The 144,179-nt window shown below is 36.5% G+C and overlaps 6 protein-coding genes across 8 annotated transcripts; all 6 read right to left on the reverse strand.

The window, feature by feature from the left end:
• Window positions 1–7,741: 7,741 nt before the first annotated feature.
• On the reverse strand, window positions 7,742–36,800 carry LOC113080019 (IgGFc-binding protein-like). Its single transcript, XM_026252261.1, is given in 49 exon segments — window positions 7,742–8,010; window positions 8,126–8,228; window positions 8,384–8,543; window positions 10,419–10,664; window positions 10,758–10,912; window positions 11,036–11,220; window positions 11,313–11,429; window positions 15,290–15,340; window positions 15,632–15,731; window positions 16,017–16,179; window positions 16,349–16,594; window positions 16,681–16,835; window positions 16,940–17,124; window positions 17,219–17,332; window positions 17,609–17,656; window positions 17,776–17,823; window positions 18,204–18,339; window positions 18,491–18,687; window positions 18,793–19,348; window positions 19,476–20,080; window positions 20,172–20,736; window positions 20,856–21,439; window positions 21,553–22,132; window positions 22,213–22,359; window positions 22,585–22,838; window positions 22,932–23,085; window positions 23,172–23,264; window positions 23,443–23,721; window positions 25,864–25,985; window positions 26,067–26,111; window positions 26,336–26,383; window positions 26,586–26,721; window positions 26,883–27,079; window positions 27,185–27,740; window positions 27,868–28,472; window positions 28,563–29,127; window positions 29,245–29,828; window positions 29,942–30,521; window positions 30,602–30,748; window positions 30,971–31,224; window positions 31,432–31,768; window positions 32,007–32,285; window positions 32,492–32,613; window positions 32,777–32,812; window positions 33,156–33,557; window positions 33,695–34,090; window positions 35,202–35,267; window positions 35,345–35,734; window positions 36,388–36,800. Coding segments are annotated over 49 exon segments (12,234 nt in total). The 5' UTR covers window positions 36,419–36,800; the 3' UTR covers window positions 7,742–7,900.
• Window positions 36,801–36,980: 180 nt separating this feature from the next.
• Window positions 36,981–40,450, reverse strand: LOC113080020 (uncharacterized; the record flags this gene model as incomplete). The annotated part of the gene is made up of 8 exons (XM_026252262.1): window positions 36,981–37,006; window positions 37,130–37,516; window positions 37,850–37,939; window positions 38,045–38,431; window positions 38,560–38,934; window positions 39,284–39,352; window positions 39,443–39,832; window positions 40,039–40,450. Coding segments are annotated over 8 exons (2,136 nt in total), but the record flags the coding sequence as incomplete, so codon positions are not given.
• A 628-nt stretch (window positions 40,451–41,078) lies between these two features.
• LOC113080021 (uncharacterized) lies at window positions 41,079–50,724 on the reverse strand. Its single transcript, XM_026252263.1, has 11 exons — window positions 50,602–50,724; window positions 47,890–47,980; window positions 46,465–46,842; window positions 46,301–46,372; window positions 43,499–43,906; window positions 42,951–43,337; window positions 42,741–42,839; window positions 42,093–42,473; window positions 41,876–41,932; window positions 41,229–41,606; window positions 41,079–41,155 (listed from the first exon to the last, which is right to left on the reverse strand). Exons 2-11 carry the CDS (start codon window positions 47,936–47,938, stop codon window positions 41,079–41,081), a joined length of 2,286 nt encoding a protein of 761 aa, XP_026108048.1. The 5' UTR covers window positions 47,939–47,980; window positions 50,602–50,724.
• Window positions 50,725–55,682: 4,958 nt separating this feature from the next.
• LOC113080023 (ATP-binding cassette sub-family A member 5-like) lies at window positions 55,683–81,391 on the reverse strand. The gene is made up of 39 exons (XM_026252268.1): window positions 81,248–81,391; window positions 80,478–80,624; window positions 76,974–77,163; window positions 76,127–76,294; window positions 75,868–75,965; window positions 75,178–75,404; window positions 74,958–75,099; window positions 74,178–74,366; window positions 73,700–73,847; window positions 73,092–73,260; window positions 72,732–72,790; window positions 72,350–72,460; window positions 72,044–72,219; window positions 71,503–71,622; window positions 71,276–71,414; window positions 71,103–71,193; window positions 70,836–70,975; window positions 69,990–70,109; window positions 69,627–69,828; window positions 69,298–69,464; window positions 69,079–69,206; window positions 68,733–68,870; window positions 68,538–68,651; window positions 67,802–67,972; window positions 61,165–61,278; window positions 60,778–60,915; window positions 60,607–60,675; window positions 60,432–60,523; window positions 60,000–60,129; window positions 59,794–59,911; window positions 59,619–59,710; window positions 59,362–59,537; window positions 57,341–57,416; window positions 57,160–57,254; window positions 56,938–57,057; window positions 56,688–56,840; window positions 56,443–56,522; window positions 56,310–56,365; window positions 55,683–56,103 (listed from the first exon to the last, which is right to left on the reverse strand). The coding sequence occupies exons 2-39, from the start codon at window positions 80,580–80,582 to the stop codon at window positions 55,963–55,965; spliced, it is 4,962 nt and encodes a 1,653-aa protein (XP_026108053.1). The 5' UTR covers window positions 80,583–80,624; window positions 81,248–81,391; the 3' UTR covers window positions 55,683–55,962.
• Window positions 81,392–82,779: 1,388 nt separating this feature from the next.
• Window positions 82,780–118,718, reverse strand: LOC113080024 (kinesin-like protein KIF19). The gene is made up of 20 exons (XM_026252269.1): window positions 118,313–118,718; window positions 116,827–116,907; window positions 96,268–96,378; window positions 95,989–96,076; window positions 94,855–94,991; window positions 92,037–92,162; window positions 91,428–91,622; window positions 90,568–90,714; window positions 90,355–90,477; window positions 89,992–90,148; window positions 89,130–89,304; window positions 88,748–88,946; window positions 88,183–88,453; window positions 87,790–87,911; window positions 87,404–87,567; window positions 87,040–87,133; window positions 85,878–86,001; window positions 85,381–85,766; window positions 84,105–84,270; window positions 82,780–83,849 (listed from the first exon to the last, which is right to left on the reverse strand). Exons 1-20 carry the CDS (start codon window positions 118,349–118,351, stop codon window positions 83,725–83,727), a joined length of 3,030 nt encoding a protein of 1,009 aa, XP_026108054.1. The 5' UTR covers window positions 118,352–118,718; the 3' UTR covers window positions 82,780–83,724.
• A 5,248-nt stretch (window positions 118,719–123,966) lies between these two features.
• On the reverse strand, window positions 123,967–143,980 carry LOC113080022 (protein tweety homolog 2-like). Of its 3 annotated transcripts, none has more exons than XM_026252265.1 (13): window positions 143,866–143,980; window positions 137,597–137,817; window positions 136,264–136,359; window positions 135,340–135,412; window positions 132,404–132,473; window positions 131,281–131,336; window positions 128,972–129,064; window positions 128,438–128,530; window positions 128,177–128,319; window positions 127,655–127,828; window positions 127,313–127,391; window positions 126,429–126,455; window positions 123,967–125,863 (listed from the first exon to the last, which is right to left on the reverse strand). In XM_026252265.1, exons 2-13 carry the CDS (start codon window positions 137,794–137,796, stop codon window positions 125,681–125,683), a joined length of 1,287 nt encoding a protein of 428 aa, XP_026108050.1. In that variant the 5' UTR covers window positions 137,797–137,817; window positions 143,866–143,980; the 3' UTR covers window positions 123,967–125,680. The 3 variants fall into 3 exon arrangements, with proteins under 3 accessions (XP_026108050.1, XP_026108049.1, XP_026108052.1); XM_026252264.1 differs by having other exon boundaries at window positions 128,972–129,076; XM_026252267.1 differs by lacking the exon at window positions 126,429–126,455 and having other exon boundaries at window positions 128,972–129,076.
• Between the last annotated feature and the right edge of the window lie 199 nt (window positions 143,981–144,179).

Genomic DNA, 144,179 nt, shown 5'->3' on the forward strand with positions numbered 1-144,179 from the left:
CAGAGGAAATTGAAAATGGCTGACATCCTGAGTCTATTTTTTGAGACATTATATACATGTACAGAATTTTGTTTACATACGTGAAACGTAACTCAAGAGGCACTTCATTTACATTTAACAGGTAGCTCTGTCGACCTCAATTCTAAAACCCATATCAGATGTAAATTTTCACCACCTCTGAAGCATGTGCAAGTTTCATATGTTTTATAAGCATGCCCTCAAATAGATTTTATATCTATTATATGAATTTGAAAATAAAAGTCAAATTGAATATTGTATGGTGTGTTTAGGTAATTTTTTAAGATTGACACTTTCATCATTTTCATCGTTTGGTGAACACCTGTAGACCTTTAAGTTGTTTCAGTCACTTTCTGAAAAGGACAAATCAAGACTGTGAGAAGAAAGCAGTGGGTTCAGTCATTATGAAAGAACAACAACCACCACAGATGTCAAGCTCGGTCCCAGAGACCTCTCAAACTAGCGACCTTCCATATGGTCCACAGACAGTTTGTCATAAAGCTCAAAACATTTGATTTTACCTCAGAGTAATCCAGAGCTCATTCCCATTTCCACAACCCCCTCGGAGCAGTTCACAGTCCGAGAGGCATCTGTTGAGTTAGCCCAAAAAACTCTCCCAGCCGTCAACAAAGATGGAGGGTGAGCTTTAGGGCCTATTGCCATGCCAACTGGGGCTTTCCAAGGATAAGCTTAGCATCTGGACCGGTCTGTGATCAGTCATAAGCTTATATTGCTCTGAAGCCAACAACTCCCTCTGTTAAACTAGCTGAAGTCTTGAAGCACAACACCTCATTCACTAAGGAATGGAGTAATTATACTCAGAGCTAAATAAAGTATTATAAGAATGAAGTAATGAATCACGACCAAATTTTTTAATCTATTATATTTGTATTTGATATAAAGCAAATTGGTAACACTTTACAATAAGGTTCATTAGTTAACATTAGTTAACTACTTTAGTTAACATGATGAACAACACTTGACATTCTCAAACAAATCCTATGCAGCGATGCTGACAATTTCCCGATGAAGTGCGTTGATGTGTGCGGTCTCGCTCTCCTCTGGTCAATGTGTGTGCGGACGCGCTTTTCCGAGAGAAATGCTCATACAAGGAGTTCCACCATCGTCTACGTCATTAGAAAAAAAGTCGAAACTTGTACCAACCCAGAAATAAGATTTTCAGAACAGAAATTCTCTGTCATTCGTCCAAATTATTTTTTTTAAACTTTGGCCATGTTTAGCATTAGAATCCATCTCTTTAACACTGTGAACAACTCTGATTACATGAAACACCATTGTAGCCCCCCTTTAATGCACTGTGAATTAACATGAACTAACAGTGAACAACTGTATTTTCATTAACATTAATAAAGATGAATAAATACTGTGACAAATGTATTTTTCATTGTTTATTAATGTTAATTAATACATTAACTAATGGAATCTTATCATAAAGTGCTGCCAGCAAATTAATCGTGAAGGATTCTTTTTGTTAATCGCTGCCTATACGTGAAGTCTCAGGCATGACAATACTATTTTCATAAACCGTTGCCTCTTGACGGAAAGTATAGCATAGTCTGACATATGCCTGCCCACTCTTGCCTTGCATGTCTAGAGCAGGGTATATGTGCAGCCTTAATAGGAGAGTCAAGCTAGTGAGCCGTGTCACATCAGAAAGAGATGGAGTGCAAGAGATGGAGACGCAGGACAGAACTTCACCTAAGTGCTGTAAGCTGGAAAAGAGACAGCTGATGGTGAATGACAACTTTTCTGTCGCACAAAGACAAGTGAACGATGAGCACACTTGCAGCTGAGTGTCCATATCAGGACGTCCAGTTTTGAAAAAAATGAGAGGTCATACATCAAAGCAGACACTGAGGACTGCAAGTTATAGCAGCAGGACTGAGATTGCATGGCATCTGAAAGACCATTTACCTTAAGCAACTAATACTGTTTTACTACTATACTCTGGTATAGTTTATGCATTGCTTATGAACTTACAATAGCCAATATTTTCACTACATTTATTAATCTAGGTTTATGTAAATGTCTACATCCAAAGAGCTTGATTTTGGTCTCATCTGACCAGGATATAAACTCCCAGTAGTTTACAGGCTTGTCTAAAAGTTGTGCAGCAAACTTTAAGCAATGGAATCATGGATGGTGAGCATGCATACAGGCCACGGCGGTTGAGTGCATTTCTTATTGTTTTCTTTGAAACAGTTGTCCCTGCTAATTCTAGGTCTTTCTGAAGCCCTCTACAAGTGGTCCTTGGGTCTTAGATAAGCATTCTGATAATTCTTTTCACTCCTCTTTCAGAAATCTTTCAGAGGAGCACCTGGTCGTGGCCAGTTTATGGAAAAATAATGTTCTTTCCACTTCCAGATTATGGCCCCTACAGTGCTCACTGGAACACTCAGGAAATCCTTCTCTAACCAATGCCGTCAAATACAGTAAATGATTAAGTCATGGTACATAATGCATTCAAATCCCAGCATATACATTGTTTCTCATATGTTAGTTGGTCTATAAAAATTTGTTAAATTACTGTTACCGTTATTTTTAAATCCAGTAAAAACTGAAATTCTAAAAAGAAAAATGTTTTACATAAACTGCACCAGTGCAAAGTGTATTATAACAAACATGAACAAGACCATGGCAGCAAACAAAATTAATTGTATGTACTGTCACTGTACATGATCAGAGAAATCTGGAAACTAGGCCTGCATTAACTTAATCAACTACACTCAGTTTTATTTTGCATCCTCAGAGAAAATAGCACTAATTTTGTGCCTATGAATCACTGCCAAACAAGAGAGAATCAGAGTTAATTCAAAAAGGGTTGTATCTTCACTGGGATGGTTAAATACAGCAGCACAGGCCATTATTTCATGAATCATTAAAGCATCATTAACTTGGATTCCTGTTTACGACACTGTTTCCTAGATAATTCTGCTCTCCGGAGGACGCAGGTACAGGTAATGTCCTATTGGTTTTCCTGATATTAGTTTCTGCTATTTTAATGAGTTCTGCGTTGATATCACTGGCTCATTTCTGAGCCAGTGATATCAATGTATGCCAAAATCATTTAAATCAAACATGTCACAAAGTCAGCATTTCATTATGGAGAAAATACACATAGAAAATCCAGACAGACATATGAATAAATGGCCAGGCCAAAAGTAATCAGCAAATGTCTGTGCGTGTGTGTGAGTGCGTGTGTGTACATCTGTGACACGGTGACTTATACCGCTCGTTCTTCCACGGAACATTTAATTATCATTCATAAATCAGTATCTTTGGAGAGAGATGTATATTGTGAGAGGTTATCATCTGTGATGAGACTTTCACTGCATCTCTGATTCCTGGCTGAAGACGTAGACAACGAAATGAGAAACTGAACTCAAGAGCTAAACTTTTTTTTTTTTTGTCTGTCCATTATCTGTGTTAGCAGCTGAGTAACAACATATATTAAAATTTCCAAAGCTTCAGCGAGTTGCAGACTAACAGGCTTTTGTAGAATCACAGACGCTTGATATTAATCTTTCTCTCCCCCTCTCTTTTTCTCTCTCATGGCTGGGTAATGGCCCTTGTCCTCTGTTTGATTAGTTCATCTCTCTGGCCTTTAAATAATAATTCACCCAGTATAGGTTTTGGCAGGCCCAGTCAAGTCAGATATATGTGTGTGTCTGTGTGTGTGTGTATGTTCATTTGCATTAACAGAATCATTCCCTCGGAAAAAGAAAAGTCTGTCATAATTCACTTACCCAATTTTACTAATCCTGAATGAAAATAAAAAATAGGGAGTGAAAATTTGCTGAGTATGTACTCATCCTCGGGTCTCCCAGTATATAGATGATTTTGTTTCATCATCAAAACAGATTATGAGAAATTTAGCAGTACATAACCATCTGCAGTGAAAGGGTGCCGTCAGAATGAGGGTCCAAACAACTGATTAAAACATCACCAAAATTCACAAGTAATCTATGTGACTCCAGTACATCAACTAGTGTCTTGGGAAGTGAGAGAAAAATAAAATAAAATAAAAACATTTTGTTTGTAACAAACAAATCCATCGTTTAGACATTTTAACCTTAATCCATCACGTCTGGTCAAAATGTGTGTCCATAATCAATAACACTTCCTCCAAGTCCATCGCCTGTTGTCCTTTCACAACAAAATCCACTTACATATTTGTTTAGAACAGTTTTGGGTAGCTTTTGTTTGTAAACATCTGTGCATATTTTGATTTCTTTTCCACTGGAGAAACCAATTTTTTGGATGGATATTTTAACCGGAAGCAAATACACAGTTCTTGACTTAACAAAATGTTATGGATAGGAGTCATGTGGATTGCTTGTGGATACATCAAAATAGGATACATCAAGACAACAGTGGCACATGATGATAAATGATGGCAAAAAATACTTTGTATATCTTGTATCAAGTTACTGTATGAAGCAGAGATTTTAAATATGCACATATTCAACTTGTATGAGATTTGAAAGAGCAAGGGGAACCGTAAACAACAATTTGCATACGTTTCTGTGCCTTTCAAAAAAGCTAACATACAGTATGGCTTAAGAAGAAAATATAGTGGATGAGTCATACGGTATATAGTATTATTTTCAGGTCACCATTCACTTTCATTATATTGAAAAGAGCAGCATGTACATTCTAACATTTACTTTACAGTATATTGGATTTTTTTTTCTTTCTTTCTTTTGGTGAACCATTCCTTTAAAGCACCGACAATGTTAACACATTCATATGAGGATAGGGGACGCATGAATGTAATTACGTGCTATTTGAAAGCCTTGGCGAGCATTTGTGCATCCGTGTGCCAGACATTGTACCATAGAGCAAATGCTGGGCTCGTTGTTGGCATACTTTAAACATGATTCTGTCAAAAGAACAACATGGACTCTCATTTTCCTAATGGAGTATGGTGCACCTAGCATTTTAAAAATACAGAAATCACAATGCATAATGAATGAAAGTGTTTCATCTTTATAGATAGCTAATTAGGACACATTACTCAAAGTAATAGAAGCACAGATGGAAAAATATCTGCTGTTGATGTATCGAAGAGAAGGAGTGGTTTGGTAATAATCCTTGTTAGTATACAACAAACCTTGACACGTCCAGAAGTCTCAAACAAATCATCATGACCCTTTTATATCCCACATACTTGTGTCATTGCAAACAAATGAGCTGCATCACAGGGTGGATCTTTTGAATAACACTGTTCACAAATCAATTTCAATTTCATAACCAGCTTGACAAAGTGATATGCATATTGATCATGTAAGACAAAAATGATTCTTTCAGTGCCAGAGACACAGTTACACATTGCAGCATTAAAATACAAATATCCGCTCTGCAGAGAACTGAGAAAATTATGCTGATACAAATGTAACTCCCTGCCACTGAGTGACTACAGGCTCCACCAACTGTTTGCATGCAGTGCCATCTAATGTCCACTACCCAGAATGCAGATTATACATATATTTTTAGGGACAATATCTATCTATCTATCTATCTATCTATCTAATATCTATCTATCTAATCTATCTCTATCTATCGTTACAAAAACATGTTTTTATAGAAATGAAATCGGAGGAAATAGTACACCTACCTGGAGCACACTCACTTCATCAGGAGCCCAAATATCTGTGGGGCAGGACATGGCTTCAAGTAGCCTAAAGAAACTATCATCTGTGAAAACAAGAGAACTAAGCCTAAAACTGAATATCCATCACTCCATGGAAACAAGCAATGTGCCTCACCTTAGATAATGCAGAGATAATGCCACCAAAGACTCAAAAATTAGAAACGGTCATAAGTTTTAAAAGTTGGCCTTATTTGATAAATTTATTCATAGTCAATTAACTACTTTATGCCAATATTCTGTACGATCTACTTAGGCTTACACATATTTAGGAAAAAAGCAGCTCATATCGATTTTAAATTAAGTTTTTGTAACGATTCTTTGCTCAGAAGTGAAGCACACGAAAATGCAGTGGAAAGATCAAAACAACTAGGACGGTCATTAATTAGAAGTACAAAACGAGTATTTTTAAAGAAGAATGTTGGAGGATTTTGATATAAGGAAAAAATAGGCTGGTTTCCCTTTGCTAAAGTAAGGAAACTGCATCTTTTGATCCTGTAAACAAACGTTGCTTTTCACGTGACTTACCAGCGCATGCGCAACGTTGACGTCATGCTCTCGGAACTGCTTCGGTAGGCTTCGGTAGATTAAGTTGGTTATTAAGTTTTGAATATTGGTTATTTATTTTTCTTACAAAAATGCATGAGTCGCTACAGGAGGCCTTTGTTCAACCCCCGTATCTGTGTGAGAAACTTTTATTTTATTTTATTATTATTATTATTATTATTATTATTATTATTATTTATGGAAGGGCGCTTTTTATTTCATATCTTTTGGACTGAAGCAATGCGACACCCGCTGACAGCAATGTTAGAGCTCGAAAGCTCAAAGACAATTTTTAATATAACCCTGGATTTATCGTAAAGAAGAAAGTCCTAGGGTGCATTGGGAGTGAGTAAAACAAAGCCTAATTTTCATTTTTGGGTGAAACTAACCATTTATAAGCACCTCACGTATAAACAGTTTGCATTTATCCAAAGAACCACAAGGTGGAACACTTTCCTGCTAAAAAAATCAATCTTGCTTTAGGTTACAATATTCGTGCTTATCTGTTTAATAACCCTTTTAATGAGAATAAATAATTTAGTGCCTGATATAGCCTAACTTGAATTAAGAATAAGAGAGAAATAGAGATGAATTAAGAAGAGATATAGCATCCTGATAAATGTGTCAATGAGCAAACAAACCTGAAACTGAAGGAAAGTTGGGAAGAAACAGGACTAACAAGTTTTGTGATGTTCAAGAGGCACGAGGTTGACATTTGATGCCACACATTTCTTTTAACATTTCATATAGCTACCCTTAACAGTTTTCTTCTTCTTCTTTCTTTTATTTCTTATTTTTGGGTGGAATAAACACATAAACAGCTATTTCAAAATCACATTACAAACTGTTTTGTGATATTGATAACTTCTGTATATTACAATTTGGAGAGAGGCAGATTCGCCATGTTTATACAAATGGGTATTTCAGTAGTTTTAGTGTGTGTGTGTGTGTGTGTGTGTGTTTAATGCACTGCTTGGTTTAGATTTGTTTTTTGCTTTGTTTTGTTTTACCAGATCCTCAGGCAAAATGTCTGAATGATAATCTGAAGGTTGCAAGTTCACGTCCACTAAAGAGCAAGTCATGAGCATGATTCATCACCACCACTATGTCTGTCATAAATCATAAATGTAAGTTTTCCTGTAAATCCAGTCAAGCAATAGAATTACTTTGCTTAATTAGGATAAACTGTTGATTAAGTTTGTGTTTTATAAAATTAATTTATAGTGTGTAAGGATTTAGATGCAGAGTAATATATATGTATGTATATATCAATTAACTAAATTATATAAAATATATGTTTTCTTGGCAACTAGCTAAATTGAAATAAGTTACATATTTGGTTTATTTTTAAACTTGACATGAGATGAAGCCTAAACTAACTAATACGTTTAATTACTACTGGCTCATGAATAAAAACACAAAATGTTTTGAACTCACACATACTGTACCAAACACAAAGCAGTTCACTCTGTTTATTTAAACATAAAAATGTGTATATTCCATCTCATAAGAGTACTAGTTACATTTATCAGAATAAACAGTTCAGCAATGTCTGCAAACTGAAATTGTTAACATGAGGTTCAGATTACATACAGTAAAGTGAATATGTCACCAGTGCCGAATTAATCAAACACAGGTTACAGGGAGAGTCCTTAAAATGTTTATTTAATTGGAAAAGTCTAGAAGAACACTTATCATAGAAATGAGTAATATCATCATAGAAGAATACAGACTTGGAGCCCTAGACACCCACACTTGGTTTGAGACCTGCACACCTATCAAGAGGGGATGTAAAATATGATTTGTGATCCATTGCAGACATAAAATATGTCAGATATAAATGAATCACAGACAACACAACTGTTTTGTTATTCAAATTCCATAAATCACCTTTGTTACCATCAGACCACATCAAAGGACCCACAGATAAGGAAGTACTGTCACGGAAGTCCAGAGATCTGACCTCTCTGTGATGGTGTTCAGAGTCACAGCGCTAAAAGTAACGAAAACAGGACATTCAGGTCATATGTCAGTTTATGTCATCAAATAAATGTCACAAACATCATCAGCAGAGGACAGCCACAAGTATTTTTAGGGGTAAGTGTGCTCCTTAAACATTTGATGTTGTGACAGGATTTGCACACTCACCACTGAGCAGTGATTGTCTGTCAGAAGGCAAAGGTGAATTGCGCAGTGCAGGTAAATCTTTGTGGAGTTTGAAACAAAGATAAACATGCTGAAGGAGAAACGGCTGGATGTAGAAACACCATTCTGCAGAAGCTCCACTTTGTCATTTGGACTGGGACACCTGAGAATATTCATAATGATAATCATTTAATAAAAAAATGAATCTGAAAATATACCGTAAAACAATAACAGTGAATCCTGTAAGAGTGATTGCCTCTGTTGTTGTATGCACTGCAGAGTTGTTTAAGTTGAATTAATATATTACAGCTTTATTTAAACATTTTATTTCTTTAAATTAAGGTTGAAAAGTTTTGTTATGGGTTTGGCAGTTTTAATTTTTTATTTCAATGCAGTTTTTTTATAAGAAGAGAAAAGTATGGACAATAAAGAAATCAGTGTTTGTGAAAATTGTCAGTTTCCAGTGTTGTGAAATTTTAAACTGATTAACAAATAGTAATGAAAAAAAAAAACATTAACTTCAAATGTTTTACATTTTTGCTTTAAAGAGAAGTTCTCGTGAAAATTGTAAAAACATTAATTCATGAACACTTTTAAACTTGTTATTCAGTTTTTTTGAATTTCACAACACTGGAAACTGAGAATTTTCACAATTGTATTTACTTTGCACACCAACGCGTGTTATATACACACACAATTAAATAGAATTTTACATTAAATAAAATTTCATTAAGTTTTCAATTAAAGGGTTGGTTCACCCAAAAATTAAAATTATGTCATTAATAACTCGCCCTCGTGTCGTTCCAAACCAGTAAGACCTCCATTTATCTTTGGAACACAGTTTAAGATATTTTAGATTTAGTCCGAGAGCTCTCAGGCCCTCCATTGAAACTGTGTGTATGGTACACTGTCCATGTCCAGAAAGGTAAGAAAACATCAAAGTAGTCCATGTGACATCAGAGGGTCAGTTAGAATTTTTAAAAGCATCGAAAATACATTTTGGTCTAAAAATAGCAAAAACTAAAACTTTGCATTGTCTTCTCTTCCGTGTCTGTTGTGAGAGTTAAAAACAAAGCAGTTTGTCATATCCAGTTCGTGAACTATCATACAAGAACCGTTTCTGTCAGACATGTCCGATTCGAGAACAGAGGACCTGATGATACTGCGCATGTGTGATTCATCGTGAAACAGATCGACACACAGTGCGTCTGAACCAAACTGATTATTTTGGTGATTGATTCTGAACTGATTCTGTGATAGTGTTATGAGCGCGGGTAAACCGAAGGCTTGAATGAAGGGCAATCATCACCAATGATGCCATTACGTTGAGCGCAAAAGAACCGGTGAACCGTTTTCTTCAACCGGTTTATTGAGTCGAACTGTCCGAAAGAACTACTGGTGATCCGAAAACCGATGCAACAGATTCTTGACTCGTGAACGAGTCATTATCTGGCTTGGCTCTGTGTTCATCTTCAGTTCTCTCTTCACAGCAGTTCAGTCAGTGTACTGTTTGAGTCAATGAATTACTCCGGGATATTGGTTTGTTTTAACTCAGAGCGAGTGTCAGCCACATTAAAAAAGTTAACAGCTTAAGTCATTTGTGGATTAATGCGTATTAAAGACGTGAACCATTTAAAACGATTCAGTTTGATTTGGTGAACTGGTTAAAAAAGAATGATTCGAAAAGAAAGAATACATCGAATGATTCGTTCGTGAACCAGATATGACAAACTGCTTTGTTTTGAACTCTCTCACGAAATGTATTTTCGTTGCTTCAAAATATTCTAACTGACCCTTTGATGTCACATGGACCACTTTGATTATGTTTTTCTTACCTTTCTGGACATGGAAAGTTTACCGTACACACATTTTCAATGGAGAGACTGAGAGCTCTCGGACTAAATCTAAACTATCTACTCTGTTCCGAAGATAAATGGAGGTCTTACTGGTTTGGAACAACATGAGGGTGAGTTATTAATTACATAATTTTGGTTTTTGGTTGAACTAACGCTTTAAACTAAATTAACACACAGCTTACATGTTAGTGATGAGGTCCCAGCGGAGAGGGTAATGAGGATCGTTCACAGGTGTAGCCCAACATGTGTCAATCACTGAAGCAAACTGATGGCTGTCAACTCCATCAGCATGAACTTCCACAAAAATCTGTTCTTTCAGCTCTGCGTTCACACTACCAGCGAAGGGGTGAGAGAATTCAGCATCCCGATATGGAATCATCCTGACCCGATATGTACCTTGACCAGCAGGAAGGGTCATGTGCACAGCACTGTTGAAATAACAGACAAATAATCCAGCAATTTCGAGACAATTCAAAGAAATATTTACAATGTATTTGTTATTCACAATAGGTGAGTCCCACCTCTCCAGAGGGTTGATGTTCATGGAGATTGTTTGGGTTTGTAAGTAAACACAGCTAAAAGGAAGCTTGAGAATTATTTCCCTGCTGATGAGGTGTCCAGATGAGTTTGTCTCTCCCACAATAACGTTCTTATAGATGAAATGGGTGCCATTGGCCTGTTGGGACATATTATTTGAATTTTTATATTTTAAGGGACTTTTTAATGTATGATATACAAAAAAGATAAAATAAATTGTAGTTCTTTTTGACCATTCAAGGATGTACATAATGAATCCTACCACAAGATTTGTGCCACAGACGTGTTCATTGTTGTCAAAATAGAACTCCACTCTGCCATTCTGGACTGTTCCTCTGCAGTTGGGGTCATTGAGGTGTAAGATGTCGGAAGGAAAACCAGCCTCAAAAAGCTGACAGCGAGACAGAGACATGGAGCCAGAGCTACTTTCACAGGTTTCAATTAAATCTGAAAGAGAATGCATCCAAGAGAATGTCAAAAACAAAATACTGTATAATCAGTGAAACAACATTGACATGTAGTGTTAGAATGAGTCCAACCAAAGGAGTCATTCAGAGATCTGTGATGGTTTTCCATGCAGGAACAGCCGTAAACACCATGTTTCTCTTCACACCGTTCAATCTCAGTGCAGTTGAGCTCATGACAGGGGTCTCCATCTCAGAAGAGAACAACAACATTGAATAATGACCAAAGTTGGAGCAAACTTCAAGTTTGTTTAGAAGTGTTTGATGCTTTGTCTCCATAATTTAGCCATACTTTTGTGAGAATGTGTCATATAGCCACACAAATGTTCTCCAGCAACTGAAATAGTCCTGCATCTGACAGATGTTTCACAAGCATTTACAGTTTATAGTACCATCACAAGCTAAAATCATGTGAACATAAGACATGAAATACTTTACCAACAGATTCTGTGAGGGGGATTGCCTCCGTTGCTGTTGTGTACACTGATGTCTGGGTAAGGTCTGGGACAAATAATTATACAGTAATGTCAATCGTTTTAAAATTAGTATTATGTTGTTGTTGTTGTTGTAAGCTGCTAGTTGTCACATGGTGTATGTATCAGTAGTGTGGTTGTGTGCACAGATTTGCTACTGTAGTGGTTTTGTAAATTTTTAGACACCTTACTTTTGTTCATGCTCGATGCATTTTTACATACTTACAAAAATTATATGCTTGCCTTTAAAAAGCAGGATCAAATATGCATAAGCTAGAAATGATAACATGCACAAAGTAACAGATGTTACTTTAGTGCCTTAGTTTTATATAAAATTTTATACACTTCAGAATTTACAATATTGGTCAGAACAATGGACTGATATTTACTTTTTATATTTTGGTGTTTCCTGAATTCTTGTGTGTCTAAATAGTTTTACTGTACAAGTCAGCGTTTCTTTGTTAACTAATTGTTACAGTATTTACATTAATTTAAATTAAAGGAATATAACTATTATATAAATAGTTAAAAACTAACATTACCATATATATGTACTTCAACTATGTGTATATATAAACAACTAAAATGTCAGAAAAATTAAAAAAATACATAAAATATCTAAAACTGAAAGTATATAACAATAATAATTTATTATTTATTGAGCAAATCAGCATATCAAAATCATTTCTGCAGGATCATGTGACACTGAAGTCTGAAGCATGAACTGCTGAAAATTTAGCTTTGATCACAGGAATAAATTAATTTTCAAAATATTTCATTATTTCAAAATCTATTTTCAATTAATGAATGAGCAGAAGGCATATTGACGATACAATTTTGATTAAAATTGTTAAGATTACTGAGCATCTTGACTTGCATTTTTGAGTTTTCCGTGGTTAAGAAGAAATACATCCACTTAAACAAATGGACTGTTAATACATAAATACATAATACATAAAGACAGCAAAACTAATCGGAGGTTATGTTGAGCATTTTGTAAAACCAAAACCCTTATAAAGTACCTTGAGCAGCATTTTTTTTTTTTTTTTGGAAATAATATATATTTACTTAAAGGGGAAGAACTGTTATAATTCATGACAAAACAGACCCCAAGTATAACGATTAGCCTACCCGATGTTTGTCCTCCGATTCTATCACCTGTTGAATACAAAAGCATTTTGTCAATTCACTTATTTAATTGTGCAACTAATTCTTGGCCATGGGCTGGCATTTTTTATAGATGCGAAACTTACAATTTTTCAGCAGTAGTGACACACTGAATAAGATTAGAAACCTCATTTTTTCATTGAGGTTGTACGCCAAGATGACGTAAAACTGATCTGGGAAAAAAAAATAAAAATAAATAAAATTATATATATATATATATATATATATATATATATATATATATATATATATATATATATATATATATATATATATTGATTAGTATTGATTAGTATTGATCTGATAGTATTGATAAAAGTAATAGTATCATAGTACCGAGACACTGATTATATTACTTCTGATGAATTTATAAAATATCTACACTGCACTTATAAAATATACCAATATTATAATTATTTTTATAATTTTATTATTCTGCCAAACGTTGTGCTATTTAGAAAATGATTTTTAAACACAGACAAGGGGTAACACTTTATTTTGATGGTCCCTTTTGAACATTCTGTTGATAATAAGTCATGTTGCAGCTACATGTCAACTAACTCTCATTAAAATATTAGTAAATTGTCTGCTTTGTTTTCTGCTAACTGTTTATTGTGCTGGCCAAAATACATTCTACTGACCATTAGTAACTTTGCAAGTACATGTCTACTTAACCCTAACCCTACCATGTCTACTAATACTCTACTAGAACTCTAATGAGAGTTAGTAGATATGTAGGTGCAACATTACTTCTAGTCAACAAGAATGTGTTAAAAGGATCATCAAAATAAAGTGAAACCCAGGATTTTATTCTTCTATTAAAATCGACATCTTCTATGCATCAGTAATGGAATTTGCCGAATAATTCCTCGATATACAAGGATTAAACTAAAGAAGAAGAAAAAAACAATATCAGAAAACCATTGCTGCATAATAATTTATATCAAAAGAGGAGTCAGATGAGATGAACTTTACCTGAGATGAAATGAAGCTGCAGAGTATTTTTGAGTGTTTGTCTCTTCAACAGTTCAAACTAAATACAGTGATGTTGAACTGCAGGTTGTAGATTCTTATAATCTTTAAATGGTAGGCGGAACATGGTTGGACCTAGGAGTTATTCTATTTTTTTTTCTTTTCTAACAATACTTCAAAAAAAAATGTTGTTGTTTTTTTCTTCATATATTATGCATACCATAAATTCTCCCCACCCCACAGCAGATTATGGTATGGTTTGGTATGTGTTTCTTCAGTCGACTAATTAACCTTTCTGAGTTTAGAAAATGGTGACTTTTGACATTTTAAAGTAGGATGACGCATATGTACACTGTGCTTAATGCAAGAGTATGCTTGATCTCTTTGTTTGTGAATTTGATTGTTGTTGTTGTTTCCTCAGACGTGCAGTGCTGGTATAAGACACTTCATTTCACAATCTAGCTGGTGTTTTTCTTTTATGCTAACAACAGGCATGTATTGTTTCTACAGAGGCCTATTTTTCTCAAACAACAAGTGTGTTTGCAGCAGTTATTATTTTTTATGGCACTGCTGCAGTTTAGATTGAAATAGTTTGATTTATTTAGCAAATGTTTTTAAAGGCAAATAAATTAGAAAATCTCATACAATCTAACATGTATCAGGAGCTAACAGTATTCATCAGTAGACAACTCAAACTTTAATATAACTTTAATGTGTAAGCAAGAATAGCAAGAAGGTCCCTTTCAATATTTGTTCTATTTAAATTATTCATGTTAGTATTAACAAATGAGTCTGCTAAATGATTAAATCATTATAATGATTAATTCTAAATTCATCATTTTTATGTTAAGGTTTCTTATGTACAGTGCATTTTTCAGTAAAAATCCAAATATACACAAAACCAGTGAAAACATGTTTGTATCAGTAAAGAATGAAGAGAAACCAGTCATCTGTTAACACAATTATCTGCAAAACAGCATTTGACCCATATAATGTCTGTGTATAGCTGATTTGGCTTGAGATGGTTCATTATAGGATGAAGCCTAAGCCTGACTAAGAACAGAAAATAGCTGAACTAACTACATTGTAACAAACAATAGTAAAAACAAAATCACACACACAGAAATGAAAATATGTACCCAAAACACAGAGATTGTGATTTTTTTTTTATCACGTTATTCAATATGCTTTATCCTAACAAAAGTAATAATAATAGTAACAAGATTGTTTGATTTAGAAAACATTTTCAACATTCACCCAAAGGTCACATTTATAGAAAGCTTGTAACAGTCTGGCATCAGCGTCACATTCATCGGGAAAGAGATAATAAAAATATATTGAAGAACAGATGTGTTAAAACATAAGGTTGATTGTCAGTGGAAATATTCTAGAAGATAATCAGAAGACTCAACAGCGAAATAAGTGATATAGTCAGAGAACCCAACAGAGATGGAGCCCTGGATGCTAGCACTCGTCGTGGCATCGGTGAATCTGTCAACAGAAATCACACAGCAGTCAGTTGATTGCAGCACTTCACGAGTGTATATATATATATATATATATATATATATATATATATATACACATAAAATTGTTTTTTTTTTTTTTTTTTTTTTTACAGCGCGTTATTTTAATCATTCTTATGCATCCACTTTGCTCCAGAACAGAGTATGTGAAGGTTTTAGAGCTACAACACTCTTTTTTTGTGTCATATCGATTGCTGAATTAAAATATTCATAAAGAGTATATCTCTTTTTGTTGTTGTTTTGTTTCATAAGTTACCTTTGTTACTGTCAGACCATATCAATGGACCAATGGATATGGAATTACTGTCATGAAAATCCACAGATCTACCCACTCTATGGTGTTCAGAGTCACAGTGCTGAAAAACAGATGAAAAGACAACCAATTTGTATCATTTTAAGTTATCATCAGTTGGTTAAGCATAAGGAGTTGAGGTTTTTCTAGTCAGCATGACCCCATCTGCTCCTACTTGTGGTTTATAGCAGTTAGAAACAAAATAGCATCTTTCTCCATTGACTGTCACTCAAAAGTATCTTTTACTTAAAGAAAATTGACAACACTTATTAATAATGACAATAATGTCCAAGTCCATAAGAAAAAAAAAATCTAATAGGTTTTATTACTTATTCATTTGTTCACTCACCACTGAGCAGTGATTGTCTGTCAGAAGGCAAAGGTGAATAGCGCAGTGCACGTAAACCTTGGTGGAGTCTGCAGTGAAGATAAACATCTCGAAGGAGAAACGGCTGGATGTAGAAACACCATTTTGCAGCAACTGCACTGTATCATCATTAGGATTGGGACACCTGAGCATTTTGGAAAAGGATAATAAAGATATTATAAAGATATATTTATATTATAAAAAATGGTTGTACAATTAGAGTTTGAAAAGATATGAGGGCAAATAATGAACCAATTTCTTTATTTGGTTTGTGCTAAGTAAAGAGAAACAATCAAACAAAAACATGGACTTGCCTGTCAACTATTAGGTCCCAGCGGAGAGGGTAATGAGGATCGTTCACAGGTGTAGCCCAACATGTGTCGATCACTGAAGCAAACTGACGGCTGTCGACTCCATCAACACGAACTTCCACAAAAATCCGCTTGCTCAGCTCTGCGCTCACACTACCAGCGAAGGGGTTGGAGAATTCAGCATCCTGATATGGAATCATCCTGACCCGATATGTCCCTTGACCAGCAGGAAGGTTCACGTGCAAAGAGCTGATGAAATTTAACATGATATGTATCAACTACAAATATCTATTAATAGTTAATTCCATAAGTTGGCTAAAGTCAGTGTGCCTCACCTCTCCAGAGGGTTGATGTCCATGGAAAGTGTTTGGGTTTGTGAGTAAACACAGCTGAAAGAAAGCTTCAGAATTTTCTTCCTGCTGATGAGTTGCCCAACTAAGTTTGGCTCCCCCACAATAAAGTTCTCATAGATGAAGTGGGTGCCATTGGCCTGTATGGAAATATTTTTTGAATATATTTGTCGATTGAGGGATCTTTTGAAGAAAGCATTTGTAGTTCTTTTGACCATTCAAGGATGTACATAATGAATCCTACCACAAGATTTGTGCCACAGATGTGTTCATTGTTGTCAAAATAGAACTCCACTCTGCCATTCTGGACAGTTCCTCTGCAGCTGGGGTCATTGAGGTGTAAGATGTCGGAAGGAAAACCAGCCTCAAAAAGCTGACAGCGAGACAGAGACATGGAGCCAGAGCTGCTTTCACAGGTTTCAGTGAAATCTGAAAGAGAAACATCCAAGAGAATGTTAAATACACAAAAATACTGTATAATCAGTGAAACAACATTGACATGTAGTTGTAGAATGAGTCAAACCAAAGGAGTCATGCTGAGATCTGTGATGGTTTTCCATGCAGGAACAGCCGTAAACACCGTGTTTCTCTTCACACCGTTCAATCTCAGTGCAGCTGAGCTCTTGACAGGGGTCTCCTTCACAGAAGAGAACAACAACAGAATCAATGACATAAATTGAGGCATTGATAAAACACATATTAATATTATTACATAACATTTTGTGAAGATAATATCATGGCTTCCTTTGAAATAAAACAATCTTTGCGATAACAGATTGAGCAATAGGACTTTTTGTTTTACTGAACTAACTCAAAAACACCATTAATGATATCAGTTCACTTTACATCTTTTCATTCAATGTGTAATTCAAATATGTGTTGTTGTTGTTTTCTAAATTGATTTAAAAAATACTTGAGGGAATAGTTGATCTGGTGGTGGTCATGTAGGTGGTGCTCTCTTCTGTGGAGACAGAGAAACAAATGCAACAGTGAAAAGGGAGACAACAGTTCTAGAGTTCTAAACCAAGTCAGTCACCTCTGAGACAAATCGTAAAATTACAAAAAGTATATAGAAAATACCTGAGGGAAGGGTTGATGAGGTGGTGATAATGTGTGTAGTGCTCTCTTCTGTAAAGAGAAAAATACATTAAATTATTTTTTTACAATATACCAACTATCATCCACCTTTTCAGTAGCCTTGGCTCTGGAAGTAGCTTTTCTAATGATTGCCTCCATAAGGATTTGAAACATCTTGTCAACTGAGACAAATTACAAAAAAACATTACAAAATACCTGAGTGAATAACTGATTTTGTGGTGGTCATGTGTGAAGTGTTGTCTTCTAAGAAGGCTAAAATTAAATAGCTCGTTCTATCAACTTGTTCAGTGGTCTTGGTTCTGTTAGGGCTTTACCTATTCATTTTCCCCACAGGAACTCAACAATATTTTCTTGGTGGGTAAACACAAACATTTAGGTGATGCAAAGAGATATCAAAAAGGTTTACTGACCATAACAGCCACGAAGTCCATTTCTGACCGTACACTCCATTGTTGATGGGCATGATGAATAAGAGCAGCGCAAATCATTTGGCGCAAAACATTCACAGAGTTGGGAACATTCTTCATCTCGGAATTGTTCACCAACCTAAGAAATTATACCACAAAACAATCAACTTTAAACTTCCAAAACAGTGTATATATAAGTTGTTTTAGAATTGATATTCTACATACAAGGCTCTGATATCTTATAGAAGAAATTGAATAAAGATTTGTCAAAAGAGAGCTTCAGTCTTTACATTAAAGTAGAATCCGTGATGCGAGCAGCCACATTGCTCCACTGATACACAGAGTCCTCCACTCCTCACCAACCCATCATCACAGAAGCATCCCTCTGAGAATGTGTGTTCACAACTAGCATCAATGTTGCTGGAGCAAGTATGACCACAGTCTGTGCCACACAACTCATAGTGGCTGTTCTCTGGGCAGGTTATGACTGGAAATGTAAGAATACAGCATGTATTTATGTCAAGCATCTCTTAAAAAAGGTTTCCAAGTTAATTACACATTAACAGAAATAACAAAAAATGATCTCGCTTACCACATGATGCGATTTCTCTCCAGGGATATATAACGACATTGTTAGATTGACAGGCAATTGCATAGGTTTGGATTGAGCGACACAGGACATCATTACGGTTTCCAGAAAGACACACATCGAACACACAGTCTTCAAAGTAGGCTTGGGGATCTACAGAAACATGGCAGAAACTAAAGGGGCCTTGACTGGACCTGATGATGTCACACACAGAACGGGCAGTTGTCTGATCCTGGCACAAAGGACAATTGTTTCCACACCCATCATTGCATGGCAGCTCGTCCTCGACCTTCCAACTTGCTCCAAACTGGTCTGCTGAGCGCACCAGAGCACCTGAAGGAGTCATGAAGTCATCATTACTCTGGCCGTTGAAGTTGCCACAGATGCCACACGTAACCCCACTGTAGTTCGCTGGTATGATGATGTTCAATGTCCATGAACCACCATAACTCACGCTCAAACCAAAGTTAGTTGATACAAATATGTACTGTGCACTGGAGTACACAGACACCCGTCCAGAGTCAAGCAGGATTGGGAGGTTTCTGGTCTCTCCATCAACCTGATTTGAGAGTGTAAGTGTTCAAAGAATGCATTTTCTGTATATCATGGCCTCCTAACTACAAGAGTACATCATTTATCATTATATTATCTATGAAGTCAAATTACAGTGTGTGATGTGTGGTTACCTCAACAGTAGAATGACCATTCATGTCTTGTGACATGTGCACAAGATGCCCAGAGACATTGACAAAAACTTCTACAGTAATTGCTACTGAGAGTCCATGCCATGCCTCATTCCTTGCATCCACTTGGAAGTGCGGAAGGCCATTAGTGTCATTACATACTGTGGCTAGCACATAGCGGCATGTGCCCTGGAAGTCAAAGTAGGTGCCATCAAAAGACATGTAGTGGGGGTCTCCTGAAGCAGAGCAACGAGCATGCGGCTGAGGATGGCAGCCGTACTCGCCATCCAACACATGGCAGACCTCCCCCTCACTGCAAGAAGATTGTGTGCAATGAACATTTCCAGTGATTCCATCACAAACACACAAGTACTGGCACTCTTCACCATGCCAGAACGTCTCTCCAGCCTGCCGATAACGCCCAGAGTGGAGGCAACCACAACCCACGGGAGGCACACAACGATCTCCATTCAACACATTACCATCATTACACTGGCATCCCTCCTGGCACTGCAATGTGCACTGAAATGGGAAGGAGAGGCTGGGACAGGAAGCAGGACAGGATGTGCCACATACTTCATAATGAGTATCAGCTGGACAGCTTGGATCTGGAATTACAAAAGTGTAATGACAAAAGGAGAACATTTAAGCCTAATGAAATCGAATTTTAGGTCAGCAGGTATAAAACTAGATGCTTACCACAGTGGGTGGCACTCCTCCACTCTTCGACTGCAATGCCATTCTGTTGGCAAAGTAGCATGTAACCTCGCAGGGCCTCACATAGAGCCTCTCTGGCACCTTGTGTCTGCTCCAGCAGCTGAACACAGTCTGCAATGCGTTGCTGAGGATCTATTGCTCTGCTGCACTCAGCAAATGGTCCATCATACTTAGTCATGATACTACAATGTTCAATGAACTGACTGCTGTTCTGATAATGTCCTGGTTCCCAGCTGTCATTTGGGTCTTCGCAGTGGGCTGATAGGGAACCATCACGCCAGCTGTCCGCAAACAGCTGAGTGTCATTTAACAGGACTGCATCTGGAGTGTAAAACTCATCTGCAATGTCTCCATTAAAGTTCCCACACAGACCTCCAAGTGTGCCACTATATGTGCTTGGTGCCGTAATTCGGACAATGTGTGGCCAGTCGGCTCTGACAGTCACCCCAAAGTTTGTTTCCAAGACAAAACCCCTCACACTGCTGTGATAAATGTGGATTCGACCAGAGCCGACACTGACAGGCAGACCAACCATCTGTCCATCCACCTGAAGAGAGTGATAAACAGTGTCAGAAGACTTTTCCATCTAGCATATGAATTAGAAAAATAAATGTAATTATGCTCTTGAACGGAGTAAAAGCTTAGTGATTTAATATTTTGTCTAACCTTTACATTGCTGCCCTCTCCCAATTTGATGGAGACCTGAATTCCTTCTGCCTCAAATTTCAGGAACCTGGAAAAGTCTTGAAGGCCTCTGGGTACTTTCTCCACCGTCAACGCAAAGTGTGGTTGCAGGGACGGTCCCATAACCCTAGCAAGGGTCAGTCCGCAAGCTCCCTGATATCTGAAACTTAGTCCATCGAAGGTGTGATATGACCCGAGGTCTTCAACTGAGCAGGTAGCATAGCCGGTGGGTCTGCAGCCTCTCACACCATCATGGACTCTACACACCTCTGCTGGACCACACTGGTGCTGATGGCAGGTCATCGACATGCTGCTGCACACACACTGTCTCCCACAGTCACCATCCAACACCACTGACTGTCCTTCTGTGTAATAGAAACCCTCAAAACTGCAGCCACAGTTTGCTTCAGGCACACACGCTCCAGCACTCAGGATGTACCCAGGATCACAGATACAGCTTTCCTGACTGGGCAAGGGACAATTCATTGGGGCAGATGGATAACTGCAAGTTGCAGGACAGCCTGTTCCTTGAGGCTCAAAATGACTGTGTTCAGGGCATTGAATTTCTGAAAATAGAGGAAGAAAGTAAAGAATGTGCATAAATTATTGTCATTATTGTCAGTTTGGACTGAGATCTAATTTGCAATATTGAAATCATTCATTACAAAACAATGCCTACCACAGAAGCCCTGCTGTCTCCATTGACCAAGTTGTACACCCTGCTGTTGGCACTGAGTAGCGTACACATTGAGAGCCTGGCACAGAATGGGCTGGTACCCTCCTCCCAAGCAAAGGTCATACACACAGTTCTCTTTGTAGGTCTGTGGCGCATGCACAGAGTGGCAATTGGCAAAAGGGCCAAAAACATCTTCCAGGATTCCACAGTGGTTGCTGTCACTGTATAAAGCCATTTCATCTGAGGTACAAACAGCACAAGCAAGACCTGTGCACCTGACATTATGACACTCAGGATCTGTGTCACTGTCTACTTTCCAACTATTAGCAAAGTCCACATCTGAGCTCAAGACTTCACCACTGGGTGAACGTAAATCATCTTCAGGATGCAGGTTAAAGTTTCCACACAGACCACATGTGGAATTAAAATAATCATGTGGTACAGAGATGCTAACGTAGCTGTATGCATCATATGTAACAAGTAGACCAAAGTCTGTGCTGATGGCCACGGAAAAACCTGACTGATAAACCTGGATGGAGCCATTGTGAAGGGTGAATGGTGTTGCTGCAAAGCTTCCATTAACCTGTACAATGTTGGAAAAAGAGGAAATTAGGAAAATGAACAGCATTCAAGAGAGAATTAGAGAAGTATAGTCACACTGACCCTTGCTTCATAATTGTGATCCTTGACCAGTTCAATTACTTCATCGTAGACAAACACCCTGACCATTCGTGTCCATGACACATGCGTGCTGCCCCGATGCTCATTTTTGCCCTCAATGCGATAGTATGGCAAACTGTTGCCACAAGACTGAAATAAAACTTCAAGGATTACCAGTTGATTCAGACAAAATAACAATAATAATGATGATAATAATAATAATAATAACAATAATAATAATAATTATTATTATTATTATTATTGTTGTTGTTGTTGTTGTTGTTATTATTATTATTATTATTATTATTATTATTATTATTATTATTATTATTATTATTATTATTATTATTATTATTATTATAGAGAAAGGCTAACCTCAGATAGAACATAAGTGCAGGTCCCTTGAAAGTGAAAAACCTGATAGTCAAAAGTGTAGTAGTGAGGATCACCAGAGATGGTACAGGTTTGCCGAGGAATGGTCTGGCAAGAGTATTGGAAGGCTGCTGGACGACAGGCTTGGGAGTAACTGCAGGGCTCATTGGTACACTGGAGGCCGCTTCTGGTGCAGGTGCATCTCTGCTGGCAGTTTGCATCGCTCCAGAAAGAGTCTCCGAGCTGCACTGGAACACCTACAAAGCAGCAATTGCACATGGCTTTCAACTTGAAGTTACTGAATGTTTAGGGAATAAAAAGTATAGACCAGGAGAACAGAAAAATGTTACCATTAAACTGACAACCCCGTGATCCATGATCTGTCCTAAGAGCCCATCTGCCTGGAACATTGACATTGCTGCTGTATGTCAAGTTTGTGATGTAATCCGAGAATGATCCAGGAATTGAGAAATGGTATCTGGAGTTGATGGTGTCATAACCAGCCTGTGATAAATTATGATAAAAAAAATCAAAATATTATTTAAATAGTCTTCTAAATCCCGAAATATTATTTGCCACGTTGTGCACACCTGTACATAACGTTTTGGAGCAATTGTTCCATAATTCATCAAAATAAATGTGTAATGGCCATCGGAAATCAAAACCACTTGGAAAGATGTTTCCTGAAAAAGACCATAACAAAAGTGCTTGTCAGTACAAGTTTTCAAGATGACACAAATCACAATAATCATAATGTACAGTATATCAACTCTTCTTTACGTAGTTCATACATTTTGTTTCCTCAAATTAGTTTTTGATCAAGGACAGGGATATTGCACAAAATCAAGTTAGGATTCTTACTGTTCCTGAATATGGATAATATGCAACTCTGTCCCATGTTGCTACAAAGACCCAAGTTGCAGAAAAGCTCAGGTCAGGGAAGTATTGGTTAATGTCTTGTGTGGCATCTGTAAGGACGCTGCCAGACGTGTACTGACGATATGAAATAACACCATTGCCCCGGTTATCAATATCTGTCCAGAATGGAGCGATGAGGTCAATTCCACCATAACCTGGGAACTGATATGGAGTGTAGCTGGAAAATGATCCATCAAAAGTCAAGTGTCCATTGTTGTTGACCTAAAATAGATAAAGATGTTTTATCAAATACATTTTATTTTAAAATATGCAAGATTCAGTCATGTGGGAACAGGACCATCATTTATTATCAAATCGGCTAAAAGACTATTAATGAAACCATAACATTCTCATTCAATAAACATGTGCATGCCCAATTTGGTGCATGAAACCTTTTGTGTCACGAACATATCATAATTCACTTACCCTGTGTTCCATTCAGAAAAGATCATTCCTACGCCCTAATCCCTTCAAATGGTTTACTCTCTGAAGTGAGAGTTTAGGACATACGTTTGAGTCCTTCTGAATGGAATGAAGGGTGTGATGCCATACAACGTCCCTGTGCAAAGGATCATGGGGGCCCAAAGTGCCCATCAGTTGTACCCTTTGAAATCCTTAATTCAGAAGGGACCTTTGTAGTAGCCAGTTTTGAGCACTTTGGTTTGGAATAACCCTTTAATGCAATGCCAATTTTTTGTACCAACATTTATTCTAAATGTAATAAAAAAAATATAGGAACAACTGAAAGCACACAATATGCATAAATCACACTCTGTCTGGTCTATATATTGGCTATATATTATATTAAATATTATATATAATTGCATTATATATTGTTTACTATATAATGTTTATTTCATCTTAAAATTGTTTCATCCATGACGAAAGGCTCTAAGGAAAGCATGTGTGGAAAGCCCTTAAATGGAGATGGGCTGGGCGTGTTTTATGCAGATGACCAACCTCATGCATGCAGCCCCTTATTTTGAATACTCCAAATTCACTAACATTAGGATGAGGTTAAGAACAAAGCACATGCTGTGAATTAGGCGGAAAGTTTTCATTAGAAGTTGAATTTGTACGAATATGTTACGCAATTATTAGTGAATGAGACCCATTGAGTTTTATATATTTTTTTAAATTTTTTATGTAAAAAACAAAATAAAACTATGTTAACGTTATACTAACTTTCATTATTGAACGTTAACAAACATATAATGTTTAACTTATTACTTAATATATATTCACATATCTAATGTTTATTAATGAACTTATTAAACGTTACCAAATGATTAATAGATCTTATTCTATTTAATGTAAATCAAAATGCAATTTCGCAAAATTTTTGCATTACCCAATCTAAAGTGGAAACTATTTATTAATTGTAAATTATAATAAACCTTTACTAATCAATAGTAGTCAATGTCAACGAGTCAATGTTTCGCTCATTATCTCAAACTGCTTTGTTTTGAACCCTCTAACAACAGACACGGAAGAGAAGACCATGCTGAATGAAGTCGTAGTTTTTGCTATTTTTGGACCAAATGTATTTTTGATGCTTCAAAAAATTCTAACTGACCCTCTGATGTCACATGGACTACTTTGATGAAGTTTTTATTACCTGTCTGGGCATGGACAGTAGACCGTAGACACAGTTTCAATGGAGGGACTGAGAGCTCTCGGACTAAATCTAAAATATCTTATATAATATCTTAATAACTGTGTTCCGAAGATAAACAGAGGTCTCACTGGTTTGGAACGACATGAGGGTGAGTTATTAATTACATAATTTTTGTTAATTGGGTGAACTTACCCTTTAATTTATAATTTATCTAAACAATACAACATATTCCGATTGAATCGTGTTCCCTTATAGTAACCAAGTTCACCCCGAATCACTTACCCAACCTTAAACCTACCCATACACCAAGCCTGAGCCTAACCCTACTCGTATCACACCTCAATAACAGCAAACGTGTTGTGCATTGATAAAAAGCTTTTTGTAACATCTGTTAAAATCATTTGAAGATTTTCAAGATGTGCTTGATCATATGAAATAGAAGTTTAAAGACATTTGTAGCCTTTTTAATGTACATAAAATGTAAATTATTAGGTAATGATTCATAAGTTTACTTGCAAATATTCACAAGCACATTTTTGTGAATATATATTAACTAATGATCCATTAAGCATTAAATAATGTTTGTTAGCGATTTATTAAGTTAAGTCATTAATAAGTTATTGTAAAGATAAGTTATTATAAAGTGTCACCAAAATGTTTTTTTTTTTTTTTGAGAATTCAAAACACAGCATAATTAATAAATACAAATAATAGTTATTTTCCATTCATCTCATTCACTGACTTACATATATTTGACTATATGTTTGTCCAAAAAATATGAATTGTTGCAGAAGGTAGATCACAGATGAACTTCCATCATCAGAATGATAATTCTCTATGTCTCCAGCTCCAAATGGATAAAACACCGCTGTGGGAAATCATGTATTTACATGTAATGTTTATTGTTGTTATTCATTCATTTATTTTTCAAAATTGTTTAAAAAAATACCTGGGGGGATTGGTCTGTTGGTGGTCATGTTAACGGTACTCTGCTCTACAAGAGTGAAAAAAAATACATACAGATTAAAAAGAGTTCTTCAAAATAAATAAATACAAATCTGAACCAAGCTAACCACCTTTGAGCCAATATTACAGATAAGAAAACTACATATCAATTAAATCACAGTGAAAAAAATGAATACAAATAAAAAACAATTTATTATTATTATTATTTTTTACTGATATCTCACAAAATCTGTTCACAATATTTTTAAATACCTGAGGAACGGCTTAATATGGTGGTGGTCATGTATGTGGTACTCTCTTCTGTAAAGACAAAATGACATGAAAATATTTTACATGGTACATTCCAGATGTACATTTGATATGGTACATTCCAGATCTGATAGACACTACACAGTTGCAGAAAGATAATGCATAATACTATATATGTGTGTGTGTGTGTGTGTGTGTGTGTGTGTGTGTGTGTGTATAGTTAACATAAAAAACATTATATGCATATACTGACCGTAGCAGTCACGGCGTCCATTTCTGACCATACACAACATAGTAGGTTGGCAGTAGGAAGCAGAGCAGCGCAGATCATTTGGAGCAAAACACTCACAGTGTTGGGAACATTCTAGATTCCAGAATTGCTCACCAACCTAAGAAATCATGCCGAAAGAAAAGAACTTTATATTTCCAGAATCGAGGACAATACTATGCGTGAGTTGCTTTAGAAGTGAAATACTAAATACAAGGCTCTGTTTTTCAATATCTTGTGAAATCTAATAAAGCTTCATCAAAAGAGAGTTTCAATTCTTACATTAAAGTAAAATCCATCATACAAGCAGCCACATTGCTCCACTGATACACAGAGTCCTCCACTCCTCACCAACCCATCATCACAGAAGCATCCCTCTGAGCATGTGTGTTCACAACTAGCATCAATGTTGCTGGAGCAAGTATGACCACAGTCTGTGCCACACAACTCATAGTGGCTGTTCTCTGGGCAGGTTATGACTGGAAATGTAAGAATACAGCATGTATTTATGTCAAGCATCTCTTAAAAAAGGTTTCCAAGTTAATTACACATTAACAGAAATAACAAAAAATGATCTCGCTTACCACATGATGCGATTTCTCTCCAGGGATATATAACGACATTGTTAGATTGACAGGCAATTGCATAGGTTTGGATTGAGCGACACAGGACATCATTACGGTTTCCAGAAAGACACACATCGAACACACAGTCTTCAAAGTAGGCTTGGGGATCTACAGAAACATGGCAGAAACTAAAGGGGCCTTGACTGGACCTGATGATGTCACACACAGAACGGGCAGTTGTCTGATCCTGGCACAAAGGACAATTGTTTCCACACCCATCATTGCATGGCAGCTCGTCCTCGACCTTCCAACTTGCTCCAAACTGGTCTGCTGAGCGCACCAGAGCACCTGAAGGAGTCATGAAGTCATCATTACTCTGGCCGTTGAAGTTGCCACAGATGCCACACGTAACCCCACTGTAGTTCGCTGGTATGATGATGTTCAATGTCCATGAACCACCATAACTCACGCTCAAACCAAAGTTAGTTGATACAAATATGTACTGTGCACTGGAGTACACAGACACCCGTCCAGAGTCAAGCAGGATTGGGAGGTTTCTGGTCTCTCCATCAACCTGATTTGAGAGTGTAAGTGTTCAAAGAATGCATTTTCTGTATATCATGGCCTCATAACTACAAGAGTACATCATCAATCATTATATTATCTATGAAGTCAAATTAGACTGTGTGATGTGTGGTTACCTCAACAGTAGAATGACCATTCATGTCTTGTGACATGTGCACAAGATGCCCAGAGACATTGACAAAAACTTCTACAGTAATTGCTACTGAGAGTCCATGCCATGCCTCATTCCTTGCATCCACCTGGAAGTGCGGAAGGCCAGTAGTGTCATTACATACTGTGGCTAGCACATAGCGGCATGTGCCCTGGAAGTCAAAGTAGGTGCCATCAAAAGACATGTAGTGGGGGTCTCCTGAAGCAGAGCAACGAGCATGCGGCTGAGGATGGCAGCCGTACTCGCCATCCAACACATGGCAGACCTCCCCCTCACTGCAAGAAGATTGTGTGCAATGAACATTTCCAGTGATTCCATCACAAACACACAAGTACTGGCACTCTTCACCATGCCAGAACGTCTCTCCAGCCTGCCGATAACGCCCAGAGTGGAGGCAACCACAACCCACGGGAGGCACACAACGATCTCCATTCAACACATTACCATCATTACACTGGCATCCCTCCTGGCACTGCAATGTGCACTGAAATGGGAAGGAGAGGCTGGGACAGGAAGCAGGACAGGATGTGCCACATACTTCATAATGAGTATCAGCTGGACAGCTTGGATCTGGAATAACAAAAGAGCATTGACAAAAGGAAAACTTTTAGCTTAATGAAATCGAATTTTAGGTCAGCAGGTATAAAACTAGATGCTTACCACAGTGGGTGGCACTCCTCCACTCTTCGACTGCAATGCCATTCTGTTGGCAAAGTAGCATGTAACCTCGCAGGGCCTCACATAGAGCCTCTCTGGCACCTTGTGTCTGCTCCAGCAGCTGAACACAATCTGCAATGCGTTGCTGAGGATCTATTGCTCTGCTGCACTCAGCAAATGGTCCATCATACTTAGTCATGATACTACAATGTTCAATGAACTGACTGCTGTTCTGATAATGTCCTGGTTCCCAGCTGTCATTTGGGTCTTCACAGTGGGCTGATAGGGAACCATCACGCCAGCTGTCCGCAAACAGCTGAGTGTCATTTAACAGGACTGCATCTGGAGTGTAAAACTCATCGGCAATGTCTCCATTGAAGTTCCCACACAGACCTCCAAGTGTACCACTATATGTGCTTGGTGCCGTAATTCGGACAATGTGTGGCCAGTCGGCTCTGACAGTCACCCCAAAGTTTGTTTCCAAGACAAAACCCCTCACACTGCTGTGATAAATGTGGATTCGACCAGAGCCGACACTGACAGGCAGACCAACCATCTGTCCATCCACCTGAAGAGAGTGATAAACAGTGTTAGAAGACTTTTCCATCTAGCATATGAATTACAAAAGTAATTCAATAATGCTCCTGTATTAAATACAAATTAGTGATTTAATATTTTGTCTAACCTTTACATTGCTGCCCTCTCCCATTTCGATGGAGACCTGAATTCCTTCCGCCTCAAACTTCAGGAACCTGGAAAAGTCTTGAAGGCCTCTGGGTACTTTCTCCACCGTCAATGCAAAGTGTGGTTGCAGGGACGGTCCCATAACCCTAGCAAGGGTCAGTCCACAAGCTCCCTGATATCTGAAACTTAGTCCATCGAAGGTGTGATATGACCCGAGGTCTTCAACTGAGCAGGTAGCATAGCCGGTGGGTCTGCAGCCTCTCACACCATCATGGACTCTACACACCTCTGCTGGACCACACTGGTGCTGATGGCAGGTCATCGACATGCTGCTGCACACACACTGTCTCCCACAGTCACCATCCAACACCACTGACTGTCCTTCTGTGTAATAGAAACCCTCAAAACTGCAGCCACAGTTTGCTTCAGGCACACACGCTCCAGCACTCAGGATGTACCCAGGATCACAGATACAGCTTTCCTGACTGGGCAAGGGACAATTCATTGGGGCAGATGGATAACTGCAAGTCGCAGGACAGCCTGTTCCTTGAGGCTCAAAATGACTGTGTTCAGGGCATTGAATTTCTGAAAATAGAGGAAGAAAGTAAAGAATGTGCATAAATTATTCTCATTATTGTCAGTTTGGACTGAGATCTAATTTGCTATATTGAAATCATTCATTACAATACAATGCCTACCACAGAAGCCCCGCTGTCTCCATTGACCAAGTTGTACACCCTGCTGTTGGCACTGAGTAGCGTACACATTGAGAGCCTGGCACAGAATGGGCTGGTACCCTCCTCCCAAGCAAAGGTCATACACACAGTTCTCTTTGTAGGTCTGTGGCGCATGCACAGAGTGGCAATTGGCAAAAGGGCCAGAAACATCTTCCAGGATTCCACAGTGGTTGCTGTCACTGTATAAAGCCATTTCATCTGAGGTACAAACAGCACAAGCAAGACCTGTGCACCTGACATTATGACACTCAGGATCTGTGTCACTGTCTACTTTCCAACTATTGGCAAAGTCCACATCTGAGCTCAAGACTTCACCACTGGGTGAACGGAAATCATCTTCAGGATGCAAATTAAAGTTTCCACACAGTCCGCAGGTGAAAGTAAAATAGTCATAAGGTACAGAGATGCTAACGTAGCTGTATGCATTATATGTAACAAGTAGACCAAAGTCTGTGCTGATGGCCACGGAAAAACCTGACTGATAAACCTGGATGGAGCCATTGTGAAGGGTGAATGGTGTTGCTGTAAAGCTTCCATTAACCTGGACAATTTCGGAAAAAGAGGAAATTAGGAAAATGAACAGCATTCAAGAGAGAATTAGAGAAGTATAGTCACACTGACCCTTGCTTCATAATAGTGATCCTTGACCAGTTCAATTACTTCATCGTAGACAAACACCCTGACCATTCGTGTCCATGACACATGCGTGCTGCCCCGATGCTCATTTTTGCCCTCAATGCGATAGTATGGCAAACTGTTGCCACAAGACTGAAATAAAACTTCAAGGATTACCAGTTGATTCAGACAAAATAACAATAATAATGATGATAATAATAATAATAATAATAACAATAATAATAATAATAATTATTATTATTATTATTATTATTGTTGTTGTTGTTGTTGTTGTTATTATTATTATTATTATTATTATTATTATTATTATTATTATTATTATTATTATTATTATTATTATAGAGAAAGGCTAACCTCAGATAGAACATAAGTGCAGGTCCCTTGAAAGTGAAAAACCTGATAGTCAAAAGTGTAGTAGTGAGGATCACCAGAGATGGTACAGGTTTGCCGAGGAATGGTCTGGCAAGAGTATTGGAAGGCTGCTGGACGACAGGCTTGGGAGTAACTGCAGGGCTCATTGGTACACTGGAGGCCGCTTCTGGTGCAGGTGCATCTCTGCTGGCAGTTTGCATCGCTCCAGAAAGAGTCTCCGAGCTGCACTGGAACACCTACAAAGCAGCAATTGCACATGGCTTAGAGCTCAAGATTGTTGTATGTTAGGAGATAAAACACCTAAAACTATTTTTAACAAGGTTTTTTTTTGTTGTTGTTGTTTTTGTTTTTTGTAAGAGTTTACCAATAATTTAAAGTGAAATGAAAAGTGGTTATCGACAGTCACTGCAAAGACCAAATCATTTAATTTGTTTAAACCTTACCATTAAACTGACAACCTCGTGACCCTTGGTCTGTTCTGAAGACCCATCTGCCTGGCACATTGACATTGCTGCTGTATGTCAAGTTTGTGATGTTATGCTGTAGTGATTCAGTAATTGAAAAGTGGTATGCAGAGCTGATGGTGTCATAACCAGCCTACAATAAGTGAACAAAAGTAAATGTTTTCATTTCTATTTCAGTTAGTAAATTGGAATAGTTTCAACTAGTCATGTAGGTGCACACCTGTACATATCTATGAGTTGGAGCGATTGTTCCATAATTAAACAAAACAAAAGAGAAATGGCCATCTGAAATCAAAACCACCTGGAAAGATGTTTCCTGAAAAAAGAAACATTTAAAAATCATGTACTTGCCAACAATTTGCTGAAAATCACAAAAACTGTAAACATACAGTGTGGATCATCTAAATCTATATGATGGGTTACATTAATTTAGAATATATATATATATATATATATATATATATATATATATATATATATATATATATATATATATATATATATATATATATATATATATATATATATGTACATAATCAGACTGGATTTCTTACGGTTCCTGAATATGAATAATATGCAACTCTGTCCCATGTTGCTACAAAGACCCAAGTAGCAGAAAAGCTCAGGTCAGGGAAGTATTGGTTAATGTCTTGTGTGGCATCTGTAAGGACACTGCCAGACGTGTACTGACGATATGAAATAACACCATTGCCCCGGTTATCAACATCTGTCCAGAATGGAGCGATGAGGTCTATATCACTATAACCTGGGAACTGGTATGGATAGTAGCTGTACCATGACCAATCAAATGTCAAGTATCCATTGTTGTTGACCTGGAAAAAAAGGTACAAATTTGCCTAATATTTTAAACTGTCCTGAAATTTTCCAAGTAAAGTTTCATAAAAGTAAGAAATAGACTAAATGTGAGCATTAAAGTTTGCCATGATAATGAAACAGCAAAACTATTTCAATAATATAAAAGGTACAGTATTACAGAATTCCCTTCTGATGTGATGTAAACTGTAGCAGATTCACTTACATATAGTTGGTTGTATATCTGTCCAAAAAATTTAAACGGTTGCAAAAGGTAGATCACTGGTGAACTCCCATCATCAGAACGATCATTCTCTGTGTCTCCAGCTCCAAATTGATAAAATGGTCCTGCAACATATCAGACATGTTATGTATTGAATGTTAGACTGTTTTAGGATTATAAATCTAACATAACACACAAATCAAATCAGATTTAATGTACAGTGTAGTATACCAATTATCTTTTAATATGTGATGTTACATTTGTTGTGCATTAATTGTGTTAAAATACCTGAGATATTTGAGCTTGTGTTTGCGATGATAATTTCTGTAAAAAATAAAAAATAAATAAATGCAAATTGTAATATGTTTATTGGACCAAAGACAACCATTTTACACAATTACTGAGGATGTGTTCTACTATTAACTTCTACTACTTCTTCTGCTCCTGCTACAACTACTATTAAAAGATTTGCATGTTCTGAAGTACATAACATCATAATAGGTTTCTGATAATGTGGCTAACCACTGACATTTTAGCACAGGAATAGCCAATAACTCTCATTACCCTCCAAAGAAAAAATAATTGATAGTGAATTATTAATTTACATTATATTTTATTACAAAAGGTACATTTCAAAAGAAACAATATGACTACAGTAATGATCTACCTGCACAATAAGCTGAGCAGAATGTTGGCCTGACAAATTCATACACATAATAGTCTCCTGGACAAGCTTTGACTTGTATTGGATGAGATTTGTAACCACAGCAGTCATTCCATGTTGAACCACACACTTGCCGTGTGACCACTCCATCTTCCAGCTGTGGGTGAGGGCCGTTGAGCCACAGTGGGGAAGGAGTGCCACACATGCCATAACCAACACATGAATCTGGCATCTGGACACTCTGACCATTGTAGAAGAGCCTGTACCAGCCGTTCCAGTTGAAATTATAATCACATATTTGATAGTAATAATATTTATCATATTGTGGGCTGATGGTGGCTCTCCGGGGATCGTCTAGACTGTTATAGTTGAAGCAAGGGTCAGCACTCGGGGTGGTGAAAGTAACTGTTTAAGGAACAGTAAAGAAATCAAACACAAATCATTTTCATTGTAAATACATTATTCTTTGTATGCAGTCTTTAAATCAAAGCTCAAAATGTTATTAATAATAAGCATGTAACGATTTAGGAGAATTACTGTACCTGCACAATATACAGGGGCTGGGATCAATACCTTTGGCCTTTTAATTTTGTAGACATAATAATTTCCAGGACAGGCTTTGACTTGGATTGAGTCAGATCTGTAGTAACTGCACTGGTCGTAATAAGAACCGTAGACTTCCCGAGTAACAACTCCATCTTCTGGCTGAGGATGAGGGCCATCAAGCCACAGAGAACTAAAACCTCCACATGATATATAACTGAAACACCACTCAGGCATCTGAGCACTCAATCCATTAATAAAGAGTCGATACCAGCCATGCCATTCAACACGCGTGTCATCATGTCCATATTGATACCAGAAATTGAGTGTGCTTCTCCATGAGTTGTCAAGAATGTTGTAGTCATTGCATGGGTCAAAATCTGTGTTAATAGCAGCTGATGAGACAGATATTGAAAAATAAATGAATTATTAAGGCAATGTTCATGCCAACAAATGACTAATGCACAATTACAATTTTATTAACTACTATTAACTAACAAGAAACTCTGATTAACGAATCAGTAATTAATAGCAATCAGTTGAAAGAGGTAGTTCCCTATTAGCTGATTGGTAGATACTATTTTTGTATATATCCCTCATATAGTGACTAGTGTTTAATGACTGGCGGGTTTCCATGACTTTCAATTTAGAATGAATGGTAACACTTTATGTCGGTAGTCCACTTTAGACATTCTACTAACAGTAAGTAACTTTGCAACTACATGTCAGCTAGCAGTTAGTAGAGTATTAGTAGACTGTCTGCTTAATATCTTCTTACACTTTCTTTGCCAACTTATTCAACTAATCCTAAAACTACCCTTACAGTCTACTCTGAGAGTTAGTAGACATGTATTTGCTAATAATGAGATTTAGATTTACTTTATTATACAGTACGTGTACTTACATGCACGTATAATGTACTAAACAGTGTATTTATCTAGGAAAGTTCTGATATTAAAAGGTAACCACATGGGGTAGGGCTAGGTTTAGGGGGAGGTTCAGGGTTAGTAGTTATTACATAGTTATTGTAATTACTATAATAAGTACATAGCATGTAGATGAGGAACAGGACAGTAAAATAAAGTGATACCGATTTAGTTGATATGTAGTTGACATTTAGTTACAAATTTATTTATAGTTAGTAGAATGTCTAAAGTGGACTATCAAAAAAAAGTGTAACCGAATTAATTATACATTTTGCATCATTCATTTATTATGAAGCTGTATATAGTAGTTCTACTAGAACATACAGTATGAAAATAGTGCTATTACTCACTTATTTATTAATCAGAGTTTCTTGTTAGTTGATAGTAGTTACTCAAGAGTTAGTAGTGCATTAGACATTTGTTCTAATAATATATGTAACAAATCCTATAATGAATCATTTAAATATTTTACACCTTTACAGCATAAAAAAAATAAAAAAATAAAAAAAAAAAAAATAATGTGTATTATCCTAATGGAACTCGGGCTAAGACAAAATATTATTCTTATTAAAAAACCTACTCATGCTGGACCCAATAAATGTAGCTGGGCTTGTAGAGGAAAAGGTTGTTGATATAGTGCTGGTGTCTGAAAGAGGGAATTATAATATATTGATAAAATAATATAAACGTTTTGAATAAAAAAGTCATAAAGAATAATATTACCTGTGCAGTATCCTGAACACCAAAATGAATGTGGCTTGACAAGTTCATAAACATAGTAATCGCCTGGGCAGGCTTTGACTCGGATGGGTGTTGATTTGAAATCACAGCAGCCATATTGGCTGCCTCCACACACCTCTATGGTCACCACTCCATCTTCTATCTGAGGATGAGGACCATTGAGCCACAGACCGCTATATGTGTTACAGCTGCCATCAGAAACACAGCTGTCTTGCATTCGGATGTTCGTTCCATTGTAAAAAAGTCGATACCAGCCGTTCCAGGAGAAGTTTTCATCACAAATTACAAATCCAGTTTCATTTGAAGCTCTCCAGGGACGATCCAGAGTTTCATAGTTATAACAAGGATCATTATTGATGTTGTTGAAAGTAACTGATATGGAGAGAGAGAGAAAAAAACATTGTTAAGTGAAATGACTCTGTATTTATTTGGATTTCTTATTTAGTTAAGTTTAATTAGGGTGTTTTTTTCTAGATTTTCTTTTCGTGTTAGTTAGATTAGTGGGTTCCTTCTTCTTTAGGTTGGGGAGGTTGGTTTTGTTTATTTCTTTTTTTTTTTTGGCACCACTCTAGTTCCTTTTTCCCTAATTCAAATTGTAAGTTTTTCTTTATTAGTTTTTCTTTATTTTTCCATGTGCACAGTAAATTGCCCACACACGCTGCTTTGTGGCTCTGGTTTCGGGCTAATAAACAAATTAATGCTATTCTAAAGGTTTCCTTGGTTCATTCTGCTTATCCTTTTGCGCTGTTCCCTAGATCCTTTTAAGGGTCGTAACAATGCTGTTTTACAGGGTCATTTATAAAACATAGTGCATAATCATGACATCTCATGGCTATGTGTATGTGTGTGTCTAGTCTAGCTGGTTTAAAGCATCCATGTTCCACATAAAAGCTGAACATTGTTACTACCTGTACATATTATACAAATGTATTGGAATATCAAAGTAGAGCTGTAACAAAATGTAATTATTTCATGTAGGGGATTAATAAAGTCATCCATAAAGAACACACAAGTTAAAACTGCACCTGCACAGTATGTAGGAGAAGGGATTGACATGTCAGGTTTGACGAGTTTATAGACGTAGTAATCTCCTGGACAGGCTTTGACTTGAATGGAGGTGGATTTATAACTGCCACACTGGTGGTTGTTCCACCGCCACCACCACCCCGCCCAAGTTGATGACCCCAAGACTTCACGGGTCACCACCCCATCCTCAGGTTTTGGATGAGTGCCATTGAGATAAAGTCCAACTTGACCACCACATCCTGTGAAACTCACGCACCACTCAGACAGCAGAGCACTTTCTCCATTCAAATACAGCCGATACCAACCACTCCATTCAACAAATCTGTCATCATTGTAATAATATTGATAGTTATTGTGCAAGTCTCTCCATACGTCAACAAGAACACTGTAACCAGAGCATGGTTCAGAGCTGGGAGTTTGGGCTTTTATGAGAAATGGGTAAAGAGAGAGAAAAAAAAAAAGTTACAGCAAAGGGAGAAATGTATTTATTTTTCATAATAAAGATTCCACACTGTTCCAATATGGTCATTAAATTTGGGGATGGTGGTATGTACATTTTTCATTATTGTATTTTCCCTAGACACAAATAGATTCAAACCACTATTGCTTCATAAATATCTGCTTATACATTCAAAAATAGATCAATACAAGACATAGCAAATTACATTCTGCAATGGTCTGTGGCATGGTTAATTATAATAAAAAAAAAAAAAAAAATGAACATACAATTTAAGAGCTTACCTGCACAGTAGGTCCCAAAGCAGAAATTTGGTTGAACAAACTCATAGACATAGTAATTTCCTGGGCAGGCTTTGACATTAATGGGATTGGATTGGAAATAGCAGCAGTCATTGCCCCAGTGACCACAGATATTTCGGGTGACCACTCCATCCTCGACTTGTGGATGTTGACCATTTAGCCATAGTGGGGCGTGAGTGCCACAGCTAAACTTATCAACACATGTTTCTGGCATCTGACCGCTCTGGCCGCCAATGAAGAGACGATACCACCCAACCCAGGTGACACCAGCATCACAAAATATGTAGGAAGAATAATGATTGCTAGTGGATCGCCAAGAATCATCGAGCACAGTGTAGTTATAGCAGGGGTCAAAAGATATTGCTTCTTCTGTGGAAACATTAGCAATATAAATGTATCATTAGTTAAACAAACCAAGTAACAACATTTACTTTACCTACATTTACCTAACATTTACCTACAAATCTAGGTTAATTAAAACATTTTGTCTTCTTAACTTGAACATTTTCTTGTTGAGCTACCTGTTACAGATTGAATTTATACATACTGTCGCCAAAATAATAGTAAATTAGAGCATTTTCCTTTAAATTACTTGAGCTTAGTTTACACAGAGATCTAATTTTATTACCCAAGAGCATTCATTTGGACTACATATTAATTCAATATAAAATAGCAAAAATAAATGTCATTAAAAAAAATTACCTGGGGTTGTAACAGACAAAGTACTGGATTCTGTGGGTGGAATTGTCACCGTTGTTTCAGATTTTGTTGTAGATGCAAGCTTGGTTACATCTGCAATGTAAACAATAATAATTTTAATTAAATGTCAATAATTTTATAACCTAAAATATGAATGATCAAAGCATGTAAAAAAAAAAAAAAAAAAAAAAAAACTACCTGCACAGTAAGATGCACAAAATGTTGGCCCGACAAACTCATACACATAATAGTTTCCTGGACAAGCTTTGACTTGTATTGGATGAGATTTGTAACCACAGCCATCATTCCAAGTGGAACCACACACTTGCCGTATGACCACTCCATCTTCCAGCTGTGGGTGAGGGCCGTTGAGCCACAGAGGGTAAGGAGTGCCACACATGCCATAACCAACACTTGACTCTGACATCTGGACACTCTGACCATTGTAGAAGAGCCTGTACCAGCCGTTCCAGTTGACATTATAATCACACATGTAATTGTTGTAATAATTGTCAGTGGCTCTCCAAGGATCATCCAGACTGGTGTAGTCATAGCAGGGATCAGTATTTGGAGTGTTAAATAAAACTATAGTGAAAATATAAAGAGTAAATGCATTTAAGATGTTTAAATCCATTTCAAATCAACATCAGTTGAAAAAAAAACAGTGTAGTTTTTAATGAAAGGTGACAATGCAATTAATAGTATGACTGTACCTGCACAATATACAGGCACTGGGATAGATGGTTTTGGCCTTAAAAGTCTGTAGACATAATAATTTTCAGGACAAGCTTTGACTTGGATTGGGTCAGATCTGTAGTAACTGCACTGGTCATTAACAGAGCCATATATTTCACGAGTAACAACTCCATCTTCTGGCTGAGGATGAGGACCACCAAGCCACAGAGAACTAAAACCTCCACATGACATTTGACTGAAACACCACTCAGGCATCTGTGCACTCGAACCATTAATGAAGAGTCGATACCAGCCATGCCATTCAACACGCGTGTCATCATGTCCAGACATATACCAAAGTGTGCTTCTCCAGTAATTGTCAAGAATGTTGTAGTTATAACATGGGTCATAATCTATATTGATTTCAGAGAGAGACACAGAGAGAGAAAACATACATAATAAAATCTCAACAAAATTAGGAAAGAGCAAGCGGTTTCATTGTTCTATTTATTAGTCAAACACCCCTACTTTTAAGTGGGCAGATTTTGGCCTATACACAAAAATAACGAAATAAAAAAAAAAAAAAAAAAAAAACATAATCTAGAAAACGATACTAATCCACTCCAAAATGTTCAACTATCCCCTGAAAATGTCATTTATCCCACATACAGTATCACTTTGAAGAACATGCTTTTCATGACTTCTTGTAAACTAGTCTCATTGTACTAATGACAATGTTGAGTTTTAACTATATAAACGTACTCAAAGTCATGCTGAATCCAGGACTGGTAGCTGGACTTGCAGTGGAAACCAGAGATATTGTGTTGACATCTAAAAAGAGGAAATTAAACATATTACTGAAATCATTTGTAAAAAAAAAAGTGTTAAAATAAGATATTAAATAATATGAAAACATATTACCTGTACAATACCCTGAACACCCATATGCTAGTTGATTCACAAGTTCATAAACATAGTAGTCGCCTGGGCAAGCTTTAACTCTGATGGGTGTTTTCATCAAATTATAGCTGGAATGCCATGTTCTTGTACAGACCTCCATGATCACCACTCCATCCTCTACCTGAGGATGAGGACCAGTGAGCGAAAGACTGTAATCGGTGTTACAGCTGCCTGCATTAACACAACTCTCTGGCATTCGGATGTTCGCCCCATTGTACAAAAGTCTGTACCAGCCGTTCCAGGAGAACGATTCATCACAAATGTAAAATCCAATTTCATTTGTAGCTCTCCAGGGACGATCCAGAGATTCATAGTTGTAACAAGGATCATTACTGATGCTGTTGAATGCAACTGATATGGAGAAAAAGGCTGTTTGTGAAATCACTGATTGAATGTAAAAAGTGTCAGCTTATTAAAATAAGACTTCGGGTCTCATTGCTGTGTCTCTTAGAATATACAGAATTCATGAAATGGAAATTAAAAAGTTGACACATACCAAAATATACACACAGAGAATAATCATGAACAGTAATCTATAGAAAGCAGTATACAAGTACCTGCACAGTATGTTGGCCTAGGGATTGACACATCAGGTTTGTCAAGTTTATAGACATAATAATCTCCTGGACAGGCTTTGACTTGAATGGGGGTAGATCTAAAATAACCACATTGGTTGGAGCTCCACAACAAGCTTGAAGATCCCAAGACTTCACGGGTAACCACCCCATCCTCAAGTTGTGGATGAGAGCCATTGAGATAAAGTCCGACTTCACCACCGCATCGTGCGAGTGTCACACACCACTCAGACAGCTGAGCACTTTCTCCATTCAAATACAGCCGATACCAACCACTCCATTCAACAGCAGTGTCATCGTGGTCATATGACTGGCTGTTCTGACGCAGGTCTCTCCAATCGTCATTGAGAATATTATAATCAGAGCATGGGTCAGAGCTGGGAGTTGTGACTTTTGAGAGACAAAATATGAAATAATGAAGGGATGGGTTTTGGCTATATTCATGTATGTATGTTTGTGTGTGTGTTTGTGTGCATTATATATATATATATATATATATATATATATATATATATATATATATATATATATATATATATATATATATATATGTGTGTGTGTGTGTGTGTGTGTGTGTGTGTGTGTGTGTAAAGACCTCTAACACTGGCTTGCTCTATTCTTTTTTATTCTATCTGTTTTTTTTATTATTATATTATTTAAAAGCCCATGCTACGTGTACTGTGTTACCCTGACTGAGACTTGTTATAGCACTTATATTTCATTGCTCTTTTTGTTGTTTTTGATTACTTCCACTGTCCTCATTTATAAGTCGCTTTGGATAAAAGTGTCTGCTTAATGAATAAATGTAAATGTAAATATTTACATATATATATATCTGTGTGTGTGCGTGTGTGTGTGTGTAGAAATATGGCATTATGAGTTATAAATTAAATAATATATTTTCTGTAACAGCAGCAAATCTTTTTGAAAGTAAAACATCGTTAACATATATAAGGTTATTTTTTTGCTAATTGTTTAGCTCTTTAATTATCCTTTGCTATTGTTAGTTCAACAACATTATGTCAGAGGACAGAGAACATTAAATTACCAGTCGGGGTGGTGTGTGGCGTGACATCTATAGAAGTGATATTCGTCAGTTCTGTAAAGTTTTGGATGAATATTAGTTAAATACAAAAACACACTTATACAAGTTTGAATGTAAATATATTTACCTGCGCAGTATGCCACATAGCAGAACACTGGGTTTATGAACTCATACACATAATAATTGCCTGGGCATGCTTTCACTTTCATAGGATTAAACTCATAATTGCAGCAGTCATTGTTCCAGTGGCCACAGACATGACGGGTGACCACACCGTCCTCGACTCGTGGATGTTGACCATTTAGCCACAGTGGGGCAATAGTGCCACAGCTAAACTGATTAACACATGTTTCTGGCATCCGAGCATCCTGGCCTGCAATGAAGAGACGATACCATCCATCCCAATTAACACTAGCATCACAATTGTATGAATAGTGACTGTCTGTTGCTCTCCAAGGATCATCCAGGGCTCTGTAGTTGTAGCAGGGGTCAGTGCGGAAAGCCTCTGTAACAAATAACAACAAACACACAAGATGTTTAAGTGTAAAGATAAGTTTGTAAAACTACAATAAATTTCAGTACAGTGCATGTTAATTCAGTAAAATGAAATATGCAGGCATAAATATTGTGTAGCTCAACATGAAATTTAGCAAAGAAACTAATACTGCATTTGCAAATTTGTCTTAGCACAAATGGTGTGTTGACACACTGTACTAAATGTAATTTCCTGTCAAAACGTCAACAGACAGTAGAGGGAATAGCATACTACATTACCAGCCAAAGTTGTCTCTGGAGTGAAAGTAGGAATGCTGATGCTATTGTTCCTAACATCTTTAAAAAAATAAAATAAAGTTACTGTTAATTCATAAACAGCCAAAACAATATATTAGTTACATAGTAAAAAAAAGCAACATGTATTTACTTCAACAGTATGCAAAAAAGCAAACTTATAAATGTAATGCATAACATGGGTGAATGCAGATATGCTTACCTGCACAGTAGGTCCCATAACAGAAATTTGGTCTAACAAACTCATAGACGTAGTAATTGCCTGGGCAGGCTTTCACTCTAATGGGATTTGACTGGAAACCACAGCAGTTATTCCACCAGTGACCGCAGACATCTCGGGTCACCACTCCATCCTCGATTCGTGGGTGTGGACCGTTTAGCCAAAGTGGGGCGTGAGTGCCACAGCTTAGCCGATCAACACATGTGTCTGGCATCTGAACGCTCTGGCCATAAATGAAGAGACGATACCAGCCCACCCAGCTGACATAAGCGTCACACATTAAATTGAAGGTATATCGATTGTCTGTGGCTCTCCATGGCTCATCCAGCGCAGTGTAGCTATTGCAGGGGTCAAAGTGGAGGGCTGTGAAAAAAAAAATATTTGAAAATAAGTATTAATATTCATAGAAAAAAAGAAAAAGAAATACTCTTGTGGTGTAAAATCACCCTAGAAATTGAGGTTATTATTATTATTTTTTCTAGACTCCCCTACAAGTTCTGAAGTCTGTGATTATTCATGGCAAATTGTAAAGCTGCTATTTATTGAGAAGGAGGAAAAAAAAAGCAGCCAATGAGCTTTCCTGAAAATAAAACCTAATCACACAACATTCTTTAGTTATGAGTTCAATACCTGTGTCTGTGACAGACGGAGTAATGGATTCTGGGAGTATAACTGCAACTGTTGTTGTAGGTGGTGTTGTAGATGTTGAGCTGCTGAGGCTTGAGACATCTGGTACCGGGAACATTTTTTTGTTTTACATCAAAGTCCATCATTTTCAGTCATAACTAAGGAGAATAAAAACTCCAGACCAAAGCATGTACATGATGAAAATGTGTTTACCTGCACAGTAAGATGAACACAATTGTGGCCTGACAAACTCATACACGTAATAGTCTCCAGGACAAGCTTTGACTCGTATTGGATGCGATTTGTAATCACAGCAGTCATTCAATGTGGAAATGCACACTTGTCGAGTAATAACTCCATCTTCCAGCTGTGGGTGAGGGCCATCAAGCCAAAGTGGTTTGTCTGTGCCACACATGCCAGAACCAACACATGAATCTGGCATCTGGACACTCTGACCATTGTAGAAGAGCCTGTACCAGCCGTTCCAGTTGACATTATAATCACATATATTAGTGATATAATTATAGTCAGTGGCTCGCCAAGGCTCGTCGACACTGTTGTAGTCGTAGCAGGGATCAGTATTTGGAGTGTTGAATGGAACTGCAGTCAAAATATAAAGAGTGTGTTATAGGTATTGTGGACGAAGCATGCTCAAGACTACATGATTTATACCATTTACAGTATCAATAATAGTTCTGTAAATATATATATACATATGAAAGGTGACTATGATTTTGTAAATGATGAAGGAGAATAGCTACCTGCACAATATACAGGCAATGGGATCGATGGCTTTGGACTTTTAAGTTTGTAGACATAATAATTTCCTTGACAGGCTTTGACTTGGATTGGGTCAGATCTGTAGTAACTGCACTGGTCATTAACAGAGCTGTAGACTTCACGAGTAACAACGCCATCTTCTGGCTGAGGATGAGGGTCACCAAGCCACAGAGAACTAAAACCTCCACATGACATATGACTGAAACACCACTCAGGCATCTGTGCACTCGAACCATTAATGAAGAGTCGATACCAGCCATGCCATTCAACACGCGTGTCATCATGTCCAGACATATATCCAGATTGATACCAGTAATTGAGTGTGCTTCTCCAGTAATCATCAAGAATGTTGTAGTTGAAGCATGGGTCATAATCTATGTCGATGGCAGCTGATGAGATCAAAGGAAAGAAGTTATATGTCTTTTCAAATCCTGACATTTTGGGCTCACTCAAGGTTCTTTTGAACAGGGTGGAATTTTTCTTTTTTTGCCTAAATATCTTCTTCTTTTTTTTTTTTTTAAAGTACTGCCCTTCTACAGAAGATAGATAGGCTACATGTTTCCAAGAAGACAAAATAAGTTAAATATATCTTATTATGATCTTCAAATTCAGAAACTTTTAATGCATGGGTTTCCTTCTGGAGCATCAGTGAATGTCTGAACCTTCTGCAATAGCTGCATATGACTCCCTTGGTTGTCCTCGGTATGAAAACGTGGATCTTAAAATCATATTTATTGTTGGAATGGGTTGAAATACACAAATGCTGGAAACCTAAAGAATATGTGGGACCTGAATGATTTGTCTGCAGAGCAGCGGACAGTTTAAATGTTCAGGACAAGCAAGGAATAAGTGAACAACTATAAATAATAATAATAATAATAATAATAATAAAAACCCTGTGGATTATTCAGGTAACAACACAGTATTAAAAATCAAGGGGCTGTAAACTTTTGAACGGGGTCATTTGTATAAATGCAGCTAATATTTTCTCTTGTGCACTAAAATATTTAATGTGAAATCTCTTATTCTGATCAGTACTAAATGAACAATTACCTGCATTTTGATTGATCCCGCCTATTTTGGTAAAATAACATTTTGCAGGTTCTGAAAGGGGGACGTAAACTTTTGACCTCAATTGTATGTATGAACATTTGACAAACTCGTTTGGTATAGTCTCTTGACTCTAAAAAGGCTAGTTCACCCCAGGCTCTATTATTATAATGATTTCTGTATTAGAGACTATACTACACTTTTATAAAATTACATATTTTATGTAAATATGAACCAGGGCCGGCCCGCAGCATAGGCGATATGCAAATGCTAAGGGCGCCACTCATCCATAGGGGCGCCAGAATGAGTGAACGAGTGAATTTTTTATTTTTATTTATTTTTTACATATTTATTTATTTGTATTTTTTATAATAGGCTACTATTTAAAAACCATTAATTCGAAATACTCCGGCTCTTCAATCTTCCCCCGCCCATCGAGTGCTTGAAGTGCGTCAGAAACAGAGCGCGCGCACGATCAGTTGTTGGTAATTTGCATAGACAGTATTTGTTGTGTAGCGTGCCCGACGCCGCATCCAATGTCGACAGCACTGCTTTACACAGCTCGTAGAAATGGGCCTGGCAGCTCGCGCCAGTTCTAGACACGGTGAAAGTTTCCTGATTGTGACGGAAGGCCGAATTTACATGACACATTATAAATGAGCATAGTCTGCGATAGATACAGTGCCAAAAAGAAGAGAAGAGGATAAAGACAGAGGTAAAGAGATGTAGTGAAAGAACAATTTATTGCATAGGAGTAAGATACTATAATTTCATGGCAGTTATTTTTACCTTAAACTTAATGTTAGCAGTTGTTCTGAGTTCTGAGTCCCCAGACTGTGATTTTGTACAATCATGTCAGTTTTAAACTTTTAAGACGCATTTTTTATTATCACTTTTTTATTAATGTTTTACTCTACAGTTGTGCAGTTTTGGGGGGATACATTACAGACCAAAAGTTTGGAAACATTACTATTTTTAATGTTTTTGAAAGAAGTTTCTTCTGCTCATCAAGCCTAAAAATACAGAAAAATGTAATATTGTGATATATTATTACAATTTAAAATAATTTGTTTTCAGTTTATTATACTTTAAATTATCATTTATTTCTGTGATGCAAAGCTGAATTTTCAGCATCATTACTCCATTCTTCAGTGTCACATGTGACATCCAGTCTATCACATGATCCTTTAGAAATCATTCTAATATGATGATTTATTATGAGTGTTGGAAACAGTTCTGCTGTAATGTGTGTGTGTATGTGTGTATGTGTGTGTATATATATATATATATATATATATATATATATATATATATATACATATATATATTTATGCTAAATCATGAACACAATGACAGGGTGAAATGGGCTGTGATGCACGGGCCGGCCCTGATATGAACTAAAATACAGCTGTAAACATAACTGCCACACACATTTCAAATGGATTTTGATTGGCTTCCAAAGTTGGTTTGGTTTTAACCTGTTAGAAGTCTGAACCATTTTATCTTAGATCAGAAAAATTTCTAAATCTGTAGAACATTAACATATTTTGAGATACACCTCACCTGTTTTTGTCCATAAAATGTAAAAGGTACAAAAATGAATTGGTGTTCCACAGATTAAAGAATGAAATGTGTGAGAGTAAATTATTGACAGTTAAAAGAAAAAAAAAAAGAAAGAAAAAAAGAGTTTCAAATTTCAATGTCTGCTATTAATTATTCATATAGCAACCTACACATGGAAAGGCTGGATCCACTAATCGTAGATGGACTTGAAGTGGAAGTTGTCAGGGATATTGTGCTGATATCTAAAAAAAAAAAAAAAAAAAAATCATTTTAATTAAATTTGCAAACTCATTTTTATTAAAGAAAAAAAAATGAAAAGCTAGAAAACCAGTACCTGTGCAGTATCCTGAACACTCATACTGTTGATTGACAAGTTCATAGACATAGTAATCGCCCGGGCAAGCTTTGACTCTGATGGGTGTTGATTCGAAAGAGCAGCAGTCATATAATGTGCTTGCACAGACCTCCATGATCACCTCTCCATCCTCTATCTGAGGGTGAGAACCATTGAGCCACAGACTGTAATCTGTGTTACAGCTGCCTGCGTTCACACAGTGCTCTGGCATCCGGATATCCATTCCATTGTAGAAAAGTCTGTACCAGCCGTTCCAGGAGAAATATTCATCACAAACGTAAAGTCCAGTTTCCTCTGTGGCTCTCCAGGGACGATCCAGAGATTCATAGTTGTAACAAGGATCATTGCCAAATGCAACTGTCATGAGGAAAAAGGTTGTTAGTGAAAGAACAATGTGTGAGAGCAGTGTTCATTCTATACTGAGTTAGCTTCATTTGTTTTGAGTGTTCCTCTAATACAGTGCATTACTATAGTTCAAAAGTATGTCAAGTGGGTTTTTAAGAAATTTATACTTTTAATCAGCAATGATGCATTCAATTAAAAAAGACATTCATAATGATACAAACAATAAATGATGCTATTGTTGCAATATATTGTGCATGTGTATTTTTGATCAAATAAATGCAGCAAGAGACTTCTTTCAAAAACATTAAAAAATCTTTTGAATGGTCGTGTACATATATAATTTCATACATGTCATACAAAAGGTTTACTTTCCACACACACACACACACAAGCACACACTCTCGCAACTCACACACTGCACATAGAACATCTAAAGAATATCCATTGCTCAAGCAGTTTCAATTTAATAATTCAATAAAATATTTTGTGTTCAGACTACATGAATAATAAGCTTCAGTTTTGCACAATGAACAGAATAAAATGAGTTATGACCAAATGTTCAACAATTTTATTACTAATTCAGTAAATGTGGAGTAAAACCACTGATGAAAAAAAATAAATAAATAATATTGACAAACGAATTGAAATTAAGTCTTGTTATAATAATAAAATAATATGATCTGAGCAGGTTAAAGCATTCTTGCAAGAAGCGAATGACTCTACATGATGAGTGACAGCTTAACCTTTTCTAAATGAAGAAGATATTCTGGGAACTAATGATCTTTTATCATTTCTTTGAGATGTGCATTACATTAGTTTTACATTCCACATTTAATAGGCGCTTTTATAATACAGTATATCCTAAGTTTGACAGACAATTTTTATTAATTTTTATTATTATTAATATATATAAATTATTTAATTTATTAATTAAGTAAATTATGGCAAAATGTTTGGAACACATTTTACATTATTATTAAAAGTGAGAAATTGAAAGGAGAAATTGTCAAGAATCATTATAAAGCACAATGAAGGACCCTATTTGAATGAAACTATTACCGTTAATCAACAGGAGTTGTGACGCACACAGTGAGATTAGAAACCTCATTGTGGCAGACTGCTTCTGGGGATGCCAAAGTGTCAAAGTGATCTGTAAAGAAAAATGTGCATATGTTAATAAACATGCACAGATTTATGTATTTAATTATGTAAATAACTATATAACACACAGCGGGTAAAATAAGTATTGAACACGTCACCATTTTTCTCAGTAAATATAAGGTGCTGATTTTCACCAGATGTCGGTAACAACCCAAATAATCAATACAAACACAGAAAACTAAACAAATAAGTTCAGAAATTAAGTTGGTGTTGGAATGACACAGGGACACCAGAAGTATTGAAGTATTGCTAGCTTTAAGAAACCACCTGTATGGAGAAACTAGTGGCATTCATTGCTCAGGTGTGATTTTTGGCTCCTTCTTCCACGTGAATGGTCTTTAAATCATGAAGGTTCTGCGGGCCTCTTCTATGAACTCTGATGTGTAGTTCTTTCCATAGATCTTCTATTGGATTCAAGTTTCATTCTCTGAAACAAATTGAGGCTTCCTTGGCTGTGTTTGTGATTATTGTCCTGCTGAAATGTCCACTCTTATTTCATCTTCATCCTGGTTGGTCTTGGGACTAACCCAGCTAATGTTAATTTCCACTGACAGGGGGCAGCATTGCTTTCTGGGTCAATATCACCAGAGTGCCTTTCAACCCTCACATTACTACAAAAAAAAAATGTGTAATTTTAATTTCCCATTCGCTTTATGTCATGTCATAAATATTAGACACTTGAGTGAGTACTATAGAAACATGGATAATTAGGAGCCATTATTCGAAGCATAATGCATAAGATGTCCACCCTGTCATGGGCATTGGCCTATATATTACTGTTAAATACATTTTCACTTCAAAATTAAGATCCAAATTATTTTTTTCCTAAAGGTATGTTGTGCCTTTTACTAAACAGGGTTATTTGTTTTCTTTCAAATTATAAATACATAAAATATTTTATGTAAACCACGTGTTTTTAAATAAACTCAATTTGCACACGTATGTATTATTTATTTTTTTCTTATTTGGATAAAACTGATATTTAAATACATTTTGTGTGATCCCTCTTATTTTGGTAAAATAAGATAATTTTTTTAATGCATTTGTTGGTATGTTATTGTCCCCACACCTAGCTATTGAACACACTTGATTATATGGATATGATAATATGGATATGATAATTTTAAATATGCACATGACGGGATGAACACATTGCAGAACAGACAAAGTATGACAATGAAACATTTATTTAACTTCAATTTTTTATATATATAATAATAATAAATAATATAATTATATCCTCAATCACATAATGTGTATGCAATAAGCAAACTCACATGAAGAAAATGTGTCATCTGAAAAGTCACCAACTTAACTATTGAAATTCCCGCCACTGAAGACACACAAAAAATCTGCTGTCCTTATGTTACTCACGAGACAAACTCTTCATTTTTCTTAAATAAAAATATTTTTTTTTTTATAACCAAATAATTAATACACTCAAATAGATTCATCTTTTATTTAACCAAATATTAATAGGATATATTTTTATTTTATTTTATGATTTGAAAATATTATATGCATCCTCTTACACACACACACACACAGAATAATCAATAAAAAATATATCTAAATAAATGCTTAATATAACACACCTAATATAAGCCTAATATAACACACCCTTACAGTCATTTTTTTTGTTAAGTTATCATCGGAAATGAGTTATTTATGTACAGGACACCAAAAGGCACCCTGATATTGACCCTTCTTGACTGATAGATTTCAGCTGGTGTCTTGTCATTCAAAGCCTCTTTGCACCTCCCTTTCTTCACATCCTATACTATTTCCCCTGTGTCATTTCATTTTATTACACATAACTTAATTTCAGAACTTATTTATTTAATTTTTTCTTTGCAAGTATGGATTACTTGGGTTGTTACCGACCTCTGGTGAAAATTTCACGTCAACAGCAACTTTAGAAATATATTTACCGAGAAAAATGGTGACACTGTTCATTACTTATTTTACCCGCTGTTCAAGCAAACAAACAACACATGCACACTCAATAGTATTTGCAGACTCGAGATACATAGAATGTGTAAATATCTTTGCATTTTAGGACAAAATATCAAGTGGCGTTTTTAGGAGAATTTGAAATATGAAGTAATACATATTCGAAATGAGGACAAGTCAAATTTGTGAAACGTACACATTTTGGATATTTTTTTACTTTTTTTGTGGTGACTTGATTGCAACTGACTTGGTTCATCCAAAAAGTCACCATGACCAATTAGTTAAACACAATTGATAAAGTAACTCTCTCATAAATGCATTGTATTTCCATTAAGCTACCTCGATTACAATTGCCAATAGTTGCTTTGCCTTCTTATATTTGCACTCCAAAGTGGTGAGAAGCAACATGGATTTGTTAAGGTTATTTAGTAAAATATTTAAGACGTTAATTTGCAGTGAAGGAGTTGCTTGCATCTTAAAAATCGCAACTAGTATTCCACAACTCTTGAGATTACCTCCAGAGCAAATTATTAAAATGTAGACAAAATAAGGTAAAATAATAAATAAATAAATAAAAATCACAAAGCTAATATGCATGAAAAAAGCATTTGATTTGAAGTATAGAGTCAGATGGCAAGAATGCAAAAGTAATTTCACCTGAGATGAAATGCTGCTGCAGAGCAAATCATGGGTGATTCTCTCCCCAACAGTTCAATCAGAACACAGTGTTGCTGAACAGAACATCTCAGTCTTATATATAATTGATAAATGTGGGCGGACCATGACTGGAACAAATGTGCTTTCTCGAACTCAGTCTTAAACCAGTTCGTCTATTCGTTCAATGCATGGCATGTTATGGGTCATAGACCTGCCATTTAATTCTTTCACTTCCTTGTATGCTTATATAGCTTTGCCTTAGACACGTGTCCCAAATACCATACAATATTACAGTATATACACTATGTACTCAACCATCTTGTTTATGACTCTTATAAAGTTATTTTATCATGCATTTTAATTATTATTTTGGTTCATTAAGTGCATGATCTGGGTATTTAAAGTGTACCTTTTCTTTTTGGTGATAGACACACACACACACACACACACACACACACATATATATATATATACATATATATGTATACAACACACAACCTAAAGATCTGTGGATACAGGTCGATCTCTTATTACAAACTAACTCCTGGTCAAAAATGCTGCAAAGCAACTTTCAGCATAATGACAGTTACTTGGCAGTCATAAATGATTGTGACTGGCTGATCAAGATTCTTTTATTCATATTTTAAAACCAGATAAAGAAAAAAACAAGACAGACACCCACCCACACACAAAGAGAGAAGAAAAAAAATATCTGGTTTAGTCCCGAATGAACTTTCTCTTTCAATATAGCATTATTGTATTTGGTGTAGGAGGATATCATAGCTATAATGTCTGATTGTTTAAAAAAAAAAAAAAAAAAAAAAAAAAAAAAATATATATATATATATATATATATATATATATATATATATATATATATATATATATATATATATATATATATATATATAAATTGTGACTGGTGGCTGCCAAGCTCCAAAATAATAAAAGAAATAAAGAACATAGAGGAAAATTAATCATTGTAGTTATTCCGATATATGTGGTTTGGAAATGCTAAAATTTAAAAACAGATTATTATGCACTCATATATAACATACTGTTCAATCAAGTTACATGGATTTATTTATTTATTTTTTAGTAAGAAAGCAATTCAAATTAATTATGGAACAACATAATGTGTGTTAATAAAAAAAAAAAAAAAAAAAAAAAAAAAAAAATTTTTAAGGGTGAAACACAAACTTCCACAAAATCCACTTATTCAACTATTTTCCCTCTAGGTTGGAGAATACTGCATTCTGATACATAGGGAATAATTTTGAACCTGAGATGTGGCTTGACCAGCAGGACGGTTCATGTGCACAATGCTGCTGAAATACTGAGCAACCAGTGGAATGCAACACGTTTGTCAATTAAACCGTTTTTATTTATTTATTCTTTACCAACATTTTAACATTAGAGGTCTATTGTGGCAACTAAATTTGGGGCATTTTATGTTTTGGTTTAAGGGTATGGACTATAAAAAAAAAAAAAAAAGTTTTGCAAAGCAGGAAAATATGTTTTTAATATTTAGGTCATTTTAAGTTTTGTTTTTGGTTTTGTGTAAATGAAAGGGCAATTGAGAGCAGCGAGCAAGCAACAAAAGCAAGAATGATCAACATCCAACAAAACCAGCCACTATGCAGAATGCAAGCTTAACTGTTGGTTGCATTTTGGATGCAGTACATTGCAAGTGAATGGCAGGTTTTCAAACTTCAAACCAAACAAATCACAACAAAAGGACCTGTTTCACAGGACTCGTCAATCAGTGCAGTGAACCGAGAGCTACAGTATCAGCACGTACAGAATGAATACCACATGACTTCCAGTACGTGATGAAATCTGAGATTTTTTTTTTTTTGCCATTCCAGATTGTTGTGGTGCAAGTGTGAGGTGTAAAACAGGTCATCAGGAAACTCCAGCATCACCTGTCCGACCGACAGTGACACAGCAAGATGCTTTCACAGGTTTCGGGAAATCTGAGCATGAAAAAGGATCACAGCGAGAAATCAAAAGGAAGGAAATCAAAGGAGAGCAAAGCAAAAAATTGTAGTGCTGAAAAAGTGGCATCTTTCTTCCCACAACATTTATCTTTGGAGTAGTTCAGATTTTTCCCGTTATAGAAATCGGTAACACTTCAAAAGTTTACTAACTCTGATAAACCTGATCTAACAATGAACGATACATCTACAGCATTATTACACATTAATTTCAACAAGTACATTTTAAAAGCAAGCTGTATCTGTTAACATTCATGTAAACAAAGAATAAGCGTCTAAAAATAAATAAATAAATGCTGTAGAAAATACACCAATTTTCAAAAGTTTGAGGTCAGTAAGATTTTTATTTTTAAAAATGACACTCAAGAATGCATTATATATAACTAGAGTGACAGTAAAGACACACATAAATAGCAATTAACAAACAGCACAGATTTCCATTTCAAATATTGCTAAATTAGCATATTACAGTGATTTCTGAAAGATCAATGTGACACTGAAGACTGGAGTAAATTCAACTTTTGCATCACATTAATAAAATTACATTTGAAAAAGTATTAAGATAGAAAATGGTTATTTAATTAAATGTTGAAAAAATATCAAATAAATTTAGCTTTGGTCGAGACAAGTTTTGAGGCAAGAATAATCTTATTGCCTTATCTCAAAAGTATTATCAATTAATTAAACCGGATGACTGAAAACATAACTCCTTACTAGGTGTTTTTTTTTTTTTTTTTTTTCTGTAGTGCATTAGTGAAGCTATGGCATGCTTGAAGTCATTCACCTCTAATGCTACCCTTAAGCAGGTTCTTCACTTTCTAACTTTGGAAATGGGTCATATTAGAATTTTTAGGAGGTGTACATTTTGCTTAAATTTAAGTCTATTGTTACAGAACACAAATGACTCGACTCACTGCTGCTATACAAATAACTCTATACAGGTATTAAATTACAGCTATATAATATTCTGTGCTGAAAAGTGGGTTTTACGCCACTTTAAAGACTAAACTCTGTTCTAGGAACAGCTAATCTCAAAAACAAATTCAGTTTATATTTCATAAAAATCAGAAAAAAACCAATGCAACTCATCTTAGTTTGAAGTATACATCAAATGTGTAACTTATTCACACCCTCAGTGCAAAGATTAACAACATCCAGAATACAATTTATTTTCAAACTGAATTTTTCAATACAAAAGGCTCCTGCCTTTTGTATGCAAAAATTCAGTTTGAAAATAAATTGTATTCTGGAAAAGTGAGTGCAAAGTGATTATATATTTATATATTATATATTTATGGCTATATTGTACTGCAAGACACATCGGTGTTCACAAGAAAGACAACATCAATATTGCAGCTCGCAATGACACAGTCTATAATGCAATAAATACACACATACACAAGTATTCATATAATGCACTTTGGAGGAAATGAATCTCTTGGTTAAATAGATGTTAGATAGTGTTAAATATAATCAGCCCATTCCAACCCAGTTCAACAAAGACTAAACTGGTCAGTGTTAAACGTTACAGATAATGTTCAAAATATACATGCAAAAGTTACAGTTAAATATCACACAAAATGCACTGTGTCTGCTCTGCATAATTACTTTTATCACATACATAATAATCAAATACATAATAGTCTTTTAATTACTCCATTATGAGGACAGCTTTTTATTTAAAATTTTGCATCACTTCAGATGCCTTAGGTTGAATTGTGTGCCTCTAAAAACAGACAAAACAAGACAAATAGAGTTTGATTAGCTGTAAATCAAACTTTGTTGGGAAGATGAAGCCACACAAATAAATAAATAAATAAAAATAAATAAATTGAATTAATAATAATGCTTAATAAATCAGAAAGTCAGCAGAAAGATACACCAAAGTGAAAATGCATGTTTGTAGAGTTCTGAAATAAAAAACTGGACATCTTCAGTACTTCAGGTAACATGAAGAGAGATAAGAAGGGCAGCTCTCTACTGATAATGAAGAATAACTTGGTAATACATTATAATAAGGTTTAATTAGTTAACATTAATTAATGTATGTTTTGTCATGAAACAAATTAATCCAAAATGCTTTTAAAAACAACAATTGAAAAATATTAAGAAGAATAAACATGGGGATTAATAAAGTGGAATTCATAAAACTGGGTTTAATATAATGCAGTAAAATGGTATTTAATTGTTATTAGCCATTATATTTACTTATATATATATATATATATTTTTTTTTTTTTATTAATGGGTAATACTTTAAAATAAGATATTGGACATATATATATACTGTGCAATTAGATTTCCCAGGTGCAGCTGAGACAGAAGAGGCTTCATGCACCGGAAGGGCCACTCAGCCCTAAAAAGGGTTACAAGAAACAAGAGTTGCCCTATACATGCTGTTAAATCTCAGTGTTAATGCTGCTTGAATGTTTGCACACAGCAGTAAAGAGATTTTCCTGTCTGCAAACTAACCTTACAACAGTGTACATGGATAATAACGTAATACAGCCATACACACAGAGACGCAAGTTTATATCCCATGCTACAGACACCTAAAAGCACTGGTGTCAATGTGAGGGAGACTTTGGTACCATTTCTATAATGTGGAACCCACTGCATGCTATTCAATTCCCAGTGACTGACTCAATGTATATGGAAACAATGGACTGGTATGTTTGATATACATCAGGTGAACGGAAGATTTAAGAATTCACAGAGTGATAATTAAAAAAAGTAAATCTCTTCATATAAATAAAAGAAGTGCAAAGTAAAGAAGTGGCAAGTCTAGCTCGGCGTTTACAGCTGACACTAAAGTCATGCGTCTGTTCCCATCTGAGCAAGTGCCAGTACCAGAGCTTAAGCGTCTTTCCCATCATCTTTTTTTTTGTTTTTGGGGACATCCCATAGGCGTAATGTTTTTTTATACTGTACAAACTGTATATTCTATGGCCTTACACCAACCCTACACCTAACCCTAACCCTCACAGGAAACTTTGAGCATTTTTACTTTCTCAAAAAAAAAAAAAAAAACTCATTCTGTATGATTTATAAGCATTTTGAAAAATGGGGACATGGGTTATGTCCTCATAAGTCACCCTCTGCTTGCAATACCTGTGTCATACCCATGTCATTATACAGAGTTGTGTCCTGATATGTCACAAAAACAAGAGCACACACACACGCACACACACACACACGTCTTGTATGCGTGCTAGTGGCTGCTGGAGTCTCCACAGTCTATTGTCCTGTGAGTCCCATCAGTTTAAGGCTCTTTAAGGCAAATGATGGCACATGCAGAGCGATAGAGAAAGACACAGAGGATAAAGAAGGCACAACGCTTCAGGGAAGGTTTAACAGGATTGGCTCATAGCTGGTGTACTATGCTGTCTGTGTGATTGAGGGATACAGGCCTGTCCTGTCTCAGTCTCTGCCATTGAAAAGTTGTGCTAAGCGATCCGACCTCCTCTTCTGCATTCTCTTGCTCTTTAGCGAACTCCATGAAAACCTGCAGAACAGGTATACGCTTTTAATTTAATTTGCCATGACAGATAAGTGCCACAAAAATCCTTATTAACATCAGTTTCATTGCTTTGTTTTCTAATGTGAAACACGATTCATTTTAATTGAGACTAAAAGCCACAGAAGTTATTAACTTATTTATAATATCATACTTTCATTATAATATTACAATTAATATCATATTTAACATACTTGTTCAAGCGTTGACTGGGAGAAATTGTACTCTTCAAAGTTAAAGTTCTGTTTAGCTGTGAAGAAATTACGAGAATGGTCAAAAAAATTTATCCTTCACAAAAACTGTAGTTGTTGCGTGTCCATTTCTTACCACTTTCTAATTGGGCAAAGGACTTGGCTAGCGACTTCACATCTTCCATTGGAATTTTGTACTCCATCAGAGTGGCAAAACTGCAAAGATCCAAGACACACACATACATGTACATTTCTAACTCCCAGGGGTTTTACATTTTACTTTTATGCCAGACACTTGCAGTTTAGTGCTTCAAATCATGATTTAATCTGACATCTTTTATTCTACCATTTAATTTCTAAACCAATACAGACACTTATTACCTGTCCTGACGAGCAGCGTGGGGAAATATCTTCAGTATCTCTTCGTGCAACAGCGCTACCTCCTGGAGACCTGAGAGCTCCTCCCTGAGATTAATCTCGAGGCTGTAGCCTCTCCCAAACTTCCCCTTCAGGTGCTGAATAGAGCCAATACACCTGCAGGAGGCAACACTTGCTTGCTCAGAAACTCTCTTCATGTTCATGTTAATCCATGCCATTTTTAACTGAGGTTTTTATCCGTCTCAAGCCTCACCTCAGCTGACCAGAAACCATGATGGCCACACGGTCACACACAGCCTCGGCCTCCTCCATGTAGTGGGTGGTAAATATGGCTCCTCGCTGTTTGTTCTTAAAGGCAGCTCGGATCGCCCTCCTATTGGAGTGAACAACAGAAATGTTCACTTTTGCACCCGTTTTATACAGTATGTACACGGTTCAGTTATATCTCATGTAACATCAGTGTAGTTAATTTTACCACATGCGTTGTTTCGATGTGGGATCCATTCCTGTAGATGGTTCGTCCAACAGAACTATCTGAGGATTTCCCAGCATGCTTAGTGCAAAGCAGAGCTAGTATGAAAAAGATTTTTAAAAATAAGCCTAAAATATAAAAGGCTGGTTTTTCATGATATTGCATTCGATTTATTTTAACTTGCCTTCCTCTTCAGCCCAGCAGACAAGTTTTTAGCCTGTTTGTAAAGATGATCCTTCAGCTCTAGAGCATCGACAACACTGTGAAGACACAATACTTAAGCCATGAACTGTGATGGTCACACTGTATAATGTGGTAGATAAAGAGTCACATTGAAAACATTTAATAAAATAATAAATAATAATAATAAAGAAGCTGTGGTGTTTTTTGTCCTCAAACAAATGGAGCCTTGGTGAAAGAGAACAAAAAAAAAATCTTACTGACCCCAAACCTTTGAATAGTATTTTAAATTTACAAGTTTTATATATATATATATATATATATATATATATATATATATATATATACAGGGAGTGCAGAATTATTAGGCAAGTTGTATTTTTGAGGAATGATTTTATTATTGAACAACAACCATGTTCTCAATGATTTCCAAAAACTCATTAATATCAAAGCTGAATATTTTTGGAAGTAGTTTTTAGTTTGTTTTTAGTTGTAGCTATTTTAGGAGGATATCTGTGTGTGCAGGTGACTATTACTGTGCATAATTATTAGGCAACTTAACAAAAAACAAATATATACCCATTTCAATTATTTATTTTCAGCAGTGAAACCAATATAACATCTCAACATACACAAATATACATTTCTGACATTCAAAAACAAAACAAAAACAAATCAGTGACCAATATAGCCACCTTTCTTTGCAAGGACACTCGAAAGCCTGCCATCCATGGATTCTGTCAGTGTTTTGATCTGTTCACCATCAACATTGCGTGCAGCAGCAACCACAGCCTCCCATACACTGTTCAGAGAGGTGTACTGTTTTCCCCCTCCTTGTAAATCTCACATTTCATGATGGACCACAGGTTCTCTATGGGGTTCAGATCAGGTGAACAAGGAGGCCAAGTCATTAGTTTTTCTTCTTTTAGACCCTTTCTTGCCAGCCACGCTATGGAGTACTTGGACGCGTGTGATGGAGCATTGTCCTGCATGAAAATCATGTTTTTCTTGAAGGATGCAGACTTCTTCCTGTACCACTGCTTGAAGAAGGTGTCTTCCAGAAACTGGCAGTAGGACTGGGAGTTGAGCTTCACTCCATCCTCAACCCGAAAAGGCCCCACAAGCTCATCTTTGATGATAGCAGCCCAAACCAGTACTCCACCTCCACCTTGCTGGCGTCTGAGTCGGACTGGAGCTCTCTGCCCTTTACCGATCCAGCCACGGGCCCATCAAGACTCACTCTCATTTCATCAGTCCATAAAACCTTAGAAAAATCAGTCTTGAGATATTTCTTTGCCCAGTCTTGACGTTTCAGCATGTGTGTCTTGTTCAGTGGTGGTCGTTTTTCAGCCTTTCTTACCTTGGCCATGTCTCTGAGTATTGCACACCTTGTGCTTTTGGGCACTCCAGTGATGTTGCAGCTCTGAAATATGGCAAAACTGGTGGCAAGTGGCATCTTGGCAGCTGTACGCTTGACTTTTCTCAGTTCACGGGCAGTTATTTTGCGCCTTGGTTTTTCCACACGCTTCTTGCGACCCTGTTGGCTATTTTGAATGAAACGCTTGATTGTTCGATGATCACGCTTCAGAGCTTGGCAAATTTAAGAGTGCTGCATCCCTCTGCAAGATATCTCACTATTTTTTACTTTTCGGAGCCTGTCAAGTCCTTCTTTTGACCCATTTTGCCAAAGGAAAGGAAGTTGCCTAATAATTATGCACACCTGATATAGGGTGTTGATGTCATTAAACCACACCCCTTCTCATTACTGAGATGCACATCACCTAATATGCTTAATTGGTACTAGGCTTTCGAGCCTTACAGCTTGGAGTAAGACAACATGCATAAAGAGGATGATGTGGTCAAAATACTCATTTGCCTAATAATTCTGCACACAGTGTATATATATATATATATATATATATATATATATATATATATATATATATATATATATATATATATATAGATATAGATATAGATATATATTTATAGATATATATATTTATAGATATAGATATATGGTACCGCTTAATGATATTTGACATATCATGCTGCTGTATCCCCTTTATAGCAGCGTAGAACTCCAGGTGCTCCTGTAGAGTGATTCTCGGCCACAGAGGGTTCACCTGAGGACAGTACCCCACATGTTCCAAGGGGTTTCCCACTGGTTGGAAGTCTGTTCCATAATCTCCCATTAGAATCTAAAAATAAATATCAAACTTTAGTCATAACACACTGAAGACATCTCATATGATCAAAAGAACTCATAAGAGAACACAAACCTGTCCAGCAGTGGGTTCAGTGACTCCAGACAGCATGTGCATGATAGTGCTCTTTCCCGCTCCATTTGGTCCCAGCAGACCCAAAACCTCACCTGAGAACAGGCCATTGTTCATGAACGGCTTGCTCTCTTTAAAATCATTATTTACAGTGCATCAAATCAGAGGCAGACTCTACCTTTGCGAACACAAAATGAGACGTTCTTAGTGGCCACTTTCCTTCTTTTGCTGAGCGAAAATCTCTCCCTCTTGCATTTGTACTGTTTGCTGAGGTTACTCACCACTACCAACGGTTTCTGTAAAAGTTAGATTTTTCCATTTTTAATGAGTTATCGGACAATAGCGATTTGAGTCTCTTAAGACTACAGAGAAGTGGAGCTCTACCTCCTCACAGCTCTGACAAGTCAACGCCTCCTTCACTCGAGCTTTCTCCACCTGAACATCCTCATCCTCATCCTCACTCACGTTCTCCTCTGGGTTTCGCTGAGGTTTACTCTTCGCTTGGGAGGAAATCCTGGAGAACAAAGAGAATATACTTGCTTATTTACTGATAAAAAAAAAAAAAACATATACATATACACATATATATTGTAATATAGTATATAGTAATTCTGAAACAAATTTGAATTATTATTTTATATTCTTCATTGTATAAATATGTCAATAATAAATATTCTGCATAAAATATAATAAATAAACAAATTTGACTGTTGTACCCAATTCACTTCCATTCTTTATCCAAGTTGTGTCATTTTATTCCTGATCAGAGGCTTTATGCACAAATTGAGTTGGGTATTTAGTTTTAGGAAGACAGACCTGCATAGCTGATCATTATTCATAGTTTTCCCTCCATATCTGATCTCAAGCCATCTAAGTGTGAAGAGCAGCAGAATACACTGGATATATGGCTATGGACGACACAACAAAGATTCAGTGTAAAAGACATTATAACACACTTTGAGATGATAAAATTATATTTAAAGTAACTTACAGACAAAACAGAGATGAAGAGATTCTTCCACAGGAAATCATCATCATAAGGAGACTGAAGGAAGGTGGCCTACAATAAAAAGACTTGTATTAGGTTAAGAAAAAATTTTTTTTTTGATATTTAATTTATAACCTCAGACATCGAATATGAGTCCTGTAAGTAAAGTTTTACCATGGTAATGCAGTTAAGGCAGCCCATGAGAGGGTAGAGTGGACTGAAGAAGCACAGTGCACTGTGTAGGAGACGAGCCACAACATATTTCTTATTCACAAGAGCTATCTGGATTACGGTCGCAGAAACCACACACAACTACGGAAGAAAAGAAAAAATTACATTTCAATAATTTTAAATATAAAATAATTCACAACGTAAAATATTATTTTATTATAGACCCTTTCATGATTTTTTCCCCCTTTTTTATTTTTTAGTTAATTTCCATTACCTTTCTGGTTGAAAATTATATTTCAAGGTTTTTCCACAGGAACAGATTTATTGTTATTATTACGATTATTAATAAGGTTTTAATTAGATTATTAGGAAGGTTTCCTGAAGACTCACTATCATGGAGACCCCTGAGAAGTCGTCCCTATTGCTCTGGAACTTGACGAACATGAAGGATATACAGTATGTGAAGAGAACCATGGCTGGAGCGAAGCCAATCAGACACAGAGCCTAAAATTGAAGTAAAGATAATGGCTGAGTTGTGATATAGGCTAGTGACAATGCCCCTAAATTTTTGAGATACCCCTACCGGAGGCAGAACTAAACCCAACAATGTTTTTCCTCATCTCTAAGGTCTCCCATATATGAAATGGATTCTTGGCTAAAAATATTTTAATGCTAAGATTGTTAAATTAACAGATATTGTTATACACCCCAAAACCAATAAAGGACTAAAATAGATGTGAATATCTTGATGTATGGAATAAATAGAGACATGTAAACACATACATATAATAAGCGGACATGCACAAATTTAGTATCTATGCAGAATGTTTTCATTTACTTTGTGCTTGCTTTGCCTGGGATTATCATAGAAACACATATGATGGCTTGTTGGAAAGGTGGGGTTGTGCTGAATTAATACCAAATATGTAAATATAGCATGACAAATAGGAGCGTTCTGCCACTCAATGTATGAGGTGTCCATAAATGAATGAAAATGGAGCACTGACATAATTTAGTCCAAAGCCCATTCATTATCAGTGGTGAGAAGAATGTTGAGAAATTCACATATAAGATCCATCTAATAATGAAATATTTCAAATGGCACCTTGTACTATATGGAAACAAAGATTGAAATCGAAAGATAACACCTTACCATAGCAGAAACCAGAGACCAGGAGTCAGGATTGCAGTTTGAACTTAATGATAACTTCACTATAACTTAACTTCACACAATACAAATTAAATTACTGTCTTAAATAAAACAAATGGCAAACAAATGGTTGTGCTGAATTCAACAATACCAAATATGTAAAAATAGCATGACAAATAGGAGTGTTCTGTCACTCAATGTATGAGGTGTCCAAAATGAAAGAACACTGGACAAACTAGTCTCAAGTCCAAATCACATTATCAGAAGTGAGAAGAATCTTCACAAATTCATTGTTACTGCAAAGTAACTTACATTAGGTAAGTGCTGATCTATATTTATGATACATTTAATAATGATACATTTCATAAGGCACAGTATACTATACAATTCAAATGAAACACAGATCCAATTGAACCAGGTTAACATTGGAATGGAACACCTTTATTAAAATATCGGCGCTGTCGGGCGGAAACCTTGCATGTCCAAATTATGTCAATTTCATATTTTTTCACAAATTGATGCAAATTGGTCAGTCCCCACGTGGTTCTGTTATTTTTACAAATTATTATTACAAATCTCTTAACTCCATTAGACACTTCAACTGTCTGAGAATCCTCGTAACTCCACCTCTTCTTCACTCTGCGACAGGAGCTACCGCGGCATTTTGTGTCCTCAAGATTTAAAGTCGCAACGATTGAGAAATCCTTGAGCATGTTGAGCAACACGTAAAGCAAGCCTTAACTCAGATTTTATCTGTGTTAAACTATGATATCAGTTATTGATGTATTTTAAATGTCTACTTATTACTAGGCTTATTATACGTGTGCATTGAAGTTTTAAAATGTATCTAATTTCTAATTCTACTTGTATTGAATTAAATGTTTTGGATACCAGCATTAAATTATAGTTTCTATTATTATTTTACTGACTCGAAGTTGGCACTGTGCATGTAAAATACCCCGAGTAGGCTAACAGATGTGTTTAGGAAGATGTATGTAACCACAGTTGGTTAACTATTGAAGTCTTTTCTCTTGTCAAAAGGCTCAACGCAACTGCCGACTTTGTTTGCGGCAGATTAATTTCCACCTTAATTTTTTTATTTTTCCTATTGGATGTTTGTGGTGGAACGTGACGTAAGCATTTACCAGCTCACCATGCCCTTGGTACCGACTACCACACCCTTGGCAGTATAAAACCATCTTGTTCTGTCAAAATCACTGTAGTGAAAACGATCAGGATAGAGTATTTTAGCATCTATTTAGCATAGCATTTATATAGTTATTTAGATTATTTTGCGTAGCCTATGTTGTTAATTAGCATAGTTTTAGTGTAACCTTAGTATTTTTAGAAGCATAGTTAGTTAGTAGAATAGTATTGCATCAGTTAGGATAGCTTCAAGTTAGCAGAGATTTATTTACAGTGGTCAGGATGGTACGTGCTGGTTACTGGTTGCAACAGCACGGACTGTATAGTTTTCCAGCAGACTTGAAAATTAGGCGCCAGTGGTTACATGCACTTGGCCTGAAAGACTGCAAGTTCTCGTCTAGAGCTGCAGTGTGCCAACTGCATTTTACGCAGGATTGCTTCTCCAACACAATGGAGGTGGAAATGGGCTTCTCCACACAGCTCACGCTGAAAAGTGACGCAGTGCCTTACTCAGAGGCTGGCCCCATTCTCTCTTGCACGGCTGCTTCGCTAGCATCGCAGTTTGACCGCAGTTTGAGCCAGCGGCTTGAATTGATATGGCTCAGGCCCTGTGTCCACAGACGATGTCCCTCAACATCCTCCACTTCAGTTGAAGGTGGGGGAGAAAAGTCCTCTACTTCAAATGAATGCTCTGTTGCAAAGCTACTTGCGTCACTACAGTCACTCTCCATTTTACAGACTCTGACAGCAGCTGTCAATTAATCCATCACACCCCACCCGCTCAGCCCCGTCCTAGGTTCGTCCCATCTATCTACACTGTGATCTGCCCACTTTTCAGCATTTTTTACATATTGCCAGTGGGTGGAGTCAGGCTCTGACCAGGGGTTAAGTTACCCTTTAAAGCCTTATCTCTTGTCAATAGGATCGATGCGACCGCAGATTTTGATGAACACTGCTGGCAGCAGCGACGTCTGTTTCCTTATCATTCTTATCAATGAGTGCATAACCTCGTATCTCCCCGCTCCCAAGTCACAAATCTTGTATCTCCGATTAAACATGATTTTGGGGAAATGTTGTGTTAATGTTGGTATACAATAGTACATGAGAGCAATATAAGGTATAATACTAACTTTTACGATACAATGTTTAATACAGAAGATAATGGAAACTGTGAAGCAGAGGCAGAATCCCTTTGATCTTGATATCAAGTTGCAAATGGTCAGGTTGCATCTGAGAAAGTTGCAAAAGAGCTCTCAAGTTTCCTCCAAGATGGTGCGAAGCAGAATGCCATCTTTATGGAACAACATCTGGCAAAATAAAAAAAGAACAAAAAGAGCTTCTGGGAGCCAGATAAAAGAAACCAGTGTGCAACCTTCAAGGACATGAAAGAATCAAGTTGGAGTCAGCATATATGGAAAGGTCCACATGGACTCAGACGTGCTCTTTAGAAGATTACTGGCTGTCTCCAAACAAAGAGAGGTGTCCATGGAGACTGTGATATCTCACAAACTTGCAGCTGTCCCACCCTCTTTGTTTTTTGATGATGGAAGCATGAAGAAGACAACAAAACTGACCTGACCAAGAAACTCGAGGCTGTTGTTGAAGAGACACAGCAGCTGCCAAATGTTAAAGAACCATCAGCATATATCATTGATGGCATGGATCTTCTTCAAAGTCTCAATGATTCAGCCTTTCAAACGTTCAATGACCTGGGTGAGTGTGTCTGGAAAAAGATTGCAACTTTAATGGGAAAGGAAGGTAACAGCTGTGTCATTATAGTGTTTGAAAGATATGACCACCAACACTCAATCAAAGGTCTTGAAAGACAAAGAAGAGGCACCAAGATGGGCATCCTTGCACCAACCTGGATGAGCTGAGGTACACACTAGCATCTACCACAGATTTGTCAGCAGCAAATCTACCCCCAACAGTAGATGGCTTCCAGCAACATGTGCTGAGAGCCATGTAGCAAACAGCAGTGTGGCGTCACAGCCGCCTGGCCAAACCTCTTCCCTGGAACCCAGTTGGTAGAGGATGGAGGCTCAGAGAAGATGGGTGTATTAAATCTGTGATGTTCCAGAAGGCACCAGTACCTAAAGGAGTTAGAGACCTCAGCCATCTCTACTGTAAATACGGAAACTGCACCGATGCCACCAAATGCCAGTGTTTTTCAGTGGGCTTGACCTGCACAGAGTTTTGCTCTTGCCCTTTCCCAGACTGTCCAAATGTGACCCACTTTGTCAATGATATCAATGTGGATAAGTGACAGTGGTGTGTTGCAGTTGTAACATCATGGGGGGTTGACCCCAGAATGGTTCAAGAGGGTCTGGCTGCAGACTTGCACTCTCAGACTTGCACTTCCACTAGTGACATCACTTGCAGTCTTTATTTTTAATTTTTTTATTACTTTTTGTTTTATAAGATTTTGTAACATTTGATAACAGTAGCCAGGTGGTGAAGACAATAAAAAAAGAAACTAAATTACAATAACACTTGCAATCGCTACTTGCGCTCTCCGCTACCTGTGACACTTGCAATCAACACAAATTGTGCGTGTTGCCAATGGAGACAAGACGCTGTGGTGGTGATTAAACGATTAAAACTAATTTAGTACTGTAACGTACAGGGTCCTGCAAGAAAAAGACAAGACCGGCAAATCCTTGGCCAGAACACCAGAATATGAACGTTTGTGCAAAGTCTTTCGTTAAGCGTTTTCCTCCTGTAGAAAAAAACAAAATCTTAATATGGCATATATTAATTTTAATATTTGCAATATCCTAACAAGAAAAGTATGCTAATTGTTGTTTAATTTTTTTGCCATTTGCTTGAGCAGCTTATTAACCTAGAAGTCAAATGCATGAATATGTTGTACATATTTATTGAGTTTAAACTATGGCTATGATTATGAAAGATTTTTACTTGTTCTGTGATAAGAGTCTCAATGCTGAAAATGATCACTGACACCACTGACAGAAAGAGTCGACTCTCGTGCCTTTTGCAATCCCACGGGTCATAATGAACTCTGTTTTTCTGTTTCCATAAAAGTGTATATATTATGTTGCCTAGTTTATCTAAAAGGTGCTCTTTTTCTTGTTTTAAACCTAGCCAAAAAGCCATGTGTTGCGTGTGAAACGCAATAGGCTTTAATTAGTATACATGTATTGTGAAATTACTGCATTTCCGTGTCAATCCATGTTTATTTTTACCGCGAACAATGCACTGTCACTTTAATTCAGCGCATGGAGCACAGCAAAAATAGACTCGGTACGTAAACGATCGCTGCACTGCTGCAGTCGCACTGCTCCTGGAACGCACTGACGGACCGCAACTGCGTGCAGTTTGAACGCTGGAATCCGTTAACATGGGTGCGTAAAAAAATACGCAACGCATACACACTGCAGACGGAGTATGTGTGAAACAGGTGTGAGAGTGCAAGTACAAGCCTGCAGCCAGACCCTTCTCGAATGGTTACCAAAAGCAGTTCATGTTCCAAATGGTTGCTGCTAGATTATAAACTAAACAGCCTGAGAAGACAGGGCTCATTTCCCCAAAGAGTATTTTGTTTGTTTAGTTAGATTGCCATTTGTTTTATTTAAGACCGTAATTTAATTTGTATTGTGTGAAGTTAAGTTATAGTGAAGTTATCATTAAGTTCAAACTGCAATCCTGACTCCTGGTCTCTGGTTTCTGCTATGGTAAGGTGTTATCTTTCGATTTCAATCTTTGTTTCCATATAGTACAAGGTGCCATTTAAAATATTTCATTATTAGATGGATCTTATATGTGAATTTCTCAACATTCTTCTCACCACTGATAATGAATGGGCTTTGGACTAAATTATGTCAGTGTTCCATTTTCATTCATTTATGGACACCTCATACATTGAGTGACAGAACGCTCCTATTTGTCATGCTATATTTACATATTTGGTATTAATTCAGCACAACCCCACCTTTCCAACAAGCCATCATATGTGTTTCTATGATAATCCCAGGCAAAGCAAGCACAAAGTAAATGAAAACATTCTGCATAGATACAAAATTTGTGCATGTCCGCTTATTATATGTATGTGTTTACATGTCTCTATTTATTCCATACATCAAGATATTCACATCCAGTCTTTTCTAGCAGTTGAATAAACTTCCTGACTACAAACATGTCGAGTTTCAAAGCTCTCAGAGCTTGTGTGATTGATCTGCATTAGTTTATGTGTCCTAACTCCTATACGGACAGGCTATATTTTAGTCCTTTATTGGTTTTGGGGTGTATAACAATATCTGTTAATTTAACAATCTTAGCAGTAAAATATTTTTAGCCAAGAATCCATTTCATATATGGGAGACCTTAGAGATGAGGAAAAACATTGTTGGGTTTAGTTCTACCTCCGGTAGGGGTATCTCAAAAACTAAAGCACTTTTTGACCATTTGTCACTAGCCTAATATGCCATGGGCGGCGAACATCTGCCCTGAAGAGCCGCAGCCCTGCAGAGTTTTGCTTCAACCCTAAATCAAACACACCTGGATAAGCTAATCAAGGCCTGAAGGGTTTCTAGGAAGCTACAGAGAGGTGAGTTTTTATTAGGTTTGGAGGACTCTGCAGGACTGTGGCTCTCCAGGACCCGAGTTAGCCACCCCGTCATATGCTAATGCTAACATCTGCGCTGCTCTTTATGCTTAAATAACTTCTATTTTCATAAAGTCTAGTGGAAGCTGGGTGAAGCGTTTTCTTACCACAGACAAGGTATTATATAAGGTTAGCAGGTTTGTAGAATGGAAGGCAAACAGGGTGCTGGTCATACAGATTAAGATAAGATAATAGAAAGGGACATCAATAGATGCCTGACCGCACCAGTACGCTGAAGGAACAAGACCAGAGATCCTCAGGATCGAGTGACACTTCAACTGATAAAAAACAAAACAAAACAAAAAACAGTGAAGATAGAGAGGTTGCATTCAATGTAAAAACAATCTTAAAGCAATACTGACATATTGTTGTAGAGACATTCTGATATAATCAATTTAAGGCGACCCCGTTTAGATGTTTTAATGTATTCGAAAAGTGTCTATCAAGTCTACATTTATTTGATAGAAAATAAAGTAGCGTGAAATATTATTACAAAATAACTGCATTTAAAAATATATATATTTAAATAGAAAACCATATATTCCTGCGATGCAATGCTGAACTTTCAGCATCATTTCCAGTCTTCAGTTTCACATAAACCTTCAGAAATCATTCTAATATGAGGATTTGCGGATCAGAAAAGTTCAAAAGAACTGCATTTATTAAAAAATAAAAATAATTGCAATGTAAAACACATTTGTAAGTTTTGATCAATTTAATGCATACTTGCCTAATAAAATAATGAAGTTAAAATAAGTAAAAAAAAAATAATAATAATTATAATAATGATAAATGTTTTTAATTTAAACTATCATTATATGAAGTAACAATCCACATATATACCTCTTTGTCTCTTGTGTGGTCCATTGCAAAATAGGCTGGCATCCCAGCGGCCAGAATCCCAAGAATCACAGTCTCAATGTAAACCAGTGCATAGGACACCTTACCTGGGATTTGCTAAAAATGCAGACAGAATATAGCTGTAGACGCCCACAAGAAACAACAATAGCAGTGTTTTAATCAATGCACCACACTTACATAGTAGAAGGGTTTAGTCCATGTTTTAATGTGTCCAGTGCCATTAGAGCCTCTCAGGAGGGCGTTACTGAGCACATTGACAGCCATAGGCAAAGAGTGCATAGTGGTAATGTTAAATGCTAAAATGTAGGTAAAATTCTGGTATTGAGGAACAAGAAGAAAGGACAGAATGGGTTAAATAAATATATTTAAGAACAGCCAGTATTTTAATACATTTTCAACGTAGAAACAATCATTTCAGAGCAATCCACTGTTGAGAAATTAATTCCTAGAATTCAAACTATGGAGTGTAAAAGCGTAGAGAGGTTAACCACTTGGTATGAAAACATGCAATTCTCCTTCTCACCTCACTGGATCCTGTCACGTTGATGGCGGCGCTGACAGGAGCAGCAGATATGTAGTCCAGTTCTTTCATCATTTCCACTTTAATATCCTGAGACTCCAGATCGTGGATGAACCCTGACAGGTCAGAGTCTACCACAGAATACAGATGCCAATTAACCAAACTGGCTAATGTGAATTGCCAACAATTGTCAGTATAATACACACAAGTACTGTCACAGACCGGTGGAGTTTTGCACAAGCAGGCTGGTGGTGTATTTGCCAAGGGTCTCGTTGCGGTGCAGCAGGTATATAGGTGAAAACAGTCTTTTATCAGAAAGACTAGAAAAGTTTCTCCAGGTCAAGGATGCCATAACCATTGCACATAAGAACGCTAGGAATAGTGACAAACTGGGTAAAAGAAAGGAGACAAAAGTATGACTTACAGCTTTGTATAACACATTAATCATATGGATAATTCAAATGATTATATGGATCATGCATCTATCACCTCAATGGGTTTTTTAATGAAAGGCAAACATGATCAAGTAGTACTTGCTAGCATGTGCTCACTTGTTTATGATAGATTTTCTCTCTCTCTGCAGGTTGAGCATGTGCAGCCAGGCCATGGCTCTAAACTGCTGCCTCCAAAGGGCTCGACCAGTTACTGCATCCTGTCTGCTGTCTGAAAACATCAGCAGCTGCTGCTCTGTGTCATCCATAGAGGACGCGTCTCCCTCGTCTTCCACCTTTTCTTGGTTAAACACACTGTAATCTATGAATAAAAGAACCCACACAAACAGAGAAGGCATTATACCTCTTGACAGCTTCACTATGTTGGTTCATTGTAATACTGATTAGTTTCATGTAGTTCATGTCAAGTGTTTCATCTGAACAGAGATGTTTTGAAACGGTTTAGATCGGTGGTTATCTTACCAGACTGATCCACTTCTGCCTCTGCCTCCAAGCGCAAGAAGACATCCTCTAATGTTGTCTCGGAGACACCGTAGTTGATGATTCCCAGGTCAGGTCGACAGTCCAGCTCCGTGAACAGCCCTGGAGTGCAACATGAGTGAGAGGCGAGAAGAGTTTAGTAACCATAGAAATTGTTCATATTTTAGGATGGCAAGAAACAAGAAAACCAACCACACACACCAAAAGCACTTCTATGCACTTCTCAACATTTACTAACCCTCATGTCAATAAAAACCTATATGCAAGTCAAACATGATATGAAAGTGAATAAATTGAACTGTAAGCATGAAGTAACCAGTATCATAGGCTTCATATAAAAAGGCTACTGACAATAAATCTACATACCGTATTTTCCGGACTATAAGTCCCACTTTTTTTCATAGTTTGGGTGGTCCTGCGACTTATAGTCAGGAGCGACTAATTTGTCAAAATTAATTTGACAGAAACCAAGAGAAAATATCACCATATACAGCCGCCAGAGGGCGCTCTATGCTTCTCAGTGTAGTCTACCACTGAGCAGCATAGAGCGCCCTCTTGCGGCTGTATACGGTAATGTTTTCTCTTGGTTCTAAATAAATGCGACTTTTAGTCCAGTGCGACTTATATACGTTTTTTATCCTAATCATGACGTATTTTTTTAGACTGATGCGACTTATACTCAGGTGCGACTTATAGTCCGAAAAATACGGTAAATAAAAATACAACACCACAATCCTGGGGAAAGCATGAAGCAATCTGTTGCTCCTCGGGGCATATGGCAGTGAGGCACATAGCAGATGGTGACATGAGGGCAAACAGAAGCGAGACCTGGGAACGTGTCCATGCTCTCGGAAGACAATGTGAATGTAAGCTCAGCCTCTTGCTGCCTTGACAGCTGAGCCTTGGGAACATGCTGCTTAACCAGTGATGTGATGTTCTCCACTTCACAGCCTTCAGTTACAGACATTCTAGAAGAGGTTTAGAATGACGGTGTTAATGTAGCAGCAGCAATGGGTGACAGGAAGACAAAAAAATACATACATACAAATAAAATGTCATAAATATTTAATTTTTGCCACTTATTTTAAGACTTACCTAAGTTGGTAGCCAACCCCACACTTGGTCTTCAGGTACAAAGAGGAACCAACACATTTGAGCTGTCCTTGAGAGATGACAGCTTTACGATCTGTGTGACAGAAAATGCACAGGTGTGTGAGACTGAGGCATAAATGACTAAATGGAAGGAAAGTGAAATATGATCCAAGCACCTGCAAGTTTATCTGCCTCGTCCATATAATGAGTGCTGAATACAGTAACTCTGCCTGCTCTACGGCTCTTCAGTAAGGCCCAGACCTGCTGTCGAGACACTGGGTCCATACCAGCCGTAGGCTCATCCAGAAGAAGGATCTGATTCATAAGCAAAAGGACATCGAGGGAAGGGGATAGATAAGCAAACGGATCAAGAAGTCAAAGGTATAAGCCATCAGACATTTACCTTTGGGTCTCCGAGAATCGCTATGCCCACAGAGAGCTTCCTTTTCTGGCCTCCACTCAGGTTTTTCGCCCGGGCGTCCATAATCTTTTCTAAATCCAGATCCTTTAGAACTTTTCTCACCTTAAAATGAGAGATATTTTAGAATAGAAAAAAAAAAAAAGCATGAAGTAGCTGGATGTTTATATATATATTTGTAAATATTATTATTTTATATATATATATATATATATATATATATATATGTGTGTGTGTGTGTGTGTGTGTGTGTGTGTTTGTGTGTGTGTGTGTGTGTGTGTGTGATTGGTAGTGTATCTATGGATAAAAGTAAAAATAATTTTAGAGCCAAGACCACTTAAGTGTGAGGTCACTGTTGCATTGTATAATTAATATAATTAAACGCAGTGTGGAGCTGATGTCATATCAGCTTTTTTAATGCATTGTATAGGATATATTTTTTTTATTTTTCATTTTTAATTTCCCATACGATGAGTCAAAATGCGGTCAGAAGATGTGGTCTCTAGGTTCACTGGGAAGTTCCTACCTCACCATCAACATCAGACGGCAGGATCCCTTTAATGGCAGCAAAGATTCTCAGGTGTTCCTCTACAGTGAGCAAATCAAAGATGATGTTCAACTGGGGGCATATACCAACCAGCTGTTTCATCTCAGCCCTCACTGCTATCTCTGCCACAGGAGAGCCATAGATGGTTGCCGTGCCTATGCGTAAAACACAGAATAATAGAATCGTGAGTATAGCTACAGTACAGCTTCAGTTTTGGCAAAGGTTAGAGATCCAGAATGAGTTAAATGTGTTCACAATATTTTTCTTATGCATCACACGTCTGACCTTCTGTAGGGGGGCAGATGCCACACAGGATGTTCATGAGGGTGGATTTTCCTGCTCCACTGTGACCCAGCAGGGCAGTGATCTGACCCTCATAGATGTCCAAAGTCAAACCTATAGATCACAAATGTACAGAAGACATAACATTCACATACACGTAAAAGCCAGAAGTCTGGTCATACAATTCATTTTTAAGGCCAAGATCATGTGCACTATGAGACTGTTTAGTACTATGGAGGTAAAAAGTGTTGTGCTGACTTTAAGCATTTTAGTTACAGTATACAAAAAGTTATGTAGTCCTCAAATCAATAAATGCTGAGCAAGAGGATGCATACACAATTTGTGTATCCCGAACAAGCAAATCTCACAATTTGGGAAGTCTCACCTCTCAAAGCCTCCACTTTGGTGTCTTTCGCTCTGTATATTTTACGAATATTGCAGATCCTAACAAGAGTAAAAAAAAATAAACACAGAAATGGTTAATAAATGGGTTGCTCTGGCTGGAAGCCAGCTCTCTTCAAGCCCAAATCTATCCAGGTTTTGAAGGATTTAAACATACATCTGGTCTAAAAACATTGCTTCCTTTCCAAACTGCTCTATAAAAATAACTTTACTGGTCTGAATATGGAGATACCGAAAAATAAAATAAAATAAAGATAATAAAGGAAGGAAGGAAGGAAGGGAGGAAGACAGACCAGACAGACAAATTGTGGACCACTGTTCGCTTTGTGTTTCAAGACTGCACCTGATAACCTCTTTCCCTCTAAACTCAGGAGAAACCACCTCCACCGATTCATCATTCACTGGGGGTCTGTTGACCTCGCCCTCATACACAGAGCTCAGCTCCACATAACGCTTTGACCAATAGGATGGCTGTAGGAAGTACAGCACTGAGCGCCTTGTGCCAAACTCGCCTGAAGGAAGAAATGGACATTTATGTGAGAAGGTCACAAATACCTCCATCCCAGTTAAATAATAACTAAATAATAACTATTTGTAATAACTAATAAGTAATAACTATTTGTGTGTGTATTATTTAGAGCAGGCACATAATGATTTTTATGGCATATTTAAATGCTTTTAAACCTTTGAAGTCTTAAGCTAAAAAAGTGTGCTGGTGCAATCTTCCCCTTAAGAAAAGGAACATTTTGTGGTCTACTTAAAAAATAAATTAAGAAAAAGTATATCTCAAGCATCAAAATCATTTCTCAAGTCAGATTAAATGGACAGTAAACAAACACAGTCTTGTTTCCAGGCTGATCAAATTAATTTGCATTGGTATAAATCTGTATATGAAATGAATATAAACATAGTTCTGTGGCTCTAAACTGGTTATGCAAAATGCTTTGTCACCTGGTAGCACTTGGTCCAGGTAAATGGCTAAAAGCAGATAGAGAATGCAGTCCAACAACAGCATGACCATAGGAACATAGAGGGCGTGAGGACCATTCCCCAGAGCGGAAAACACTGCGCCGTCCCTCTGAGTTTCCAGAAACACCACCTACACAACAAACAGTGCCAGTGCCATTGTGGACTTCTTTATTGTTAACCATAACTAACTACATTATGACCCCAAACTTTTGGATGGTAATGCATCCTCGCTAAATAAAAAAAAAGTATTACCTTAAAAAAAAAAAAAAAAAAGAACACCCCAACAGAAGTATACATAAGCACTACTCTGTGTAAAAAAGTTATAGGCTAAAGTACTACTGATTTGTTATTCAAATCATCACTATTCTCATATGCATTTCTTGGCTAACGGTCCCACAGCCAAAGTGACTGTCATTGAACCATGGACACCATGGAGTGCGTTTGTGGAGAAGGGTGTTACCTGGGTGATGCCGATAGAGAAGGCGCTGGGAGACAGAAGGCAGAGGAGCCACACGGCTGACTGGGGGAAATCTCTCATCAGAACAGTGGAAAGAGGTAGACACGCTAGCACCACAGTCAGTATAGAGCCCACTGTACTTGCAAACTTGGGCTTCTTAAACAAAGGGGTCAACATGAAGGAGAAGCAAATCTGTGGGATTTTTGAAGAAAGGTTTGAGTTCAGCAAACTTAAATATAACACACTGTTCAGTTCATCATCTCATGTTAAAAAACAACAGACCCTTACATTTTTTAGTCTTAATGGCACATTTGACACCACTTTTCACAATACAATAAATTCCCAATGTATAAAACCAAAACCTGTCGAGTATTTTGTACACTTTGTATATCCTGTTCCATTTAGAAATGTCACATTATGGAAATAACTCGCAAATGTGGTTTCATTTCTTGAAGAAAATACACTTTAATGCTGACAAAACTTTATGGCTCATGCTTTCTTGAAGAAATTCTGTCAGATATTTTACCAGTACTGTCATACCCCACTGAGCCAAAAGAAAACCAATGCAGCAGAAAGCAATTTAGCCTCGGAAAACGAAAATGAAAACTAATAACACATTCAGTATGATCCCAGATTAGCCTGTCACTCATATGACTGCTCTCAGTGTAGCCAGAAATCAAGACCTGAGGCCAAATGAGTGAAGGCCATTTAAATAGCTTTGCGCACTCTAAAGCTTTGAGTCGCTATTGTTCAGGATGTGATTGGAGGTTTGCTAGGACTTACAGAAGATATTCCATAGAGGAAAATGAGGAGGAAGATGACAAAGAAGTTGCTGTTGGAGAACAGGGGTGTACAGGTTGCTATTACAGCCATGAGAATAGACATGGTCGTCACTAATGCAGCATAGAGGAGGCCCCATGAAAGCCTAAAGAAATCGGAAGAAAAGTTTACAGCCATTTTAAATTGGCTATGAATTATAATGTCCTGCAGTGGATACACTTACCAAAAGGCAGAGTCATACAATCCCATCATGCCCATTGTGTCTTTCAGCCGCTGCTCTTTTTCAGCCACCACATTGACAATGAGGAAATCGACAAAGGGTGTAAACACCAGCACTAGGTATATGGAGATCAGGGCATAATGCGACTTCTGGACCTCCACTGTACCCGGATGTCCCATCATCACTGCACGCACTTTTAGTTCGTTCCACACGGGACGTTTGGTCTTCATCTGAAAAAGAATGAAAGCGTAATATGGGAGCATCATACGACTCAGCATTAAAGAATCCTAAAAAAAAACCTTAATAATGGTTTCCACAAAAATGTATAAAGAACCCTGAAAAAAAAAAAAAAAAAACCTTAATAATTCTTTCCACAAAAATTTATAAAGTATCCTGAAAAAAAAAAAAAAACCTTAATAATGGTTTCCACAAAAATACTTAGCATCACAACTGTTTTCAACATTGATAATTTTTGGAACACAATAATAAAAAATCATTCTTCAGCAGAAAATTAGCATATCAGAATGATTTCTAAAGGGATCATGTGAAGACTAGTTATGGCGTCTTTTAAAAAAGGTTTAGCTTTTAACATTTAATATATGTTCATCCCAGGCTTCCGCAGGCAGATGCACTCCATTTTAATAGCTACAATGATTCAACACCAATAAATTAATCATCCATGCCGTTTCAAACCTGTATGATGGCAGCATCAATGAGAGACTGCAGCCGTATGAATCCAGAATACCAGTATCTGGTGGCATGGTAGTTGACATAGTCTATGTAACAGCGTGCTGTGAATAAAAAAATAAATAAAAAAAACACCCGTCATACCAGCTCCTTAAATTACAGATCAAATGGTTACAAAGTGAATGTCATTTGCATTAAAAGGAGGTCGTCAATTAATCAAAGAAGAAGCTAAATCATTAAGACTTCAGCACTGAGTGATTCTCACTTATGGATTCGCTGAAGTCACTAGGCAGAGGGAGTTGGTAAATCGGGAATCGCAGAAGGTACTCCATCGAATCCAAGAAGACCACTCCTACAAAGCCATCTGGATCAGCGAGACTGGCATTCTCCAATTGTTCCTCAGTGGAGAACATCTCTAATCGCTCATTCATGACTGAGGATTCAACACCCACAAACAAATAAAAAGAAACACGCGCGCACACACACACACACACACACACACACACAGGAAGTACTCTTTAAAAACCATCAGAGTCAATGCTACCAAACCATTAATTAGCAAAGCATTCAGTAACAAAAGAATACACCATGCAAAACCGTTTTTTCGGACTATAAGTCGCACCTGAGTATAAGTCGCATCAGTCCAAAAATACGTCTTGACGAGGAAAAAAACATATATAAATAAATATATAAAACTATAAGTCGCATTTATTTAGAACCAAGAGAAAACATTACCGTCTAGAGCCGCAAGAGGGCGCTCTATGTCTTCAGTGTAGACTACAGGAGCACTGAGCAGCATGGCACTCTCGTGGCTGGAGACGGTAATGTTTTCTATTGGTCCATTTCTATTGGTTCATGTCAAATTAATTTTGAAAAAATTAGTCACACCTAACTATAAGTCACAGGACCAGCCAAACTATGAAAAGAAGTGTGACTTATAGTCCGGAAAACACGGTAGCTGTTTGCTTTAAATTAGAAACTTGAATTATGCAAAAAACTTTACAGATCAGTGTAATGTTCTAGTGTTATTGTCAAAATAAAAAGTAAAATTTGTACAAATGTAAACTTTTAAAAAATAAATTCAAAGAAATACAACAATAAATATGACGTACGCAGTTCCCGTGCCACCTCTTCCATGATGTGATTGGTTACATTGTTGATGGGGGTGTAGCCGAGACCTTTGATTGACAGGTTCTGTTCATTCTCCAGCTCTTCGCTGCTGATACTGCAGTATGAAACGTGAGGATTGAGGGTGCCAATGAGGATGAGGAAGCCCAGGAGCAGCAATGGCAAGATCAACTCCTGCAAAGAAAGAAGAGCAACAATTACATTTGACAAAGAAATGTTGTGTAAAATATACTGTCCTAAAAAAAAAAAACAATAATAATCTTCCAAAATTTCAATAATATAAAAATAATTACAAAATACTGTAAATATATATTTTGTATCTGGAGTAATAGAGGTTAAATATATAAAAAAAAAAAAAAAAAAAAAATTATATATATATGTATTTGATACGTAAGTGCATAAAAAATACATTAAAAAATACATGACAACATGAACAGAATAAATCTCTTTCTGATTTAAAGCAGAGAATAAACATCCTGCTGGGCACTAAAACAGAGTGGATTGACATAAATATTAAGAAACAACAGTGCTGCATGATACATTTTATTTTATTTGTGATTATGATTTCTGCTTCTCTCTATTAAGCATAACTGCCTCTGATGTCTGGCAGTCTAGATCTGCGAGCAAACCACACAAGTTGCCATTCTTTTGATTTGTGCTTATGTGCAATAATTCTGATAAAATCTAAAAAAATAAAAAACGCCATTTTTTCAAGCAATTTGTTCTTAACATTTTCAAGAAAATAAGACTTCATATCTTCATTTCACATCTCAAATAAATTCATCTCGATTTAAGGATGTTTAGATATTTTCGTATTGGAAAACAAGGAAGATGCCTGCAAAATTTACTGCCATGACTTCATACATTTAAGACTTTCTGCTATGATTTAAGACCTTTATTGGTGGAAATACAAATTGAAACTTTTTAGGACACACAAAAACTCTGGGTTGAATTGGACTTTTCAAGTCTTTTCTGGTGAAGACTGTACAAACTTCAGAGGTATGGAGGGATTATTTGGTCAGATTATAAACTAAAAGTCTAAAACTAAAAGTCTTAAACCAAAACTAAAAATCTAAATTTGAAACTTAAAGTCCAAGTCGAAACTTAATTTGGCATTTAGGATTGGGCATTTGGTATTTAGGATAGGGTATTTTGTATTTAGGATTGGGCATTTTCTATTTAGGGTTGGGCATTTGGTCATTTAGCCATTTAGGATTTAGGATTGGGCATTTGGGGATTTAGGATTGGGAATTTGGTATTTAGGATTGGGCATTTAATCATTTAGCCATTAGGGATTGAGGATTGGGGATTTGCGGATTTAGGATTGGGCATTTAAAGATTGAGGATTGGGCATTTGAGGATTGAGGAGTGTATGCAAATTAGGAGGCGTGGCCCAAATACTGGAGGCTGGGTTTGAAATGGCTGGTGCGCAGAGGCACCTTATGGACAGCAGAGGGAGCTCCCAGTGCTAAGGAGCACACTGCAATGAAAGTAATGTAATTGTAATGTAATTCTGTTTCTGTAATGAAACAGAGTGAGTGAGCGGCTTGAGTGAGGACTGTGTGATAATTTCAACTTAATGACAGCCTTGTAACATTTGTGGCCTCAAACACAAAGTCACCAGTGAAAGGAGTGCTATCGGTCTGATGACGAGAAAGCAGCAGACAGTGCAGCAGGCAAGATGCTAACATTAGCTACTAGTTATATAAGCTGATATTGTTAACATGCTTTAGTAGGGTATTATTATATTGGGACATGCTGTTTTGTTTTTTAAACTGTGGTTAACCCCTCTGACATTAGTAGATACACTCCTTTCACATTGCCACTAGATGGTCTTGTTTCCGTTTTTTTTTTTTTTTTTTTTTTTTATGCTAGAGGTCAGGGGAGAATAGACCGACTGATTCAAGCTGATAGAAGAGCAACTTTGACTGAAATAACCACTCGTTACAACCGAGGTATGCAGCAAAGCATTTGTGAAACCACAACACACCCATTTTCACCTGACCTCTAGCATCAACAAGGCTTTTTCGCCCACAGGACTGCCGCATACTGGATGTTGTTCCCTTTTCACACCATTCTTTGTAAACCCTAGAAATGGTTGTGCGTGAAAATCCCAGTAACTGAGCAGATTGTGAAATACTCATACCGGCCCGTCTGGCACCAACAACCATGCCACGCTCAAAACTGCTTAAATCACCTTTCTTTCCCATTCTGACATTCAGTTTGGAGTTCAGGAGGTTGTCTTGACCAGGACCACACCCCTAAATGCATTGAATCAAATGCCATGTGATTGGTTGATTAGATAATTGCATTAATGAGAAATTGAACAGGTGTTCCTAATAATCCTTTAGGTGAGTGTATATATACATACACACGACATATGACATCAAAGAGAGTAGACGCTCCTTATGCTTTTGAATCGCTCTTGCAGTACTTTGATGTCATAAACCGATCAGTCGTGCAGTGTGCAGCACTGTTTCAAGTCGAACAAGCCTAATTTCTTTTCTCTCACAATCTTTATAAAATATATATAGGCTATATGTATATATATATTGCTATATGTATAGCAAAAAAAAAATCAGAAACAAGACCATCTAGTGGCAATGTGAAAGGAGTGTATCTACTAATGTCAGAGGGGTTAACTGCAGTTTAAAAAACAAAACAGCATGTCCCAATATAATAATACCCTACTAAAGCATGTTAGCAATATCAGCTTATATAACTAGTAGCTAATGTTAGCATCTTGCCTGCTGCACTGTCTGCTGCTTTCTCGTCATGAGATCGATAGTACTCCTTTCACTGGTGACTTTGTGTTTGAGGCCACAAATGTTACAAAGCTGTCATTAAGTTGAAATTATCACACAGTCCTCACTCAAGCCGCTCACTCACTCTGTTTCATTACAGAAACAGAATTACATTACAATTACATTACTTTCATTACAGTGTGCTCCTCAGCACTGGGAGCTCCCTCTGCTGTCCATAAGGTGCCTCTGCGCACCAGCCATTTCAAACCCAGCCTCCAGTATTTGGGCCACGCCTCCTAATTTGCATACACTCCTCAATCCTGAAATGCCCAATCCTAAATCCACAAATACCCAATCCTAAATGGCTAAATGATTAAATGCCCAATCCTAAATACCAAATTCCCAATCCTAAATCCCCAAATGGCTAAATGAGCAAATGCCCAACCTTAAATAGAAAATGCCCAATCCTAAATAGAAAATGCCCAATCCTGAATACAAAATACCCTATCCTAAATACCAAATGCCCAATCCTAAATACCAAATTAATTTTCGACTTGGACTTTAAGTTTCAAATTTAGATTTTTAGTTTAAGACTTTTAGTTTTAAACTTTTAGTTTATAATCTGACCAAATAATCCCTCCATACAGAGGGAGCTCAATACCATGGCAAGAGACATGGTAAAGCTTTAATAGTGCAACAGATTTGGAGCGGAGAAGCAAGCATATGATGTCAGATGAAAGGCACCTGGAGACTCTGTTGTTTGGTCCTCCATTTGATCAGCAGGTTTTTGTAGAGCAGGCTCCTCGTTTGATGCCAGACTCCAGCATATCTTCTGGTTTTAGGCTGCATTCTTCCAGCACGCTTCAGCTGACAGGCACATGCATCAGAGAGCTGCAAAAGCAAAGTTTGGCCTTTTTTTTTTTTTTTTTTTTTTTTGCATTTGTCATGCCAACAGTATGTTTCGTCACAAATCATAGTTCATATTATTCTGCAAAGCTAAGATAAGATAAGATGATAAGATGTGACTGATTAATAAATACATAAATTAAATAAAAACAATTGCGAATTTATATCTCAATCTTTTTCCTCACAACTTAGTTTACATCTAGCATTTTTTTTTCTGAGTCTAAATTTAACAGTTCAACCCCCACAAACAAAACAACTTATGCTATTTCATATGCAGATATTAAACTTTTTATCATTCACAACTAAACCTCGTCCTCAAAGTTTCCCATGCCAATTGTAAACACTTGCATGATGTTTTATGCAGAATGTTATTGCGCGTTCAGAAGGTCGCGTGCATCCGACATATTGCGCATGCAGATCAATAACGGCAGGGCTGGGCTTTCGCCTCCTCTTTTTTCTTTAAAATGGAGTACAAATAGTAGAACAAACCGAGAAAACTACCGATGTAATAATACGTTTTGTTCGCTGCTCTCGGTGTGTAAACATTGACAGTTAACGCTAAGTGGCTAACAGTTTTACGTCAAGCTTAAACAAGAAAGTGCACTTACGTATCAAATACATTAAGACATGTCTTTCCTTTCCTCCAAATTCGCTTTATTCTTTCCAAATAAAAATACTTTGGGAAATAGATAAACAGGGATGAGATCCAGGGCGGTGTTGTCAACACTAATCGCGCCTCTGCCATCAGCAGACCGACCAGTCATTCAACCAATCAACGCAGCGCTGCAAGTTACGAGAGTCGTGATTCGTCGGTGTATTCACACCAATCACGAGCCCTCAGAACTTGTAGGACTTCCCTAAATGGTTGTGTGGTTTGTATTCGACCCCACCTGCCTACTGTAGGTTCCTAAAAAGCAGTGTTGCCAACTTAGCGACTAGCGACAAATCTAGCGACTTTTTTTTGACAGACCTTATTTAGTCTCTGAGACTCTCCGACACTGCCGCACGAGCTCTCTCTCTCTCTCTCTCTCTCTCAATTCAATTTCAATTTCAATTTAGGTGAGCTTTATTGGCATGACAAAAACTGTACATTTGTATTGCCAAAGCAGTGGCAGCTGGGCTGCTTACAAATAGTGCACATATGTATTTACAGAAAGAAAAAGAATAATAGTAATAATAAAATATATAAAAAGTATTAACCATGTAGTGCAAAGTGAATTAGTGTATGTGAATGTATAAGTTAGAAATAAAATAAAATCTCTCTCTCTCTCTCTATCTCTCTCCCTCTCCCTCTCCCAGCGTGCACACACGCCTCTCTCTCTGTGCATCTGTTATGTTCGGCGAGCAGAGAGGAGCAGCACTTTCAGTTAAAAAAATATATTCTGTTGCTTCTAACTCTATTTTACATACAAGTATAGCCGAAATCACAGTACAATCATTATCTTAATCTTATGTGTATGTGATTTCATTAGACATTGTCATAAATAGGATTTGAGAGCTGGTTATGTAATCTGGACCGCGTTTCATTCATTATAATATTAATTCCGTTGTCGGACAACAGAAACATTAAAATATAATAATTAAAAACTTGTATTGAAAATTTTACCTGCCTTAAAATGCATTACATGAGCACAGAAAGGGCAAGTTAATATGACGCACTTACGTCATGAATATGCTAATTAGCGTGTGACGTCATCTAGCGACATTTAGCGACTTTTCAGTCAGGGTTTAGCTACTTTCCATTGAAAGAAGTTGGCAACACTGCTAAAAAGGAAACAGTTCTAAACAATGACTGATTAAATAATTCATCATATAGAAAACGTGTGAAGGTTAGTTTGCCTCGCATGTGAGCTGGGTGCATTTGAAGGCCTCAAGGCCAAACCGACTGAGCTTATGAACAAAGAATACAAAGATAGAAAAACTACAGAAGGGAGATGTGTGTAAAACTTATTAAAATCCTATGATGTGTAATCCTCTGCAACACTGGTCACCTGGAAAGTGGTAGATAAGTGAAGTCTGCAGGCATATCGGCTTTGTTGTCTTCTTGAAATAAATGAAAATTTTGACTTCTAGAACTCAGCATTATTTTGCAAGACAGAGAAGACTTTTTGTCCACAACATGATGTCCTTAGAACTGACCTCGACAAAACTGTATATATGTATGAAAGTGATATGTACAGTGCATACACTACTGCAATAACTTTGTCAATCAAATTTATTTGGTTACAAAAAAGGTATAAAATTAAGAGTAGAAAAAAAAAGCATATGCATGTATAATTCTGAAAAACAAAACAAAAATAGTCTTTTCAAAGAAAAGGCAGACTTTTTTTTCATTTTTTGATCAAAAACATTCCACTACAGTTTGCCATCTTGTCTGGTACTAAGAACTAACACAAACCCAAAAGGATTTTGGGGAAAACAGCTATGCTGAGACCTGCGTGACAGTGAGGCAAATTTACTTTGATTATTAGCAGTAAACACAAAATGCCGGACATATGAATCATTAGCAATGTGACAGTACATTCATTTGTGCAAGACCTGAGGGAGCAATACTTTCACAGCCAGAGAAGCTGCAAAATATATATATGGCTCCCTGGGGAATGAGAGGGGTATATTTGATTCCTCAGTCGCATAAACAAACATCACCGTTTCAGTTCTGCTGATTTAAATATGTTTTTGGGAATTGCTTAATGTGTTTCAGTTGTCACTTTAAGGCCTGATATACATATTCAATCGGAAGGCATCTGGGGCAGATTTCATCCCCTGTCCCATTGGCTCGGCTTGTGTTTGCATGTCTTTGTATGAAGTTTCTACACAATTCAAGGCCATTGAATTCATGACAATCCATTATTGCCACCAAAAATAAATGAAGACATTGTAACGTAGCTAAACAGGGGCACACTGTCTTTCTTTGTAGCCCATTTTTCATGTGATCTGATAGATTTCAGTAATGTTTTATCAACCACTGTACAGCTCTTTCATCTGGATATAAGAAGAAACCTTCCACTTGGTTTCTACATGTGTTACTGGTTCCATAGTGCTGATGATGGGGTTGAAAGGAGACAGTCTATGTTCAGACCAGGCTTCAGTGTTTGCGGGTGCGCTGACCCCCTGCTCCGGTGGTTGTGACGTACAGGAGAGGCTGAAGTTGCCTGGTTTGGGGGCCACGCTTGATGAGGTGAGTCGAGGAAGGGACATCTGCTGTTGATCCTGTGGAGAATTAATAAAGGTCAACAGGAAATCAAAACTGACTCTAGAACTTTCTTAATTGTTGTTCTTAGTGTAACTGAACACAATACATCTGTGCATAAAAAAATAAAAAAATAAAATACTGGAATTCACTGAACACAAATTCGATGGAACTAATTACAAGTTTATCTTGCAATAAATTTATGCATTAATTAATACATCATGAATGAGTAAATTAATAAATCATTAAAAAATAATAATAATTTAATATCATACCTGTTTGGGGAATATTGTGAGAGGGTCGAACTTTTGTAAGCTGAGGCTGGGCTCTGTGTTGGGGTCTCAGAACGGGGGCCGGGGGATGACCGTTAATGTGCAGGTGGGGATCAGAAGTGCTGTCCAGGGGACGAAATCGCTGGCTTGTGTTCTTAGCCTGAGACAACTATGGGGTGGAGAAAATATTGAGTTTGAAAAAAAAAAAAATAACATTATATATATATATATATATATATATATATATATATATATATATATATATATATAAAAATTTAGTTTTAAAGTCTACTTTTGTAGCATTAGAAGTTTTCGCATTATAATACCAGTAGTAGTATTCTTTTATTTCCAAACAATTAGAAGCCTATTATTTAAACTGTAAAATGTTTATACTACCATTCATAATTTTAGGGTCAGCAAGGGATTGTGATTTTTTTGGGAAATTAATACTTTCATTTAGTATTTAGGCCTTCAATTTATCAAAAGTGCTAGTAAAGGCATAATGTAAGGCATTCAATATTACAAACAATTTCTATTTTTAAAATGCTGTTCTTTTAAACGTTCTATTAATCAAGGAATTAAAACATCTTTAAAAAAAATAATAATAACAAGCAGCTAATTGTTTTCAAACACTGATAATAATAAGATTTTATACCCCCCCCCCCCAACATTTTAGAGTAGTACCGTATTTTTCGGACTATAAGTCGCACCCGAGTATAAGTCGCATCAGTCCCAAAATACGTCATGACGAGGAAAAAAACACATATAAGTCGCACCGGACTATAAGTCACATTTAATTAGACCCAAGAACCAAGAGAAAACATTACCGTCTACAGCCGCGAGAGAGCGCTCTATGCTGCTCAGTATAGACTACAGGAGCAATAAGCAGCATAAGAGCGCTCCCTCTCGTGGCTGTAGACGGTAATGTTTTATCTTGGTTCATTTCTCTCGGTTCATGTCAAATTAATTTTGATAAATAAGTCGCATCTGACTATAAGTCTCAGGACCAGCCAAACTATGAAAAAAAGTGTGACTTATAGTCCAGAAAATACGGTAAAATGATTTCTGAAGGATCATGTGACACTTGAAGGCAAGAGTAACGACTGCTGAAAATTCTGCCTTGCCTCTTAAATTAACACAATATGCTTAATTGTCATAAAAATGTATTGTCATAAAAATACATTAAATTTTAATAACGCAAGATACAACTTCTTCTTTTGGGGTGAATTATGACCTGAACAAGTTTTCGCGAGATTCATCCATTCATCTAAAAACTCACTGCTTGTCCTGTGACTTCAAAGGATCGAGATCTCCTCTTGCGCCTGCGACCCTCAAAGTCCTGCTCTCGTGCAGCGGGGTTCTTCACAGCCTGGCGGTTCCGCGGCCGTGTCCATGTGCCGCCAGGTGCGGGGCCGTCTCCCGTGCTGCTGGACAGGTTGTCATCGGAGGTGGCGTGGCATAGCTCTGGGCTGAGCTGTCTTCCACGCCGCAGCACCAGGCCTTTAGGGGGCACCTCAGTCAGAGACAGGTTACTCTTGTGCTTCTTGGGATCTAGGGGGGAAGGTGGTGGAGGCAATCGCAGGGCATCTATTTCTAGAACCTTAGAACGGCGTCGAGCAGCCTTGACTGCAATGTTTTGCACACCTCTTAGAATCTGCTGTCTCTCTGGAGGGAAAACAGTTCAGGGAAGAAGCCATGTAAGATTTGCCTCAACTGACCATTCAGAATCAAGAGATCCAAGGATCCACAAAGATGAAAGAGCAGAGGGACTCGAACCTTTAGGAGTCAGAGGGGCATCAGTGCCGTTTTCACTGCTCTCAGGTGAGGAGTCCAGATGGCTGCTCATACTGTGACTGAGATGGCTACATCTCAGAGCATCATCCAGGACAGATGGCAACAGCTGCAGAGATACAGTCAGCATAGTGTCAGACGCATTCATTTATTCAGTACACTCAGTTAAAAAACAGAGAAACCAATTCAAATGTAGAATAAACACAATATTCATTCTTTCTGTTAATATTTTTTCAGATTTTACCATTTTCATATATACTCCTGTTCAAAGCGGTCAAGATGTCAAAGACATCTCACCAAAGTTGCATTTGTCTGACCAAAAATACATTAAAAACTAATATTGTGAATATTTTTTACAATTGTTAAAAAATGTCTTCTATTTAAACACATTTTAAAATGAGTTTATTCCTGTGGGGCAAAGCTGAATTTTCAGCATCGTTACTCCAGTCTTCAGTCATCCTTCAGAAATCTTTCTAATATGCTGATTTGAAGCCCAATAAGCATTTTGTGTTATTATATATTTAAATAAGCAAGTGTTGAAAACAGTTCTGTTTAATATATTTGTGGAAACTAGACACTTTATATATATATTAGTTTTAAAGAACAGTTTATATATATATCTTTCTGTTATATTATAAATATTGTTACTGTCAGTTTTGCTAAATAAAAGTACAAAAACAAATTATTTGTGACCCTGGACCACAAACCCAGTCATAAGTAGCATGACTGTGTTTGTAGCAATACATAATTGTTTTTTTTTTTTTTTTTTTATCCCACTACTTTATTTTATTTTATTTTATTGCAAAAATCGTTAGGATATTAAATAATTATTATGTTCCATGAAGATACTCTGTAAATGTCCTACCATAAATATATCAAAACTTCATTTTTGATCAGTAATATGCATTGCTAAGAACTTTATTTGGACAGCTCTAAAGATGAGTTTCTCAATATTTAGATTTTTTTGCACCCTCAGATTTCAGATTTTCAAATAGTTGTATCTCAGCCAAATATTGTCCTATCTTAGCAAGCTTATTTATTCAGCTTTCAGATGATGTATAAATCTCAATTTCTCAAAAAAATGTGCCCTTATGTGGTCGAGGGTCACATTACAGTAAGCTGCAAATGTAGACTCCCAGAAGCTCACCTCTCTGTTGCCCTGGCCATTGATGTGAATGGGTGGTGGGGTCATCACTACAGAGTTCTTCATCTGTTTGTGACTACTCTTAAACACTCGGTCTCTGTATGGGCAGGAGAACATTTTTAACTTAGAAGTAAAAGCATGTGAACAAACTCAGACTCTTTTAACACAATATGAAGGAAGTAGTTATATTGCAGTTCTTTTTATGTCCACAGTACAAGCAGAATATTCCTTGCTATTTTGTTTTTTTTTTCACATTCACAAAATTCAAAATATTTTTGGCCATTAAAGCTTTCCATACAAGGAAATATTTTTAGTTTAGGGAAATGCCAAAAAGGTATCACATGAATTTGCTTTGAGCTCTTCTTACCCATCAGGCTCTGGGAGAATCGGAGGCAGCGTGTGTCTCCTCAGTTTTGTCCGCCCTTCTCTGTTGTCTGAACCCAGGGTGCGAACACTTTCTTGGTCTGAATCCATCTCCTGCAAGGGGTCACGACCTCTACTGGGGAGGGTGATCTTGGGTAGGGAACCCTCCTACAGAGATATGTGTTAACATGTTCATGATCACTCTACTTTTATCATGTCGTTCTCTTGAAAAACTCGTTTTACTGTTTTAATGTTCCATGTGAAGGAAAAGCTATTCAGGATTTTGGAAAATTGTGCACTGATGTTTTGTGCAAAATATGAGCAATAATGTGTATTCACAAAGAGTAAATTTTGATTTGATGTTGACCTGAAAATCCCTGCTTGACATACCCTAAGAGTACGGATGGTGAACTTGTCCAGGGCCACGACTCTGTCCAAGTTCTTCTCATCCATTTGCTTCATGTACATCTCATAGAGCTCTTGAAGATGAGGAGGAACCAGGAGACTGTGATCTGCAGAAACAACTTCTTATTACATTTATTTTCCCACAAGAACATGTATGTATTTATGTGTGTGTGTGTGTGTGTGTGTGTATGTACATATATATATATATATATATATATATATACACACACACACACACACACACACACATATATTTTAGCTAGAACTATACTGAACCCTCATATTGCATCACTCTGGAAAACGTGACTGCCACAGTTTGGCCTGATTCATCTGTGGCTGAGATTTCGGTGCCATTTCTTATCCCTGCGAATGACTCACCATCAATAAACTGCCGCTGCTGCTGGATGATCTCATGGCAGAGGTGTCTGTGCTGTTCGAAACGCTGCACTACCACGTTTTTCTGTCGGATCACGTTGTCCTTGAGCAGCGCGCTGGATTGCATTTCTGCGTTCTCGATCTCCAGCTCGTGAACCTTGCAGAGGAGGCAAAGCACTTCCCTCTGCTCCTCTGAGCTCACACGGCAGGGGAGAAGCTCTTCGAGATGCCGTGCTTTCTCTCTGAGCTCTGCCAGGCGCTGCTCCAATCCGGCCTAAAGAGAACTGCTGTGATGAGTGACTTTATTAACATAGCAAACCATGCACAGATTCTCTTTGCTTATAAGGAGTCTCAGTCTAAAAACAGAAAGCAAATGTATAAAGGTAGTATGCATTGCCTTTGCAGAGTGTTCCAAATGAATAACAAGTTATTATAAAAAGTTCACTGAAATGAACCGGTTAAACCAACTGATTCACTAAAAGGAATCAGACATATATGTTAAACTCAGTGCAGTACTGCGAGTTTTTGAGGTGTTGTCCCTCCCTCTAGTGGCTAATAACAACATTACCTTTTGTTTCTGTATTTTCTTCTGGTCAGCCATGAGCGTGACCAGGTTCTCTCTGGCGATGGCCACTTCTTGTGTCTCTGTGCTGTCAGGTAAAGATTCTGGTGAGTCCGAGTCTTTTTCACTTTCATCCTTATTAAAACTCTCCTTTCTCCTCTCGCCCTGCCACTTCTTTCTTCTCCTGAAGCGTTCTTGCTCCCAGCTAGATGAATAAAAATTAAATATTTCACAAAAGAAGTGTATTCAATCTGAAATGATAAAACAACCGTGTTCAAGACTGTGGATGATGGTCTACTGGCTAAAGTGTCCAAATAGCTTCAGGACAACGTGTGTATGTAGCTATAATCTTTTTTTGTTGTTGTTTATGTGCAGAATGAAGACTCACTCAGTGATTGTCAGCAGGTGTTTGGATGTGTCAATCTGGATTTCCATGTTGCTGTTGTCCAGCTCCATAAGACGCCTCCTGATGTCCATCTGCTGTCTAAATGCATCGATCAGCTGCTCCCGCAGTTGGTCCATCTCAGCCCGGCTCTGCTGAGAGGAGTGAGCCTGCACCTCCGCTACAGGCAAACACACAAAAGATATGTTATTACACACTTCTGAGTGAGAATAGAACAGATTAGAAATAGAACTGAAAACAGATTTTTAGAGATGTTAAATCTAATGGCAAAATATAGTCAAAATAATATATTTTAAATATATAGTAAACATTTGTAATATAATAGAACAAAATCAATTACATTTATATTCTAATCAAACAGAAAAGAACCAGAAAGACTAGAATAAAACAGAATAGAACTGAATCATTTAGAAAATAATAATAGATACAATAGACCAGAATTATCTTGTTAACATTATCTTATAAAAAGAAAATAACACAATAGAGTAGAATCAATGAAAAAAAAATAAGAAAATAAAAAATAAGTATTGGAATAAAAAAAGACAGAATAATCAACAAGATTTAAAGAAAACAGAATGATTTAGAAAATAATATTATATAACAGATAACAATCTAATCAAGGAAACATTATCTATTCAAATTAAATAGAGTACAGTAGAGTAGAATAGAATTCAAATTAAAATCGAGATGATATCAATGGTACATACATACCACATAATAAAAGAATCAAACCGAACATTAAACATCATATTAGAATAGAACAGAACGGAATAAAACAGAATAGAACAAAGAATAGAATAGAATAGAATAGAATATCTCCCTTCACTTCTTACAGACAGGATGTTACCTTGAACATGGCGGATGTCTGTTCTGTCCGGGTTGAGCGTTCTGCTGGCCTGGTCTGCTATCTTTTTCTTCAGCCGCTGAATCTCGCTGCGCAGGTCAGAGATGATGCTGGTGTACTGGGCGATGTGATAGGACACATTCAACAGATTTCTCTTTACCTGCATAGGAAGAGTGATAGGATCGCAAACAGTAAAAAAAATCTCTTCGCCAAACAGTTATATTGAGATACGGCATTACAAAGTGTGTAACAAAAATAATCCAATAATCTTACTGACAAAGACATGAAAAACTTTCTGACCCAAACTTTTGAAAGATAATAATGGGTGACTAGGTTGTGCATTGTTTTATCGTGTATTAAACTAACCCGTGTGCGGATGCTTTTGGCACGGTCGGCATAAGTCAAGGTGTTCCGTGAATCCTCGAAGGCCAGAGATGCAGGGCTTATATGGGCAATCATCACCGTCCGACTGTTTCCTCCAAGAGAATCCTGCAGTCATGAGTTAACCCAGTAAGACAACCAAAATCAAGAAAAATATCCCATATGCCTCTTTGTTCATGAAGATTCACTCCGCTGTACCTTGAGCAATCGCGTGAGCTTGCTGTCTCTGTAGTTGACATATTTGTTACCATTCTTTTCGCTCAAAGCATTGATGCAGTTCCCCAGCGCAAGCAAAGAGCGGTTGATATGAGCGCCCTCTTTTAACCTTTGACCCCTGTTTTGTGTCTGAAAGCAGAAACAGTATTTATCGCACCAAGTTTTTAAACTGTCAGTCTACATGCAGGTTAGAAGTCTGCTAGAGCTTCCAGCAGGGGGCGCTCTTGTATATGACATTTTCTGAATAAATGCTGGACAGGCTCGTCTTCCTCATCAATGGAGAACAAACAAGCACTCATGTTTCTGTGCAACAAAACCCCATAACCAGAAACAACGTGATCTGCATGTGTGCCTGTCACATGCATGTTTAATCCTACAGGGTGCCTGAGTGGTTAACATTTTTAACTGTTTCAATGGCATATACATTGCAGGCTCTCTAAATGTGTTCTCTCATATCTTCCCATCTCATGAAGTAAGTGGAAATTTCACTTTAATATTAAACATGATTCACTTATCTTTCATCAAAATCCCCTGATTGGACCTGTGGAGGTGTTGCATCATAACGGATGACGCAATCAACAAATATGTTCATTTACATGGCTTCATTTCCCTCCAACTTTATCACTTATAGTTAAATCACTCTTGGAATTGTTCCCTCGTCCCTGGCTGATATATGATTCTGAATATATCTGAGGCCAGCTGTGCCAGCTTTATTGTAAAAAGAAAGATTGATGGCCTTGTATTAATGATTACCATCTTTATAGGCATATGTTTGAGCTTACCCACTGTGCCTTTATGTTAAACTAAAAGATGGATGGACTTTTATATTTCACACATCATACCTGTGAAGCCCGTTCAGACCCTGCCAGATCGATCATGAAGAGACGTGCGAATCGCACTTCCTGCAGGATGTCTCGACATCGGCTCTGTTGCCGTACGGCCACCTGCAGCACAGCGTGAGAGCGAGAAGACGTCTGATTGGCTGCTGTCGGCTCTTGAGTTCTCTGCTTGTTTCCTTTCATTAACAACTCCATGATCTGTGAGAGAGAGCGAAAACAGAGGAAAAACTCAACATCCAGCTCCACAGTACCACTCATTAATCAGAGGTTATATATCTATATTTTTTATTATCAATGTTGAACAAATGTGCTGCTTAATATTTCTATGGAAACTGATACATAAAAAAAACATTTATTTTTTAAATAGAAATATTATGTGACATAAAAAATTGCCTTACTGTCACTTTTTGATCAATTAAGTGCATCCTTGTTGAATAAGGGTTTCACTATGAAATACTTATTTAAATATACACCCCTATTGTTTTTATTAAGTATCATAGAATGCACATGAACAATGACTGCTGTAACAGTATTTATTTACTTTAATAACTCTCTCTCTCTCACACACATTATTTTAAGTAACATGGTGCTTGAATGATGTGTCTAACTGACCTCTCGTGCATTAATGGTGGAGACTTCTGTGATTCCTGCGACCTGTATTTCTCCCTTTGAGTCCTCTCTCAGGTCCAGAAACCCAGATGATGGATTCAGCAGGTCTCTTATCATCTCATTATAGATCTGAAACACAAGAATTAAGATGCTCAGATTTCAAGATTGCAAGATTTACATTCATGCATCTGACAGACAGACGCTTTTATCTGAGGTGACCTGCAGTGCAGAAATATCAGAACGTGCAATCTGTGACCTTTCCATTACTAGCAACATGCTCTACCAGCTGAGCACATGGACAATGCTGTAATTTGTGAAATATGAAAGGAACTACTGACGACAGACCACTGAATTATTGAACATTTAGTGCACACTGCAGCTGTGACGCATTAAGTATTCACCTCATAAAACTTTTCACATTTTCAAGCCCAAAAAATACTGTTTGCAATAATTCTGAATTAATTAGATATAGTAAATCAACACCTGTTTCAACCAGTCAAAATCCAGAATATATGGTACAAACTGTCATATACAGGTGCTGGTCATATAATTAGAATATCATCAAAAAGTTGATTTATTTCACTAATTCCATTCAAAAAGTGAAACTTGTATATTATATTCTGGATTGCTGCTGAGTGGTCCAATGTTCTCTGAGGAAAGTAAACTTTGCATTATGACAGCACCTATACAGTATTTTCAGGATGCTAGTGAAGAGATGAATGTCGCATTGAATATTTTAGGGTATTTCAATAAGCTTCATTCAACCCGGTTTAGAACAAGGCCACATCCTGAGCACCAACTGTGGTCACCGCAAAACTCTCAATTTAAGTCGTCCCAAACGTAATATTTCATCACTGTCAGTGAGGTCACTGTGATCTGCCGTGGGCATGTGATAATTTTAGGGTGACGCTGACAGTATGAAAAGAATCCATTGACAGAGAAAGAGTAGAAGACCCGTTAAAGATATAGATGTAAGGAAAGAGAAAATAGAAACAGGATAAACCGGGAGGTCTGAACCTAAACCACAGAAGCTCAGAATAAAAACGCTTTCCCTCCAGGGAAGCGTTCCCTTGAGCATTTGGACAGCCCAATGTAAACAGGAGTTTTAATGTGAAGGTGTAAGAAAAGCAGAGGACAGGAGAGCATTGTGCTCTTCACTGAGGTCGCTCTTTCCGTGTGTGGACGGAGTGGATTACTCATAGGTCTGCAGATCCCAAACACCCCTTTAACCTAAAGAAGTCACACAAATCTGTGTGTTTATGTGTGTACATCAAGATGCTAAAGCATACAAAGTGTGTGTGTTAGTGAGTGCACACAGGCAAAAAAAAAAAAAAAAAAAAAAAAACTCGCAAAAAATTATATTTCTGATAAGAATATAATAATACTAATAAAAAAGTATTTAGAATTATTAACAATTATTAACATATTCTTATATAATTAAAATGTATGGTTCAATTACATACTGGGTTATAGGACACTGTAAGGTACTGCAGCACTTTCACCATTTTAAAGGAGAAATAACACGTTGTCAAACATCAGTCACTATAGAAATACTGCTGAACAGACTTTGACTGACAAAATGGGCAATGCAACATGTCGAGAAAAGAACACGAGACAGAAAGAGAAAAAAGACCCAGAGAACTGAAGTGGTGCTGCTGTCAGCTCACACATGTGATCTCAAATGCACACGCATCAGCCGTCAAAAACAGGACAGAGCTATTGAGTTTGAAGGCTAAACTGGAGCTCTGGAGACAGATTTACCCATAGACTTACCGTATTTTACAGACTATAAGTCACACTTTTTTTCATAGTTTGGCTGGTCCTGCGACTTATAGTCAGGTGCGACTTATTTATCAAAATTAATTTGACATTACCCAAGAGAAATGAACTAAGAGAGTGAACCAAGAGAAAACATTACCATCTCCAGCCTCTCGCGGCTGTAGACAGTAATGTTTTCTCTTGGTTCTTGGGTCTAAATAAATGAGACTTATAGTCCAGTGCGACTTATGTGTTTTTTTCCTCATCATGACGTATTTTTGGACTGATGCGACTTATAGTCCGAAAAATACGGTACACTGAAGGAGGTACCCAAGCCATATTTAGAGATCAGAATGTCATATAGACTTTAGAGTAAACTTATTTAAATTCAAATAATAAATTAAATTAAATTATTTAATTATATTATTATTATTATTATTATTATTATTATTATTATTATTATTATTATATTAATACAATGCTTTTTTGGCTATTGGTAAAAATATAACCCAGCAACTTAAGACTTCTTTTGTTGTCCAGGGTCACATATAATATAATGGGTAATATTAGGCCTTTTTTGCAGACATTTTTCTTTTAAGATGCAAGGCTGTGTTACTTGGCCAGTTACATGTTTCTTGGTCTGTTTCTAGGCTAACACGGTAGGGGATTGTTTTGAGTAAACTTTGTTCCATCACAACTCAAGAGGGGAAACAAGCTTTCTAGTATCAATACAACATCACCGTAATCAAAGATGCTGAGATAGTCACTAAGCCGACAAGATTACCCCTCCCTCAGGCAAACAGAGCTGATAAACAGACGTGCTATTGGCCGCTTGGCACGGGCCTGATGATTATCTTCTCACATAACACTTAAGCTGTTACCCTTTTTTATTGTTAAAAACTAAATGAGGGCAACTGACTCTACTATGTGTATTTATTTAGCATGGTAATAGGGTGACAATATTCTATATCAGTTCTCAATAAGGATACAATATGTAATGGAAAAAAAAAACAACAACAAATGGCTGCTAAAATCCAATTTAGAAACCAAATGAAGCTCTCACCTCCAAGTAGGACATTGAGACACTGTACTGCATGTCATCACTGGTTTCTTCGATGGCTTTGAATAGGTCATTTAACGTGCGAACGTAGATACCAGGTTCTCTGTCTGTTCCCAGCATAGTGTAAGTCTTCCCACAACCTGCAGACACACACATCTGCTTATTAGAATAGGCACATCAATGCCTCTTTTCTTAAATGTGAAATGATTGTAGATAATCAACATATGTTCATCAGCATGGCATAAACAGAAGGCACAGGTGTGAGGTGAGTCATAGTGAGTGTGTGATACATAATGTTTACGGGTGGCTTTTATCCCTGTCAGGCTGAGCACAGATCTAAGCTTTATATAGCCTCGGCCACAGACAGGAACAGTCAGTAAGAGTCACTCTGTGGACAGATCAGAGCACGAGAGCACACGGGAGCCACACAGACATCTGCTTTCCAGGAATGACCTTTTAATCAATTCAAAGCAGCATAAAAGCAGGTCTTTAAGTAAGGTATTTTTTTGATGTGTTCTTGACAGCTGGAATTAGTCAGCTAGGTTAATATATTAAATATGTAACTTATATTTTGAGCATTGTGAGCATTATGTATTTATTCATTTATTTTTTATGCATATACTGTATGGTTGTATTTTTTTGTGAAATCAGTACATGTGACATTGCTTACTGAACCTCTTCTGTAAACACGAAGAAAGAGATCAGATCCATCCAGCCATCCATCGGTATATTGTACTATGTATCTTTTACTCTATCTATCTATCTAGTAAACATCCCTTAACATATTTTTGTTGAGTACACAAATATGTTTGAACCAATTAATGGAAAATAATCTAACCAATTTATAAGCTTGAAGACATTTTCGTCATTTAAGTTGAAATCAAAAGCACTATTAAAATACTATAATAAAATGATCAAGATACAACACAATTGCTAAATAATAAATAATAAAATAATAATAATAATAAATCACAAATCTTTTTGTATCACAAATCTTAATTTTTAGCATTTCAACAAGTTTTATTGCTTTAGAGAAATTACAAGTAAAAAAAAAAAAATATATATATATATATATATATATATATAGAAATATTGATATATTGCCCAGCCCTTGGTATGAATGATGTGTGTACTGACCTGTGGGTCCATAGGCAAAAACAGTGGCATTGTACCCAGATATGAGACCTTCAATCAAGCCTTTAGTGGTGGATCTGTACACCTCGTCCTAAAGGAAAGCACACACAAACACATTTAATTGCAGCCTTTTGTGTATACCTTCATCTTTCATTCAACCACACAGTAAACTTATGTGCACATAAATGAACAAAAATAAATGCATAAATGTGATCTCTTTGAAAAGCATGTTAACTTTTGTATAACTTTGGCTTCACAGGCACAAACACAGAATGGGCTTGCCTGCGTGGCGGAGTAATCGAAGGCCACATCAAACATATACGTCTTCTCTCTGGATCGATGAGCTCGAAGAATATCATCTGGATCCTCCATGGGGTCCATCAGCACCACCATCTGAAAAAGAGGGAAAGAAAAACATGAATCGGAGTACACCTTGTTACATCTAATTATAGTTTTGATATGCACTGCATTCATTCTCAGAGTGTATATAAAAACCTTTCTAATATTGTATTCACAACCTATCCTGATAACACTCTTTACTGGTAATCACAGCTAGCTATCAGCTAACAGGAACTACAAAGGCCATTTATTTCGGTTACGGTGACACAGAGTGTGATAACAGCACCTCTAAATAGAAATATCATTATGGATCCACATGAAAGATGTGGCTAGTGTGGTTTAAAAGCAAAAGGTGAGTGCGTCATGATGGAAGACATCACGCCTAATTAGTTTCTATTTTTACATCTACATTTTGAAAAACGTTCCTAATGGAAGTCATTTTAGAAGCTCATAAGAGACTCTGACGGCTCCAAATTTGCCCACGATGTTGAATCTGGTTGTTTCAAGAGCACCACTCGTTCTGAAGGGCCTCAGGATTCAGAGCCAATGTTCGAGTTAGTCAGGGCTCAAATCGTTTGATGACCCATTCAAACCCAAAACCCCGGCTTTCTCTTTGAAGCCACTCAATTGATATGCAGCAGAGGAGATCTGACTTTTAAAAGAGGCCAATTATAACGCCACACAATACAAACATATAGACGTTCTTTGCAAACAGAGGAAGAGAAAAGAATGGGTGAGGAAAAGAATGATAGAAAGGTGGAGACCAGGTGAAAAAGGACAAAGGACATGCAAAAGAATGGACAAAATGTTAATGCACTGTTTTACATTGATATATTATGTTATGCTTATTGCAAATACAAACACAGGGAGATAGAGAGAGTCGGTAAACCCTTTTTGAATGAAATTAATACTTTTATTCAACAAGGATGGATTCAATTGATTGAAAATGATGGTAAATACATTTATAAAGTTATAAAAGTTATAAATTCTCTTCTTTTGCTCTTTTTCAATTTATCAAGAGGACGTGAAATAAATGCATCATGGATTTATCAAGCACTCTTATTAAGAGTAATGGCTGCTGAAAAGACAGCTTTACTTTGACAGGAATAAATTACATTTAAAAACAAATTTAAAAATACCAAGACGACTTTTAAGTTGTGATTCTATTTTACAATAATCCTTTTTGAAAGCATGGAAATGTATGGTATAGTAGCTGACACTTGATTAGTTTAGTCACTCACTTAGGGAAGCATGAGTCAGATCTGTCTCATGCACATGTGTGGTTGTTTGTGAGGGGTTTGTTTACGGTAAGTGCAGTTTTCGTGCTCTAAGCCATATGGTGCATGAGTTTATGTTATCTCACCATTCACACAGTGACAGCTGTAGAGTGGCAGTTTGGCCTGTTCTTAAGACACCAGTGCCAGGATAGTTTACGTGGCATGAGAGAATGATGCACTGTAATCAGCACTGGATCACTGATCAGTTTCCACTCACCTGAAATGGTCCCTGCTCTTGATAAAGACCAATACTGTACACCTACTGTATGTTCTCATGTAATGTTCACTGTTGGACAGAAGATCCAATAGAGCGGAAACATGAATGGTCTGACCATGACTGTGCTGCCACCTTTAATAAATGTATATTAACTTATTCTGCTAGTAGATCAACTATTTTTAAACTTTTTTTTTATTCGTTAAAAACTTTAACTAGAAATAATCACAAATTTATAACTAGAAATAATCACAAATTTAATTGATATATATATAGTCTTAAACTAACATATTGTAATGTTTTGAAAAAAGAAAATAAAAGATATATTTTTTACATATAAAGTTATACAAATTAATAAAATTAAAAAGCCATACAGTTAATTTATAAAAAGTTTTATATTTTAGATTTTGAGCCTTTATATGCTTTGTTGTCCAATTTTATGTCTAAAACATCTAAAACTTAATTTATAACTTAGCTACATCTCCTAAATAATTAAAAAGCAACCTCTGGGCAACACAATTTGGAAGATTTCACCTTAAATCGTGTTCTTAACACAGCAATGCTGGCAAGTGTTGGCAATAACACAAGCCTGTCTGCGACCAATGAGAATCACTGGTCAACCATCTGAAACCAGCTGTTTCTGAGGTCTCCCCTCTCAGGTGAAAGCAAAAGAGGCCCTATTAAAGGGTTGCAGGTTATTCGGGAAAGCCATCTTTGGTTTCCAACTGCATAAAGGACGGAGGGCATTCACCTGGCCAGACGCTAACTGCTCCACTAGTCCACTGACTTATTCATATGTTCATAAAGGTGACATGAGAACTCACAGAGCCTTTAGGCATCATTACACTACACAATACTTTATGAAATGGCAATCAAATGATACCCCAATTTGTGGCCAATGTAATGCTAACACACACGCTATCTGCAACATATGAGTCAGTGCACAAAAACAAAATGAGCCAAGCATGAATAAAGGGTGCTAAAATTAAAAGTGGAGCGTCGTCTTGAAATATTAAATGGCATCAAAGATCAGCCAGGGTCTGTGCAACAGCCTGCTAATGCACCGCCATGAAATCAATTAGCAATATGGTGTTATTTAAATAAGAACACAAAGAATGGCACAGTCGTTGGGTGCGACAGTCCAAGTCATCCAGGCGGATGGAGTTACCAATTAACCGCGGGGTGAAGATTAGCAGCAAAGGGAGGTGAATATTGGGATCTATCCAGCATATAAAACACAGCAGTGGTCCTGATGTATCAGAAAGGACGTGGAGTGATTGTGTCAGCTCTTGCAGGAAGGACTCGCTGAACTATTGTGATGCTGAGATCAGATTCAGTCAGATTTACCTCACGACACTAGAAGAGGTTTATGTGTGAGGCTTATATCAACAAAAAAAAAAAGGCTTCCTATTCATAAGCGTTTGACAAAAAAAACTTCATTATAATTTAATTTGAACTTTTTAAAGGTAATAAAAATAGACCAAATAAAGAAAAAAAAAATAGGGAAACAGGGAAAAACTAAATGGAAAAAATTATCAAATTAAATATTCAGGAAGGACAGAAATTAAAATAAATAAAAACAAAAAAATAATACAGAAATCAATACAAATAAATGCAGAACAGTGTTTTGGTGCACATCTGAACGTCTGAACACATGCACAACCACACAGCTCGAAATGTATCGAAAAACCCTAGAGAGAAAAGGGTGAGCCTCTTAATGAACAACACTTTATTCTATCCAACAGGTAAACACAGGAAGAGAGAGAAACACAAGACCAAGAAAATGAAAGAGAAAGATGAGCTACTGAGCGGTTACATGAAGCCAGTGATGAGGAAACAAATGCTATCCTGGGAAATAAACCCATAGCGGCAAACCACTGAAGTCAGCCCGACTCGAGCAGCTCAAGGGATATGAAACTGTCAGCCTGGCACTTCTGAAACATGCACACCAGAAATTAAAACATTATTTATATGATGTGGAAGTGACTGTGAAAGTAGACCTGCATAAAATCAATTTAATTGCATTAATTATATTACATTTATTTGGGACCTAGGATTTTTTTTCTTAATTCTTTTCTTTTTATAATTATTATCTTTTTAATCTAGACATCTTGACCTATTGAACTGTTTGAATATACTGTATATAACACTCTAGAAAATGTAGATTATTTTAAGTAAATTATTATAATGTATTTATACATATTAAATAAAAAAATTAAATATTAAAATGTATTGATATTTAAATTAAAAACAAAACTAAGAACAACTAATCTTCTGATTACTTTTTTAGTAAATATGTTTAAAAATGCTTAAAGTAAATGTTATATTGTTAAAATAATTAATTAAAAAACAATTAAAAATAAATATTAAAATAATAATTACAATAAAAAAAAAAAAATACTTAGCTGTCATGCTGACTGCATACTGCAAGTGAATATTTTGAATAGCTTGTGGGCCACTATGGGCAAAGTGCAGACAAAAATTGGTGAAAAATGACCTTGAGTCACATATGGCAAGTGAGTTTGGCTTTAAGGTGCTGAAGATCAGTGGACAGATGTTTGTCTTTATGTGTTTCTCCATCATGTGCAGGTCACTGTTTGCTCATGTACCCATAGAGATGCATGAGTGTGCATGCTGATGATAAAGCATGCATGAATGCAGGTGTGTTTAGGCTGACATCTATGTGTGCATCTCTACTATGTCCCCTCTCTTTATCGTGTGACATGCTAGTTGACATGGCTACAGAGAAGCGGGTGTGGACCGACTCAGACACCTGTTGCTATTAGCCTGATGGAGAATGGTGATGAGAGGGGGCAGCTGTAGCTGTAGAGGGGCCTCACTGGGGGAAGACACACACACACACACACACACACACAGGAAGGGTTGTAACTCCCTGTAACACAGTCACACACACATTGCAAGTAATATATCATTGACAGATGGCCATTCTGCTCCAACAGTAAGGGTTAGAGAAAAACAGAACATTAATCATAGCAAGAAGAGCAGAAAGGAGGGAAGAGAAGAGCAAAAGAGATGCATTAATCATTACTAAACACAAAGATGCTCAAGGTGCATCTTCTGTCTTGTCCTATTCGATCTCTATTAAAACCTTGAGATGAATAGATCACAAAAAAATGTGAAATTACCTTTATTTTGTCACTGACTTGTTGCAAACCTGTATACTATTATTTATTGCTTAATCAGAAAAACAAAATATTTTTTATAATTATACAAGTTAAAAACCATTGTACTGCTTGATATTTTTGTGGAAAATTTGATGCATGATTTTTTTTAAATAGAATGATTTGATGATTAGAAAGAACAGGATATATTTGAATTAGACATGTTTCACAACATTATACATATATTTTGCTGTCACTTTTGATTAATGTAATGCATTCTTGTGCAATAAAAGTTTTTATTTCTTTTAGGAAAAAAAATTAATAAATCTTACGGACCACAAACATTTGAATGGTAGTGTAAATTACATCTGTTCCTTAAGCTATCATAAGACTTCAGAAGACTCTTGAATACAGCACACAAGTTGGACAACTACAGTACTAATAAAGATGACACCGACCTGGCAATATTTAATAATTCTCTGTTTGTGTGTTTGAAGAAAAAAAAAAAACCTTACCTACCACAATTAACACACAAAAAAAAACATGTCAAATGCCCTCCACACATGTAATAACCCTTAATGAGTTTGGTCACAGCAGCTGCAGGTGTGATGCCACATTAAATTAGGCAGATCAGTTTCACACTTCAACATGACACATCACTGTTCTCATTAAGTCAAAGGTGGAGGGAACTCTACTTTCTGGAGATGTGAGAAACTACACCACAAGACAAATTAACAATTTATTTATTTAGTTTTTTTTTTTTTTTGTATAAAATGCTAGCAGTGTAATGAATCAAGATATGGTTGACCTTTCCTGAAAAACGTGATCCTTTTGGTTGTCCCTCAGAAGCAGAATCAATTGTTATCTCTTTAACCTTCATCAAGAAACTGTGTAACAAGGAAGGCTTCCATGACACCTGTCTGAACATGAGGTTTCTGCTCCACACTGTGCTCTGGAGATAGGACAAGCGATTCACAGAGCCGTCCACTCTGCATACGTGACGTCTGCAGGCCTGACGTACAAGGCGGAGACAAACAATAGGTCCAAACACAAACCGTGCAGCCCTAAGTCTTGAAAAGGCTGTGACCTTCGAGTGGCCCTTTCAAAGCCAAGAGCTGTGCTTTGAGAAGGTGAAAGCTATCTGATGGGCCAGCCACCCCCTTCATTCCACTCTTTCATTTCATCATCCCTTCTTTCCTTCTCCGACACGGTACCCCAACAATGGTGTCTCTTCTTACAAGGGCCTTGAGTGCCTCCTCTGTTCTAGTGCTGCCAACCTGATACAAGCTACTTGGCGATGATTGTTCCTTTACTTTTTTTACATCAACCGTCTGTAGGTCACTCTGTGCTAGGCTAAGCTAGACGGCTGTAAAAATACTTTGCTTCCATGCAACAAAGTATAAAAAAAAAAATAAAAAAAAACAATAGGTCAAATAAGCTACTTTTGTGTGAGTGTTCAAATACTTCTTTTTCAAAAAAAAAAAAATAATAATGATAAAGAAAAGAAAAGAAACCAGTAGTGATTAATATCTGGATATTGCACTGGAACTGAAAGGAACTTTTGGATTCAACAGTTAAATAATGTTAAATAAGTTAAATAAAAATGGTAGAACACTGGAAAGAAAGCTGGACCGCTCAAGTGTTATACTGGCACCATTTTTTATTGTTAAATTGTACTTGGTTTAACAACACTTGTTTATTGGATAAACAATAAAAATTCATAGTCATTTCCAACTTACATGAACATAAGTGGCAGAAAACAACATACAGCTTTTGTTCTTAATTATTATAATTACAGGGGTAAAATATAAATTAATAATGACTTTTGTATGGTTTCTTGCATAATACCATGTTATGACTTCAAATATAAATTTACCATAGTGCATCATTTGTAAACTAATACATTTTGATGTTAGCATCACATAATCAGCTCCGTAAGTATTGCTTTTCTGATGTAGTAAGCTTGCTCGATAGCTCACCCGGTACAACAATGCACTTAAATTGTACTTTCACAAATCACATAAACCACATGCTACTATAAAATACAGTAACTCAAATACTTGAGAAACAAGATATAATGGCCAGGTTGCTTCACAAAAAATTTTTATCTCATGCTTGCTTCTGATAAATCTATCATTTGTCAAACGCGACGGAGCATTTACCTTTCAGTGCCACTTAACAGACATTTCATTTCTAATACCAACACAAAAATAACTTCTGTTGTGGACAAATCTGAACACACTTTTATTGCCACTCATTGGACAATGCACTTTTAAAGAGTAATGGAAAATGCAAGAAGCTATGTGCAACATACACATTTTTCAGAAAGCATGAGTTGGTATTAATACTACATACCTAGATTTAATCTTGCATACCTAAAATATGTACTTCAAAATAAGATTCAGTATATAAAATTACAATGATATTTTGATTGTGTCTTAAGCTCGCCAATAGACAATAGCTGTGGCTGTTCCAGTAAAACACAAGCCAATTGTGTAATATTGGACTATTTGTCAAAATGCAAAGGAACTGAAATGGAGTCTGGGTTTTATGTTAGTCTTGGCTTTGGGCGTGTGGCTGAATTAACATTGTCCTTGGCCTAAGTACTGTTTCCTGGCAACTTGGTCAAAACACTATAAAGATGGAGTCCATAACACTCTTCTAATCTCAGTACCATTGGCATTGACTCAAAAATCAAGATCATGCAATGGAGAAGTTCTTGCTCTACTTGTGTGTCAACATTTAAGTTACACACCAATGCATCAGGTCAAGGCGGAAAAAACATCACCGAATAAACAGGCCCTGACATGCCTGGGAATGAGCAGGGGAGTCACCGATACAATTAAAGCAGAGATTAAACTGGAGGTAAAAACTTCATAAAATTAATGGCCTCTGACAAACAATAAATCCTTTTTGGAACCAGAGGAAAAACAGCCCAATATATTTAGAGTCTCAAGCTGATCTCCATTCTCATTGATGGGCTTTAAAGTTAATACAATAATAAAAGGTTCAACACAACCGGACACACAAGTACAAAATGGCGTCCAGTACCACTGCATCTTATTTTCCTGAGATTACCTTGGCATTTATACAGCTTCACAGCTGGGATGATCGGCATCCACCCAGTGCACAATGAGGTCAAAGGCCACTTTCAGGTCAAGACATGGAGGTCAGCATTGCACAACAAAGTAGGACATGACCGATGGCTGAGACCACATCACAGAGATTTGCACCCTGAGGTCTAGACAGTTTAAGTGTATTGTCAACAAACTTTTGTACAGAGTGCAGTAAAAGAGAAAAACAACAGCGAGCGCAGGCTGTACTAACACCAAAGGGACAACATTTCCACATAACACTGTACAACTGGCAGTTAAGGAATTCAAGCTTTTGAGTCAGTCATCCATTGGATAAAACTACAAAATAAAATAAAAAAATAAGTACTACAACACCACACTAATTACTAAGAAACTTGTAAATACGATGCAGAAAGGCATACGAGTGAGCACTAGATTCCCAGTGAAAGCAAGAACTGGTAAAGGAAAAATAAATAAGTGTTTGCAGCAATATAAAGAATATTTTCATAAACTGGAGGTTAAAACATCATCAATTGAGCAAATCGCATTGTTTGAGTGTGCATAGTTATTTTATACTTCTTTATTTGAGATAAATTCAATTTCAAAATATATTAAGCAGTGTTATCATTATCAAAAATAATTACCACCAAATAATCCATTGGCAATCCATTAGCAAGCGGAAAACTACTTGCAGATTATATTTCACAAAGAAAAGAAACGCACTCCATAGTTGTTTGAACTCAAAACAAAAAGAAACCTTCAGTGGGGCTTCATGCTGAGCTGAAAGGGTCCAGCTGCGGTTTCTCTGGACTCCGATCATGTATAATCTGGAAGGTGATGAGTTATTGTACTTGGCTGACCAGGTACAAAATGGCTCCATCACCAGTGTTTTGTCCTGTCTGCTTGGGTCAGTATGACCTTACATGACTGTTCTTGTGAGAAAATTATCCAGAATAATACGAAAATTTACATGACGCTGACAGCAACTCTTCTAACAGCAATGTCTCACTGCTGAGTATTACTGTATCTTTCACATACAAAAGGACACCAAAGTATAACCTCCTCCTCAAACCCGTTTATCCGACCTTGACTATCACTCACATGCACCGAGGCCAACCTAGCATTCATCAGCAGGAGAAACAACATGTTTCTTCCCTATGGGACGCAAATGATGAGGAAAAAACAAGCAATCTGCCTCACGCTCATTATGGTTAACAAGTGCAAAAGCGCAAGACAAACATGAGCCTCATTATGAATGAGTATGCAGGACAGCAGTAAGGTGCAGTGGGACTGAGTCCAGTGCAAAATTATACCAAATAACAGCCCATAATAAGCAACAGAGAGCATCAAAACACCGTCTATCACAGTATACGAATCAAATGCGATACTTTGCGATGTACAGTCCGCTTAAGACTAACTAACTGATACACATGGGTCACTGATTAAAAACGGTTGATAATAAAGTTGTGTTAGACTCATTGGGGAAGCCATGTTAATGTGGTGCCACTGTCTTGGGCCTGAGATTTTAGGATCTCTAGTGTATTACAAGACCAACAACTCATTTTCCCTCGCTAATTTTCTTATTATTTGATTTCCTTTTTGTTTTGATTGTCATTCTTCTAACAAAACTAACTGCATGTATCTGGTCGGCTCACAGTCTCTATGTCTGGTATTGGCCTTGCAGGGAATGAGAGCTCAGGTAGGGTTGAAGTTGAAGCTTTGCCAGACCACAGCTTGTGTAACAGGTATTGAGTGCCACAAGGGATAAGACAGATCCAGCTACATTTCACTGGCTGCCCTAAAGCAGGAGAACTGGACACAGGCCAGCGGAATAGAACATTTATGATGAGAACAGGATGCACAAAACACATTTTTGTCATTCACTGATGAAACACATAATACCTTCCAATTCTTTTTCTATCTTGAAAGGTTATAGTAAGAGTTTGTAAGTGAAATTTGAATTAGAAAAACAGAAAGTGGGATTTTACTGAACTGCAATTCAACAGTTCTTACAATACCAAAATGTATGTATTATATAATTAACTGAAAATTAAATAATCAGTTCAGTCTTTTAAGCCTACAAAACTTCAAACTCCAATTTAAAAAAAAAAAAGGATTTATCAAGGCAATAGTCTACATCTCAGATCTAAGATCACAGTTCTAAGTCTACCAAATTTCAAAATAAACTCTGTAATCTAATTTAATAGGCACCCTTAAATCAGTTCTGTATGGTACACGATTGTGTTGTAATGTAAACTTTTATTTGCCAGTTAATCTGTCTGATTGGTGTTCAATGTATTTTAGCCTAAAGCCTCATGTTAAACACCATCTCCATACATCAGTATGAATCAGTGAGCTCTATATTAATGCTCAGGCATAGAGGTAATCAAGACTGCAGTCAGAAGGTTTCACATGATGCTAGAGAACCCTTCAGCACAATGCAATCCTCTTCAAGCAAAAGACTTATCAACAGAGCCCACCTCACCCGATTAAGAGGCGAGGAAAGGTAAAAGAGAGAGGAAGAGCAGACGGTGAGTTCAGAATAGGATGGGTCTGGATACAACAGTAAAGAAGCATTTGCTAAACCACTTAAAGAAAGCCCACATGTCGCCAGGAAGAGCTTTTTTAAGGTCAGACAGTCTATTAGTGAGGCTTTACACATCCATTTAACTTCTCAGCTCGCATTGTAAACACTGGTATCACCGTAAACAACTAAACATATTTTTTTAACACACATCAGTTTCAACACTAATAGGCCAACAACTTGGCTAATTTGGATCATGGTTTTTACAGTTCACCTGAAAGCAAGATATAAGAGTTTCTTAAAACACTATAAAAATTCTACCAAATTTGATTCCACCAATTTATTATTATTATTTTTTTTTTTTACAGATTTTAAACCTTTAAATTATTCTTTTTATGACCCGACCACATTAATTAAAAAACTGGGGTTTCTACACTGTTAGCAATTGATGTAATTTTTACAATAAATTTTACAACAACGCACTGTATTCATGTTTTTGTTGTAAATCCAAATGCATGATGGGAAATTAACGGACAGTCCTGTAAAATTATTGTAACTACACTGTAGAAGCATTTTTTTACAGCAACCGCATAGCATTGTGGGATCGCTGCTGTTTGAATTTTGAAATTACGCGGCCAACGGACGGTACCAGAAGTATTTTAACATTTTTTTGGAAGAAAGAACATGTCTCAGGTATGTAACATAAAATTTGTTTTATAAGTCTTTATATATTAATACTGGTGATCTGAGTGAGTGCTGATTGTTTCATTTGGTATAATTCAGTGGAATAGGGTGAAGTTAGTTAAAATCGCGTCTTCATACTCTATCCAGATTTACATCGCAAGAACTTTACCCAGAAACTATGGACTTTGAGCTGGAACTCGGTGTGCTTCCACCGCAGCTTCCATGATCTAAATAAAGTTATGGGTAAAAAAAAATGCCCCTCAGAAAGTCCCTGCTCGCGAGGTACTTGTTCAAAGGTAACGTTACTGAACTTTCGGGAGTGGCAATGCAGCATTGTAATTTCAACCGCCGTTTCTTTTGATAATTTTTGAAATATTACTGTCATCGTGTCATGAAAGGTATAGTGTTTTAACTATTTCAGGCGAGAATGTAGTTGTTTAAAACTCAAATATGCGGTTTATTTATAAAGACTGCGTCTATTAAAAAATGTGTTTCGCTGATGTCGGAGACGGTCAACTCCACGCGATCAGCGGGAGCTCAGTGATCATTAATCCGTCGGGAGCACTCTCAACTCGGCTAGACCTTCTGACATTTGCCGCTGGCTGTGATGTCTCTTTAGTGGTAAAGCATAAAATATAATTCGTTTTGGGTGAACCGAACAGGTAATCTTTGGTCTTTATTCAGTTAATCTTTTAATATGTTAAAATGAAAAAAAGGAAACAATAGGGTACTGTTTGGTATAATATTTTGTTTTATATTATGAAGGCCTAACGTTACACATTTCCTTGAACTTCATTTCTGCGGCTATTAATATGTTTAACAAATTAAAATGAGAACGAAAGGAGGCAGTGGTGTTTGATATCATATTTCGTCTTATTGAAATGAGGTGGGGTCGGTGGAAACGCGGCATAACCGTACCACGGTCATGAACGGTCAAGGCAGAAGGAAAAGACTGCGCGGGAACAGATGTAGACACTCCGCAGAATCAGCTGCACACTTGCTGCTAGATGGAACATACGTTTGCTTGCTTTAAGCCCTGTTAATAATTGTCATATGGTTATATGTCAAAGAAGAAAGGAAAGGCTGTAATTCAACATAATCCTATTGCATCCTTAAAATGCCTAGTCTAAATTAGGAAAAACCATACCATAACTTTGTCTCCCACCTGATAAAATTGGTACTTTTGCCAATTCTGCCAATACTGCCACTCATGCGTGTGTAGTGAAGGGTTCTAGTGCTCTTTTAGTTATCATATTGTGTATGCATTTCAGGAGAGGCACTAAGTGCAGACAAATGGATGATGTCTTTGGAAGGGACAACTGTGATGGGGCCCCACAACAACCTTCTGAATGGAGTGCAGCGACCTTCGCTGTCTACGTGTCTAACTAACAGTATCCTAAAGAGGCCTCAAGCACTAAAGGTATGTTAAAACTGTTTGCACACTTATAAAGAAAATAGACTCTATGATATACTCTATGCATTGATGTCAAAAGACAGGTTTCCATCCAATTCCTTTGCACCTTTTAAGCGCATTCGTAGAAATTTGGCAAAGAAACCCTATAACTGGAGAGCATTTCCATCAGCTCTTTTATGTAAATTGGAAATGGACAGGAGAGTAGTCATGAAACGATGTGGGATCAAAACTTAAGGGGCAATTTAAAACAGCCGATAGAGTTGCAACAAATGTGCATTTATGTTGCATTTATTAGCAAGTCAATCCACATAAAAAGTTTTATTCACATTAGAATATTTTCTGTGAATTTGAACCATTTCCATTCAGGATTTTTTTGTTTGTTTTCAAAATGTTAAAATGTGCATTACAAAGCTGGATGGAGACAAAGCTAATGCTATTAAGTGTCTAATATAGAGTTGGTATTGCCCTGCAAGACATTTATGTAAACACAGAGAAGTCTGACAGACAGCAGTTTAACATTACAATTTTCATTAAGTAAATTTTGGGGGTTCAAGTCATTAGATGTGATTTTACTTTTTCCTTTCTCTTTGGAGTGTTACAAGCTCTTGGTGAATGAAGAAGATCTGTACAGGGTGGCCATATGCACCGTTCATACGGGACACGTCCCCGTCAGGATTTTAATATTGCCTAAAACATCCAGGTCGATCGAGAGCTAAAGAGAGCAGAACAGACAGCTCTTTATGCTTTTGAAATTGCTCTCATATGTTTGTTCGTTCGTTTGAATTGAAGCGTCACTCTTAAACACTGTTTCTTTAAAAAGGGAAACTACTTTGTTTGGCCTTCCAAAAGAGAATACGACTAGAAATCATGTTTATATCACATTTATAATGGGTTTTGACATTATAATGAAATAAACATTATATTTAAATGTTTGTCTCGTTGCTTCGGCCGGACAGGGCACAGTATGTTAAGAGGCATAACATTTCAGTCACATTATAGATAGATTGGATAGCTGGTCAATCAGAGCACACTTCGCTTTTCAGAACGATGAGCTTTGTAAAAATCAACACGTTTCAGAAGGCGAGGAGAGGAGTACCTGTAGAGGAGAAACAATAATGTGTTTTTTTAACCTTAAACCGCTTAAACATTTCATTACAGCAAATACACAAAATAATGTTCTTTTTAGCAACGTCATATGACCCATTTTGTAGACACTTTTGTCCAAAGCGACATTCAATTTACAGTGCATACAGTGACATTATATATTTAAGAAAAACAATGTAAAAGCCAATGTAATTCTAAATGTTATGTTGTTAAATGTGTTGATGTTAAATAAATACATCAACGTCATTTTTTTACTACAATGAAAGTTTACTTATGTTTTTTTTTTTACACAGTATTTATCATTACCTGATATGAAAACTTGTTTTCACTCTCTTTTTTTCAGAGCTTTTTGTGGAATCGATTCCAAGATGTCAGCAAAGCAGTGAAGAGACGGGGGATCAACGCACCTGTCTGCACCTTATTAAGAAGACTCCTAGGCTTTGAGTTGATGGGCTAGTATTGATGCCCACCCACACCCCACAGCTTCCCCAGTTCAAGACTGGTTGGGACCTTTTGTTATTTATTACCATGTTCCCCCTGATGATAGACTGTCTGGACGTCTGGAAGTGAGCTAGATTCTTCAGTGAAATTGTAATTTTATTTGTATGAAAAAAAAAGATAAAATAAGTTTGTAATATGTGATGTTGCATTGTGTGTTAATAAAAAAAAATAATAAAAAGTTGCCATTGTTTTGGTTTTAATTTTGGAAGATGGAAAATTGCAGTATTTTATTATTTTGAATTACAATATTGTAATTGTCTCCTGTAAAATTACAGGAAATTCCTGGCAACTGAGTTGCAGTAAATATACAGGAAATTAAAATAAATTACAGCATTTTACTGTAATAATGCTACTTTAATCACAGTAGCACTGCTGTAAAAATACAGGACTCTATTGTATTAAAAAAACAATATATTACCTGTATATTACTTGCTGTAAATTCACGGCAATTAGTTGCCAGGAATTTCCTGTAAAATTACAATAAATTTTTAACAGTGTAGCTTTAATTGAATGTTTATTAGCGATGAGGCCATACTGTATGCTACTCTTACAAGTTGATAACATGTATAGCTATTTTCCATTACAAATCACAATACTGACGACTCAACTTGAACTCACAACATTTTAATCCAATCAAATATTTGCTAGAATGAGGACGTCCCTCCCCTTAATGCCACCCTCCTCTGAGTAGCATTAGCAATTAGCAAATCTAGATTATGCTGCAAGAAACTGTTTGTCAAAAGATTTCATCAATTAGTTTGGTCTGAAAAGCAATTTCATGGAAAATTAACTTGTCTATTTGACTTATAAAACATTTTAAATCAACGTGTCATTCTTATTGTTTAAATGAAGAAAAAAGACTCTGTAATGTATAAAGATAATAATAAAAACCTCTAAAGTCTTAATAAAAACCTGCGAGTGAAAACTACTATATGGGCCGTAATGGCCCCCTGTATGTGGCCAATGGCACTGTATTCCAGTGATGGACATTTACAGAGCAGGCCAGGGTGCGTACACCATAAAACACAAATGCAGAGAGTCAACCTGCAAAAGAGCCGAGTCTAAGTGCTGGCATTTTCCCCAGCAGCGCTGCATCTAAATCTTATCTGCTGAAGGCTGGTTTTGTTAGGGGAACTATTTCTTGGCCCAACTCTGAGCCTAATCAAACAGAATGCCTGTAAAAGGCACCAAACACTACTTTTCCCTAAACCCTCACGGGCCCTAAACTTATTATCCTCGCCCCAAAATAAGCCTCGAATACAACAGCCGGGCCATCAAGTGAAAGAAAAAGGACCCAGGGAGCGGCGAGAGCTTTGAAAGCCCATAATCATAATTATACCGAAGATGAATATCTTTGATCCGTGCGGAGCCATGGGGTGGCAAGAGGGCGCCATGCGGGAGGCTCGTTCTGCTAATTTGCTCTCTCAGTTATTGGACTCGAGGTGAGAGCAATTTCAATGTCCTCAGAGAGACACAAGGAGCAGAAAGATGGCAGAAACTGAATACAGAAGGCCAAAGCGGTGGCTTTGTGGTGCACAATGGAGGGAATTTGCCACGTTATCAGGTACGACCCGAGCTCGGCTTTGTTTACCCGCCAAGGTCTTTAAAGGGAAACTATGAGGTATTCTTCCTTACACATCTTGCCTTTCTTTGCAGTAGGAGCAGTGTCCAAACCACCTGTGCTAACCTAAAAGAGATGCATCATGGGTAAACACTGTACCATGAATAAAAACATTTTAAGAGAAAGGATAATTGCATGAACTTTTTAAAATAATAACCCAAAGTGAATTTTGATTAATGTAACTAGATTTTTTGTAAGCATGCATCCATAAGCGGACCTTGCATCCTTTGAGTTCATCAGCACTTATGTTGTTTCATAAAGGGGGCAAGAATAGAAAAAACCAAACAATGGCCCTGACCTTGTTCTCATGGCAACAGTGCACAACCCACTGTTTATGGGCGAGAGGGGGAAAAAAGACACGCTAGTGAGCAGACACATCAAATAATAAATAATAATATGTTTTATTTTTATAGCGCCTTTCAGGAACCCAAGGACGCTTTACAAAATAATAAAATACACCAGACAGTCAAGAGCCCAAGGATGTTTCACAAAATAATACAAACAGTTGGCCCAAAAAAAAGACATCTCATCCACATACAAATCTCTTTCACTGCTAATACATATTTAAGAGCATACGGCATGTGTATTTATGGCCACAGTGATGATCTGCTGAACTGAGGCGCTCCACAGTAAACAGCGGCAAACAATGGCATTTATTGTTTAAATGCTGCAATACAATGAACAAAATTTGAAATCTGAGACTTTGTTTCATATTAAAAGTACCAAAGCACAATGCTTATTGCGATTATTTAGTTGCAGTAACTGAAAACAGGCTAGAATAACCAATTCTTGGGATTTAAGAATTGATATTGTTCCGTAAAAATGAGAATCGATTAAAATCGAGATTTTCTTCCAGTCCTAATATATATATATATATATATATATATATATATATATATATATATATATATATATTGTATATGCATTTGTAAATATTACATTATAAATGCCGTTACAGTTTTGATTAAATTATTGTACCCTGAGGAATAAAAGTAATAATCTCTTTAACAATCTTACCAAGTAAATTATTACAAAAACAGATGTGATTAAATCACAGATGAACTGAACAGTCTGAACTAATGCATGCATGTTTTAAACTATTACTAATACTACTATTACTATCACTATTTTCACTACTATTATTAGTGTGCTGTTAGCATACAGTAGTTTACGTTAATCTAATTATGCCAAGTTTTCAATCGTCTAATAATGGTGGCAGAAAGAGTATATATGGATTAAATGTTTATGTCAATTAAATTCAGATGGATTTAAACAATTAATTTGCAATGAATCCATTATAAAACGTCAAGAGGAAGTAACTACACTTTTACATTAAAACTGCTATTCCATCCAAAAAAATACAGCTCATGTGAGGGGATTTAATCATAGGTGACAGTCCACTTTAACCACACAAAAACAGAACTGTCTTAACAATAACAAGCAGTAGAAAGAAAAAAAAAAAAGAAGAAGCTTTAATCGCTTATGCTCTATAATGAGCTTATGCGATTATTAGGGCGTTATGGCTCTTGTCACGGGCCGTCGTGAATGTTTATCTGTATTCTGAGGTTTAGTGGAGGGATGCTTTGATTAACATTAACATTCATCCACCTTTTAATAAAAGCATTGCCTGTGAGAAACACTAATGAAGAGAAGTTGCTGAAGTCTGGTGTTGTGCCAATGTGCCGAGTTGCCTCATTGATATGTATCATCAATGTGTAATGACACACAGGTAAGGAGAGGTGACAGCACTGTTCAGCCTCCTCAGCATGTGCTTATGCATGTATGAGAGAACCAATCGCTTTGCAGTGTATGTCTGGTAGCACACGTGCGTCATCACGAGCACCTTACCTTAAGGAGAACCGTGAGGTCAGGTAGTGTTTGTCATGGTAAATTAATTAAAGCACACACTAGTCATTTTATCAGCTGAGGTTTTTTTTTTTTTTTCTTCTTCTTCTTCTCTTTTTTTTTTGGTCTTGTGTCAATGTTCTTTTTCGTTTTTAGCAAATATATTTAGCCAATATAATGTTTTAGTCATGATGTATAATGGTTAAAGGGATAATGGCCCAAAAATAAAAATTCTGTCATTAATTACTCTCATGTCATTCCAAACCTCTAAGATCTTTCATCTTTGGAACACAAATTAAGATATTTTTGATAAAAAAAAAATAAATAAAGAAAAACTTAATTCAATAATTTGTTTCCTCCACGTCACCCTAGTTTTGAAAACAACATATCAGTGTGGTTGGACTTACAAGAATTTAAAGGAGTTTTTGTATTTGTTTTATTGTTGTAGAAAATATAGAGACATTTTGGATACAGAGTGTTTTTTTTTTGTTTGTTTGTTTTTTTTACTATTTTTCAGCCTTGTCTCACTTTAAAAAATGTCAGTGTCTTCTTGTCTTTGTATTGAAAAAGGTCAGAATATGTTTCTCAGTTTATGTTAACAAAATGAACACTACCACATACTAATGTAGCGAGGTTAATCAATACCAACTTGTCCATGGTGTCATAAATCATATTTACCATACGCTTTGCACAAGAAATTCAGGTGACATTTGAGCAAGTTCTTGTGTTTGATTAACCAAAGAAGCCAAAGCACATGTAATAGCTATTATAGAATTTAAAAGGAAATGATGAACCCATCAGATTTAGCTTTGAAGGACAAGCTGGCATTGGTGCTGCCCCAACCCTGGCATGATCCTACATCCGTCAGGTGGTTGGAAGTACAGAAGAGCAGGTGGCTGCTGTCTAAGCCACCCAAAGCCCATGTTGGTGAGCTCATCCTCTTAAGGTTTACTCCTCCATGAGTGTCTGCCATCAGGGGAAAAAAACACAGCAGACACCACTAATAAAAAAATAAGTCTTAGTCTACTCGTAGATGGCGCTGCCATATGGCGTGTTGATAAGACACAAACAGATAAGAGAGGCGCTTAGTTTGGTTTGTCAGCAAATCTAGATAATTACTTTCTAGCTTAGACCAGCATGAACTGGTCTTGTTGTTCACCAGCAAACATGCGTGCTTGTTTTAGAGCCTGTGTTTATATCTTTTTCTATATGTACAAAACCTAATTATATGTTGGTACTGGCAGTGTTGTTCTCTTTCTCTATTACTGGGGATGACTGCACAAACATAATATACAGCGTCAAAACCATTCTGTACATGCTACTAATCCCATCAGCGCTTGTAAAACCAGTTTGCATTGTTATGACCAAGTTATAACTCAGCTGACCCATCAACATAAGCCATACAACATTATACTGGATCTAACTGAAAACCAGGAACCACAGAGGGAGACTGTTTCAAGTTAGCATCTGATTCCATAATCACATGATTACGGAAGCCTGTTTCCATCACAGAATATTAAATAAATAAATAAATAGATAAGGTCACGTCAAATGTTTATCTATATCTCAAAATTCAGCCATCCCAGTACAGTACCATACAACCAAATTCTACTGAATTTAAATACATAAATGAATATAAATGTGAAAAGTATTATCATTTATTCTTTTGCCAGATACTTTTAACCAAAGCGACATATATTCATGCAATCTAGCTAGTCATTTTAAATGTATCAAACCTTGGTTTTGCTAGCAACACATTCTATAATTAGAATTTCCGAAGTAGCACTCTTGTATTGTTCTGCTATAATTGTAAATCAAATGAATGTCACCCTGTCTGACATATTCCAGCAAATACAGTTATAATTACAGCAATTAATCAATCCAAGTTCAGAGTGAAATGGGTGAATTAAAATGACTGCCTGCTGTTGCAGACGCAGGTCAATTAAATGATGTCATGCCGTGCGGAGGTCTCACAGCATTGGTTAATTGTCTTTGTGACTCAGACCCTTGAGACATAATATCTGACTGCACTCGCCTCATTCACTAACACCGCGATTGGTTAGCACCTGATTATTACAGCCAATGAGAGCTCTAGAGACACTTAAACTAGACTTGTGGTTAATGTTGTCATATAATTTTCCAAACTATTTTAAAACAATTCTGTAAAAATTCTACAATGGAGATGAATGGAATACTTTCCCCACTGCCTAATCCCTTTTTATGCACGTATACATATATTAAACATAAACTATATATTTTTAAATCCACAAATGCATTAATTGCAGTATGGTATTGTATGGAATCATATTCGCGACATGCACATTTTTTTTATTTTCATTGTGAGATATAAGCAAATTTGAGTTTACAAAAAAAAAAAAAAATTAATAAAATAAAAAGTAAAGTAATTGAGTAAAAAGTCAACAATTCTGACTTTGTCTCTCAATTGTTAGTTTATATCGCACAATTCCAACTTTTCTTCTCAGAACTGGGAGCTTATTTTTTGCAAGTCAACTTTTTTCCCCCTCAGAATTACAATTCTAAGTTGATATTTTGCAATTATGAATTATATAAATAATATAATTATTAGGGGGGGGGGGGGATCTGAATTGTGAAAAACTCAGAGAAAAGTCACAATTATCTTTTAAAACTTATTTTACAGGCTTCCATAGTATCAGAGTATCAGTCTTTTGAGTAATAAAATCTGGACCCCTTTGCATCTCACTCTGGCCAGTAACCACCCACTTGTACTGGAAGAGACCGCTTGACCTAAAAAAACATGCATGCCTGTTACTAGTTTAAGCATTTTTCTCTAAACAGAAGGAGCGCTGGACTCAAAGTAATTAAAAGTAATGCTTTATTCAGAACCTGGCTGATTGTAATGGCCTGAGTCACCTGCTTAGTGCCTAGACTGAAAACAACAGAGAGCCTACACAAGAGTACACAAAAAGTAGTCAATACAAATTACACAAGTACAGAGCAAGGAACAATGAGAGCGCGCAGTCGTCTTTTTGAGGCAGTTATTCAAATATATTCTTCATTGAGTAGAAATAGTAACATGTAGTGCTGGCTCTGTGCCACGCACACACACACACACACACACAGACACATCTGTTTGGTCTGACCTGGTCATCCACTTTGTGGGCTATAATAGTGGCTCCTTCCTCCAGTTCAGCATCACTTAACGGCCGAATCCGCAGGGCCACCTGCAAAACAGTAAAGGTAATGCACTGGTTTCAAAAATTATTTGAACCCTAAACTATTTTTTAAAAAGCATGCATTCCACTGAATCGAATAATAATATACCAAATGGTACAAATGCATGCAGTAATTTGTATTTCAAGGACATTTCCATTTGAGTTTGCAGGAGAAATCGATTTTGCACACAACCAAAGTTTATTGTGCTGAAATAAACACTGACGGGTCACGGTCTACAATCTAAGTATTTAATTATGCAGTATGAATATTATAGCTGGAGGCTGTTATTTCTTGTAGAGCAACAAATGCCATCATTTAATATGTTAACAGGAAGCGGAAAGACCAGTTCTGTTATGTTGCTCACAGCCAACACCCAGATAAAGTCACTGCAAATGTCTCCACCTAAATATGGGCCACAGATTTACAGAGCAATTTTTATTATCATCATCAAACTGGCTTACAAAAGGTACGTGACTAACTCACATTTACATTAGCTAAAGCACAGTAATGATGTATTACAGTGGAAGAAGAGAAAAGGAACTTAAACTGCTGCTGTGAATTATTGAGAGGAGGGCAAAAGATCACTAGAAAACAGGTATTAAGCTCCCAGAGAATCTAAATATAACATGTTTAGACTGTCAGACTGAAATCTGTCCAGGGGTTTTAAGTATACAAGATGTCAGTGAATGAAATGTGACTATAATGAAATGTGATATATATATACACACACACACACATATTTATTGATGTCCATATTTAGATTTCATGGGTTATATAACTGATCATATATAATGTATTAATGTATTTTGGATCATTTTAAATTGTTCTGCAATGTAAGAAATTTGTTTTAAAAAATATAAACACTTCAGTCTCTCAATATAAGCTCATAGGAACTGCATTCATAATTATAAACAGAAAGATAAAAATACAGCTTATAATAAAGTTAAGATGAAGTTTAGAATGTCCACCAAATAACGTGTGAACTACCAACACACACATAAAAAGAGTTATGCAAAGTTATTGATTGCATACAGTCTTTAAGAAAACTGTAAAGATACAAGACATGCAGATAAAACATGAGCGAACTATATCTCATAATACACATACTGTGTATATGCACACATTGTAAATATATACTGTAACTCTACAAGCGCATCAGAAAGCATAAATGTATATATAGGCCACTATATCTAACATTATACATATATTATTATTATTATTATTGGTTGAAACAAAATCTACAACTACAAGATGTTGTTAGAATATAAGATATACATTTAATGATACACACGAAAAAATATGTATAGCTACACAGTCTTTAATCTACATAGATATACAGTATACACATGTCTGGCTGAAGACAGTCTACAAACTCAAGTGCAGGTAAATAATAAGTTACTGGACTTCACGTACTGTCAGCTGATGATCCTTTGATTCCCCAGTGTCCTTCATCGTAATGGTTTGCGGGACGTTTTCACTGCTATTTGTCAGCTAAAACACGCGTGTCGCGTGAAGAGAGCACAGCAGACGCCGCGCGGTCATGATTCACGCAACAATCCACCTGCGCTTCTCTCTCTCTAGATTTTAAAACACGCTGAACGGTCAAACGTGGGTCGCGAGCGTTTCTTCAACGCCAGTGAAGTCCGTCAGGTCCATGTTCTGAGGGTGTGTGTTTTTCCACCCACAGTAAACCGTGCGTGAGTGTGTTGTGTTTGTGATGTCCTTAGAGATGAGCAGTCACGAGACGCGTCACTCACCGCCGCTGATGCTCCTTCACTCAGGTGGACAGAAATTCAGAGGCAGCAGCGAAACCTGCTGGTCAACAACTGTACTGCAGATTTCTTCCTCCAATTTCTATACCGTGTATATAAATGTGTTACTTAAAAATTTTTCTTTATTTTTAATTATTTATTTTATTTTAGCCTTTGTCTCAATGGAAACCCATGATGTTCGCATGCCCCTCAAATTACAAACAAACAAATACATATTTTATTTACTGAAAAATGTATTAATAATACAATCAGAGGTCTGCTCATTTTCTGCAATTTTTTTTTAAAGAACTTGATTTAATTGTCATGTTATTGACCTATTTACACAATACCAGTATTTTAATGAACAGACTAAACTGTTCATTAGATTTTATTACCAATAGTCACTACCAGTTTCACAATTCCATTTCAGACAACATCATCTGATGCTATTTTGAGAATACGAAAAATTAACAAAAGACTGACAACTGCTAGATTAATTGCAATTATCTCACATTAATCAAATAAAAATGCTTAATGTGTTTTATTAATTTAGACATGATATAACTCAAACAATAAGTATCCAGCTGCATTTTGTCCTTAAAGTCAACATGAAATCACCAGTTTCCTTTCTTAATGCACATTCCTGAAAAAGCCAAGTTAAGTTTATTTGTATTGCACTTTTCATAATACACATTTTTTCAAGGCAGCTTTATGGAGTGTTCTTCTTTTAAAGGACAATATACCATTAGTTTTGTGCTCCTGGAAATCTTTCTCTTCACACACACCTTTCACACACACACACACACACACACACCCACACACACACACAAAAGACAGATCAAAAACTATGAGACCAACCAAATTACTTTTTTTTTTATCCAATTAGCTGCCTAGAAATCATGTGAGACACATAAAACAAACCTAATTATAAACCCCCTCTTTATTTCCAAATAACTTCAGTCCTTGAAAAGGCCAAAACCATTAATCACATGAGCCTTTGAGAAGAAAAGCCTACAGTGATACACTTCTGATGCTCACGTAAGCTCAAATGCATCCTCACCGATCACAGTGGAGCACAAAGCATTCTGGGTACTGGCGAAATAGACTTTATTGATTTTTTTCACAATAGAGCTTTTTCACCCCAGCTGTCAGGGTTATATATAGAGCCCGGGACCCTTATCTTGTTGGAGCAACAGTCCAAACATGGGGTGTAATTTGTTTAAGCTCAACAAAGGGGGCAATTTAATGTGACAAAAAAACCTTGATTAAAGATTTTAGACGTCATATACAATATTGTGTCTTTTTATTGTGTAAATTACTTTGTATTCAATGTACAAAATGTTAAGATTAGCCAGATGTTTGTTTTAATTTAACTGATCAAAAGTAAAGGCATTTAGAATCAAAGAATCTTAAAGGAAAAGTATCACGGCTTCAACAAAAATGTGATGAAAACTCAACTGTTTACAATGTTGATAATAAGTAGAAATATTTATTGTGCATATTAGATTTGAAGTTTGAAAAAGGTGATGAATTGCATTATGTCGCAGAATATCGCAATATATTTAAAATGGCAATGATATTGTATTATGACACAAGTATTATAATAATATCGTATCGTGAGGGCTCTGGTGATTCCCACCCCTATTAGATATTGACATATGTGACCCTGGACCACAAAACCTGTCATAAGTAGCACAGGTATATTTGTAGAAATAACCAACAATACATTGTATGGGCAAGATGATCAATTCTTCTTTTATGCCAAAAATCATTAGAACATTAAGTAAAGATCATGCTCCATTAAGATATTTTGTCAATTTCCTAATATAAATATATAAAAACTTAATTTTTGATTAGATGTGTTGCTAAGGACTTAGTTTGGACAACTTTGCAGGCGATTTTCTCAATATTTTGCTTTTATTTCTTTGCATTTTTTATTTACTTTTTTCATTGTTGTATTTCAGCCAAATGTTGTCCTATAAACTATACATCAAAAGAAAGCTTATTTATTCAGCTTTCAGATGATGTATAAATCTCAATAAATAAAAAAAAATATACATTTACCCTTGTGTCTGGTTTTGTGGTCACATCCCATTATCTTGCACTCAGATGCTATATAGGGCTTCATCACAAACCTGTGAGAAAAAAAAAAACACACACAAATTTATTGTGGCATTATCACTATTTCTTAAAATACACAACACTGTGATATGGGACTATGAGATGGTTTCCGTACAAGAAATAGACATTAAGCACCAACTTTAAGGCTGAGCGTTGGGTCGTTCTGTTTAAACAAGATGTCCAAGATGTCCCACACGTCCAAGGTGCTGTCTATCTTTACCGTGGAGAAAACCGAGGGTCTGACTGAACTCCAACAGACATCTAACAGATGGGCCATGTCTTACCTGCAAAAACAGATTAGAAATACTGGCACATGTGCACCAAATACCATTTTTTAAAAATATTTTTAAAAGCCTCTTATGCTCAAGGTTGCATTTATTTGATCAAAAATACATTAAATGCTGTAATATTATATAGCTATATAAAAAAAAAACTGTTTTCTATTTCAATAAATGTGACCCTTGACCACAAAACCAGTCATATGTAGCATGAGTACATTTGTAGCAAGAAAAGATTATGTTCCATGAAGATATTTTGTAAATGTCCTACCATAAATATATTTAAAACTTAAATGGTAACATGCATTGCTAATGACTTTGGACAGCTTTAAAGATGATTTTCTCAATATTTAGATTGTTTTGCACCCTCAGATTCCAGATTTTCAAATAGTTGTATCTCAGCCAAATATTGTGCAATCCTAACAATCCATACATCAATGATGATATATTAATCTTAGTTAAAAAAAAGAAGTTTTTTTTAACTCTTAGTTATAGAAAAAAGACCTTTATAACTGGTTTTGTGGTCCAGGGTCACACATATTAAGATATAATTTATTACTGTGATGCAAAGTTGAATTTTTCAGTCTTCAGTGTCACATGATCGATTCAGAAATCATTCTAGTATGCAGATTTTGTGTTCAAGAAACATATTATTATCAATGTTTAAAACAATTTTGCAGCTTGATATGTTTCTATTTAATTATTTTTTCTAAGGATTCTTTGATGAATAGAAAGTACAAAAGAACAGCTGCATTACTTAAAATGAAACTATTGAAAATAAGTGATAACTATTTTGTAACAATGCCAAAAGTCTTTATTGTCACTTTTGATCAATCAAATGTGTCTTTGCTGAATATAAACTTAGAATGGTAGTGAGAATTAGTTGTAGACAGGATCTCTATGGCTGTGATCGATGGTGGACATCTCTACCGACTGGCTGCCGTTACAAGTGTCCCAAAATGCTGATAATGGGTTAAATAACAAAATGGTCATGCAAAATTTTTTACAAAAAACTCAAGGTTATTAATGTGCATTTACACAAATACATTTACAGATGCCATTTCAAAGTACATACTCATTTCATCTTTGCATTCAGTGCCATAGACTATTAGTCTAGTCATTAGAATGTACAAAGAGCCACATCTGTTTTATCTGACAAATGCTATTCAGACAAGGTCAAAGGTACTTTTTTACCATTAACCACATTTTATTAAGAACTAAAAAGCGACTGAGGCTAATCTAATTACACCACTAAAAGAGTTCAGATGCTCATACGTGTTTTGCTTGTTGGAATAGAACATGATTAAGTGACCGAGAGCCCACCGGTTTGTCCTCTGTAGCTTCCCCCAACAAAACTGTGTGAAACTTTTGGGTTCTACTCAAGACATAAAGTGGAGATGCAGGTTTTGTTTCAGTGTTAATGCTGGTCTCAGCTCAGGCTCGGACATTTCCTCGGCACACTGAACTGTCACATTACAGAGATCTCTCTTTCTGTGAACTTTACAGCGAGGGACATGTCTGGCAGAATGTCCACATGCAGCTCTGGACAGTCGGAAAAGTTACACTGGCATCCAAACTCACTGCTCTGCTTTGTGTACATGAGCACAATCTCCATTTAAGCTAAAGGTAATACATGTTAAAAGAGGATTGTGTAAGGATGTAACCAGTCGTGGCCCAGTGGTTAGAGAGTTTGATTCCTATATACATATATTTTTTGCTTATATATGGCGCCAGTAGAGGATACCTATATGTAGATATATACCTCCGTATACAGTTAAAATAGTTGATCTTAACCATAAAGTAACGGTTTTCACAGAATTAGAATTATCAGGTGGTGGCTGTTCAGGTTAAATTGTCATGTAATTTATACAGATTAACACTTGGCCAGAATAATTTTATATTTCTGTAGTTTCATAATTGTTACATTTTGTTGCATAGTCAAAAATAGTGTTTTGTGGCAGCATTGTCATTGTGACAACAAACCCCATGTGTAAAAACATACCTTGCTAGATAAGTGAAGTGTCTGTACATGAATGTTACTTTCAGAAATAACAGTTACTCTCATAGATCTTAATTCAATTCAAAATGGTTTTATATTTATATAAATATACTATATACACACACACACACACACACACACATATATATATATATATATATATATATATATATATATATATATATATATAGTAGGTATATATACACACACACACACATATATATATATATATATATATATATATATATATAGTAGGTATATATACACACACACATATATATATATATATATATATATATATATATATATATATATATATATAGTAGGTATATGTGTAACTATATCAGTATAAATGTAGCCTGATTTTGAATTCACAAAAATAATGGAGTTGTGTGGATTTCTAGACTTGTGATCTCTACATAAAAGTTGTTTTAGCGTTATCACGACTTTACTTTTTTTCGTGATTTCGCATAACAAAAGCTGTTTTATGATTTTGTTTGTTGCGATTTCGACAGAAAAGTGTCTTCAAGAATCGGCTTAAAACCCATCTCTTTTTTTATTTGACCCTCTAACTTTAACACTCATTCAAGACCTCTAACACTAGCTTGCTCTATTTTTTTAATTCTATCTGTTTTGTTTTTATTTATCATATTATTTTAAAAGCCCATGCTTGTTATAGCACTTATATATCATTGCTCTTTTAGTTTTTTGTTTTATTGCTTCCACTGTCCTCATTTGTAAGTTGCTTTGGATATATATATAACCGAAATCAAGCACCACCCTCAGTGTCTACAACAGTGCTTTTGTGCACTCAAAGTATTAAAATCAGTTTTTTATATATATATTAAAAACAGTCTATGCAATAAACCAAATGGATGTGACCATTAATCTCAAATGAGAACACACCGTGCAAGCATCTGTCCAAGTAGCTGATTTTATCAAATAACATACTGAAAATAATCACACAACAATGATTATCATACATGTTATGTACAGCTGGTCAACAGGTTAATACAAAGCATATGCATTTGTATCATGGGAAGAGATTGGCTCAGTGCTCTCTCGAGTTGATATGAGAAGATCTGCGATTTTAAGTTCCAAGCAAAATAACTCCTCATTCGTGTCTGCTAGAAATGAGGTAAAAGTCAATCAATCAATCAATCAAAGGGAGAGGGAAAGAAAACAAAGGCTTTAGAGGCACAAAACATGCTTCCATTCTTGGCACAAAACACATTAAGAAAACAGAAGAGGCTTCACTTCAAAATCAGAAGATGCATTAGTATCTGTACAGTTAGCCATCATATAAAATGATGACATGTCCATTAAGTCCACACTGCACACTGCTAAAAAATTAAGATACCTTTTCATGAGCAACCGCTTAGAAAATTATCTAGCAAACCTACTATGATGATGCTGTTAGCAATGCTGTACACTGCAGGACTAAATGTCCAGTACACAGAATATTAATACTTCAACCAGTGTCCGCACTTATATGTACACAATCTTTAAAATGGCAAATAGACAACCTTTATAAGGTCATGTACTCTGGTAAGAAAAAAAAAGCTAAATTTCTATGCCTAAAAAATAGTGGTCCCACTATATTTATATTAGTTGTCTATACCTACTATGTACTTCAATCAATTGTTTGTGTCAGTGTTGTTCTTGTTAACTAAAATTAATTAAAAACAATTTTCATATTGTATATATATCAGAAAAAGGTTCACACTTCATTTTAAGGTGTCCTTGTTACAGTGTATTTGTACCTTTAGGTACTGAGTAATATTAATTAACTACCTGCACTAAGAATTAGGTTTTGTCTTAGGGTTACTTGCATGTAATAGTGCATCATTTATTTTTGTCATAATAAGTATTATAATAATAAATAATACTAAAAACACTGTTTGTGTTCAGCAGTTAAGGTGAGGGACAGGTTTTATGGTATGGTTCGTTTTAAAGGTTAAGAGTGTAATTTATGCAATAGATTACCCACACACACACACACACACACACATATATGTAAAGCCATGTATGTACACAAGAAGTCCAGTGCATCAAATTCTTAATTTGGGGAAGTCGTGGCCTAGTGATTAGTGAGTTTGACTCCTAACCCTAAGGTTGTGGGTTCGATTCTCGGTCCGGCAATACCACGACTGAGGTGCCCTTGAGCAAGGCACTGAAGCCCTCACTGCTCCCCGGGCGCCGCGGCATGGATGGCTGCCCACTGCTCTGTGTGTGTGTTCATGGTGTGTATGTTCACTGCTTTGTGTGTGCACTTTGGATGGGTTAAATGCAGAGAACAAATTCTGAGTATGGGTCACCATACTTGGCTGAATGTCACGTCACTTTAAATGTTAGTACGTACTGTAGTAGTTAAAAGACATTTAATATAAAGTGGATCCAAAATAATTGTTGTTACCCACGTCGAACAGTTTCTGCAGTTGAAAAGGCAATAGAGAAGAAAGACCAACAGTCTGTTTGATGAAAAATACGGTGTAAAAATACAAATAAAAATGATTATTAGGGAGAGGATATTTCAGCACCTCATAAAAATATCTGTCAGTAGTGATGGAAAAGAAGCTTTGCACCATCAGAATAATTGACGGACACACATTGAGTGCTCTTAGAATGGTGTTCAACTTTCAGACTGAGCTCCTTTGAGATGGGCGCGCACGCATGCTTTCGTGAGAGTTTTCCTTATGTCCAGCGTGTGAAGACCAGAGGACGACAGATCAAGTCTACGCTCGGAAATCCCCCCGAAGTGTCTGATCTGGTCTTCGGTCATGGAGAGGTAGGTGGCTCTCATGGTTGGAGAGTACTGTGAAAAACATCCACACAGAAGTCACAGACTGACAATATATACATTGCTAAGAATTTGCAAGCAAAAAAAAAAAAGAAAAAAAAAAGAAACATTTTTCAAGAGTGAGATGAAAATGAACTACACTGTTTGTGTTTGGTGTGGACTACAAGTTTGCTGATGATGACGCCAAGGCAGGTTATTTTAGCTAGACTGTAAGAAAACGAAAATTCTAGAATTTATTCAGTCTAAACCTGTAAAAAGTTGTTAGCTAACAAAAGGGTTTGTAAGGCATGCTAGTGGCCACTACAATCCGACAGCAAAATGCTCTTGTAAATGCATTCTGACCTCCTACCAACAGGGGGCGTGCTCTACACAGCTCATCTGTGTCTAACATACAACATATTGTATGCAGGTATGTCTATGAGGATCCATGCCAGGAGTGAAACAGGGAAAAAGATCACCCACAAAGATTTTATTCAAACGCATGGGAAAAAAAAACAACAAAACAAAACAAGGGATGAATTAAAAAGGTCAAAGAACAAAGGGACTGGGAAAATAATACTGTAATCATACAACAACTTACGCGGTTTCTATATGGCTGAGAGTAAAGCTCCAAAACGAATTTTATTGTTTGGGTTAAAATAAGGAAGAAAAATAAGAACAGAAACATACAAACAGAGAAACATACGAACAAACAAAGAAAAAACGTAAAAGAAGCTATTAGCAGAAGACCTTAGAAAGCCACTGGCCATCAAAGGACAAATAGAAGTTTAAGGGTAGAAATAATCATAGCAAGAGTTTGACGTCAGCATGAAATCGAAATTTAGCCAGTTTACTCAGATTTTTGCCATTAAGCTTCATTTTTGTTATGATGAGCACAGATGAATTATGCACAAGAATAAATACTAAGAAAGTACACTACTGTTAAAAAGTGGGTGTTGGGTCTTTTTATGTTTTTGAAAGAAGTATAAATTATTCAACACAACATTTATTTAAGCAATAATATATTATTAAATACATTTTTTTAGCCATTATTGAAGTAACATGATCCTTCAGGAATCTGCTGTCATATATTTTGATGCTCATAAAGCATTGTGCTGCTTAATATATATATATATATATATATATATATATATATATATATATATATATATATATATATATATATATATATATATATATATATATATATATATTTTGTGGAAACTATTACATCTTTTCTTTTGTGTACAGGAACAGTTTTTATTTGAAATAGAAATAAATTCTGAATGAGAGTATTAATTTCTTTAAATAAAGTACATACTTTTGAACATTTTTTTTGTGCATATGGCCAATTTTGATTTCATGTTGACCCTTAAAATGATTGTGAAACTGGTTAATCTTTGGTATGAATTAGTCATTGTATCAACATGAGTGTAGTGTATGTGTGGGTCATGAGAAGGGCTTGGCCTCTGGAACCCAACGCACCGAAGGAGGAGGAGATCCCCTCCCGATCAGAGGCACGTTCTCATAGCGCGGGTTTCCTCCAAACAGCGCAGACTGGTTCCTGTCAAAACAAGACAGTGATCAATCAAAAGAGAAAATGAGGCCGAGAGTTCAAGACAGAGTGAAAAAGGAAATCTTTCTGAAATAATAAAGTAAGTGAACTTTATCTAATGTTCCTCAAGAAAGGAAAATCATTCAACATCTCCTCTCTTTTAGATCCAAAAGTTATTGAATTGCACTGTCACACAACATTCAGACACATCGATCTGAAAACAGGAAATCACAGAACATGAAAGGAATAAATGGTGTGTAAGGTTGACTGACGGGGGTGCGTTGGTCACAGTCTGTGTTGGAGGGTGCAGGCTGGTCTGGCTGCCCATGCTGCTACTGTAGCTGCAGAAGCTGTGCATGTTGCCCTGCTCTGAATGGTGGGACATCATTCGCCGGGTCTGAGGGTTAAATGGGTCCCCGTCATCAATGTCATCGTAATCTCTATCTCTATGGAAAGAAACAGAAGCATTGTTTATACTGTATGAAAACTATGTACAGCGTGACTCGGCATGCCATACAGAATCTAAACAATCTCATGAATCTTGGTCAAACTGTTTTTCATATCTTTTGACTAGTAGGCAATGCTGTACAGAAACTCTGCAAGCACCTTCAGGGCATGCTTGTAATGACATGTAACAGGTTTCGGCATGCTGTCTTTATGCAAAGGCTTTAACAGACCTGTCTGTAATACTCAATTTACTCCAAAACAGCTTAGTTTATGGATGTTTGATTATAGTTATGTGCACTATAGTCAATGCAAGTGATCTTAATGCATTCTGTGTGTGTGTACTGTACCTGTTGGCAATCTGTCGCCACGCTCTCGGGATGGCACACAGCATGACAGAGAAGGCACAGGCCGCCAGGAGAGAGAACAGAGCGAGATACAGTAACCCCTCCACACCGTCATAACACACACCTATCAGAGCGTCCAGGTAGTCCTGAAAACACACACATCCCACAAGAGATTTAGATGCATTTAACAAATTGCTAAAATCTCACTAATCTCACAGCATCACATTAGACAGAAGCAGGTGGAACATTACGTGTGCTCCGTACCTTATTGAGTCCTCGGCAGTCTAGAAGTGCAGTTAGCTGATGTAAACTGGCCTCTGAATTATTCAATAAATGCTGAATACTCAGTAAATCTCTCTGAAAAGAACCACACACAATTGCTATGAAAAATCAATACAATACAATAAAACCCATTTTTTCACATATTCACAATTTTCATGACATTTTACATTCAATTTCCATATAACAATAAATATAATGTTATATTTCATAAAAATTAATTACATATGAAAATATGAATCATTTTACATTACATTAATAGGAATATAAAACAATGTGTGCTATATTGTCGTAAAAAAAATGTCGTAAGAGATATATATAGTGTATTTTGTACATATTTATGTGAAATTCAGTCAATTTTATTAAGTTTAAATTCATTTTAATATGCAATGTAAGCTATATTGGATAAAAGCATATGCTAAATGCATAAATATAAATGATTTAATGGTAATTAAGGCATATTCTGAATAGAGCACAAAATATTAAAGGAATGCACAAGTCTGTGTAGGGCACACTCACCTCAGCTGTGGGGAACAGAGGCACTGCAAACTGCAGGAGACCTTGGATCTGGATCTGCATGGTGGTCAGGGATCTCTGGAAGACAGTCAGGGACTGCAAAACAAACTAATTCAGGATCAGTCTGCTTTGTTTAAGGGCTAACTAACAACATCCACAGTTTACACATCACAGGTTCTGTTCATCATGAGAGGGTCTCGAGTGCAGTTCCACTCTCAACCAGCAGAGGGAGAAACTGCACCGTCCACAGATAAACACACCTGGTCACACTGACAGTATCAAATCTATATAAATGACCATATCAGAAAGGAAGAAAAAAATCCACATAAATAACTTAATATAAAATCTGTAAGAGAAAAAAAAATGAAAAATACATTTTGTCTGGAGGCATGGATATTCGAGGGATGATGTTGTTGTCATAAAAAATAATTTGATTTTTTTTAGTGATAAATATGATATCATTATTTAGTCAGGCTTTAGATGTGCTTATGGATAACACACAGACTCCTTGATTTTGTGATGGAATATGACCTAGGCTTTTGTTTTCAAGATTCACCAGCAAGTGGAACAGCAGATAATCAAATATAAAAACCTGATTAAATCGGATTAAATTGATCCACTTTTTGTGTACAATTTTCACCCTCTTGTATTGATTTGAGAGTGAATTAATTCACTGTGGAAATGTAGCTCTATCTCAGACAACACATGAAAAGTGAGGTAAGAAACAGATAATGAAAAAGCAAAAAAAAAAAAAAAAACTACTCAACCAAAACTAAAAAAATGACAGAATTAAAGATTTAGAGACTGTGAGACTAAATAAACAGAGGTTAGAAATTAAAGATGAGACCAAGAAAAGGGAATATGATTAAAAAAAAAAAACAAAAAAAAAAAAACATCCATCTCATTACAAAAATAATGTCATACATTAAAAATGCTGAAGATGCTCTATACAGACTGATAATTTGTATGTGAGAGGGATCTCTTGTTAGGAACATTTTTGCTTCTCTATCTTTGTGACAACTCTATTGATCTGAGAGAGATGTCTACAGTTTCTCTGTTCTCAAGCTGAACTGCAGCAATCTGAGCTACAGGACACTGGCCTTTTACTGCCTGACCTAAAAACCCTGAGAGATGCAGTGAGACAGGAGAAGTGAGGGAGAACGACACAGAGTCAGGAAACGAGTGAAGTAGGTGGAGAGAGGGAGATTGAAAAGTAACTGTCACAGTATCTGTTTAGAGAATTGAGAACAGATTCAAAGTGGATGTTTTCAAACCTACTGAACTATGGAAATGATGTAAAGAACATTTCAATGCAGTCTATATACAGAGAAGACAATCACATCGTGATGGGACAAGTAAATTAACTCATTTATTATTATTATTACAAAAATACTAATAATTCCTAATAAATTAATTCATAATATAAAATTATTGAAAAAAGATTTAATCTAATTTCAAAATTAGTATTTTACATATTTTACCCAATGCTTGTTTGTTTTATGCATTTTTGTGCATAAATCCCAAATTAGTGACTTAGGTTTCATTGAAGTTAGGATGCTGTTAATGAATTAATAACATTAGAAAATACAATTTATGACTTGAGCTTGCAGTCTGAAAAGAATGTGATGAGAAACAATAATATAAATAAATATGCATGTTTATATTGCATTGATCTTGCTGACATTTAAAAATATAGCATTATGAAAAAAACACAAAAAATTATTTTTATTGAATTGATCAAAAATTGTCAATTAATTATCAATAAATATAGTTATTAGCTATTTTAAGCAGTGCAATGACACTCAATATATATTTAACTTAAAAAAATATATTTTTATTTCTCTAAATTACAAAAAGCACTGTTAGAATTCAGTATTAATTAAAATGAAAAAAGATACATTTTGAATGGTAAGGTTGCCGTTTGAAAGAAATCTGAAGACAATAAATAAACATTCCTCTACTACATTGCCCTTTCTGATCTACAAACATTAAAGGTAACCATCATAAACCAAGTTGTGAACAAACAACTCCTATGAACTGCTTCTTTTTAACAAATCAATCATAAAAACTAGCAATACAGTTTTTAAGTGGTGCAATGACTCACTTATGTATGGTTCTTTAATAAAAAATAAAATAAAATAAAAAACAAATCTTGCTTTCCCTAAAGAACCAAAATATATCAGTATTAAGTAAAACAAGAATCAAAACAGCATCCTTAGATTTCTTATGACTCACATCTCTAATGAATTTCCCATTTTTAATAGGAAATTAAAGTACACAGTGCAAGTGATGATTTCTATTAAACAAAGTACCTGCTGAAATGGGTTGGGGAGCGTCTGACTGCAGTACAGGTAATACTGCACAATATCTAGAAAAGAAGAAACAACAAGAAAGAGTGCATTATGAAAAGCATAGAAAATAAAAGTGACATGTCTTCAAAATCCGGTTATAACTAAGGGGGGGCTTTCACACTGGCAGTTTAGTGCGGAACGGGGCACGGCTCGCATGAAAAATCGCTAATGTGAACGATGTCATCGGACCCTGGTGCGCACTGGGGTACCGAACCCGAGACTACCTGGAGAAGGTGGTCTGAGTACGGTTGCTCCCAAACTGTGGCACGGTTCGCGTGAATGTGCAAGCAACACGCACTCGGGTGCGCACTTGTTCAGGAAGTAAAGTATCCCGCGCATGCGTAACACTATCGATATCATCGTTTCATTAACACGCGAGAGAGCCGAGGTTGATTCCACACACTCCTAAAAGTCAAAATGAAATTAATTAAAATGTAATTATTAAAATGAATTATTATACTGTGCATAATAGCATCAAAATAAAAATAAAAATTCAACTATGCTCAGTCGCGTTGTGTTCTCCATTAGTTTTCCGTGTGTGTTTGCGATGACGTAAGGTGACTGCAAACGCACGTGGGTTTGATACAACTATTGAGTGTATTAATTAATTAATCTTCTGATGGATGACATCCACTATTAACCATTCAGGCTGTGGTACTATTTTCATTTTTGGGTGAAATATTCCTTTAAGTCTTGCGCGCTATGTAAAAGCAGCCTCTGAGGAATCACATTTTCCTCTTGAGAGGCTCTGCCCTCGTGCACCTGAGGGAGCTTCAGTCTGTCTGGTAGTGTAGGAAAATATTATGGCTAAGAACAGGATTAAAGTTATATAAATCACAGGAATGGCCATTTTACCGATGTATTCAGTCACAGTGATTATAGAGCAGGATTAAAGGCCTCTCAGATTAACCCTTTAAACTATTCAAGCGCTTGATAGTGTAAAAACGCCATTTCATGCAAATTTGTTCACTGAAGAACTATAATCCCCATTCATAATATGAGATTACAGTGGATATAGAGATGACAGGTGTATATGTGTCCATGTCTGTACACTACATACATTCAGAATAAGAGATACACTCACCTGAGCTGATCACATCTTTTGTTTGGTTCATCAGAAATTTGTCTGGAGCAACACAGAAATCACTTGTGCCCTAGAGCGTAAAACACACACAAAAAGAAACTACAATAAATATAATATAAATATTAAATACAACATATACATACATACATACATATATATATATATATATATATATATATATATATATATATATATATATATATATATATATATATATATATATATATATATATATATATATATATATATATATATATATATATATATAATATTCCCCGTGTTTCTGTTATTTTATAAAATAAAAAATAAATCTATAACTTTTTCAGGATTCTTTGATCAAGTGCCAAACTTCAAATTAACTAATTTTGTTTTATATAATTTTATACATTGGATTAAATATAATGTTTTGCTGTACAAAAGTATACATTTTTATTTAAAAATATCTTACCAACCCCAAATTTCTGAATAATAGTGTATACATATTCAATAAATATACTGTTCCAAAATGCTTCTATAATTGTATTTCAACTAAACACACTTCTGTTACTGCAGGATGTTTAGGGCGATAGGTGAAGGGTGAAGGGGTAAATTGAGACGGGAAGCACACATGGCTGCAAACACACACTCATATACTGTAGGCTTGTAGAATAAACTCATGGGTCCTAATAAACAGCTATCTGTTAGACAGGAAGGAAAACACGACACAAATCACCACACCGACTCTAAACATACTGTATGGGCAACAGGAAGGGATGTCGAAGGAAAAAACAGACATTCAGAAACACCATGCAGACACTCTCACATATAGTCTGTCCATAAACAACCTCAGGCTGTGAAAGGAATACATATTTCTTTCAACAATACATTTGCATTCAGTGATGATATGATTGTACCATTCTACCAGGAGCAATTTCTCCTACAAGGCAAGAAAACTCAAAACAATTCAGATCAGAATACAAGTGACAGCACAGAAAAGAAGCAAAATAAGTGTGAAAAAGTATAGAAAAAAAATAACAACTAACTCTTTGCCTCCTCATTTCACAAGTCCACCACATCAATTATTCTGCTGCTTTTAATATTTGAAATTGCACAGCCTTGATCACACTGTAACCCACCACCAGAGTATTTTTTTTTTCTGCAGTGATCCATGTCCATCAACATTCCCTTCATCCGGTCTCAGTGCATGGAAGTTTAAAGTCAAGTCCACATCCTGTTGAACTCCTGAGGCTCAATACCTTGTGTTATGCATTAATTCATTAGCCGTGAAGACAGGATTAAAGCCATATGTGTCAGTGTCTAACGCCTGCAGGAAAGATGAGTTCATTACAGAGAACTGAGCGTGTCCACTGATGCTGAAGAGGTGGCACATCTACATTTCTCTCTTAATGAGCTGATAGGGGAAATATTTGCAACCTGGAAGTAAACCAAATTAGTCACACACAGAGAAACATAAATCAGCAGAAATGGTGTGCCAATGAGTTAATATTTCAGTGTTTTTTTTTACAATGTTTCCTTAAGGTAAAAAAAAAAAAAAAAAAAACAGGCTGCACACCATGGAAGCCCATTTCTGCTGATATGGGATAAAAAATAAAAACAATAATTGCAACTTTTTGTCACAAGACTTTTTTTTTTCTTCCTAACAGTTGCAAAATGACATCTTGCAATTCTGTCTTTTTTTCAGAATTCAGAGTTTACATCTTACAGTTTGGACTTCATATGAATTCAGAATTGTGAGGGAAACAAAAACACTGAAATGTGGGATACAAACTTAAACTGCAAGAAAAACAGTTTAAGATAATTGAAAATAATTGTGATAAAAAAAAGTCACAATTATCTTTTTTATTCTGTAGCAAAAACAAGCTTCCGTAGCAAGGTTTGAGTTTGCATTATATTATATTATATATATATATACTTTTTTTTTTTTTTTTTTTTTGCTGTGGAATGTGTACATTCAGTAGTGGTAGAACAGCTGTACAGAAAACACTTGTATTTGGAAATACATTTGTAAGGAACGCATGAACAGTAATTTGTCTACACAGAAAAGCCTATTTTTTAGCACTAGCTACAAGTTCCACTGACAGGCTCTATTGATTCTTCCATACTGTTAGCTTTTTTGATGGATAGAATTGGTCTGTGGGTAGCTGTTAAACTGCATTCATAAGCTGCCAGTTACAGTTATGAGTAGGAGAATAAGTGGGTGAGTGAGTGAAACAGTTTGTAAGAGAATATAGAGGGGATATAAAAGTTAAATCAATCACACCCTGCCATAAAACTTTGCCAAAACTGATTTTCCCACGACTCTACAGGGAAGCTCTCTTAGCTCAGTTCTGAGACTAAATGAAAGCCTAAATTAATAATAAAAAAAGCAAAACAAAAAAAATGCAATTCTTTTTATTTAATCTGAATTAATTTGATTGCTTTCATCTAGACTAGACCAGACCAGAATATCATCTAGCCGGTCAACAAAATGTTTACTAAGTACTGTCTTAATCAAAAAAGCCACCGGGTCTTTTTACCTGAAGATGGACCTTCATTCAGGACTTACCCTTTCTTTGATTTCTTCTTTGTTCATTGATGTGGTTTAATGAAATCTGCCACTTTTAACTTTTCCCAATTAACACATAAACCACACCATTTTTGATTGCACACACACACACACACACACACACACACATCAAACACAATAAATTGGACTTTTATCACCTCCTTCAGGCAAGAAGACATGAACAAGCTTTTGATAGCGATGGACTGACTGTGACCCGCCTCAAATGCATATAAAAACCAAATAACATCACATACAAATGCACAATTATATGTAATCACATGAAGTTTTCTGAATGGAAATACTAATGTGTTTGCCTTGAATTCTCCATATCTTAGATAATGACCTGAACAGAATCAGTGATTGAATAAAAGTCTTATTGGTTTGTGCTTACCACTGCAGTGGCCACATCAGCTCCGAGAGACGCCCAACTCAATATCAGAGTCAGAACACCGCAGACCATCATCCTGCACACACACCATAAAAAACACCAGTTGATATCCAGTGTCCATGTGTGTCCATGTTTTCATGAGATTCAGCCATGCATAAGCATTATGCACTTTGTGTTTGTGTGTGATAGAAATTTGGGTAGACAGAACCAAACAGAGCTTGTTCTACAGATTTTGTTGCCTATGAATCTTTATAAACTAAGAGTTTGTACCATATATACCATTACTGACCTCAATTTAGGATATCTCTGATAGCACATTCCCTTTACTTCCACAAGACTGCAGAAAACCTCCAACGCTTCCCTTTATACTTGACATGACAGCAAGTGTTCTACACTCAGAAATCCACTGTGCTACTAAAAGACACACTTTCTACTTCAGGAAATAGCATGCAGTAAAATCCAGCTTATAAATTAAACAATTACTCACGTCTAAGCTATTGGTTTCCTTTTTAATTTATCATTTAGATGAGAACTGTAATGAAACACATTGTTCTTTTCAGGTGTACAGCATTAAAAGTCAATCTCCGAGAATGTGAAGAATATTTTATTTGCTTTTCTTTTCTCTTTGATCTTTCTTTTAATTAACTTCTTTCTATTCAATCTTGTATCATAACATTAAAGGGGGTCATATCATAAATTTTTTATTATTATTTTTCTTTCCTGAGATAAAGTTAGCCAAGCTTTTTGCAGCAAAGCAGACATTTTCATACCTAATCTGACTCTAAAATGGTCTTGTTAGGATGTTTTCTAGTTTCATGATACTATGAACTTGTCCAGGGCAATAGGACTTTCTTTTTATATCTTTTTCTTTAATTCCAGTATTCATCATCTCGTGATAACCCAGTGTAATGTCATGTTTGTACTCACGTAGTGAGCAGCCAGCGGGATTGTTTGGCCAGACCCAGACAAGCAGCAAGACAGATGACCAGATCCAAGATCAGTATCAAGAGGTATGTCAACCACCTTCAGAAGGAAGAAAAACCAGCAGATGAAGACTTTTAGAAGCAGTTAATGTACACGCATCAAATGACGTGAACAGAGATGCTGACAATAATTCACACAATATATACTGCCAAGTTTGAAAAATAAACATCGTATGATGCAAGAGTGTGTTTGTGTATCCATCTAAAAGAAAACAAAAAAAAGAGACAAACGGAATCTTTTTAATTTCTCAGCAGTTTCACACAGACCTGCTTCTCAGATTTTCCTCTTGGGAAAAACAATCCCAGTCAAAAGCATCTCCTCTAGAATTTCAGAAATATCTAAACAGCATTTCAAACTGTTCTCAAATCTGCCACGATACCAGGAAAACAAAATAAATACATAAAAATAGGAAACATTTCTCTAATCACATCAGATTCTCTAAAGGCAAAGTTATTATCAGATCTATGTTATCCACATCCCTGTTATAATCTTTTTTTCATGCCAACAATTGTTCCATTTGTTTGATTTTTTTATTTATCCTCACAAATTTTAGGTTGCATTTCAAGTTTTATACTTAAGTAGAACATGACTGAGATTTTCCTAAGCCACAAAAGTGCAGTCGCTAAGAGATAGGATCTTCTTGTTAGCATGTGTGTTCTGCCTAGACCACTCCAGAGAGCTCTCCGTCTCTGGAAATAATTCATAATAGATGAACAACATCTATAGGTATTAATATTTCATCCGCTGAAACCCTGTCAGAGGGGAATAGATGAACGTGTCTCTTCCTATAAACTGCTCTCAGACACATTCACATTATCACTAGCACATGTCAGCTATATTAATATGCTTCCTATCAAATATGAACTTTTCTAGCAACCTAAACGAAAGAATTGTGACATCATCACTTATCAACCTGTCATCTGCAATGTGAAATAATGACAGGAATATGAATGTGGTACTGGCGGATGTTTTGATGGATGACCAGCGGTGAAGCTGCGGCGGTAAATATCATGTGATCTATCGTATCAAACTCGAGGAAATGGCTTTAAATGCAACTATAAAACAGACTGTACACACATGCAGTCGTGCATTAGCCGCTGATGGACTACTATGGTGTTTCACTCAACCACACTTAGAGGAATCTGAAAAGTCAAGGATGCATTATTTCATAATGTTTTTGCCTGCTACAAATAAACCTCCATTGCACTGAAAATGTAGGCCTGTTGCAGAAGAGGAACATTATAGAAAGATTCAAGGTGGCAGCTCTAATCATTACCTGTAATATTCCACATATGCTGTCTGATCAGCTATGGCGGCCAGGTCTACTTTCGCCTTTTCCCAGTCAGGAAGTCCAAGCAGCTGCTTCATGATGTTTTCTGACATCTGTTGCATGAACTGCAGTGTCTGCACAAAGTCTCCTCGAGTTGCAAAGATCTCACCCAGTCGAGACAAATGCTCGTTCAGGCCACTCTGCATGCCTCCCACAGTACCAGTGACCTGTGAGAAAATAACACATAGACATACTGTGTATGGTATACTCTACCATATATATTTTTTAAAGAAACTAGTATCATTATTCAGCAAGGATGCATTATTCGATCAAAAGTGACAGTAAAGACTTTAAACAATAATCAAAGAAATGCTGTTCTTTTAAACTTTCTATTCATCAAAGAATCCCTAAATTATAAGTATCATGTTTTCACAAATATAGTAAGCAGCACAACTTTTGCAGAAAGGTTTCTTGAGCACCAAAGTATTTTCAAAAGGATTGTGTCACACTAAAGACTGGAGTAATCAAGTTAAAAATACAACTTTGCAATCACAAGAATAAATGACATTTTAAAATATATTAAAATAGAAAACAGTTATTTCAAACTGTAATAATATTTCACATTAAAGGGTTTGATTAAACCAACGTAGCCTTGGTGAGCATAACAGACTTCTTTCAAACTATTCCAGGTTGTGCAATTTTCAACCTTGAAAACATTAAGAGCACATTTTCAAATAATCCATTTAAAATAAGTAATTGAAAAGCTTTTAGAGTTAATTTAACATCACTAAATAGGTTTATCTGGCTGATGTGCACATTAAATGCAGAATAAACAAGAACACGAAGACACATGATGTGCTTCTTAAATGAGGTATTTGAGAAAGTACTGCATGAGCACTAAAAAGAGCTGTTTTCTGTGTGAACAGCCACGGAGAACAAGCCGGTTTGTAACCAGACTCGTGTTCCCTCATCCATTCTAATAAACCCATCCAAAAGCTTCATTAAATAGTGTGTTGTGTTAGAAAACCGATGAGGCCAGATGTGTGCATGCACATACAGTACATACAGCATATTTAAAGATCAATAACAGATATATAACAGCACAGAATCAGGGGATTCCCAGTAAAATGCTCTACATCCTGAAATCAAATACTCGTGGCCCAGACTCAATTCCCAGTGGTTTGCTTTAGGTTGTGACATCACTACTTGAGAGCGTAGTGATCTCATACCCAAAGCTGTGAGAAACTCAATTCCACACTGATTATCTAGTTTGACCGGGTTCATTTTTCATGGAATCTTAGATATCACATCAGCATTGCAGTCTCCTGAATCCTTTCATCTTCATGAAACACCAAAATCCTGATGTGTTTTTTTTTTTTTGATTTTTTTTTTTTTTGTAAGGGTGATTTTGAAAAACATTTTGTACGTTTCTTGGGAATAGCAAAGTTTATTGTGTGGCCCCTCCTCAGTGGGGTTTAATATCTCAGCCGGACGTAATCCAATAAGCCAGCTAATGAACAAACGCTAGACATCTGAGCTGTGTTTCTTAAGCCACAACTGTAATGCATATGTGAGGAAGTGGTTAAGATACCAGACCGAGATTTTTCTCCCAGCGCTGCAGCTTTAATTGATTGTCTCTGGTTTCTGTAGGCGCTGAGCTTCTGCAATTAAATTTGAATGGGAGAGTTGAAGCGTGAAATGGAACACAAGCACTAAGTGGTGCTGCCTGCTCTATATCCAGATATGATTTTCTATTTCTCCATTAAAACTGTGGGGGGCAAAAACAGTAAGACATAAAATGAGAAGGGAGAGAGAGAGAGATTACAAAAAAGGGAATGATGACCTTACTGCACATAGGTCTTCTAATAATGGATGTGGGAATGTCTGGGGGTTTGTTGGTAGAACTAGTTCAGAGGTTCTCAATATAGTTACTGAGAACCAAAAATGAACAGATAAAGACCAACAGGGGAACAAAGACTGCAAGGAAGTAGTAAGATAAAGATCAGATGTGACTTACAAGCAGAGGTGGGTTGAAACTTGAGCTTTTTAGATTTCAGAACCTCACACTGAAAGGAAAAAAAAAAACTCACAATCTCAGGAATGACGAACGTTTGATTATCTGCCTCGTGGGTGATGGATAAACAGCTCTCAGCTCCTTTATTACTTTCTATCAATTTTCTCTTGCAGTTAACTGATGATGTGTGTGAAGAATATCAAGAGGATTGTGGGTAATTTCCTTGGAGAGGCTTTCAGTGAATTTTGGGGTTATTTGAAATGGTAAGAATCCCACAACTTTTGCACCAACCACTGGCAAAACTTTCAAAACTGCAGAAGAACATGTATTCTTGCACCTTAAACACATTTCCAGTGTTCCACCCGATTAAACAGTCTAAATATTAGAATATTGGCAGTCATTTGTAAGCCGAATAAGAAAACAAGAAGAAAAGGAACAGAAGAAAAGTAAAATAAATATATCAGAAAGGACAATCCTTGATAACAATTCTGCTAACAGTTTAGTAGCTAAGCCAGCAAATTAGCATTCACCTGGGACTCAGTTTTGTTTTCTCTGAATGGTCAGGAGAGGACAGAGAAGGACTGGGGGCCGACAGCAGTCTCAATAGAGCTCTGAAGTGGCTTATACTCCTGCACCTGGAGCCCAGCCTGACCGAGAGCTCAGTCAACCTCCGTCCAGCAGATTGAAAATAAATCACAACCCTTTCAAACAGACTCTGCCTTCAAACTATTTTCCCTTTCTTGAGCGAGTCATTCTGCAGCCTTTCTCCTAAGCTGAAATGTCCACAAATGTGACGCTTTAATTTATGCTGTCAAACATTTCACTAAATACTTCTCACTCAAAATCCAAACTCTGCATAAAGTTACATTAAGTGAAAACATCGAAACGGTTAAGCAGTCGGCTTGAGTCCAGGAAATGTCCACATTAAAGGAGGTGACCTTCGCAAGCTGAGAGGATGGTAAAAAAATGACCCAGTGCTATGCATCAAGTCAAACCGTGCAGAGAACAGACGTATTTATAGAAAAACAGAGCTCTGGGTTGACATTCTGTATCCAGTATCCACCATGACAAAAAAAATCAGAAATATTATTTTCCTTTTCCTGTATTGACTACAAAAGTATTGGACATTTTCAGAATTATTACCTGGAAATTAAATACAGTTAACATTAAACAGAAAGCATGTAAACACACTATGGGGTAAGTTGTCACAATGACCATGAATAGATTTTACATTTACATTACATTTTCATTTAGTCATTTATCAGACGCTTTTATCCAAAGTGACTTACAAATGAAGACAGTGGAAGCAATCAAAAACAACAAAAGAGCAATGATATATAAGAGCTATAACAGGTCTCTGTTAGCTTAAACACAGTACACGTAAGCAAGGGCTTTTAAATAATATAATAAATAAAAACAAAACTGATAGAATAAAAAAAGAATAGAAAGGCAGTTAGATTTATTTATTTATTTTAAGAATAGAATTAGAATGGTGAGTGATATTATTTTAGAATAATATCTTTGAATAAGAAATGAAAATAAAAATATTATGTAAAATTACAATATTGAGAATGAATAATAGTAATAATAATAATGATTTTAATTATAATTATCTATAATACAGTAAAATAAAATAAAATTAATAAATAATTAAATGAATGTATAAATTCTAAATGAATTAATTTTATATACATTTTACAAAGTGCACACAACATAATACACATTTATGTAATTTATGTCCATGTTAATCCCTAGATGACTCTGTGAACACAAAACAGATCCACACAGGAAGCCACACAGTTCATTTGCAAGCCCAGAGGGGGTCTTGAGAAGAGGTGAACAAGAGACCTTATGGCCCAGAACCAATAAACCCGAAAACCAAGCAGTCATTGCTCAACACCCCTGCAAAAAAAAAAAGCCCTGCTATTCCCTGTTTTGACTCTTTTGAAAGGGCAGCCCAGTGCTTTCAAACAAGAAGAGTGTGTGTGCATGTCTGTGTGTGAGAAAGAACGAGCATCTGTGTGCAGTGGATGCCAAATTAAATCATTGTTTTCAGCCAGGCAGAGCCATTGAAGAGCCTCAATCAGGAAGTCAAAGATTTCCACAAGTGACTTCATCAAAGCCTTTGTTGCAGGGTTCATGGCTAATTATCTCCATTGCATGCTGGGTTTTCAGACAGTGGACACTTTGTACCATTTGAAGGACCTGGTCTCTAAGGAGCATTTCAAGAATGGAGGGTCTCTTCTACTTGATGGCAAGCTTAGATAAATGTATTGATGATTCTTGAAGCTAGCTGACATTAATCTGAGGTCGTGAACTGAAGATCAAAAACATCTCTAGTCCTTCTAAGCACCATTACATCATTTTTCACAACAATGTGCTCTTATCTCTCTGAGGCAGAATGCTAATGAAAATAACGGCTGATTTTTCCCCAAAAGAGAAGTTCCTAGGTCAGTTCTGCCTTTTGGCTTGTGATGACTCAGAGAGTGTGTTGAGGGAATCAAGTTGACCTCAAATAAGTGTGTGCTTCATAATTCAGAGTGAGACAGAAACAGACGCATTAATCTCCATTAATGCAGATGAGGAGTTAATCCTCAACTCCTCAGCAGTGTAAGCGGGCAGATGCTCGGAGCGCCTTCAGTCTCCGTTCAGTTCACAATCACAGCATCAACACTTCCCTGAAGGCTTGTACAACAGGTGTACGTTAGCTGAACAGCTGTGGATTACTGTTGTAAAGCTTGTGAGATGTTTGCACTTAAACTTGCAAAAAAAATGTTTTGTTAAGATCTATATGGAAGTGGATAAATTTGTCATCAGCTGCTCACTTGAAAATAAATTTGAGGTTAGGTTTGGGTTAATGATGTCATCACTAGAGTTGGGATGATGTCCAGTGGACCTCATACTGACAGTTTCTGGGAATTATGACTTTTTTACTAACAGGGGTGACTCTCAAATTGTACTCTTCATACAACATCTTATAATAGCAGCTGTATGTAATTGTAGAGAAACCGATTGGTAGATGGATGGAACAACAAATAGGAGGTAAGGAGCAACAGATGGATGGATGGATGGATGGACAGAACATTGGCTGGATAGACAGATGACAGAACAATGATGGATGAAAGGATGGACAGACAACAAAATGATAGACAAACAATGATAGATGGATGGATCGATGGATGACGGAATGAGAGAACGACAGATAGAGCTATGCACAGACAGAATTATGGATGATGGATGAACGGATGGATGAGAGGATGGATGGACTGAATGATGGATGGAAGAACAGACAGAACAATGAACGGATAGAGAGATGGAACTACATGATGGATGAATGGATGGATGAATGAACGGACTAAAAGGAAGGATGGAAGGATGAATGGATGGATGGAGGAACAGAGTAAATGGTGGACTGATGGATGCAATTACAGAACGATGGATGGATGGACAAACAGAACGATGAATGTATGGATGAATGGATGGACAGAACAAAAGAATGACAGACAGACAAACAGGATGATAGATAGAACAACAACTGATAGATAGATAGTAGATAGATAGATTTTTTTTAGTGTCACTGTCAGCTCTACACATCTGGATCAGAAAAGGAAGACTGATATAAATAGGTATGGCGCACAAAACATAAATAAGGTTTTATTCATGTCCCAGCTTTTTGGGCCTTGAAAAGGACAATGACGAAAGGAAAAAAGAGGCCTTCATAACTGCACAAACATAAAAGGCTATAAAAACCAATTTGAGGTATTTTCTCCAACAACACCATATCACAGAAACACACTAGAGTCTGTGTATATTTTCTAACACACACAGAACACACCCCTTGTCATTCACTTCTTTCCAGAGACACTGAGCAGTTGCACGTAGCTGCATATATCTTCAGTGGCGTCCTTGCTATTGCAAAGGGATGTCAGAAAATCAATCATGCACTCAGTGGGGATCCCATGAAATTTTAGCAGCGCCGATTGGCAAAAAAAGGATTTAACAGGAACAGACACCTGACCTGGATATAAAGAACATCTGGCTGAGGTTTAGTTGGAAGGAACGCTTTGATAGAAAGTGCAGAACTATTTGTGGGGAGGGAAGAGAGATAATAGAGCCTTTAGAGGGAGTACATTTGCTTGGGAGAAGTCTGCAAGACTATTGGGACACTTCAGCTGAAATCAGTCAAGACTAAAGTTGGTCAGGGAGTCAAAAACGGTCTCAGGGTGTTATTAATAGTCAGTGCTGCTATATTTGTGCTTACCAAACTGTCCACTCCCGCCAGCGTGTGATTGGCATTATAGAGAGAATAGGTCAGCTGGTACACCCCATCATTGGTTTCACTGTTTCCATAGAAACCAACTCCCACGGCAACACTGAAAAGTCACAAGGTGAAAAGTCACAATTAGTTCACACATTGTAATCATCAGGTCCTTACAGAATAAGCACATGCAGAAATCCAGTATTTCCAGAAATCTAAAACACTTGTCATTCACAAAGATATACACACGTCTTCCTCCTTGCGTGATTTTTATTAAATATTTTGGCTGTTTATATCATGCTTTTTACTTACCATTA

The sequence above is a fragment of the Carassius auratus genome, unplaced genomic scaffold (genome assembly GCF_003368295.1).
Source record: "Carassius auratus strain Wakin unplaced genomic scaffold, ASM336829v1 scaf_tig00030068, whole genome shotgun sequence".
NCBI lineage: Eukaryota > Metazoa > Chordata > Actinopteri > Cypriniformes > Cyprinidae > Carassius > Carassius auratus.

Excerpts from the sequence above, each read along its gene's own strand:
- LOC113080021 (XM_026252263.1), bottom strand. The coding sequence starts at position 47,938 with ATGAGGTTTCTAATCTCACTGTGTGCGTCACAACTCCTGTTGATTAAC. Across the intron at positions 42,474-42,740 it reads TCCGTCTGTCACAGACACAG|CCCTCCACTTTGACCCCTGC; the intron begins GTATTGAACTCA and ends TTTTTTTCACAG. Across the intron at positions 41,607-41,875 it reads TCCAGAGACAACTTTGGCTG|AGGCTTTCCGCACTGACCCC; the intron begins GTAATGTAGTAT and ends TATTTGTTACAG.
- LOC113080023 (XM_026252268.1), bottom strand. The coding sequence starts at position 80,582 with ATGCAGCCTAAAACCAGAAGATATGCTGGAGTCTGGCATCAAACGAGG. Across the intron at positions 70,110-70,835 it reads GAGCATGGACACGTTCCCAG|GGCTGTTCACGGAGCTGGAC; the intron begins GTCTCGCTTCTG and ends GTTGCACTCCAG. Across the intron at positions 56,523-56,687 it reads CACGCTGCTCGTCAGGACAG|TTTTGCCACTCTGATGGAGT; the intron begins GTAATAAGTGTC and ends GGATCTTTGCAG.
- LOC113080022 (XM_026252264.1), bottom strand. The coding sequence starts at position 137,796 with ATGCAGAGTGGCCTGAACGAGCATTTGTCTCGACTGGGTGAGATCTTT. Across the intron at positions 131,337-132,403 it reads AAAAGATGTGATCAGCTCAG|ATATTGTGCAGTATTACCTG; the intron begins GTGAGTGTATCT and ends CTTCTTTTCTAG. Across the intron at positions 129,077-131,280 it reads TCCCCAACCCATTTCAGCAG|TTTGTTTTGCAGTCCCTGAC; the intron begins GTACTTTGTTTA and ends ATCCTGAATTAG.
- LOC113080024 (XM_026252269.1), bottom strand. The coding sequence starts at position 118,351 with ATGAAGGACACTGGGGAATCAAAGGATCATCAGCTGACA. Across the intron at positions 90,149-90,354 it reads CCAAAAGCATCCGCACACGG|GTAAAGAGAAATCTGTTGAA; the intron begins GTTAGTTTAATA and ends CTTCCTATGCAG. Across the intron at positions 88,947-89,129 it reads CACCTGCTGACAATCACTGA|CTGGGAGCAAGAACGCTTCA; the intron begins GTGAGTCTTCAT and ends TTATTCATCTAG.